This window comes from Erpetoichthys calabaricus, chromosome 10 (genome assembly GCF_900747795.2).
Source record: "Erpetoichthys calabaricus chromosome 10, fErpCal1.3, whole genome shotgun sequence".
Classification (NCBI taxonomy): domain Eukaryota; kingdom Metazoa; phylum Chordata; class Cladistia; order Polypteriformes; family Polypteridae; genus Erpetoichthys; species Erpetoichthys calabaricus.
The window spans coordinates 132,036,605-132,180,783 of record NC_041403.2 but is presented as its reverse complement, the minus strand read 5'-3'; the positions used below and the strand labels follow the sequence as shown (position 1 = coordinate 132,180,783).

General features: G+C 38.7%; 1 protein-coding gene across 1 annotated transcript; it reads left to right on the top strand.

Annotated features, from left to right (window-relative positions):
* The first annotated feature begins 24,690 nt into the window (after positions 1 to 24,690).
* zfp64 (zinc finger protein 64 homolog (mouse)) lies at positions 24,691 to 100,805 on the top strand. Its single transcript, XM_028811910.2, has 6 exons — positions 24,691 to 24,910; positions 60,227 to 60,394; positions 67,418 to 67,564; positions 78,910 to 78,972; positions 92,310 to 92,561; positions 99,141 to 100,805. Exons 1-6 carry the CDS (start codon positions 24,889 to 24,891, stop codon positions 100,445 to 100,447), a joined length of 1,959 nt encoding a protein of 652 aa, XP_028667743.1. The 5' UTR covers positions 24,691 to 24,888; the 3' UTR covers positions 100,448 to 100,805.
* The last annotated feature ends 43,374 nt before the right edge of the window (positions 100,806 to 144,179 follow it).

Sequence of the window (144,179 nt, the reverse complement as noted above, 5' to 3'; positions counted from 1 at the left end):
TCCAGGGCCAAATCCCTTCACCCACTACCTACAGGTATATTAGGAAAATCTCATCTTGTATTTGTGGCAGTAGGGCAGCTGACAGGGTCATTCATGTTACATACATTCATTTAGAACTTTTAGGTGTTTTTCAAGCTTGGTCATTTACTATATTTATTATGCTTCAAGAAACAAGTCAATTCCAAATCAAAGTAGTAGAAACCCAGAGCATGTCCATGTAGCATCTGGTGCAAGTCAAAAGAGAACTAGCACAGGTCATAGGGCAGTTAATATATTTTTGCTTCAAGCACAAACCAAGATAGAATGTAAAAGCTTTCCTTCAACTGTGGGGAAAAGATTTAATTTTGCTATATGTTTTGACAATATCATACGTTACACAGGGCGGCACAGTGGCGCAGTGGTAGCACTGCTGCCTTGCAGTTAGGAGACCCGGGTTTGCTTCCCGGGTCCTCCCTGCGTGGAGTTTGCATGTTCTATCTGTGTCTGCGTGGGTTTCCTCCAGGTGCTCCGGTTTCCTCCCACAGTCCACAGACATGCACGGTGGGGTGGATTGGCGATTCTAAATTGGCCCTGGTGTGTGGGTGTGTTTGTGTGTGTCCTGCGGTGGGTTGGCACCCTGCCGGGGATTGGTTCCTGCCTTGTGCCCTGGGATTGGCTCCAGCAGACCCCCATGACCCTGTGTTCGGATTCAGTGGGTTGGAAAATGGATGGATGGCTGGATACATTACACAGGTCAACAAGCATTTTGCTACTGTGAGTCTTTCACCTTTACTTTAACAGGTTTCACTTGTTGACTCCAAATCTGAAAGCCGTTTACGTCGAGCACATCCTGTTTTTTAGTTATGATGTTCCAGGTCTTAGACAACTAGGGTGACTGGACAGTAAAGGCGGATAACCATTTTGATAAACCCCTGTAATTCCACTAGAGATGCCATTGAGATAAAAGAATTTGCCACACGTTACTAACAGCTGTGATTGTTAACCTTGTCATTATTAATTTTATTTTTTAATTATTAATTTTTAATTAGCAGAAAAAATATTTGTTACTGATTACCAGGTCTTATATGACTGTAAAGCATAATGACACAACTCAGACATGACGGTGCAGTAGGTAGAGGTTTTACTATTAAACGTAACATTGCATTTCAGGACATTTTGTTCGTTAGATTCACTATTACTTTGAAAATTTTGTCAAGGCGGTGGACAGAAACGGCAATGCTTTTCAGCATTTAAGAAATAAGCTTGGTCTCGAGACAAGTGATGACAAAATTAAGGAAGGTGTTTTTGTTGCTCCTGAAATCCATGAACTGATGCTTGATGATGAGTTCAAAAGGAAACTGAAGCTAACTGAATCAGCTACATGGGAAGCATTTGTGCGGGCTGTCCAGAATTTTCTTGGCAGTCATAGAGCAAAGAAAAATACTGAGCTTGTGGAGAACCTACTGAAAGCAGCTTATGGGAGCCAGAATGTCACTGAAGATGCATTTTTTACATTCTCATCTTGACTTTTTTCCATCAAATCTGGGCGATGTCAGCGACGAGCATGGGGAAAGATTTCATCAAGATATAAAAGTGATGGAAAACTGATATCGGGGAAAATTCACTCCGAGCATGATGGGTGAACGACTGTTGGTTCTTGCAAAGAGAGACGGATGTGCAGCACAAGCGCAAAAGCGAGTGCCTCAGATATTTTTGGGCACACTGGTTTGTTTTCAGAATAAACACATCAAAACAATTTTGGTGGGACGCAGTCCAAACTCCAGATATCGTGTTGATATATTATATTGATATTCAAAATTGTTAAAACGTCAATGATGTATATTTCAAAAACCTGACGTGCTGGCTTAATTCCGATTTCATATATGTAATCAGTGTACAAAACTTATAGTAGCAAACAAAAAAATATTTTTTGTAGACCAGTGTTATCAGTCAGAAGCTTGAGCCAGATGCTCTATAAAACTAAAATGCTGTCTGAAGTATCTGCACTACTTTTAACTAAAGCATTGAGGTTATTAAGGTAGCAATGAGCCTCTGGATCACTATATATTTTATGGATCAGATGCTTGCATTAATGAAACAGTCCACATACTGTCTAACAACTCATTTGCTGTCTCAGCAGGAAAAAGATCAGGCCTGGCAAGTCTGCCAGGCTAAAACCAGTGCAGTGAACTCCTATGCGACAAATACAATCAAGGGGCTGAATATGTGTCACTGAAAATTTTGCACCGTGTCACTCACTGTCAAGTGCAGTACCTGGTGCTGAGCAGACAAACAAAGGAGCAGACCAAATAAAGCCAAAGACAGGTGTCAGTATCACAGAGTCAGACAGTCACAGTCTTTGATGACTCAAAGGATTCCAACTGAGCGTACGCAAATGAACTAGAAAAGTTGCCAAAAAAGTACAGATACTAAATAAGACCTTTACTAGCCTGCATTTTTGCCATCACTTCTTATTATTTATTATATTCTATTCACAACAGCATCTCATGCATAGTTTAAGTCCATCTCAGTTCTCCCCTTCATTCCTGCTGAGATCACTATGTAAAGGACTGAAATACACCACCAAGGGGAAGGGATTCACTGTTCTACCAGGTCCAGGCCACTTCGAAAAGTACAATTTTAATCACATGTATGAAGTGAAGTGGTGGGGTAAGAAAAGCTCTTAAGGGAAGGCAGTGCTTTTATTACAATGTTTGCCTGTCTCTCTGTAATTTTCAGCCAATACTAAAAAGGGATACTTTTCCCAAACTGAAATTTTATGCTACGCTCTGTGAAAAATAATTTATTTTATTTCATACCATTGGCTAATTATCTAATCCTTACACACATTTCTAAATATACAACAAAACAATGAAAATGACTTGAATATTAGAGAAGAATAACACGCAGGAAGACTTTCATAGTAGGTTTAACTTTTTGAAACAAAGAGATGTTAAGGTACAGTAAGGCAGCACATCATCATAATAATGAGTCTCTGGTTCAATGTTGGGAAAGGAGCATCAACAACCTTATTTTTGTTGTAGAGCTTTGAATTGCTCACTGCATCTAAGTGATTTGGTACAAATGGCGAAAAGCCAGATAGCTTTATGAATTTCAGTAAGATAGCACTCAAATGAAGCAGGTTGTGATAGCAGTTTCTTTTACCATTTTACTTATTGTTAGAATAATTGAAAGAATTAGAATTGTTAGAAGCAGTCTAATAAACAATAAACAATTCTAGTAAGTTCATTGTTATATTAAAGACTTTATGCTTAACTTTCAGTCATATCTTGTTTTGAAGTTTGCCACTGTATACTAACACTTGAAAGAATCTTAGATTAAAGCTTAAAATAACTCTCATATTGTTTCTGAATTTAGTAGTATCCTTTACTAGTACAAGTTAATATCCATTTATATGTGTTTGGTAGTGTAAACTAAATCTTTATGTGTAAATATATTAATATAACAAAACAGGAGCATACAGTAAATAGATACAGTAGCTAGTTAGCTAGCTGATAGATAGATCCAGTGGGAACATTTTTAGCTTTTTACAGAAGCTCTTTAAATAAACAAATAAAAATATAGAGAAATATATGTATATACACACAAACACTATAGTTTGAACGAACACCAGAATAACCAAAAAGGAAGAAAATTAAAACAAAAGAAAAACACCTGACTTGGCTGTCACAGCAAGGTGTTATGCGGGCATACTGCTGTTGGTATAAAGGAGCCCCAGTTGTGTTTCTTGACACGTCTGCTGAATAATTTGTTGACTAACATTATGTGTCAGTGTGTCATGAAGAGTATGTACAATATTGTTAATAATGGCACAGTTTTCTTTTAACTCTCTCCAGGGCTGCATGTTAACAGTGATGACCCGATTCAATCTGATTCTGATTCACAAAGCCCCAGTTCAGGTCGATATTGATTTTATCTTGACTGAATTAGCATGCACTGATATATTTGAAGTGGTGGCTTTTTTAGAAATTACTTAACCATGCATAGAGAAAATTAATATAAGCATGGAGAACATTAATATAATATGAAAAATTTCAATAACACTTTATTTGAAAGGTGTCTACATAGTGACTTCATAACATATGCATAAGCATAGAATGACATTTAACAAGAAATACTTGACTGGTAAAGAACAGTTAACATCAGTATGTAGAAGATGCGGAACAAAATATCACTGCTCTTTCAAAATTCACCATAATTTAAGTAACATACGTATTGCCACAACAGAGTCCACACATATTATGGGGGGGATCCTTGTGTTGATACAATGCAATGGCATCTACTTTATAAAACATCTGTATCATGTTGTAAATAACATTATTATAAAATAATCAAATATTGCTTCTTAAATAATACTGTAAATGTTACTCAATAGCCTATTCTTGTGTTATGAATCTCCATGTAGACACCCTTCAACTAAACCATTAGCCAAATTTATTCCTCTATTGGACATTTAAAATAATCCAGTATTAGTCAAAATTAAAGATACAGTAGGAAGACGTGTGTTCATCTATAATTGTTCAGATGCTCACTTGTAGTTAATCAATCTTGAAAATTTGTCTTCACCATCTTCAGACAAAACCCAAGCATTTTAAAACATGGATCTACAGTGGATGCTTGTTGTCAGCGGCATTGATTGAATAGAACATAAAAAAAAAGAACCAGCCATTGTGACTGTGTGGTGTTGTGGGTCCACAGCTCTCTCAGCAAAGGCCAGTTTTTAAATGAATAATCACCGCGCTTGTGGCGTAGCGAGGGGCGTGGTAGTGTGGCTGAAGTGGTTTCCGGGTGGATTCGTGCTGCAGGCGTTTCTCACCTAAGTGCACAGGTGAGGGACGGTCCGCAGTGTAATAATTGTTCCCGGGAACTGTTGATTGCCACAGCTGCCACGTCCATTATGTAGAGAAGCCCGAGACGGTTAAGAAAAAAGAACAAGAACAGAAGAGAAAGAAAAGAGAAGGAAACGGAGGTTGCAGGAGGAAGCAGTGAGTAAGTGAGCGAGCGAGAAAGCCGAAGCGGGAGAGCAAGCGTGAGCAGGCTCGCGGCAACTGAGCAGACAGCCTGGGTGTTAGACAGCCTGGGGAGTAGTAGATGTGGTCGCTACCGTTGACATTACTTCGGAGAATGGGAGTGACTGGAAAGTGGGAGACTCTCCGCGTGAGGCCGCGGGAGTCGGGACTTGGGACGTGGTGTCCCCAACGTGAGAGCCTTGGTCGTTGGGGAATCCCAAGTCACTGTCAGGGGGAGCCGACCAGAGCCAAGGCGTAAGGCGACTGACAGTAGTAGAGTCAGGCACAGCAAAGGTCAGCTGCAGAGTGAGCGTTTCGCCTGTTGCAGGGCCCGCATGGGAGAAGTAGGTGAGACGCTAATGGAAAAGAAGCACCTGGCTTGGGCTTGTCATTAGTTTTTTAAAAGACTGCTTCCTGCATAACGTTTTAACTTCGGTTTTAAAGGATTGTTTTTTCTACAATTTTTTCACCTCCACAATAACATTCGTTTTATGTTGGATTATTTATTTATTGAACTTTGGACACTGCACTTTATTTGAACAGTCATTTGTTTTGTTGGATGTTAAATAAAAGCACCTTTGCACAGTTTCATCATCCCCTTGCTGTGTTGTTGCCTCACTGTCTAGCTCATCTCGGTTATAACTATCGACGGTGTAGGGTTCAAGGGCTCCCGAACAGAAGATGGGAGCATGGAGCAGAACCCGCGTCGTCACAGACTGATAACACCACTATTATGGAGCTACTTCAAGTCAGCTGCTTTAACCACATGCTTACTTTTGCATCGCATGGTGCTCTGAAAATTACAACAATTCCCCACTTTCTTTGCCAGGTGAGGTGTGTTGCAAACTTTTTCCATTGTAGCAGTACAGCTAGCCACGTGTTTAAAGAGAAGCAATGTTTATTGGACTTGCCAACACACAAACTTGTGATTGATGCAGCCATAAAATGGAACAGTGCATTGGAAATGCTTGAAAGGTTTTTGGAACAACAGTGAGTCATCTCAGCAGCTCTGCATCTAGGCAGCAAGGTTGATCCTAGTGTGACTGGCATGCAGCACACTTGTCTGCAACACATATGCCATAGATGCCCAATCGTTTTTAATGTGTGGTAGTCACGAAGGAATCTGCTGCCCAGGATGTCCATGCATCTGATTTAAGGGGAGAAGATGCTAATTTCAGTTTAACACTAGAAATCCTGAAGCCTACGAAAAAACTCATAATCCGGGCCCACCTTAAATACCTCCACACCTCTCCATCAGTGTCTTTTGTTTTGTAAATACGTCGATCAACAGAAGCAGCAAGCAGCCTGCTGTCCCATCCCCCGCCTTGACGGAGCTCAGCTCGCGGTCAAATTATTCTCCCAGCTCAAGCCAAGGCTCCTTATCTGCATGTGAGATCTGGAGTTGTATAGGGTAAATAATACAGCATTTTGTTATTTGGAATACAAAAGAACCTGCCCTTTTAATCAGTTTGTTGATTCGGTGGGCCTCTCTTGAGGTGATGTTACCAGCTCAGCACATCACAGTGTAAAAAACTGGTCATCACAGAGTTGTAGTGAAGGATGTCACTACCCATAATAAAGGAAGTACTTTCCTAAGAAAAAAGAGCCTGCTCTGCCTTTTCTTATATATGAAATTAGCACAAAAACACCTCCTGTCTTAAGATTGTGCTCTTGGCATGGTGGAGGGGCTTGCATGTTTTAATGATCCTTTGAACTATGTTGCTTATGTATTTGTGCTCCTAGTAAAGTTATCAATAGCAAATTGGCATAAGGAAGGGGCAGACAAAGAGCAAAAAGGGATACCATTGCAGACATGGTAATGGTGATTAATGGAAAAAGCTTGACTCAAGTCGTCTGATTAGGCTCAGTCTGAAGAAGACACATGAAGTCACTGGGTTTTCCTGAACACCTGAAAGATTAAGGGTGCAATATCAGCTGGGTAACAGGCATAGATGGGACTGATTTAGACATGCCATACCTTTGCAATAGGGATGTTATGTCTCTGCTAGGAAATGAGCCACAGTTCATGTGGCAGGTTAACAAAAACTGGCTGGATAGACTCAGACTCAATTTTATGAACATCATTTATTCTTAACCCAGACTCCTTTATCAAGGGTAATCTCCATCCTTTGCCATTCATCATTTCTTTGCAAAAAGTTCAGGGGTGCACTGGATGGTTAGCTGGTATATTAAAGGTAGACTTAAACCTGCCTTCATGGCTTGATATTTTGTGCTTTGCAGTACATGCAAAGGTGCAGGTCAATACTGCTTTCACATTGGTTATTTTATTTTTTTCTACTACAAAGTGAATCTAACTTCATACAAATTGAATGATAAATGTTTATTTTCTCAGATTAGGCAGCATTTGCCTTATGTTGTTTTTAGCATGGAGATCCAATTGGACTTATGTATGGGCAATTTGCAGTTCTATAACTTTCTTACACAGGATAATATACTGAATGTATTCAGAATACTTGTTCATAGCCCTAAATATTACAAGATGGACATGACCACCACACGCCATAAAAAGGAGAGGTGTGAATCTGTCCTCTAAATTTAGCTTGTTGCTAAATTCAATTAAATTCATCCCCAGATGCAATGTTTTGCATGAGGCTTCTGGATTTGCTCCAGTATCCCTTTGATACTACTGTGGAAAAGAGGGATTCTGCAAATGAATGGGTAGATGGCTACTTCAAGGGGGGACAAAATTTCTGGATTTTATTTGACAGATTTCTGTTTAACAGAAGGATGCCCATTAGAAAGGATTATTCCAGGTTTTACATTAAAAATCTGTAATGGTTAGTCTTCAGTGACATACATTCAAGTATTAAAAAGTGTTACTGTGAAAACTGAGCACTATTAATGTAATTCCTTATATTCTATAGCTATATTTCCCCTTGGGATTAATAAAGTATCTATCTATTGCCTGATTAACATAAATAATATAAATAAGGATTAGGTTCTGAATTGTCATTATTAAAATTAAATTCTCATTCATAGACATGCAGCCCTAAACCTATGAAAAAGACCCTAAATCGTATCACTTACACTTTTCTCTTTTCGAAGTGCAGCTCCTATAATATAAAAATAAACAATTTGATAGGCAAATGGTCTGAGGAGAGAAGATGCTAGAAAAAGAGCCTGTACCTGCACTGTAATGGCAAATGTGATCGACTACAATAAATAATGAGAATGAGGAAATTAATGTGAATGTGTTGGCGTATTAATGAAAAAACAAATTGGTTTATAGCAGAGGAGGTGATATGGTTGGGCATTGTCCACCCTATCATGCTCCTTGACCACGCAATCAAAAATTGAGAGAAGATGCATTGACTCTTTTTGATTGATTTGAAAATGACACAGCCTGGAAAAAAATTCAGTGTGACGTCATTTAGTTTGTCAGAACACTGGTGACTTCTACAGGTTGGACCATCAATCTTCAATATTTGTGCATGTACAACAAAAAATACTATTATTCCCTAATTTTGCACTGTCTGCCAAATTTCATAATTCTGTAAGATTTAGACTTAAAAAACTGCCCAATGACATTAGTGTAAATGCAATCCTATCTATTGTAATAATACACCAACACTCAAACAAAACTGTTACAAAAAGTGCTGTCAAAAACACCAAAGCTGAGGGCAAGTCTGATTGGAGTACTAATCTGAATGAACAACACTTTGATCAAGAACTCCTTCCGCCATGGTGTAAAAATGATGTTGATAAAAACATCACTAATAAACAGTGACATGCCCTATCCACCCATCTAAAAAACTTAAAACTCTCAGCAAATATTCAGTGAACATGCTAGATTTTTCAGCTCAACCTAGTACTAGTCCTGGCCTTACCTGGAATATTCAGTAAAACAGGACTTTAGCAAAATCAAGTAGAAAGAAATTGATATTATGTAAAAAGTATTGGCAAGTTATACCATTTTTGTCTGTAAATGAACTTTCATTTTAAGGACATAATGATGAAAGTCAAAAACGTGGTTTGTTACCTGAGATATGTCATGTAATTTTCCAACCTGCTTAAATCCAGACCAGGGTCGCTGTAGCCTATCCCAGCTAGCACTGGGCACAAGGCAGGGACAAATACCGCCAAGGGCACCAGTCTATTGTAGGTCAAACACACACACACACCATACAATTTAGTACTGCTAATTCACCTAACCTAATCTTTGGACAGTGGAAGATGCAGACAGGGATGTGAACCCTGATCCCCTTAGTGCGAGGCAACAGTGCTACCGGTGCACCACTGTGCCACCCCTACCTGAGATATGCAATTTTTAACAGACAAACTTACAATGTTTTATTTTTAAACTTATTCTGATAATGATTTTGTTCAATTCAAGTAGCCTATTTTAAAAACTTTTCTCTCATCTTCTATAAAAGTTTTTTTTGTTATTTGACATACAGTATGTTTTTGATTTTAATTAAGTAAATAAAAATGAATGCAATTTAATTTTAATATTCACCTCTGGTATTTTATCACATATCCTTGATAACCCGGCATCACCTCCTTGACTTTGACTTAATTTTAAGTGTTCTGCCCCACATCTTGTTAGCTGTTATTTGTTGAGCTGTGATCCCTCTTCATCTTGTTATTTATTAACACACATGTCAGTCACTTCCCACATTCACAGTGGTTTCATAAATGTCTATGAAACTCACATAAAGCATGTAGGTCACCTAATAATCATTTGAATACAATACATCCCATGTGTCTCATGTAGGCACCCCTTTATCTCTTGTTTCTGATTGCCTTAAGTGTTTGAGCTTTATTCACTTTGCCTCTCCTGAATCGCCTGAAATCGGCAGTCTTCTTTTGGTGTAGCTCGCTACACAAGCACTCGGTTCAACTTATACAGTCCAAACTCCACTGTTGCAGACATGGAGAAGGTATACAAAACCGAATCTGCTTCTGTGGCCAATTCAAGACACGCGTCATTCCAACGCCTCAGCAAAAAGTTCCGTAACCGAAGCTCGTGCATCGGCTGAAGCTGCACGTGTACGCGCATCCTTCACAATGAAAGAGTTTGCCATTAAAAGAGAACGAGCAAGAATGGAGGCAGAGAGACTTGCACTGGAGGCAGCACTAGAGGCTCTTCAGTCCGAAAAAGAAGCTGCTGCCGCAGTAGATAGATAGATAGATAGATACTTTATTAATCCCGATGGGAAATTCACATTCTTCAGCAGCAGCATACTGATACAATAAATAATATTAAATTAAAGAATGATAATAATACAGGTGAAAAAAAAACAAAAAAAAAACAGACAATAACTATGTATAATGTTAAATATTAACGTTTACCCCCCCTGGTGGAATTAAAGAGTCGCATAGTTTGGGGGAGGAACGATCTCCTCAATCTGTCTGTGGAGCAGGACAGTGACAGCAGTCTGTCGCTGAAGCTGCTCTTCTGTCTGGAGATGACATTATTTAGTGGATGCAGTGGATTCTCCATAATTGATAGGAGCCTGCTGAGCGCCCTTCGCTCTGCCACAGATGTTAAACTGTCCAGCTCCATGCCAACAATAGAGCCTGCCTTCCTCACCAGTTTGTCCAGGCGTGAGGCGTCTTTCCTCTTAATGCTGCCTCCCCAGCACACCACTGCGTAGAAGAGGGCGCTCGCCACAACTGTTTGATAGAACATCTGCAGCATCTTATTGCAGATGTTGAAGGAAGCCAGCCTTCTAAGGAAGTATAACCGGCTCTGTCCTTTCTTGCACAGCGCATCAGTATTGGCAGTCCAGTCTAATTTATCATCCAGCTGCACTCCCAGATATTTATAGGTCTGCACCATCTGCACACAGTCACCTTTGATGATCACTGGGTCTATGAGGGGTCTGGGCCTCCTAAAATCCACCACCAGCTCCTTGGTTTTGCTGGTGTTCAGGTGTAGGTGGTTTGAGTCGGACCATTTAACAAAGTCATTGATTAGGTCCCTATACTCCTCCTCCAGCCCATTCCTGATACAGCCCACGATAGCAGTGTCATCAGCGAACTTTTGCACATGGCAGGACTCCGAGTTGTATTGGAAGTCCGATGTATATAGGCTGAACAGGACCGGAGAAAGTACAGTCCCTTGTGGCGCTCCTGTGTTGCTGACCACAATGTCAGACGTGCAGTTCCCAAGACGCACATACTGAGGTCTGTCTTTAAGATAGTCCACGATCCATGCCACTAGGTATGAATCTAATCCCATCTCTGTCAGCTTGTCCCTAAGGAGCAGAGGTTGGATTGTGTTGAAGGCTAAAGCTGAAACATTAGCAGCTGCGACAAATCTACTAAATCATGAGATCCGCAGCCTCTGAAGCTCATCTGAAGCTAAGGGAAGGACGTATGTAACACTTGACGCTGACAGCTCTCAGCCTAACTCACCTACACACAAAGTAATGGAAAAATCACCTGCAGCACAACAGGATGTCATGCTAAGGAGTCCTACACGCATCTCAGGTGACCACCCATTTTCTACAAAGGTGCAGGCAGGAGAAAGTGAAGATGTCCAAAGAGTGTCATCACAGTCGGCACATGAGGGAAGGACAGCAGAGTATTTACAGGAGCAGACGGTATGTCTCACATTTGATGCTGTCACCTCTCAGCCTAACTCACCTATTCACACAGAAATGGAAAAATCACTTGCAGCACAACAGGACATCATGATGAGGAGTCCTTCACCCATCTCAGGTGACTACCCAATTTCTACAAAGGTGCAGGCAGGAGAAAGTGAAGATGTCCAAAGAGTGTCATCACAGTCAGCACATGCCATTTACCCAAGACTGCCCCACCAAGCGGGACTGCCTAATAATCACATCAAAAACCCTCCTCTAAAGAGAAGCCCATTCACATATTCTCTACGAACCTGTGCTGGAGTTATTGTGACAATTAGATGTAAAACAGTTGGTTTCCAAATAGAGGCTGTGAATGGAGTAGTAAGTACAGCCCTGCCTCCACTTATTGAATGCAATGTGATTTTAAACAATCGCTCAGAAATACCAATGCCAGAGGCAGCACTTCACCACCCTCGCTTAAAGTCTGTGGCAGCCCATATCCCAGAATTGGACACTAATGCCCACATTCTACCGTTGCTTGGAAGAGGCATCATCAGAGTGCACAAAGTCAGAAAGCAAATTAATGGCCCTCACAATGCAGCCTTTCCTCAAAGACTTGACTTAGGTTGGGTTCTTGTACGTGAAGTTTGCCTTGGAAATGCACACAAACCAATAATAATAATAATAATAATAATAATTCATTACATTTATATAGCGCTTTTCTCAGTACTCAAAGCGCTATCCACACAGGGAGGAACCGGGAAGTGAACCCACAATCTTCCACAGTCTCCTTACTACAAAGCAGCAGTACTACCACTGCACCACCTGTTTGTACTTTCAAGACAAATGTGCTGGAAAATGGGCGACCTTCACTTTTCACGCCTTTTTACAGCTACCTTCGCTTGAGAGACAGGGTGACTTATGGCGGGGAGCCAACACCACTGGCCTCTTTGATCAAGTCTGCATATAAAGATGTGCTGGGCATGTCAATATTTGACAAAATTATGGAGAAGGAACCTAGCAGAGATGAAGCAAATAGCTGGGTTGCTCTGCTACCTTTCAGATTTTCCAGATCTCGTCTCCCCAAGAATCATGAACAAGCTCTTTCTTGCCTTGTCTTTCTGCAGTGCTCTTTATACCGAAGACTCAAGATGAAAGAGCAGTTCACTAGCTTTATGGAGAAAATATTTGAGAATGGACATGCAGAACCAGCCACTCCAAAGAAAGAAGGGGAAGAATGCTGGTACCTACCACTTTTCAGAACATATCCACTAGTGGTGCAATGGATCACTGTTGATTCGTGATCCGAACCGATTCCTGTCCACGGTTTGGTACGCACCTTATCCGAAGATCCGAGAAAAAAAAAGTTCCACTGTATTGTGGGCGTGTCTCTCGTGCACTCTCTCAACCTCTCTCGCACACTAACTCTGTCTCTCTCTCGCGCTAACTCGGTAGCTCTCGCGCACTGAACTGCAATTAAACTTTTCTCACGCACTGTCTCTCTTGCACACTAACTTTCTCCCTCGCGCGCCAACTCTGTCTCTCTCGCGCACTAACTCAACCTCTCTCGCGCATTTTCGCTCGACTTTTGTCCGGTTTGCCGCTTCATATGCGTGGTTATGGCCAGCGGTAGCAGTTCAAGCAGAGGAGCTCGACAAACCTCCAGCATCATTTAAGTCTCATGTGTGGGAGCCTTTTGGCTTCCCTGTTAAATATGTTGATGGGAAAAGGGTGGTGGATAAAACCACCACAGTTTGTCGACTGTGTGGCACGAGGAAGCCCTATGAGACTGGCAACACGTCGGGCATGGCCATTCTTTTAAAACGACACCACCCTGATGTGACAGGACCCAAGACGATGGCTGCGCAACAACCAAAGATATCCACGGCATTTAAGCAGCCCTTTGCTGCCCAATCAGACCGGGCTAAAGCTATTACAAAAGCTATTGGGGTGTTTATTGCTGCAGACATGAGGCCATTTTCCGTTGTGCAAAACAAGGGGTTTAAACATATGATACACGTGCTTGAGCCACGCTATGATATTCCGTTGTGCACTCACTTCAGTGACAATATCGTCCCAAGTATGTATGAGCAGGAAAAGTCAAAAGTTATGGCTGAACTGTCCCAGGCATCTTCTGTCGCCCTAACTACAGATGGGTGGACCTCCAGGGCAACAGAAAGCTATGTGACCGTGACCGCTCATTACATCACAGAGGAGTGGGAGATACGAAGCCCTGTACTGCAGACACGCCCTCTCTATGAGAGTCACACTGGCACAAACCTGGCACACGTATTGACGGAGGCAGTGGCAGAGTGGAGGATAGAGCGGCCCAATACTAATATCCCAGTCACAACAGAAAATGCCAAAAACCAAATAAATACAGTAAATGAAGCAGGACTGGGCCCACAGATAGGGTGCTTTGCACTTGCAATTAATTTAGTATCCCAAAAGGTAATGAAGTGCGTAAGATGGACCGCCTCCTTGGGAGGATCAGGAAGGTGGTTTCCTACTTCCACCGAAGCTCAACAACTGCTCATGTGCTTAAGACCAAGCAATTAACGCTTCAGCTGCCTACTCATAAGCTCGTACATGATGTCACAACAAAGTGGAAATCCACTTATGATATGTTGGAGCATTAGCTTGAGCAGCAGGCAGCTATATACTCTGCACTAACAGACAAAACCCTGAAGAAAAATGACAGAGACATCGTCACCTTGTCTGATGATGATGTTAAAGTGGCAGAGGAGGTCCTCCAGCTGCTCAAACCACTCAAAATGGTTACAACTCTTTTGAGCACTGAAACTGCACCATCTGTTTTCATGATCCTGCCTCTGAAAACAAGGATCCTACAATCCATGGCCCCAAGTGAGGAAGACAGCACCATCACAAGAGATGTCAAGACTGCCATTAGAGAGGACCTGAAGCCCAGATTCACTTCACCACCAACCCTACAGGACTACCTTCACAGATCTACTGCACTTGATCAAAGGTTCAATTTGCTGTCTCACCTAGACCTTGCCCTACGCCTGAGGACATACAGTGATCTCACTACTGAGATTGTGAGCAGTCTTGGCACTAAAGACTGTGAAGAGGTAAAGAAAATAAATATTTTGAAATTATATATTTTTTATTTTTTATGATAAAGTTTTTAGTTAAGTTTATTAAGTTATTTATTAAGTTATTGCCACATTTTAATGTCTATGGAAAAAAAAGTTTTCATCAATAATGTAACTTTCCCTGCAGCGTCAATATGCAGCACCAACAGGAGCAGACACATCTCCTCCTCAAAAGAAGTTGGCAATGGCGGAGCTTTTTGGCGAGACCTTTGGACAGAAGGACATGGTCAGCAAGGCTTTTGCTGACACCATCAAAGAAGAGGTGGTATCCTATGAGGCAGCAAGTGGCATTCCAGCCGATGATGATCCACTGACTTGGTGGAAAAGCAACGAATGTAAATACCCTCACCTTGCCACAATGGCAAGACACCATCTTGCTGTGCCTGGCACTTCAGTGCCTAGCGAGAGGGTGTTCTCAACAGCAGGGGACATAGTAACAGCAAAGAGATCTACACTTTCCCCAGAAAATGTAGACATCCTCATGTTTTTGAAAAAAAAATTGAAATTATAAGCTCAGGTCTGCTTTGCTTTCTTTCTTCTTTTTTGATGATGTGGACATAAGCTAGTTTTTATTTAGTCTCTCCATATTCAAAGTAAGAAGCAATGATGCCTTAAATTGCATTTAAAGTTGTTTTTTATTGTGTCCACATTAAAGGAAATAGTTATCATGCCCTATATTGCACCTTAATTTGTATTTATATAATTGAGTGGGGTGAGTCTTGAGTTGAATGTTTTTTAATGGGCAAAAAATACTTAACTAAATAAATGGAGAGTTAAATTTGTCTTGTCTTTTTTTTTTTTTTTTTTTTGCTGGTCCGAAAATTGATCTGATCCGTGACTTAAAACCGTGATCCGATCCGAACCGTGAGTTTTTTGATCCGTTGCACTACTAATATCCACAGAAGCCTGGTCAAATAAAGGCAATTTTTAACTCCATGTTGCCACAGAACAGACTGTCTGCACCTCCTGGTGGTTTCACAGAGAATGATCTCTGTAAAAGCCAGTGGAGACAAGTGCAAGCCTTGGCAAATGAATTCTGGACATGCTGGAGACTTGAATACCCTTCTACTTTGCAGAGCAGGCGCAAATGGGCTTACCGATCCAGAAATTTACAAACAGGAGACAATGTGTTATGGAAGAAGAGTCCACTATCACGCAATAAATGGCCTATGGGAATTGTCACCTTGGTATTCCCTAGCAGTGATGGTACTGAACTAAAAATAGAAGTTAAGAATGCCTCTCAAGGCATCTGCAGAAACACTATCAGGCCTATCACAAAAATCTTTCTACTAGAAAATGTATAAGTTAACACAATGTTTGCCTCCATGTACTGTTTAGTGATATGTTATTATATCAGACGGGGAGTGTTCTGCCCCACATCTTGTTAGCTGTTATTTGTTGAGCTGTGCTCCCTCTTCATCTTATTTATTAACACACCTGTCAGTCACTTCCCACACTCACAGTGGTGTCATAAATGTCTATGAAACTTACATAAAGCATGTAGGTCGCCTAATAATCATTTGAATACAATACACCCCACGTGTCTCATGTAGGCACCCCTTTATCTCTTGTTTCGGTCACGTCCGAAGCATATCTTTTGGGTATATAAACCCCTGGGTTTGGTTAGTTGTGGTACGCAGCAATTTGAACCTCTGTCTACGCGCTTCTCTTTGTCTTGATCCAACCTTGGAAATCATTCGCCTTGTGTCTTTTAAAGCTTCACTGTTTAATGTATACTCTCTGCTATGTATTGCTTTGTAAATCATTCTTTATTGTCTTTGGTTGTACACCTGTATATACCTATATGTTTCTTTTGTAGGCCTATATATTTCAGTTTACAACGAGATACGTCCAGTAAAAGCCTTCAAGAAAGCTCAACCCTCGTTGTTTTTATGTGGATGTGCCGAGTTGTTTAAGCTCTCTGCATCCGCGTTGCATGGACAGCGCGGAGTGAGACAGAAAATAAAGGTACATGAAGTCAACATAACTTGAGAAAAATAAGTCCAACCCAAAATTTCGAATGTCTATCTTGGCAGTGCGTTCTAGAACCGCGCCTAGTGATGGGCCGCTCGATACTGAGGTTTCGACACTGTGTCGAGCTTTTGAAGGGCACTTTTTTCCTTGGTGTGGAATCGTGTTCACCTAGAATCTGTAACAAATTAATGAGCATATTTTGCGTAAGGTAGCACGTATTATAACAATCCAGAATCTATTCTACCCCATGTCGATCATATCAAAAAGGCTAAGAAACGCTTCACTAAAGCCGACGTGGTCATTACACCACTATATGCGCAAGACACTCCTCATTAAACGTTTTTACTATTCAGTGATTCCCAGATCTGTAGCTGATTTGTATTATTGATTTCCAAAAAGCAATGTGAGTAAACGCGTGTGTATGCAAAACCAATTTACAACTGTCTTTAAAACAGAATCAGCGCCATCAACAGTGTCTTCTGCAATTTTAGGAAAGCCTCGGGATTTCTGCGTTAATGAAACAAAAAAGTTGTAAAGAAACTTTGCGAATTCATCCAGAGGTGAACATAAAGATCACTCAAGTACTGACAAGAAGGAGCAGCTGGATAAACACATCTGGAGCCAAACTTTCAAAAAAAGCACCTGACTTTATCAGCAACATCCTTTCCTTCTGAATGCATCATATCAAAGGCTGCGCTGGGGGGTAAATAAGTAATCTTCCGAACTGCAACACAACAGATAAATCATTGATGTAAATAGAATTATTGAAAGACTACGCTTTTGTCGTTTTCGTATTCTTAAACTGTCTTCCAGTTACACAATCCCCCGCAGTCACTGTCACATTTAACGTTCCCTGCTCCTTAACCTGTCTTGTTACCCAAAGCATCAACACTCCGTTTCATTCAAGACTTTACCGTCCTTCCTTTCATAGACATAAAATAAGATACACATTTCCTCTACATACGTGTCCAATAATAATAGTAAACTGGCAAGAACGAGAAAAAGCACAAGATGGGAATATTCATGACAAGAGCCTCGGCATCAGGGTGAGAATGTGTCTTGTCACCCATTACGTGAGCTAGTCTGTCACCCCTCAATTGCAGTGGCACACGTTACACTCGGGAGCCAATGCAATGGAGAATACTGACAATATGTTTATAATCATTCTCACTAAAATACACTGTCAAAATATATTAATGACCAAATTAAGACACATTGGCCTTTAGGAAATATCAAAAAGCGTGTGCGCTGTCATTTAGGACAGAATGCATTGTTAACATGACGCACTGTCTACTGACGCGATTTCACAAAAACAAAGAAACAGCACAGTCCATGTAAACTCATATGCTCCTTGGTTTTTGACCTTATGATTAATTGTCAATATCAAATCAATAAAGTCATTTTAAGAAGATGACAAGTCTGCTATAGTCAGTTCAATTAACTACGGCGGCCCAACCTTCCCTCGACAGCTCGATTCGCTCACTATCCGTCCAAGCTGAAAATATTGTTAAATGGAAGAATTGAAAAAAAAAAAACTTTTCACAAGAGGAGGATCAATGATGCAAACACCCTGGTGTTTTTACTGAGAGACAGTTGCAATACCATTGAGCCACCTAATCAAGATAATTAAAGAGCTCCGCACAACTGAACTACTACTACTGTTCTTACTCCGGCGGATATAAAAATATGTTGTTTAACATATGCACGTTAAATTGGTTTAATTGACACGAGAGTATCATTGTTGTATTCTCCTAATGAAGACGAAAAAATTATATTTATAGATGGTATACTATATGACATGTGGTTTTGAACAAAATTAAGCGTTCCATAAAAAGGTTGCATGATTTACCTAATATTTTTATATATATATAAAGTTGATATATGACAATATATCTTTGACACTATGTGTCAGACAAAGGAAATCACAGCAATCCACAAGAACAATAATTACTTCTCAGCAACTACGTGAATTGTAGTTTAACTATATCAACTGAAGTGTGTAATGTCAATATGAATTACAAAATATAACTAGAGAGTTAAGTGTCAGATACAGTCTCAAAATATAGAGGTCAATGCCTTTGAGTGTGCTGAGGCTTCACAAAGATTCAGTAACCAGTGACCATATCTGCTCGAGGCTTCGAAGCCCTATCATGATCCAATCTCAGTACTATGCATGTCTGAGGCTTCAGAGCCCCGTCATGATCTCAGTACTACGCATGTCTGAGGCTTCGGAGCCCCGTCATGAGTCCAGGACTACGCATGTCTGAGGCTTCGAAGCCCTTTTCGAAGCCCGTCATGACGCAATCTCAGTACTACGCATGTCCGAGGCTTCGAATCTGCTCGAGGCTTCGAAGCCTCAGTTAACCCAGTGCGCATGTCTGAGGCTTCGAATCTGCTTGAGGCTTCAAAGCCTCTGTTAACCCAGTGCGCATGTCTGAGGCTTCGAAGCCCCGTTCGAAGCCCGTCATGACGCAATCTCAGTACTACGCATGTCTGAGGCTTCGGAGACCCGTCATGAGCTCAGTACTACGCATGTCTGAGGCTTCGAAGCCCTGTTCGAAGCCCGTCATGACGCAATCTCAGTACTACGCATGTCTGAGGCTTCGAATCTGCTTGAGGCTTCGAAGCCTCTGTTAACCCAGTGCGCATGTTCGAGGCATCGAAGCCCCGTCATGATGCAATCTCAGTACGCATGTCTGCTCACTGCTTCTAACCAAGCTTGACGATTCCAGTGTGCATGTCTGCTTAGTGCTTTGAATCATTATTCATCGGGCTTCCATTTGAAGTACATATGGCATCAACAGAGTTCAAAAACTCGACAGAATTCCCATTGAAATGAATGTTTGTGGATGATCCATACATGTTAAATGATTGTGCCCGATAATACTTTGTGGCAAAAAATAAAATTATAAATTATACATCATACAAATGCCGACTTGTAGAATGCATAATGCTGCAAAGAAGAGTTTTAGTAATACGGGTGACGACACATCTCTCACTATAATACTCTAATAAATATCCATTCTTCGCCTCATGCAACGTTTTCTTGCAACACTGAACGTATGTCATATAGTATACATCTATATATAATTGTTTTTGTCTTCATTACATACATACATACATAAAAAAACATACATTATATACATCCACCGTGCTGAAAACAGTAGTGGTGCAGCGGTAGCGTTGCCGCTCCATAATAAGGCTTGCGTGGGTTCGGGTCCCATGTCCACCCATTGTGAATTGTCACCCAAAAGAGTCTGTTTTTCTTTTTTTTTTCCATTTATCAGCAAATTCCACCGTGGACCGAGAGCGAGCAAGGCGAGAACACTAGTAAAGATGTATCAAATGGAAATGGGCATCTTGTTTTATGTCTATAACAAAAAAAAATACTTGAGTGACGATTTCAACAGTTATTGTAGTTGTTGATGGCGGGTTTAGCGGTTTAAATTTTTAAATATTAAATTAATAAGGTGGAATGTGTTCTTACTTTGAGTGCTGGGGTGGGGGGGGGGGAGCTACATGGTAAATGTGTTAGTAACTGGGATTGCACCTCTATAACTGGAAGATTGCTTAGGAATGATACAGATTGGACAACTATGTGTTTTAGGAAATGTTTTATTATTGCATTGTGCTGTGACTAAGACAACGTTTCACTGATCACCTGTCCAGACCTTGAAGATGTGTTCACGAGGGAGGGATGCTGCTGTTAAAAGCAAATGCTTTTTCGGCAGCAGGTCCAGATGTGTTTATTCCGCCTCAGCACTCAAGAGGATCTTTAATGCCGACCTTGATACGTGCAATGCTCACTTGATCCATGCACTGCTCACCTTGGAGTGTCTCGTGTGTGTCTGTGTGTTGGTGTGCCGGTGGCTGATCTGCGCCATGTCTCTCAGCCTCTCTGATTGAGACCTTTGAATGTTTAGTGCAGCAGTTCAAATTCAACTTGAAATACCACAGTGGGTTTGTTATCACCTTATTCAATGGATGGGTTCATGGAAGTCAAATGGCGATGAATAGAAGATGAATTAATGTAAATACGTGAGTTGCCTTACGCAATTAGTCATTGTATTTTGATGGCGATTCTAAGTGGGGATGATTCCCAAACAGATCTCTTATGCGATCCTTTCACAGTAGGCCTATCCCTCAAAATTATTTAGTTCAAATTGGTTATAAAGATTTCACTCAAGATTATTTTTTTAATTATTATTAATTATGATGAGTCTTCAATTCGGATTGAACTTGGGCTAGCACTATGCTCAGAATTTGAAAAGCAACCACCTTAGTTAATTGAGCCACTGACAGTGTCTTTTCTTCGTAGCTAACTCGTTACTTTTGAGCTCCAAAAAATATTGTAAAGTATTAATAAATGAAATATTTTAATACTTGATCGAATAATAACATCTGTGATTTAAGGATTTCGCCTTTTCTTTCTCAAATGTGCTTACCTATATCATGGCAAAGTACAGGGATAAACCTTTATTTTCCGTCTCCTCCGTTTTAATTAAGTCAGACCAAAGAAAACATTTAAGGCTATTAAATGTGATCTCAAGAAAAGATGACGGTTAATTATAATACGAATAACAGGAGCGATTATAATGATACAGTGCAAAAGTAAATATTAATTGAAAGGGCCGGAAATCCATGAGTGAGGCGTCTTATTTTGTTTTACTCTTGCCATTGTATAGTGCATTCTGCCTGTCTGCGTTAGTTATATTTATACTTTTTATACATCAGACACTAGAAGCTGCTGACGAACCCTTCTCTTCGTTGTCAGTCTTTAGCTGCGAAAAAACAAAAGCAATAAGAGTTGTAACAGACGTCATTGAAGTGGATCATAAGTTCGTGTAACGTTAATGAAAATGGCCAAGAGGTATCCCTAGAGAGGTGTCAAATGCTTCGAAGCTTCGATACGATTTCCGACACAATTGCTTCAAACGTGTTGATGCTTCGTGAGGCCTAGTTTATAGCATTCCAATTAAGTCGTCCGACTTCGCAGGTACTCGTGGAGAGCGGGGAGATTTCCAGCTCACGGTTAGTACTAGGGTGTTGTACCGTGTTAGCCATTATGAATGTAGAGAAAAGCCAAGCAAAATGACACCTTTTATTGGCTAACTAGAAAGATTACAATATGCAAGCTTTCGAGGCAACTCAGGCCCCTTCTTCAGGCAAGATGTAATACAGAAACTGAAGTTTCCTATGTTTATATACACACTCTAGGACAAGAAACAACATTGGTAAATCTTTAAATGAGAGATTTTGTATGTAAAAAATTAATAGATTCATTCAGGCTAGGGTTAATTTAGCAAGAGAGAAAAGAACAATGTATTGTCAAGATCTCTGGATAAGATAACTGTCCAACAAAGTCTTTTGAAGTTTGTAATGAGTTTTTCAAAACAATGTGGGTCTGTAGACAGGTTGTCTGTCATTCTGAGAGATGTAAACAATCCTCATATCTGGCCATAAAACTCTTGTCTTTATTCAATCCATGTTGTAAAGTATTAAATTTTAGCATGAGTTTAACTTCCCATTCTTTTCTCTCTTGCTGTGTTTTGAAGTTGCCCATAAGCACTGTGACCTTAAAGTCCTTCTCACAGTGTCCATGGCTGTTGAAGTGGGCCGCCACAGGAACATCTGTGTTGCCATGTTTAATGTGGAACCTGTGTAAGTTCATTCTCTGGCGGAGTGTTTGTCCAGTTTCTCCTACATAGAGTGCAGTGTCAGGACATTTCATGCAGAAAATTAGGTAGACTACATTAGATGATCTGCAGGAAAATGATCCCTTGATGTGATGTTCGAGTCGGCAGTGTGGTATAACTATACGGTCTGTATCATAGATGTGGGCACATGTTTTGCATCTTTTCTGTAGGCATGGAGATGTGCCATTTTCTGTTGGTTCACTTAGGGAGCCTCGGACAATTAATTGTTGAAGGTTTGGTGGTTGTCTGTATGCCAGGAGGGGAGGTTCAGGAAATACATTTTTCAGTGTTTGGTCATTGTTTAGTATTGGCTGAAGTTCTTTTATAATTTTTCGAAGTGTTTCAAGATGTGGGTTGTAGGTGACAACAAGGGGGATGCGATCCATATAAAACTGTCTGCTTTAGGCCCCTTACCTGAGGGAACCTTACTGGCCACAATGGATGTTGAGGCACTTTACACTAACATCCCCCATGATGATGGCATATTGGCATGTGAAATGTACCTCAAACAACATGATTTACCCACAAAGTCAGTAATAGAAATGATAAAATTCACTCTGACACATAATCTATTCTCTTTTGGACAGGATTGCTACTTACAACAAATGGGGACTGCAATGGGATGTCGGTTTGCACCTCACTATACAAATCTTTTTATGGCAAAATTGGAGGAAGATTTCATGTCAACGTGCATCGTAAAACCAATGTTGTATCTCCGTTACATAGATGACATCTTCATAATCTGGACTGCCAGTGAAAAGGATCTCCTCCATTTTCATAATGAATATAATTGTTTTCACCCCAACATAAAGCTGAAGCTGAATTACTCAAAAACAGAAGTCAGCTTTCTTGACACCATCGTTCAACTGAAAGACAACACCCTTGTAACTTCTATTTTTCACAAACCGACAGACAGACGGACCTACCTGAAAAATGATAGCTTCCACCCCAAGCATATAAGGCGCTCCATTATTTTCAGCCAAGCAATACGGTACAATCGTATTTGCTCAGACCCAACAGACCGGGATCAACAACTGCAGGAGCTCAGACAAGATTTCATCAAACAAGGTTACACCCCGAAAACAACAGACACTCAAATAAGAAGAGCTACTGCCATACCCAGAGACAACCTTCTGGAATATAAAAACAAAGACAACAAGGATCGCATCCCCCTTGTTGTCACCTACAACCCACATCTTGAAACACTTCGAAAAATTATAAAAGAACTTCAGCCAATACTAAACAATGACCAAACACTGAAAAATGTATTTCCTGAACCTCCCCCCCTGGCATACAGACAACCACCAAACCTTCAACAATTAATTGTCCGAGGCTCCCTAAGTGAACCAACAGAAAATGGCACATCTTCATGCCTACAGAAAAGATGCAAAAACATGTGCCCACATCTATGATACAGACCGTATAGTTATACCACACTGCCGACTCGAACATCACATCAAGGGATCATTTTCCTGCAGATCATCTAATGTAGTCTACCTAATTTTCTGCATGAAATGTCCTGACACTGCACTCTATGTGGGAGAAACTGGACAAACACTCCGCCAGAGAATGAACTTACACAGGTTCCACATTAAACATGGCAACACAGATGTTCCTGTGGCGGCCCACTTCAACAGCCATGGACACTGTGAGAAGGACTTTAAGGTCACAGTGCTTATGGGCAACTTCAAAACACAGCAAGAGAGAAAAGAATGGGAAGTTAAACTCATGCTAAAATTTAATACTTTACAACATGGATTGAATAAAGACAAGAGTTTTATGGCCAGATATGAGGATTGTTTACATCTCTCAGAATGACAGACAACCTGTCTACAGACCCACATTGTTTTGAAAAACTCATTACAAACTTCAAAAGACTTTGTTGGACAGTTATCTTATCCAGAGATCTTGACAATACATTGTTCTTTTCTCTCTTGCTAAATTAACCCTAGCCTGAATGAATCTATTAATTTTTTACATACAAAATCTCTCATTTAAAGATTTACCAATGTTGTTTCTTGTCCTAGAGTGTGTATATAAACATAGGAAACTTCAGTTTCTGTATTACATCTTGCCTGAAGAAGGGGCCTGAGTTGCCTCGAAAGCTTGCATATTGTAATCTTTCTAGTTAGCCAATAAAAGGTGTCATTTTGCTTGGCTTTTCTCTACCGCTCACGGTTGTTTGTTTATTGATAGAAGAAGGTAAAACTTCGGACGCATTGGATTTTCTTTTTAAATCTGAAAATATACTTTCGTTTATGCGCACAAACGCTTCTTACTTGTTCAAACAGTCGGCGCTGTTCGCTCCAAACAGGCAAACACAGCCGCCCCCCTGTTCAGTGCACATGTGCTTCCGTAAATGAGAGCCGCAAAGCGAAAGCGCGCCCCTGCCGTGAAATGTCGCGCTTGCTGTTTGTGATTGCTAATGCGAGTGCACAAGTGGAGGTTATGTATTCAAAAAGAACGGGTTGTTGATACGGCGTGAGAAAGTAATCCGGGGAGACAGAAATTGGTTTTACTCGCATTCAGTGGCGCACCTCTTATGGCATCATTTAGCGCTACAGGTAAGAGAAATTTAAGTCCAAAGACATCCACTCCTCACGTATTCAGTGGCTATCTCGGCAGCCTCTGAAGCGTTGGGCAGTGGGCTGAAGTCTGTTTAAAAGCACTCCGACGGTACCGAACAAATGCCTGTGCTCTTTCTTGGATCACCTAATGTTATTGGTAAGTTACACAGAGGGCGGATACAAATTATCACATGGAAACAACTATTCTGTGAACCACCATGTCTTTTCACACTGTGGCACTTTATTTTGAGGGTCTGTAAAAAACACTTCGTGCAGATGATATCGAAAGGTCCTTTTAAATTGCGTGCCCTTGTCAGACGCTACAGTTCAGATTTAAAAGTGCAGTAACCGCGTCTCATTGTGACCAAGAAAATTTAGATGGTTAAGTTCTTGCATGTCCAGTGTGTCGAATCCAGATCATCAGTAAACATAATCTGTTGAAGCAGAGGTTCCATACCACTCATCCCATTAAAAACATCCGGCTTCCTGCACAGTTCCTGGTAATTGTGATACTGTTGGGCTTTCATTGCAGTAGAATTACAGTCCTCTAAATAGATGCTCAAGGTCATCTCATTGCTCTTAAAAAGCGGATAAATCCTTGGAGTTAAAGGCAAATTAGATCTTATTTGAAATGCACAGAGAAAAAGAAACTTGAGCAACCTTTTCTAAAGGATTCATTTCTTGCTTTAGCAAGAAGCATGTTACTTAAATATGGCTCTGCAATTTGCAGTTGTTCTCCCCGTTTTTCAGTGTAAATTGGAAAATTACTGCATATTTAGTTGGAATAGAAGTGCAAATATATGAGGAAAAAATGGCGAACATCGGCAGCTACTGTGGTGCTCCAGTTTCAGAATTAAACACTTCTTAAATGCATATTTTTAAGATTGCAGAGCCTGTCCCAGCTGTATTGAATGGATTGAAGAAACCAGCATAGAACATGCCCAGGCCATCATAGGACACACTAGACCAGCGCAGAGTTGTTAGTCTGTGATTGTTCAAAGAAACAAGAGTACCTGGGAAAACCAGCATAGTTTAAGTAAATAAATAAATAAAACATACATTCCTTGTAATAAAGTATAGGAAAATAACTAAACTTTAAATAGTATGATGTAGTATACATACAAATATAAACTACACATACACATATTACATAATTTTTTTATTTAGCATGAGAAGAGAAAAATTTATTGCAACAGATAGTTGTAAATTGATGCATTACATTGCTATTTTCTATTCCAGTAAATGTAAAAGAAAAGCTAAATCCTGAATTATAAAGGTAATCAAGTACTTTATAGGGTCTAGTTCAGAAAGCAGACACCATCTCCTTCTTGTTTGTTTTAGACTGGCCTACCCCTAAATAATAATAATAATACATTTTATTTATATAGCGCCTTTCCCATGCTCAAGGCACTTACAGAATATAATAAAGAACGGCAGTGTATAAAATATATATTATTGTACAAACCAGATAAATAAATAAAGAAGATTAAGACGGTGAATTCTGGAAAAAAAAAAGACAACATAATTGATGGTCTAGCGCACACACACACACAGGTTACATTAGCATCTTGACAGAGAAGTAAACTGAGAGAAGGGTAATAAAGTCAAGTAGAGCTAAAAGCCTTCCTGAACAGATGAGTTTTGAGTTGTTTTTTAAAAGAATTCGTGGAGTCAGCTGACCTGATTAATTTCGGTAGATCATTCCAGAGTCTGGGCGCTATACAGCCGAAGGCCCTGTCACCCATGGAGTGTAGATTAGTGAGGGGCACAACAAGATTGCCAGAATCAGAGGACCTTAGTGGGCGGGCAGGCACATAGTGATGGAGAAGGCCACTGATGTAGTTTGGCGTGAGGTTATTTAAGGCTTTGTAAGTTATTAGTAGGATTTTATATTCGATTCTGTAAGACACAGGGAGCCAGTGGAGACGGAGCAGGATGGGTGTGATGTGCTCGCTGTTGCTGGTTCGAGTAAGGACTCTTGCAGCTGAGTTTTGAATAAGCTGGAGCTGTGATATAAGATTAGAAGGGGCACCTGCCAGTAGGGAATTACAATAATCGATGCGGAATGTGATAAAAGCATGGACAAGTTTCTCAGCATTAGAGAAGGAGAGGAAGGAGCAAACACGGGATATGTTACGGAGGTGAAAGTAAGAAAGTTTCTTAATGTGATTTATGTGGGCGGAATAAGAGAGGGAGGAATCAAAAATGACACCAAGATTTTTTACAGTAGAGGCAGGTCTGATGAGATCACCACCAAGATAGACTGAGAAGGAGCTCATTTTATTAAGTTGCATTTTAGTCAAAGTTTGCAGGAGTTCAGTTTTATTGCAATTTAATTTTAAAGAGTTCTGCTCCATCCAGGTTTTAATTTCACTAAGGCAGGTTGTGAGCTGAGAAAGCTCTGATGAAGTTCCACTTTTAACATTGAAGTAGAGTTGAGCATCATCTGCATAAAAATGATAACCCAGTCCATAGCTATGGATAATATGGCCAAGGGGAAGCATGTAAATACAAAAAAGCAGAGGACCGAGGACAGAGCCCTGAGGAACTCCTTGTGTGACCGGCGCTGAGCCCTACTACAAACCCTGAACTTAAGGTTTGTGGGGGTAAGGCCAGGTACACCAGGGTCCCTAATCTTCAAAATTTAGAGTAGGTGCCTAATCTTAAAATAGTGTAAGGGTGCCTAATCTTAAAAACAAGTGGCGTCAGCTTTCTGAACAAGAGCCACTTTATATAATGGTACTGTGATTCTGACTAAAGAAAAATTTGAATTAACCAGTAGTAGAATAGTTTTTTCTGCTTGTAACATTATAAAATCTTCAATTTATTGTTTGTGGTCTCCTGCAGTATTGGCTCCTGCTGTTTTTATTGTGTTGTTTCTCTTTCTTTGCCCTGTGTGGCAATATATTTAATTAATTGGTCTTTATGTCATGTTGCTTAAATTACAAAAGTTTGTTTTTTGTACACATCTTCATGACGTGTAAAAGAAGATTCTGGGGAATTACTGCAAACTTAATTTTTAATTTCATTACTCTTTCACTTAGTTGCTTCAATTTGTTCTAAGATTGAAAGTCCATTTGAAGAATATACATGTTAAAGAATTATTTATGCACATTATTATATTGCATTTTTATAATGAAACATCATCAGAAGGCACAAAATATACCTCCTAGTTGTCTAGGTTCTTATAGCTACTGGGTAAAGAAACCTGTTCTTGGTTTTAGAATACTTGCATAAATAACTACCTCCTAATGAGCATAAATATATTACACATTGTAGTGAAAGAAAAGAGCGAGAGCTAGGGTTTGGTGCAAGGAAAGTGGAAAAATCCATAGACTAAACACACTGACAAAAGTTTAAATTCACCAACAGTGAAACAAAAAAAATGTATCACAAAGATGGGTCTGGGTTTCTAATGACATTAGAAGAGCTAGGATTATATTTCCAAGTTCTGTTAATGGGGAAAAATGACTGACATGATGTCACATACATTAACTCAGTTAATGAGCATTTGATAAGATCCTACATGAGAGGCTGGGCATCAAATTAAACAAAGTGAGAGTTCAGGGTGCAGTGTGTAGATTGGTGCAGAACTGGCTAAAGCACAGAAAGTAGATGGTGCAAGGAACTTTATCAGAATTGAAAATGTTAAGAGTGGTGTCCTTCAAGGGTCACTGCTGGGGCTTCTGCTATTTTCAGTATATATAAATTAATTGGATAGGAATATAAACAACATCCCGGTTAAGTTTACTGCTGATGCCAAGCTAGGTGTATTGGCAGATAATCTAGTATCTTTAGAATTATTACAGAGGGACTTCGATAGCATACAGGTTTGGGCAGATTTGTGGCAGATAAAATTTAACGTACAGTAAGTAAATGTAAATGCTGCAAGTAGAAATATTAGATTTGATAACACAATGGAGGGTCTAAAACTTTAAAGTATGGCTTATTAGAAGGATTTAGGAGTCATAGTGGACTCATTACTATCAACCTCCAGGCAGTCTTCAGAAGCCATTAAATAGGCTAATAATTGTTGCTTATCTTTAGGGTTAGATCATGTGTAGTATATGTTTAATATCTGATATGTTTTCTATCTGGGGACCAGATATTAAATTGATGTTTGGAACAAGGAGACGGAATAGGGGCTTGCTCCATGTTTTTTTTTTTTTTTTGTTGTTTTTTTTAAAGAAAAAAAAAAAAGAGAGAGGCAAATGGAATGTTAGGTTATGCAGCATAATGTGTAGAGTACAAATCAGAGGAGCTTATACTTCAGCCTTATGTCACACTAGCCATCCCCTGAGGCTTTGCCTGCGTATTAGTGAAACCAGACAGTGAGGAGGGCCCCCGACCAGCTCTCTACTCCTGACGTCACTCTCCCCCCTCCCCTTAGCCTGCAGCCTCTGTCTCGGATTAGCATGAATATATTGCTCCTGCAAGCGAACTATGATTCTTAGTGCAGTGAAAGAAGTCGCAAAATCAACCGGAATGTTCAAGCAAATTATAGAGAAAAAAAAAAATCTGAATCCATTAAGTAGTTCTCTCGTGAAAAGCAGACAGACATACAAACGGGTCTAAAAAACTATAAGAAATTTCACGCTTGGACCACAAAATTTTTAAAACCATTTCTTAGCGAGCACCTTTGGGCCAAGGGTAACCTACAAACCAAATTTGAAGTCCCAAGTCCTCCTCCTTTCATGATGAGTTAGTCAGTGGTATTTGGCTTTTATATATATCTTTATCTTCTAGGGATCTTGAGAAAGCTACTTATGCTTTTATCTTTTCTTGCCTTGATTGCTGCAATTCACTGTATTCTGGGATTAGCAAATCCCTGATACACAGGTTACAGTTTGTCCAGAATGCTGCCGCTCACTTTCTGGTTGGGGCAAGAAAGTATGACTCAGTTTCTCCAATATTAGCTTCTTTACACTGTTAGCCTGTCAGTTTTCGAATTGATTTTAAAATCTTGTTGCTAGTTTTTAAATCTTTACATGGGCTTGCTCCTGCCTATTTATCTGAATTGTGCGCTTTACACCAGCCATCTAGAGTGCTTAGATCTTCTGGTCAGTTGTCTCTTGTTGTCCCTCGTACCAAGTGTAAAACTGAGGGGGACAGGGCTTTTGCAGCTGCTGCTCCTCGCCTGTGGAACTCTTTACCTTATCACATAAAGGAGTCGTCTACAATTGAACTGTTTAAAACAAGATTAAAGACTCATTTTTATTCACTTGCATTCCGTAACCTTCAGTAATACTGATGGTTTCCTCATTGTGATTATGTAACGTTACTTCTATTTATTAATTATTTTATTTCTATTTATGTAATTCATGTTAATTGTATGTTTTTCTTTAATTCTATTATTGTAAAGCACTTTGGCCACAGCATTCCAATGTTGTTTTAAATGTGCTATATAAATAAAGTTGACATTGACATATATACATCCATCCATCCATTTTCCAACCCACTGAATCCGAACACAGGGTTACGGGGGTCTGCTGGAGCCAATCCCAGCCAACACAGGGCACAAGGCAGGGAACCAATGCTGGGCAGGGTGCCAACCCACCGCAGGACACACACAAACACACCCACACACCAAGCACACACTAGGGCCAATTTAGAATCGCCAATCCACCTAACCTGCATGTCTTTGGACTGTGGGAGGAAACCGGAGCGCCTGGAGGAAACCCACGTAGACACAGGGAGAACATGTAAACTCCACGCAGGGAGGACCCGGGAAGCAAACCCGGGTCTCCTAACTGCGAGGCAGCAGCGCTACCACTGCGCCACCGTGCCACCCTCAATATGGGTGCATTTTGTGCAAATGTTTGACAATTTTTTTCACACAGAGCAACACAGACACCTGGAATAAGTTACCAAGCAGTGTGGTAGGACACTAGGAACATTCAAAACTTGACTTGATGTTATTTAAGAGGAATTAGGAATTTTTACTTTGGAATTAATTCCCATAAAGTTTAGCTTACTGCCAAAGTTTTCATGTGTCTTTTTTTGCTGAAATAGAAACTAAACTGAATAATTGTAATCAATTTTGTTTCTTAAACCAAATCTTAAACACATCATTCTTTGATGCAAGGTGAAGAATTTTTTTTATTATATTTATTTATAAGAATCGTACTACATTGAACTAAACACAGAATAAACGAATTCAATTAGTACTGCTACTATACATTTATGTTTAATATCTTAACAAATTAATATTAACACCCCTTCCCCACCTGTCTCAGAGAGGTATGTTAGCAGAAATTGTATAATGGCCCTGGCAGTTCCATGGATCATTGTCCTGAATTGTTTTTGAACTTCAGCCAAATGCTAATCTTTGACAGAAGGGCCTCTACAGATGTAGTTACTTTATCAATCCATGATATTGAAGATCCTGATCTATTGCAGTGACCTTCGACACTGTTAAGCATAATTTACTTCTACAGTGATGTTTATGTTGCATCATGTTTACAAAATATGGAAGTCAAGGTCTGGTCATTTGAGGTCTTAGACATAACTTATGATTGATTCTCTGTAGTTTTTTTTTTTTTTTCACAATCCTATGACTGTATTCAGAATACTATGCCCTGAACAAGTCAAACCTTTGTGCACGATGTTGTATCATCAAGAGTGATTCGTTAAGTTTCTTGGTCATTTGTTACCTTATTAATGACTGTTGATCCAAGTAGGCTGTTTCTATTTAATCTCCTTAAAGGCTTTGTTACGTTTATGAGTTTGTGAGGATTTTTGCATTGTTTGCATTAAGGGGCCAGCCATGTTCATTTGAAGTATATTCTATTCCTTGATCCTGGTGATGTGGCTTTTCAAATCATCTGTGCTTTCAGCTAATGTTGTGGCATTATGCTGTATTCTGAGACATTGACCAACATTACAGGCTCATCTTCTATCATCATAGTCAGTACAAGATCGCTTGCGAATAAAATCAATGAGCTTTCAGAGCTGATCTGAGCCAAAAGAAATAGAAACTCGGCAGTCTTGTGTGCTTCACAGAGTCATGGCATAGAGCTGCAAGACCGGCCTCCATGGTTGCACTGCATGGATTTAAAATCTTATGAACAAACAGAAGCAGGAAGGAAAGCAATAGGAAAAAAGCAGTTGGACTTTGTTTTTGTGAATGAAAAAATTGTGCAACACAAGATATATTACATTGAAAGCGCAGGTATATGACCTGAATGTAGAACTACTTGTGGTGGTCAAAACATGCAGATTGATGCTGTTGGAGCTGCAAGCCTGCAGTCACATGTTGAAAGTAAACAATGATGCTGATGTCACATACCAACACTTGAACACACACATCACCCATTCTTTTGCTTGTACTGCAACTCACGCAAGAGTCGCATTAATTTCTGACAACATGCTCAAGAGGACACATGCAAACAACACTAGGAACACATGGCAGCCATGATGCGTGCATGTAAGTGTTCTGAGCATGAAATATAAACCAGCCCTAATAGCTCGTCTGTGGTCACCATACTGGTGCAAAAATGGCTGCCAGCCAGGTGGATACTACACATTAGTGGTGGTTCACCAAGTGGCTCACCACTTACTGTGAAATGCGATTTGAGTAGTGAGAAAACCACTATCCATCCATTTTCCAACCCGCTGAATCCGAACATAGGGTCATGGGTGGTCTGCTGGAGCCAATCCCAGCCAACACAGGGCACAAGGCAGGGAACAAAACCCGGGCAGGGTGCCAACCCACCGCAGGACACACACAAACACACCCACACACCAAGCACACACTAGGGCCAATTTAGAATCGCCAATCCACCTAACCTGCATGTCTTTGGACTGTAGGAGGAAACCGGAGCGCCCGGAGGAAACCCACGCAGACACGGGGAGAACATGCAAACTCCACGCAGGGAGGACCCGGGAAGCGAACCCGGGTCTCCTAACTGCGAGGCAGCAGCGCTACCCACTGCGCCACCATGCCGCCGAAAACCACTATATAAATGTAAATAAGTATTATTATTTGGTAACGAACATTCCAGTACTTTCATCACAATTTCTGGAGACTGTAACAGTGTTTCAGTTTCCTCCATCCTCATCAGTTTTTGCAAATTTGCAGACTGTACAACAAGGAAAAATAGAACTTTGGACTTGTCATATGCAAATATTTAATAAGGCACACAACTCTGTTGTTTTGACATCTTTGGGCAAATCTATCCCAAATTTGGTACATAATATTTGGTACAGCTCATATCTGCATATAAACCCACTGTTCAGCGGCCTCCAGTCACCACCAGGACCATACAGGAATGGACAAAATAGGTTAAGGAGGCTGTTGAGTTTTTATACTTACACAAACAGTAAACCAATGAGACAGATACAGCAATCATGAAACTTCTGTTAATTTATTTGCTGAAGATACATACACTATATTGCCAAAAGTATTGGGAAGCCTGCCTTTACACACACACAAACATTAATGACATTCCATTCTTAATACATAGGCTTTAATATGGAGTTGGCCCACTCTTTGCAGCTATAACAGCTTCAGCTTTTCTGGGAAGGCTTTCCACAAGGTTTAGGAGTGTGTTTATGGGAATTTTTGACCATTCTTCCAGGAGAGCATTTGCGAGGTCAGGCACTGATGTTGGATGAAAAGGCCAGGCTCACAGTTTCCGCTTTAATTCATTCCAAAGGTGTTCTGTTGGGTTGAGGTCAGGGCTCTGTGCAGGCCAGTCAAGTTCCTCCTCACCAAACTGGCTTATCCATTTCTTTATAGACCGTGCTTTGTGCACTGGTGTGCAGTCATGTTAGAACAGGAAGGGGCCATTCCCAAACTGTTCCCTCAAAGTTGGGAGCATGAAATTGTCCAAAATGACTTTGTAAGAGTTCCTTTCATTTGAACTAAGGGGCCAAGCCCAACCACTGAAAAACAACCCCACACCATAATCCCCCCCTTCACCAACTTCACTTGGCACAATGCAGTCAGGCAAGTACCATTTTCCTGGTGACTGCCAAACCCAGACTCGTCCATCGTATTGCCAGACAGAGAAGTGTGATTCTTCACTCCAGAGGACACATCTCTATTGCTCTAGAGTCCAGTGGCTGTGTGCTTTACACCACTGCATCCGACGCTTTGCATTGTACTTGCAATGGAAACCTATTCCAGGAAGCTCTCTACGCACTGTTTTTGAGCTTTTGGAGGTCTGTAGGTATTGACTCTGGAGAAAGTTGGTGACTTCTGCACACTGTGTGCCTCGGTATGTGCTGTACCTTCTCTGTGATTTTACGTGTCCTACCACTTCATGGCTGAGTTGCTTTTGTTCCCAATTGATTCCGCTTTGTTATAATACCACTAACAAGTGATAGTGGAATATTTAGTAGCAAGAAAATTTCACAAATGGACTTATTGCATAGATGGCATCCTATCATGGGACCATGCTTGAATTCACTGAGCTCCTGAGAGTGACCCATTCTTTCACAAATGTTTGTAGAAGCAGTCCGCATGCCTAGGTGCTTGATTTTATACATCTGTGGCTATGGAAGTGATTGGAACACCCAAATTCATTGATTTGGAGGGGTGTCCCAATACTTTTGGAAATATAGTGTATGTCAAGTTCCACAGAAAACTTGTACATTAATAGCAAGGTGCAGGCACATCACATATTCTATGCAATTGTTTGGTAACATAAAATCGCCCATATATTTGGTTTTAAATTCTAACATATACTGTACATAAAATTCCTCCCATCCAGCTTGGATGTCTAACAGTGTTTTTTTAATTAGCAAATAAATACATGGCAAAAAACTTAAATATATGTATACAAAGCATCTAAGTACTTAGTACATTAACATCAAATTCAAGTTCAGCCTTTCAGGTGGTTTACACATCCTCTCAGGATAGTGTTTATCCTGTGCAGGTGGAGCAGGCATTTGATATGAGGTTGATTCAGCAGATTCTTTAGGTTGTGATTCACCAGCAGCAAGGGATGTATTAGATCTCAGAAAAGTAATTTCATTTGAGCCCTGAGGGACAATCGGCTCCTCACCAATGTCTTGTGCTGCGACGACCTGAGCTACTGTATCTAGCAGCTGGTCAATATGCCTCAGGGCATCAGACTATATCATACCCAACCTGTGACACAGTCTTACCAGGCTGCCATTTCTAATTTGAGTATCAGTAGTCTTGGGCAAACACTTTTTGTCCAATATCAGATATTCTAAGCTTGCCTTGTTTTTGGTTTTGGAAGCACTGCTTCTTTTGCACACATTTATGCAAATCAGGCTTCAGAAGATCCAAGCTCAATCTCAAACTTCGTCCTAAGAAAAGCGTTGCTGGAGCTTGACCAGTTGTTGAGTGAACTGTGTTTCGATAGTCTAGAAGTAAGTTTGCAGTTTTCTCATGTAGAGACTCATTTTTCCTTTTCCATGACTTTCATAGATAGTTTGAAAGACTGAATAATGTGTTCAGCTAGACCATTTGTTGCAGGATGGTAAGGAACAGAGATGATGTTCTTAATTCCATTCTTTGTGACAAATGCCTGGAACTAAGCTGATGTAAACTGAGTTGCATTGTCACTAATTAGTTGTTCTGGAAGATGTGTACGTCAAATAGGATATGGAGTATATCTGCCGTTTTAGATGATGTTGCCTTTTTCACTGCAAAAATTTCAGGACATTTTGAATGTGCATCAGCTACAACAAGAAATATTTGATTATGGAAATGTCCTGCATAATCAATGTGAAGTCGATGCCACACAGAGCTTGGCTATTCCCAGGTGTGATGGGGAGTGTTTTGGGGCTGTTGCTGAGTCTTTTGGCATCCTGTGCATGACTTGGCCATATTCTCTGAAGTTCGTTTCCAGGCCACCATATGTAGCTTCAGTCTAAGTTTTTTATGTTTACAACATCCAAATGACCTTCATGAAGTGCCTCATTTATTTAAGACAAAGGTTTGGAGGCACAATCACTCTTGTTGCCCACATAATACATCCTTGACAAACTGATAACTGTTTATGTTGATCTGAGTACCCCTGGAGATCAGCATCAGTTCTAGAAGACCAACCCTTTATTATCAAGTCAAATAATGTGGCCATAGTGGTATCTCAACTTGTCTTTTTCTGAATTTGACCACTTGTAACGGGTAAGGGCCCTGTTGTGTTAGGTGAAAAATTTCAGCCTAATCGGAAAGGTTTTTAATTCTGTTACAATCAAATGGTAGGCATGGTAGTCCATCTGCATTTGCATGTTGTTTTGTGCCACTGAATTCAATTTGGTAGCTGCGGCTACCTAAAAACAAAGCTCATCATTATAAGCATGTTACAGCCATTGTTGGAACAAACTTATGAGGACTGAAAATAGCAACTAAGTGTTGGTGATCAGTGACTAATGTGAAATGTTAACCATATTGCCCACACTAGGCTTAGATCTTCCCTGTCTATCTGTGCATCATTCTTTTCAGCAAGACTTAGGGACCTTGATCCAAACGTAATTGGTCGTTGCAGTCAAGCATCTTGTGAGAGAAAACAGCAACAATGCCATATGTTAATGTATCACAAGCCAGGTACAATGGCAACTTTGGATTAAAATGTGTCAACGCTTTATCAGATGTAATCAGTTGCTTGACAGTTTTAAACACTTGTTCATAAACTTGTGACCATTCCCATTTACTTACCTTCTGCAGCAAACAGTTTAGTGGATGCATCACTGTTGAAAGATTTGGGCAAAAATCAGTGTTAGTAATTTACAATGTTCAGGAAAAAACATAACTTGGTCACATTTTCAGGTTGAGATGCCTTTAGGATAGCATCAGTCTTATCCGGGGATTTATGGAGGCCATTCTTATCAATAATATGTCCATGGTACTCTAGATAATCTTTAAAGAATTGGCATTTACTTTTATTAGCACTCACTCCAAATTCTGCCAGTCTAGTAAGGACTGTTTCAAGGTTTGTCAGATGTGCACTATTATCACAACCAGTCACAATTGTGTCATCTAAGTAACACTGAATACCAGGAATGTCCAGCAGCACCAGATCTAGAGAGCAGACAAAACTCCACACACCAGTCTGTTATAATGGAGTCCCTTGTGAGTATTAATTGTGAGGTACTTTGTAGATGATTCTTATTCCATCTGTAAATATGCTTGGGCCAAATCTATGTTTGAAAAGTACTTACCACCACCAAGTGAGGCAAAGATAACCACTGTGTGTGGTAAAGGATATTGGTTGACATGCAGTGCAGGGTTTATTATGACTTTAATGTGATCCTAGATACATACAGCACCAATTTTCTTGATCACTGTAACAATGGGCATTGCCCACTTAGACCAATCGACTCTGGAGAGGACACCCTGCCCTTCTAAATGTTGGAGTTCTGCCTCAAACTTAGGGTGAATAGCATTATGGCATCAGTGAGCCTTATGGAACTTTGGCTGTTCATCTTCTGTGCTTTGATATGTTTGAGTCCCAGTTCCTTCTTGGATCACGTGCACAGTGACTCAATAGTGAATTCAGCTTTTCTGGTGTAGGACGTGTTCGTTGTCCTGAAATGACCTGCATTTCTTTTATGGACTGCCAATTAAGCTGGATACTTTTCAGCCATTCACGTCTAAATAACAGAACACCTCCTCTTGGTAGCACATTTAAATCCAGGAGATGTCTCTGGCTTTCATACACATCTCTTTTACCTTAAGCTTACCAATAAGATCAATCTTTTCACTGCTGTATGTTTTTAGTATTACTGAGTTGTATTTCAGTTTCACATTTGGGAATTTTTCTTTATAGTCTTTTTCTGAAATAATTGTCAGGGCTGATCCAGTGTCTAACTCCATTTTTAATGTCACTCCTTCAACTTTTGGCATCGCCCATATTATTTTGTGGTCAGTGGGTTTTATGGAATGGAGTTCCAGACAAGTCAGATGTTTGGTTTTTGAGGAACTGGAGTTGGTTTCATCAATATCGTGCACCTTTTTGTCTTTATTACCCCTTTTATGTTAATTTCTTTTATTTTCTTTCATTTTGCACATTTTCTGGATGTGCTCTTTTTTATTGCACTGCCTGCACTCTTTATCTTTAAACAAACATTCAGTTGGAATGTGCAATTTTTTTTCCATATCTAAAACAGGACTGCATCTTTTCAAAGTGCTTTGCTACAGTGTTATTGACACTGCACTGTGGAGTCACTTTTCTCTGAAGTTCCAGGGTGTCTTTTGCTGCCATTTCCATAGAAATTGCTATTTCTGATGCGCGATGTAATGTTAATTCCTTTTTGGTGAGGAGCTGCTTCTGTATGCTCTCGTGTGCAAACCTGACATGAGTCAGTCTCTTAGCGCATCCGACAAGCCCTCGTCAAACTGACAGTGCTCTGCAACCACCTTATGTCAGCAATATAGTGCACAATTGACTCATTTTTCTGTTAATCCCGTTTATGAAAACAAGACCACTCAGCAATAATTATTGGTTCCAGGTTCAAATATGCTTGCAATTCATCCGCCATGTCTTTAAATGATTTTTCTGCAGGTTTCACCAATGCCACTAGACTGAGCAACAGACTATAAGTTTTCGGGCCCATTACACTTAAAAGCATGGCCACCTTTCTCTCTCTTTCCCGATATTGTTTGCGAGGAAGTACTGTTCAAGTCTCTCAACATTAGTAGCACATTCCTCCTTTGTGCTGTCAAAAGCAGTAATTTATCCTACACATCTGTTTCATCTCGGTAGAGTAATATATATTGCTCTACTTTCCCCTTTTGTATTATTAATATGTAGCCTTTGTTAGAATGCCTAATCTCACAGACTTACCACTGTTTATAAGGTATCTATACATCTATACATATTAATAAAAGGCAAAGCCCTCACTGACTCACTGACTGACTGACTGATTGACTGACTGACTGACTGACTCACTCATCACTAATTCTCGAACTTCCCGTGTAGGTGGAAGGCTGAAATTTGGCAGGCTCATTCCTTACAGCTTACTTACAAAAGTTAGGCAGGTTTCATTTCGAAATTCTACGCGTAATGGTCATAACTGGAACATATTTTTTGTCCATACACTGTAATGGAGGAGGCGGAGTCACGTATCGCGTCATCACGCCTCCTGCGTAATCACGTGAACTAAAAACAAGGAAGAGATTTACAGCACGAGTCAAACGCGGGAACGAAGGTAAATGACGTTAATTTTTGACTGTCTTTAAATACTGTGTAAGCATACATATTAACACGTGCAATTAAACGTGTGCATTTACGGGGTGATTTCTCAGGCTTAAAAGCTCGCCTTTTATCAAACGCGGGAACAAAGGTAACTGACGTTGTTCACTGTCTTTTAATACTGTGTAACCATACATATTAACACATGTGCAATTAAACGTGTGCATTTACGGGGTGATTTCTCAGGCTTAAAAGCTCGCCTTTTACTAAAAAGGTAAATGCAAAACTATTTTCAATCAGTTTATTGAAACGCTCCCGTTAAGGATTGCAATAACATATTCGCGAGATAAAAGAACGAAGTAGGGGGAAATGACGGAAGGGCCGCAAACAGCGAAGAGCAAAAAATTCATTAAACAATTCAGAAGGGAGCGAGTGAAGCATACAAGCATGTTCATAAGGGAAACAAAGCACGGTGTAAAACGTAAGTTTAAATTAAGTTTATAGAAACGCTCCCGCTGCGGATTGCAATAACATATTCGCGAGATAAAAGTTTAATGAGAAGACACGAGGTATAAACGAACCACACACTGTGGCGCAACGTTAGGGGCAACAGTTTCAACCATTCTATGATCTGCTTCTCGCAACTGAAAGACGGCACATGGCGGATGTTAGCCGACTTGCTGACCGCAACGTTAGGGGCTTCAACTCTGGCGCTGACGATAGAGATTCGATTCACGAGAGGTGATGCAGTGAGTGTGTATGCCTGATGAGCCCAGAATTAGGGAGAAACACATGTCGCATACTCTTTGCATTATTTGAAAGTAAACTATTAAATCCATTCTATGATCAGCTTCTGGAAACAGAAAGAGGGCACGTGGCGGATGTAAGGCGACTTCCTGACCAACCAAAAGCGTTACCTGGCAGGTAACCACCCATACAGTCAGAATGTGATTCAGAAAACGAATGCCATGAATGTAATTACCACGATCTACATACTGTCAAATAAACTAAACACACGCCGTAGCGCGACAGCTGTGAAAAGCGAGGTTCACAAAAAAACTGATCCTTAACAAATTGTTATTGGTATATTTTCGATCCGTTTAAAAAGGTTTTCTTTTCTTATTAAAAAATTAAAAGCCGTACTTCGCCGCAACGAACCGCGAGAATTTGGCTATATATATCTGCTTCTCGCAATTAAAAGAGGGCACGTGGCGGACTTTAGACGACTTCATGACCAAACTTAAGTGTTACCTGCCATGTAGGGTTACCACTTTTAATACAAAAAAATAAGGGACGCATACTGCAGCGGGTGCCACATCTGAGTGCCAACAGTTTGCAGACTGGTACTTAAAAGACCCGCCCTCCTCACTGGACAGTTAAAAAGACCAATCAAACTAACGATGACATCAAGTATTACCCAATCAAAAGTAGGAAAGGAGGCATCTTCATAAAATGCGTGTGGGATGATTTGCATGAGACGCTGCTTTAAAAAAAATTATAAAAAAAATACGGGATAAATCCCGTCCCGTATTGATTCAAAACGGGACGCGCAATTTCATTCTCAAATGCGGCACGATTCCGTATTTTAAAGGACGGGTGGCAACCCTACAGTGCCAGGTAACCACCCATACAATCAGATTGTGATTCAGACTAGGAATGCAATGAATGTAATTACCCCGATCTACATACAAGGCGAAAGTCTTGCAACATTCAAAGATGATGGTTTGGGATAAGTACACCATACAACATAAAAGAGCTTATGAAGCCTTGAACCGAAAAAAGCAAGATCTCAGAGATCGTAAAAAAAAAAATAGGAGGTAATGTCGTTTTACTCGCTGTAGATTTTAGTCAAACATTACCAGTTATTCCACGAGGGAGACCAGCAGATGAACTCAACGCGTGTTTAAAATCCATGCTTCTCCCACGCTCGGTTATATGTCGCGTGATCTCGGGTAGGTACACCAAAAAATGTATACATTTAAGCATGTAATGGGCAAACAAAAAATGAGGTATACCCGAAGGCACTGCAGTAGTACTTAATGTAACTTTACTTCTTAAATGTTAATGTTTTACTGTTTAATAATTTATACGCTTCTTATATGTTGTTCAAATTCTTTTATCAAAATGCCAGTGACAGCGCAATGCACGATAACATGGAGTGAATACACCATACGCATCCGCCCACAGACGCCCTGGTGTGCGCAGATAGGAGTTGATTCTACAATAAAATAAAATAAAGATAAAAAGAGTAATACAATCATCACCCATAAAGCGGATAGTAGACGTGACGTACTATATGTGTACCAGATTTCAAGTCAATAGGTGAAACGGTTTGCGAGCTACAGGTGATTTAAAATCCTGGACAGACACACAAATTGCCACGGTAGCAAATTACAGAAGATTTTACTGTTTAATAATTTATATTTATATGAAATGCGCTTCTTATATATTACTTCATATTCTCATATGATAATGATGTTAATGTTTATATTGATTTCTATGTTATTGAAACTGCATGTATGTGTGTATATGTATGTATATATATATATATATATATATATATATACTAGCAAAATACCCGCGCTTCGCAGCAGAGTAGTGTGTTAAAGAGGTTATGAAAAAAAAGGAAACATTTTAAAAATAACGTAACATGATTGTCAATGTAATTTTGTTGTCATTGTTATGTGTTGCTGTCTTTTATATATATATATATATATATATATTTTTTATATATAATATACACACACACACATAAACATTTATATACATATACATATATATACATATCTACATATACACATATCTACATATATATACACACATACATAAACACACACATAAGACTTATTGACTGAAACGGGCTTTCACGAAAAAAGTTAGGGCTTTGCTACAGGATACACCCTCCACAAGTTAAGCAAGTAAAAATAAAATATATATTTCTGTTTTATTTAAACCTTTTAAGTTCATATGCATAGCCCCATTTGGCTGTTTAATTTTTTCTTTCTTTCTTCAGTAATATTTAATCTCCTTAAAGAAAAAGAACATATCCATTTTACTTTTTTTGTATCTCTTTAGTAATATTTTACTGTAAAAGGATAACCAGTATTTAAACCTTTTATGTTACTTTATACATTTATTTTACACAATGTTGAAAAATTAATAAGAAAGCTACATATTTTGGCAGCTGCTGCTTTCATTTTCAATGAAATGAAAAAAGCTCTCCAAGAGAAAACGTCAATGAAGAAGAAACAGTTTGCACTATCTAAAAATCAGAAACCCTCATTTATAAAAGTTTGCTGCAGATGACTTAACTGAAAATAAATGAATAGTTCCTATGTGTATAATACATATTTATCTATTTTACTTATGCCTTTATTCCACCAACTTACAACATCTGAGGTACAATTTGTTACATTACTTTTGTTTTTTGCAGCACAGGCAGGTGAAGTGACTTCCTCAGGGTCACACAGTGGTGTCAGTACCACGATTTGAACTGACAAGCTCCGGGTTTACTGAAATATTACTGAAGAAAGAAAAAAAACGAAAACGGGCAAATGGGGCTATGCATACAAATGTCCATCCGTCCATTATCCAACCTGCCATATCCTAAATACAGGAGCCAATAAGTAGATATGTATATATACAGTATATATATATATATATATATATATATATATATATATATATATATATATATATATATATATATGTACAGTAATCCCTCCTCCATCGCGGGGGTTGCGTTCCAGAGCCACCCGCGAAATAGGAAAATCCGCGAAGTAGAAACCATATGTTTATATGGTTATTTTTAGAATGTCATGCTTGGGTCACAGATTTGCGCAGAAACACAGGAGGTTGTAGAGAGACAGGAACGTTATTCAAACACTGCAAACAAACATTTGTCTCTTTTTCAAAAGTTTAAACTGTGCTCCATGACAAGACAGAGATGACAGTTCTGTCTCACAATTAAAAGAATGCAAACATATCTTCCTTTTCAAAGGAGTGCAAAGCAAGCAGTCAAAAAAAAAAATCAATACGGCTTTTTGGCTTTTAAGTATGCGAAGCACCGCCGGTACAAAGCTGTTGAAGGCGGCAGCTCACACCCCTTCTGTCAGGAGCAGGAAGAGAGAGAGAGAGATAGAGAGAGAGAGAGAGATAGAGAGAGACAGATAAAAAAAATCAATACGTGCCCTTTGAGCTTTTAAGTATGCGAAGCTCCGTGCAGCATGTCCTTCAGGAAGCAGCTGTACACAGCCCCCCTGCTCACACCCCCCCTACGTCAGCGCAAGAGAGAGAGAGAGAGAGAGAGAAAGTAAGCTGGATAGCTTCTCAGCCATCTGCCAATAGCGTCCCTTGTATGAAATCAACTGGGCAAACCAACTGAGGAAGCATGTACCAGAAATTAAAAGACCTATTGTCCGCAGAAACCCGCGAAGCAGCGAAAAATCCGCGATATATATTTAAATATGCTTACATATAAAATCCGCGATGGAGTGAAGCCGCGAAAGGCGAAGCGCGATATAGCGAGGGATCACTGTATATATGTATGTCTATATATATATATATATATATATATATATGTAGATATGTAGATTTGTATATGTATATATATGTTTATGTGGATGTGTATATACGTATGTATATGTAGATATGTGTATATGTAGATATGTATATACCCTAAGTTCTTGTCTATAAGCCGGACTCATGTATTAGCCGGAGACCAAAAATCATACGAATTTTTAAAATAAAATCGTATCATAGATAAGCCGGACTCATGGATAAGCCGAACGTACTATAACCTATAACTAATAGAAGGGAGGGAGGTCAGTGGTCTCACTCGCGCCCATTTAATTTCTTTAAGGGGGGGAGAGAGTGTGAGATATTGCACTCGCGCCCATTTAATTTCTTTAAGGGGGAGAGAGTGTGAGATATTGCCGTCTCTCTCACTCCCCGCATGGCGCGGTTGGAGCGGCCGGAGCGCGTTCTTTCTGCTCTGGGTGTCGCCGAGTCAACACGAGCGCGTAGCGGTCATTTAAATTGTGATTTTATATGTAAGCATATTTAAATATATATCGCGGATTTCTGCGGACAATGGGTCTTTTAATTTCTGGTACATGCTTCCTCAGTTGGTTTGCCCAGTTGATTTCATACAAGGGACGCTTTTGGCAGATGGCTGAGAAGCTACCCGGCTTACTTTTCTGTCTCTCTTGCGCTGACTATCTGTGATCCTGACGTATGGGGATTGAGCAGGGGGGCTGTTTGCACACCTAGACGATACGGACGCTCGTCTAAAAAATGCTGAAAGATTATCTTCACGTTGCTATCTTTTGTAAAGCTGATTCCTGAAAAGACATGCTGCACAGTGCTTCGCATACTTAAAAGCTCGAAGGGCACGTATTGATTTTTGACTGAAAAACAAACTCTCCCTCTCCCTCTCTTTGTCTGCTCCTGACGGAGGGGGTGTGAGCTGCCGCCTTCAACAGCTTTGTGCCGCGGTGCTTCGCATACTTAAAAGCCAAACAGACATATTGATTTGTTTGCTTCACTGCTTTGAAGAGGAAGATATGTTTGCATTCTTTTAATTGTGAGACGGAACTGTCATCTCTGTCTTGTCATGGAGCACAGTTTAAACTTTTGAAAAAGAGACAAATGTTTGTTTGCAGTGTTTGAATAACGTTCCTGTCTCTCTACAACCTCCTGTGTTTCTGCGCAAATCTGTGACCCAAGCATGACAATATAAAAATAACCATATAAACATATGGTTTCTACTTCGCGGATATTCTTATTTCGCGGGTGGTTCTGGAACGCAACCCCCGCGATGGATGTATAAGCCGGACTTATGTATAAGCCGATATTCTATTTTTTCATTTTCACAACTTTTTTCCTTAGATAAGCCGCGGCTTATTGACAAGAACTTAGGGTATATGTATATGTATATATATCTTTATGTGTGTGTGTGTGTGTGTGTGTATATTATATATATAAAAGACAGCAACACTCATAACAATGACAACACAATTACATTGACAATCATGTTACGTTATTTTTAAAATGTTTCCTTTTCTTTTTCATAACCTCTTTAACACACTACTTCTCCACTGCGAAGTGCGGGTATTTTGCTATTTATCTATATATATTTAAACGAGAGTTGGGATCCGAGAGACTGTGTTTGTGTGTTTGTGGAGGGATGGAGAGTTAAGGCGGGTGTTGGAGTCACGTGATCATCTCCCCTCCCATTCACCTCATTTCATTCACTTCATTTCGCTCCAAGCTGAGCTCCGCAGCTGGCGCGGTCTTGCTGTTCTTGATTTGCTTTTCACATGGCCAAGTATACGTTCCATGCTCAAGAGTAAGCTCAGCGCACAACTTGGTCATATTACAACCGGAGGGGCGAACTGACAACATGGTATACAAAGAGATCCTTAACAAATAATTATTGGTATAATTTCCCTCAGTTTATTATTTAAAATTTTAAAGCAGTACTTCGCCGCTGCGAAGCGCAGGTATTTTGCTATTATATATATATATATATATATATATATATATATATATATATATATATATATATATATGTGAATGTATGTATGTATATATGTATGTCTATATTTATATCTATATATATATATATATATATATATATATATGTAGATATGTAAATTTGTATATGTATATATATATATATATATATATATATATATATATGTATATGTGGATGTGTATATGTATATATATGTATATGTAGATATGTGTATATGTAGATATGTATATATATGTATATATGTTTATGTATATATATGGTTACATAACCTCTTTAACACACTACTTCTCCGCTGCAAAGCGCGGGTATTTTGCTATATGTATATATATATATATGTGTCTGTATGTGTATATATATATATATTTATATATATATATATGTGTGTGTATGTATGTATGTGTGTATATGTATGTGTATATATATATGTTGATATATGTATATATATATGTGGATGTCTATATATATATATATATATATATATATATATATATATATATATATATATATGTAGATATGTGTATATGTAGATATGTATATAAGTATATATGTTTATGTATATATATGTTTACATAACCTCTTTAACACACTACTTCTCCGCTGCGAAGCGCGGGTATTTTGCTAGTTATTGTATATAACTTATCCCTACCTTCCCTTCTATATCTATAACCTCAGGCAATTAGATGTAGTAAAAAGACAAGCAGGAATTAAGTTACAGTCATCCCTCACCTATCGTGGGGGTTACGTTCCAGAGCCCCCCGCGATAGGTGAAAATCCACGAAGTAGCGACCTATATTTATTTTATTATTTATACATATTTTAAGGCTTTATAAACCCTTCCCACACTCTTATAAACCTTTCTCACTCTCTTGTTAACCTTTCCCACACTCTTATAAACACTTCCTATGCTCTGAAACACTTTCTACATTCTTAAACACCGCAGACCAACACTGCACACTGCATGCAGCAATCAGACGTCGATGTGTCTGTACTCGCTTTGTGAAGGAGGGCAGCTGAACTCACGCTGAGCAGAAATGGACTTTGTGCTGCTTCTGCCAAAATGCCTGCTTGTCGCTCTGCGCGTTCGGAAGGAGGAGGAGGAGTGGGGGTGTGTGAGGGCTGAACGCACGTTCGCTCAAACCCCCCTCCCCGGAGGCGCAGTACGCTCCTGCCACTTCGCATTGTCAAGGGGGTGGGGAGCTGAATAAACGCTAAGGAGAAGTGGACTTTGTGCTGCTTGTCGCTCTGCATGTCAATAATTTAAAAGCCTGTACAGCACCTATTTTCCTGTCTCACTGTCTTGCCTTGCGTGAAGTTAAAATGTTTTATAATAGTGAGATGTTACTCATATCCTTAGCCCGACATCCACATATCATATGTGTTAACAAAGTGTGTTTTATAAGTTTACATGTGGTTTAAAGCATGTGGGATGGGTATTTTAAGGCTTAAACTATAAAAATGTTTATTTATATGGTCTTTCTATATCGCGGATTTTCTCCTGTTGCTGATGGGTCTGGAACATAACTTCCGCGATAGACGGGCAATCACTTGTATTTAAAAACCCGCGAAGTCGTGAATCCGCGAAAAGTGAACTGCGAAGTAGCGAGGGATTACTGTACATATGAAACAATGTATTATTGGTAATATTCATAAATAATAACAATATGCAAAGTACATTTGAATATTGGCAACCATACAACCTGATTAAATGGTGATGTGTAGTTCAGGCAGCACACAGACTTGTAGTTACTTAAATGTCTCTAGTTAATGCATCATTGCTGCTCAGCTTTCAGCCACATGTCTGTTCAAAATGGCTGCTGAGCTGTGCTCTTCATTGTGTTGTCTTCATCACAGGTTAGCAAGAGAGAGAGAGAGAGAGAAAGAGATACTTCTTCATCATATGTTGGTTAGTAAGAGAGAGATTGTGAGGTTAAACACATACATTTATAGATGTTCTGTCCAACCCCTAGAGCCAATAGGACATCATGGTACTTAAAGGCCTCTGAGACAAGCCAATTCCAAACAGCCATACCTCAGACCAATGGGGGAATAGAACATCTTAACACCTGCCCCCAAACCATATGTTAAAGTACACCTTAGCCTACTTGCGGGGGGGTAGAAATGACTTTAGCAAAGAAACACTCGGCAAACTGGTTTAAGACACATCCCCCAAATCCTGTCGTAAAATTCAAACAGACCCATTCCTGGGGGGGGGTAAACACTAAATTACATTGCTTTACCTAAATTACAAATAAAGACATACAAAATATTCATCAAGTAATATGTAAAATCTCACATCACAACAACATCCATAAATTTTGTTTCAATTCATATGATTTTCTTTATGCACTTCTCTCTTTTATCCATGTCTCTTCTTGCAGCTCTGGGGTGCTCTCCACAAGATGCCTCAAAGAGCATTGAAAATATTGATAATTCACTTAAGTGGAGAAGCCCAGGTTGTTTTGAACATTCAGCATGCGACAGGTTTTTTTTTCTTCCTCTCATTGCCAGTTCTGTTGTGTTTTTACACTTATACAAACAGTAAGCCATGCATCCATTATCCAACCCGCTATATCCTAACTACAGGGTCACGGGGGGTCTGCCGGAGCCAATCCCAGCCAACACAGGGCGCAAGTCAGGAAACATACCCCAGGCAGAGCGCCAGCCCACCGCAGGGCACACACACACACACACCAAGCACACATTAGGGGCAAACAGTAAGTAATGCAGCAATTACCAAGTTTCCATTATTTTACTTGCTGCAAAAACGTACACTAATACCAAGGTACAGGCACATCACATATTCTATGCAATTGTTTGGTAACATAAAATAGTCTGTATATTTAGTCTTAACTTCTCGCATATACTGTACATAACATAGGCTTTGAAGGTTGTCTTTGAGAACACTGACTAGAACTACAGATAGATGATATGACCTCAAATTGAGGTCATGATATTTTCCAAAATCTTAACAATACCGATACTATAAAATAAATAAATAATCTCTTCAGAGTTAATAAAAATATAGAAGTAAACACGGTGAGACATTGCAGCTGAAAATATTTTCTTGCGGAAATACTTTTGTGTTACCTGAGGTAGAATAGTATAAACATGAATCATAAATTCACCAAAATAAAAAAAAATAATAAAAATCCTTGAAATGATATAAAAATCTAAATAATTACAACTACATTTTTTTTCTTGATTACAAAAGTGCAAAAGATCCCTTCTTTAATAATAGTTTTGCTAATTATAATTTTGTGTTCTAGAACTGGCAATTCTCAAAGTTCTTTATATCATTTAAATCTCATCAGAATGATCTTCACAATTTCTTTGCTAGAAACACCATCCTATTACCAATTCCCAGCTTTAGTGCTTCCCCATGGTATGTGACCACATTTTTACCAGTGCTGAAGGCTGAATACCCTTTCAGGGGGTGAAACTGTGACAAGAATTATCACAAGTTCAAAATAATTAATTTACTATAAGATGCAGCATTGAGACGTTACTCATATTACATACAAATGTTAGGATATTTTATTTTTAAGTGTGGATTGTTTGCAGAATTACATTATTTTTTTAAAGATAAATACACTGTAGAAAATAAGCAGAAATCACAATCTAATTTATCAGTCATAAAATACAGTATAAAGTAATTCAAATCATGTCCTATTTGGATGTTAGGCTGGCACACATATTTTTCTATGTGTTTATTTAAATATCTGTCATTTAGGATTATTTGGTTACATTTCTAATAAGCATTGTGTTTTCGCAGTGTGTAGTCTGTGCCCAAAACAGCCCAGTCTTGTCCATTTGTTTAGCCTTAATGCCCAGATGATATCTGTTCTACTGTCAGTACAGTGATCCCTCGCTATATCGCGCTTCGCCTTTCGCGGCTTCACTCCATCGCGGATTTTATATGTAAGCATATTTAAATATATATCGCGGATTTTTCGCTGCTTCGCGGGTTTCTGCGGACAATGGGTCTTTTAATTTCTGGTACATGCTTCCTCAGTTGGTTTGCCCAGTTGATTTCATACAAGGGACGCTATTGGCAGATGGCTGAGAAGCTACCCAACTTACTTTCTCTCTCTCTCTATCTTGCGCTGACGTAGGGGGGTGTGAGCAGGGGGGCTGTTCGCACACCTAGACGATAGGGACGTTGCTACTTTCTGTGTGCAGCATACTTAAAAGCTCAAAGGGCACATATTGATTTTTGACTTTGTTTTTCTCTCTCTTTCTCTATCTCCCTGCTCCTGACGGAGGGGGTGTGAGCTGCCGCCTTCAGCAGCTTTGTACCGGCGGTGCTTCGCATACTTAAAAGCCAAACAGCCCTATTGATTTTTTTTTTGACTGCTTGCTTTGCACTCCTTTGAAAAGCAAGATATATTTGCATTCTTTTAATTGTGAGACAGAACTGTCATCTCTGTCTTGTCATGGAGCACAGTTTAAACTTTTGAAAAAGAGACAAATGTTTGTTTGCAGTGTTTGAATAACGTTCCTGTCTCTCTACAACCTCCTGTGTTTCTGCGCAAATTTGTGACCCAAGCATGACAATATAAAAATAACCATATAAACATATGGTTTCTACTTCGCGGATTTTCTTATTTCGCGGGTGGCTCTGGAACGCAACCCCCGCGATGGAGGAGGGATTACTGTAGTCATACAAATATGACGAAATTCTTTCAAGGCCCAAGATGAGAAAACCTCCTGTAGCTCTCCAGCAATTACTTCCCCGGTGTGATCATCTGTGAAGCAAGAATTCTGAAGGATTCTGTTTTTCGGTTTCACTTGTGGCCAATATAGTGAATAGTGAGACCTACTTTATGTACAGTATGGCTAAATGAAAAGAATGCAGCAGTATTTATTTGGTTCAAAACCTTGTCACAACATTCTGTGTGATGTTCAGATTTTCACATGACTAAAATATGGACAGCTCCTTATTTCGTATCTTGGATCCAAGGTTCGAATCAACTTTCTTCAACTTTCAACTTTGAAAGCAGCCTTCTTTATGTAAAGTCTGAATCAGTTCATCCAGGCAGTTGCACATTATATCCCTCAAATGTTCACTCTTTCTGTCATGTGGTTTGCGAGCCAAAAAGTATGTTTTGATAAATGTTTGTAGGTCGCAATCTGATGTTTTAAGTCAAGTATCTCTTCTGCTCTGGCTGTCATGTTTAGTAGCTTCTTCATATTCACACACACAAGTGGTTTCCGGATATTTTAAAAGGCTAGTGGTGGTTCCACCTTTAGCCACAATAGCTTGACAACATAATTTGAAAAGTATTATTTCTTGGAGAAACCTGGGAACTCAAAAAACCAAGCCGATTCCAATAACTGAGCACTCTGCCTTTTTAAAAGAAATTAAAAAAAAAAACTAGCCAACCCGCAGAGTACCATACGCCACATTATCAGGCCGCTTTTTTAATGATTTTTAAGAACAGGGAAAAAATTAACATTTGAAAAAGCCATAATTTAATAAACCACCAAGAAAAGTAACATTGTAACAATGCACGGTACGAACCAACATACAATTGTCCGTGGAGGACCGCTGTCACGCCTTCTCCTCCCAGAGCGAGGGACGGGGGTGGACGGCGCTCGGGCGCAGAGGGCGGAACAGGAGGAGAGGGGAAGGACGCCCATTCCGCCCCCTCTGTCATGCTAGTCTGCTGATTTCTTGTTCAGTATGCACTGCCTGCTCATGTGCCCACCCCCAACTCGTCACCTGAGTCGTTTTCGTCTTTGCACAGTAAACATGCACCTGTGAGTCATGTAGACTTTTCATTGTTCTTTGCGGTTCTGGCTGCTTTTCTATATATAACCCACCAAGTCACCCGACCACGGTAGTAGCTGGGGTGGGGGGTGTGTACAAAGGGCAGGGATGTAATCAGTGCGAGCGTATGACCCGCACTTACTAGGAATTCCTTGTTCGTGGAGAACAATTGCAAGCCCCGGTTTCCAGCACGTATGGGGTTCAAAGGCTTACCCACGCTTCTCTGCGCCGGGTAGACACACGTTGATCCATTCAGTGTAGCACGCGTGCAGTAAATGAAGATCTCATGGCAAGCCTGAAAGCATAAAATTGGAGCTGTGTGACTCGCGTTCTTTTCGCAGTTCGCTTTTCCTCAACATGGGTCAATTGTATGTGCCAGCCTGGATCTCTATAAGGGAATAGCAGTGGATAAACCATGGGGTCACAGTTCATATTGAGAACAGAGATACGCTTGCAAGCATCTCCCCTTGGATATATGCAAATGTCGCGTTGTGCAGGAGGTTCCCTGTCTTCACCTACAAAGATAGCAGCGACATCAGTTTGACAGGACGGTGCGTTATACCTTCTCATAACCACACTTGGATTTTCCATGAACACCATTCGTACAGCAGTAACAGGGTTACCGTGAGTAATAATGTCATGCATTTGCATGTAAGACTTTGCGAAGGGATTAACCTGTCGTATCATGTTGTTTAGTTGAAACAACAAAATGTCACTGCAAGTGCTATTACATTCATTTTGCAAACGTTGACTGGTAGCCTCAGCAGAATCGAAGATATATAGCTGACCGTATTGTGGTGACGTGTCAGGATTGGTATATAAAGGAGAGACCTGGTGATAAATTTGACCGTGGATTCTGAAAGCATACGGTCCTTGTCCAGATGGTTGAGCGATGTGTGCGCCCATTGACGCGAAAGCTAAAGCAGAGTTGTTTTCCCTGATATGATCACAGTAATTTCGGGACAGCGGGTTCTTGCCAGTCAAGAGGTCTTCTAAAAAAAGAGGGGGTTTGGATAGCGGTGGCAAAGACACCTTGCCGGCATGACAACACTTAGTGTAATGTCCGGATTTGTTGACCTCTGCTGGCCAATGAAGAGCATTGCAAGAAGCACATAGTGTGGTAGGTAGGCCAATGTTATGTTCTTGGACGTGAATGGCGTTATCTTCTTGAAAAGCTGCAGAAAACTAAATGCGATGTTTGTGCATGAACGATTCAGTGCTGTGTTGACTCTAAAGGGAATTGGAATGAGTTGTTTCGAAGCATTGCCGGCAATGTTCACATTGCATAATTCGTTCAGTGGAGTGTGTTTTTAAATGCATGTTGAGATATCTCTGCACTCGGAACGTTTTTGAACAAATCATGCATTGAAAGATCTGTTTGGAATGCGTTTGTTCAGTGGAGTGTGTGTTTAAATGTGCTTTGAGAGATTTCTGGCGCGTAAAGGTTTTGGAGCAGTGTTGACACTGAAAAGAATTCATCAGGGAATGTGTTTTGAGATGGTTAGTAAGGTATCTGCGTGCGTGAAAGTGTTTGTCGCAAAGTTTGCATACAAATGTTTGTGTTGAATAGATCTGCATATGGTTGTAGAGATCCATCTCACCTGTGAAGTCCTCGTTACAAAATGTGCAATTGAAGGTGAGAGTGGAATGAGTTCGTAAGTGTTTTTTGAGAGCGCGAGTTGTTTTGAAGCATTGCTGGCAATGTTCACATTGCATCATTCGGTTAGTGTTGTGTTTTTTAAATGTGCGTTCAGATATCTCTGCACTCGGAAGCTTTTGGAACAAACGGTGCATTGAAAGTCCTGTGTGGAATGCGTGTGTTCAGGGGAGTGTGTCTTTAAATGTTTTTCAGGAAGAGGAGAGTGGGCAGGTGACATCACATTAGTGTGGCGAGCAAGTGGGTGTGCATCCTGTGTGCACACACCGACAGAGTCAAAAGATGTCACCAGAAGGTTATCACGTGTGTATTTGAGAGGCATGAGAACCTCGTAATGCCCATGATCCAAAGGACCGCTAAAGAGCCGGGATATGGAGAGACGTTGGGCCGGATTGCAAACTCGAGGAGAGGCATGAGGATGGTCTTGGAAGTAAATGGTGATAGTAGCTGGAAGGATTTGGGACATTGCCACAATTTCTGCCTCGCCACCATAGACTCCGGACGTATTCATGTAGTCAGCGTATTGTTGAGCAGACTGTATAATAATGCCTCTGTGACTAATAACAACGGACACCACGTCGCCGTAGTTATCCCAATGTTGGCAAACAAAGTCAACAGCCATGTTGCGAAGTTTGAGAGCAACAGTTTCGTCAATGACATTTTTCCAGAAAAACCCAACTGATAGAAACAAACAGTTACCTGATGCAGGAATTTCTATAACATTGAAAGAAGTGTTGTTTCCATGAAATACATTTGAAGCGGTAGCCATGGAGGGCAAATGAACAGTCAGCTTGGCTCACAGCTGGATTTGGACCGCAGCACAGACCAAAGTGAGTGAGTATGTGTTTGATGAGCTGTTCGAGTTGGCGGGCAGTGCTCTGAGGTGCGTTCCCTATCACGTGGGAGGAGGGGTAGAGTTTCTGGGCGAGGCTTCGTTGTTCCTTTCCCATGGTTTTCGATGGTGGACGCAGTCGGGTGTCGTAACCGAAAAGAATAATGAAAAGTCAACGTGGCTCAGAGGTGCATGTGGACTCCTAGCACAGACCAAAGCGACTTACGGGGTGGTCGGTGAGTTGTTGCGTCTGGGCACATGAGCAGGCAATGTGAATGCCTAGAGAGCGATGGTGGACGCGGGCCGAGGAATAAGGAGTGTTGGTGAGCGGGGAAACGTTTTCCGTGTTCCTGCAGGACCATCTAAGAAGACGCATGTTTGTCGTGGACGCGGGCCGGGGAATAAGGAGTGTTGGTGGGCGGGGAAACATTTTCCGTGTTCCTGCAGGACCATCTAAGAAGACGCATGTTTGTCGCGGATGTGAATTGCTGTATGTAGCGTGTAAAACAGTTTGCAATGGTGCACGTGGTCGTGCGTTGTAACCGAAAAGTCAACGTGGCTCAGAGGTGCATGTGGACTGTAGCACAGATGAACATAAATGACGGTGTGTTTTCCAAGGCGTCACATCCGAGTTGGTGGGCGTGGCTCTGCGAGTTGTCGTCGTATCCAATGGTCTTAGAGTTGGTGGGCGTGGCTGTCTTGCGTGCTTTCCATGGGTGTCTACTTGTCGGCGGCTTAGTGAATTATATATATACAGTGGTGTGAAAAACTATTTGCCCCCTTCCTGATTTCTTATTCTTTTGCATGTTTGTCACACAAAATGTTTCTGATCATCAAACACATTTAACCATTAGTCAAATATAACACAAGTAAACACAAAATGCAGTTTGTAAATGGTGGTTTTTATTATTTAGGGAGAAAAAAAAATCCAAACCTACATGGCCCTGTGTGAAAAAGTAATTGCCCCCTGAACCTAATAACTGGTTGGGCCACCCTTAGCAGCAATAACTGCAATCAAGCGTTTGCGATAACTTGCAATGAGTCTTTTACAGCGCTCTGGAGGAATTTTGGCCCACTCATCTTTGCAAAATTGTTGTAATTCAGCTTTATTTGAGGGTTTTCTAGCATGAACCGCATTTTTAAGGTCATGCCATAACATCTCAATTGGATTCAGGTCAGGACTTTGACTAGGCCACCCCAAAGTCTTCATTTTGTTTTTCTTCAGCCATTCAGAGGTGGATTTGCTGGTGTGTTTTGGGTCATTGTCCTGTTGCAGCACCCAAGATCGCTTCAGCTTGAGTTGACGAACAGATGTCCGGACATTCTCCTTCAGGATTTTTTGGTAGACAGTAGAATTCATGGTTCCATCTATCACAGCAAGCCTTCCAGGTCCTGAAGCAGCAAAACAACCCCAGACCATCACACTACCACCACCATATTTTACTGTTGGTATGATGTTCTTTTTCTGAAATGCTGTGTTCCTTTTACGCCAGATGTAACGGGACATTTGCCTTCCAAAAAGTTCAACTTTTGTCTCATCAGTCCACAAGGTATTTTCCCAAAAGTCTTGGCAATCATTGAGATGTTTCTTAGCAAAATTGAGACGAGCCCTAATGTTCTTTTTGCTTAACAGTGGTTTGCGTCTTGGCAATCTGCCATGCAGGCCGTTTTTGCCCAGTCTCTTTCTTATGGTGGAGTCGTGAACACTGACCTTAATTGAGGCAAGTGAGGCCTGCAGTTCTTTAGACGTTGTCCTGGGGTCTTTTGTGACCTCTCGGATGAGTCGTCTCTGCGCTCTTGGGGTAATTTTGGTCGGCCGGCCACTCCTGGGAAGGTTCACCACTGTTCCATGTTTTTGCCATTTGTGGATAATGGCTCTCACTGTGGTTCGCTGGAGTCCCAAAGCTTTAGAAATGGCTTTATAACCTTTACCAGACTGATAGATCTCAATTACTTCTGTTGTCATTTGTTCCTGAATTTCTTTGGATCTTGGCATGATGTCTAGCTTTTGAGGTTCTTTTGGTCTACTTCTCTGTGTCAGGCAGCTCCTATTTAAGTGATTTCTTGATTGAAACAGGTGTGGCAGTAATCAGGCCTGGGGGTGGCTACGGAAATTGAACTCAGGTGTGATACACCACAGTTAGGTTATTTTTTAACAAGGGGGCAATTACTTTTTCACACAGGGCCATGTAGGTTTGGATTTTTTTTCTCCCTAAATAATAAAAACCATCATTTGAAAACTGCATTTTGTGTTTACTTGTGTTATATTTGACTAATGGTTAAATGTGTTTGATGATCAGAAACATTTTGTGTGACAAACATGCAAAAGAATAAGAAATCAGGAAGGGGGCAAATAGTTTTTCACACCACTGTAGATAAACAATTCTGCATCTTTAGCAAGCAAGATAAGGAGAACATAAGACCCGTGCACCACAAAGTGAAAAGTAAACTGAAAGCTTCAACGTACTTGTGCTTTGTTCACACACTGATTTTCAGTCTGCTTTGGTTTCATGCATTCTCAAAGAAAATGTGTATACTCCACATTGAGTTTATGCAGATACTAAAGCATGCCAATCAGTTAACTTTTTAATAATTTTTGATAATAAAATTTGTTTTAAATAATGGAATTTGTAAACCTTACACAATTCCACAAATTCAAACACAGATAACTGAGTTCACTGCAGATATAAAATTTATTCAACTTCCCTAATATTTTAAGCCTTATCCTAATGTGAGGAAGCATAGTAAAAGAGAAAGGGAGGCATGAGATTTAAGATTGAAAACATGGAGCAGGATTTGTAGTAGCAATTAAATGGAGGCAAGTAAGAAAGTAATGATCAGGAACGGCATCTGATTCAGATTCATTAGCAAAATAACACTAGCTAGTAGATTTTGGTTCGGACTTATGCACGACTGAAGAATAATGAATTAGCCACTACTGATTTTCCAGAATGCAAAACCACAGAAGGAAGACACAGACTTAGTGAAGTTGCGTTGTGTGATTTAGTGCAGCATTTGCATTTCCTTTTGTTGTTGATGCCTTCCATTATTCATACATTCCAGCAACATGAAATTAACTGAACTCTTTGTTTCCGTTTCTAAAGAAATTATATACTTGTAATTCGTTCTTTGAGTTATGTGTTTGGGTTTGAGAGTTGGGGGAAACCACTGAACAGAAGTTTGTAAAATGATTTTCTTTTACAAAGGCACCTCTTTTCTCAATATAATTTTACTTTCCAATCTTTATATTATTTCCATTCAACCCAGATTTCTGTTTAAGTAGAGTAGTGTAATCTTTAGACTCAAAAGTTTATTGCCTCATTTTTTCTTATGGATCTTGTGCAGTAAGTACTCCATTCTACCCTGACAACAGTGGAGGGACGCAGCTAAAAATAGCTGCATGAGTATCAGATGTAATACAAAATGTTTTCTTTTTCAGTGCAATTAGAGGATTTCTTTAAATTCAACATGTGATGGTCTTGAAAAGGTTATTAGAGGTTCACCATTTCTGGGCTTATCTCAGTACCAACAATACAGCAAAATTCAGATTGTGGCACAACATCACATCGGTATTCATGGTCATATTGGTATACTGCTCACCCCTAACTGAAACATGCTTTGTGAGTCATACGGTAACACCATTGAGGAACTCCACTTCTGTATCACAAAATATACCAGGTTTTGTGTGGATAACAGTGTGCTGTTTTTCCAATAACAAACCATTGATCATTAAAGACATGAAAGCCATACTGAATAAGAAGAAAAGGGCCTTCAGGTCTGGCAGAATGGAGAAAATTAAGAGTGTGCTGAGGAAGCAGCTTCATGAAGGGAACATCCAATACAGAAACCAACTTGAACACAACATGAAGAAAGTATGGAACGGGATGAGAACTATCACTGGCTACAAGGAAGCTGTAAACCCTGTAGAGGAAGGGAACAAGAACAGGCCTAACCAATTGAACCAGTTCTTCAACAGGTTTGACTCATGATTGACTGTCCAGACCTCCAGCACCTCTGCTAGCTTCTTTTAGAAAGTTGAGGAAGTTACGGAATTCAAACTGGCATCTGTACCCTGCACAGTTTTCCCTACAATGACACTAGCCCCCATCCACTGAACTGCATGCCTCTCCTAGTCAAGTGAGGAGAAAGTTGGGGAAACCTAACAGGAACAAGGCTTCAGGGCCAGATGGAGTCAACTCCAGGGTGCTGAAAGCATGTGTCAGTCATATCTACGGGGTCCTTCATCAACCTGTTCTGTCTATCAGAGTCTGCATAAGGTTCCACAGCTGTGGAAAACATCCTGTGCTGTCCCAGAGCCAAAGAAAGGACATTCCCGTGAACCCAAGGACTTTAGACAAGTTGCACTTGCTTCATACATAATGAAGACAATGGAGACGGAGAGGCTGGTCCTGAAATGGCTCTGGTTTTAGAACATCTTGATCCTCTGCAATTTGCCTGTCAGCCTCTCTCATTTGGAGAAAGCTGGCGCCACAGTCAGGATATTGTTCTTTAACTTTTCCAGTGCCTTTAATGCCATTCTGTCTAATTGACTGGGGAGAAGATCAAGGCTACACATTTTGATGTCCCTATAATCTCCTGGATCATGGACTGCCTGACCAAAAGACTGTTGTTTGTGACGCTTAGGAACTGTGTGTCAGAACTAGTGGTGTGTAATACTGGAGCACCACAGAGAACTTCCCTATCTAATTACCTGTTCACCCTTTATACAACAGACTTCCAGTATACCAGCACTTACCACCTTCAGAAATTCTCAGTTGACTCTTCCATCATAGGAGAAGGCATTTGGAAGACTTTGTTTTATGGTTCAGGGAGTGCCACCTATAACACAACCTGTAGAAGACAAAAGAGTTGGTGCTGCCCTTCTAGCATGCCAGTGAGACCTTGCAACTAGTCGCCATTCCAAAAGAGGACATAAAAATGGTGCAGAGTTGCAAGTACCTGGGTGTTCACATAAACAGAAAACTGAACTGGTCCGATAACACGGTGGTTCTGTAAAACAAGGGCTAAAACAATACTTCCTGAGGATGCTCAAGTCTTTTGATGTAGGCAGCAAACTCTTAGAAATATTTTAGCAATTCAGAGTAGCCAGTGTATTTTTCTTCACTGTGGTCTCCTGGTGTATCACATGAAGATGCACAAATAAAGGTGTATCTGAAACTGTCAGTTTAACTAAGTGGTTGATGCAGCTCCTTGTAATTGCCAGAGTCCTGAATAAGCTGTGTCATCTCAGTGTGCACAGCAGCTGGGATGGTGAAGTGACACTTTGAGCTATCCTTTAGCAAAGTCAGCATGTCTTGGCTAAGAGATTAATCATAACTTAGTGGTGGGTTTTCATCCCATCATTACATTTTTTTCCTATTTTATGGGGTACTGTGTCATTATTAAAAACTGTCAAATGTTGAAGCATAATGTTGACGGAACTGTGTGTTTTGAAAAATTCAAAGAAATTTCTAATAGTACCAATTCCTCTTGACATTTAATACCTAGAGTAGTGTACAACACGGCAACAGGAGAATAATGCTTTTTAAATTGGAAGATAAAATGAATACATACCAGGCCCTAACCAATGTGCCAAGTCAATAGAGAACTATTCAAAAGAATATATTATGGCAGCAAAAGATGATTAATCTATTAACTAATATATATGGTTTAAATACTTATGCCAAGAATATAATTTTTGTTTTTTTTTTAAGATATTTGTAACGGTGGTACCGTGGTTAGCAGGATCCAGTGTTATATGTTTCAGTTGTGTACCTGGTTGTGTCTGTGTAGAGTTTGCAGTGTTTTACCTAACTTGCGTGGGTTTACTTCCCACAACCCAAAAGATTAGCACATTAATGTGCAATTAAATTAATTTTGGAGATTAATCTTGTGTCCGGGGATGTGTTATTCCTTGCACCCAATGCTTCTGGAATATGCTGTTGCCCATCACTGCCCAGAAACAAACTAAATATGTAAATGTATGCATCTATTACATGCAAGCATGCTTTTTGTCTTAAATCTTGTTGGAAAAAGACATAAGAGAAAAACATTTGCAAGGAGATGTTACAACAAATTTATTCTGAAGGACATCCCTTCAAAAACTATAGTGACTTAGGATATTACTTGGGTTTCTTAGTATTCCTGGTTGTGAATACGGAATTTAATTGGTTTGTACAAGGAAGGCAAAACACCATGATAAAGTAAAAATGTAAGTCATCTGAAGCTATACTTCTGTCTAGTATATACAGTACCTACACAGAGAATGATGAGGACTGAAATATATATTTGTAAATAAGTTAAGAACTGAGCATTTACAGCAATACAATTGGTATATTCTTTAGGAATTATTTTTGCTGCTCTTCGCAAGCTTTCTTTGAGTAACTGTCATCCTCTTTCTTGCAGTTTCTGGAGGAGCGCACATTGACATTGAACCTGGTCCAGACATTCATATCTGTGGTGCCTGTAAACAAGCATATAATAACTTTGATCTGTTTGTTGCTCATAAGCAGAATGAGTGTCAGATGCCTTCAGATACTCCTCCAGCTCCCAGTGTTGTTCAGACGATTGCAGGTAAACAACTATGATTACTGTTATTTTTTCTCTAACATACAGCTGGCAATTGATTGTCATTTGGAGAATACTGGTTTATAACCAGTGACATACCAATCATATTATTTTGTATTGTTTTCTAACAAATGTGAAAAGTTGATTAGTCAGTCATGCATCCATTATTCATCCTGCTTTACAGTTGATCAAAATGGATTGTAACCTAACCCAATAATTACAGGACATGAACATCCTTGACAGGATTCTAGTCAGTACTGAATAGGTATAGACTTCTTGTTCCTGTAGGCCCTGTTTTTTGACAACCAACAATCCTCCACCCCCAAAAACTTTACTCCCAAAGAAGACAAGCTTAAACTCCAAAAAAAACCTTTTAGGAAAAAATGGAAGAAATGTTGGAAAAGGCAATTCAGAGAGAGAGAGAGAGAGAGACCCCTTCCGGGAAGGTTAGACATGCAGTGAGTGTCAAAAAATGGGGTCAATACAATACACAAAACAGAGCACATCCTCTTCACAGATCTAGATGGCAAATCTATCTCTGCCACCTCAGGAATACAATAGTAATAATACAAGCTACAAAGCAAAATGCAAGAATGGATTATACCACATATGAGTATTCAGACTTGTTCAGAGTCCTGGACACCTTGGCCAACAAGCTGCCTCCACCCTACTGGCAATTCCATAGCTGAGTCGGTGCTGGGCCAGCCAATCTGATGAAAGAACCCTTCCACCTCATGATTCCAATGCTCCTTTATCAGAGATGACTTTTCCATGAGCAGGTAGACAACCTGGCAGTAGAGCAGTGGCACCAAGTGCCGTAGGTGAATATTAGTAACAAATTCTAGATATCATATTACTTATGTTTTAGTAGTGATGACTGACAACAGAGATGCCATATTCACAGTTAATCATCAGCTGTAGTCTGGGTATGCTAAACTGAAGTAGTGAGTCTTCAGCTGGGATTTAAGTGCTGAGATTGAAGTGGCATCTCTTACAGCAGTCAGTCTATTCCACAGCTTTGGGGTCCTGTAACTAAAAGCTCAACCTCCCGCTATTATTTTGTTAATTTTTGGAATAATTAGCAGACCAGCATCTTGAGATCTTAAAGTATGCTCTGGTTTGTATGTAATGATTAAGTTCAGATAAGTAAGCTGGACCTTGGCCATTTAAGGCTTTGTTTGTTAAAAGGAGGATTTTGAAATCTGCCCTTAACTGTGTAAGAATGTAAGAACCAGCAATGTGTTTGTATTTTTGTATTCTTGTAATAATTTTTGCAGTACCATTTTGAGTTAACTGATAGCTGTATAAAGAACAAGCAGAACATCCAGTGAACACCACATTGCAGTAGTCAGTCCTACTAGAAATAAATGCATGAATTAATTTCTCAGTATCCCACATACAGTATTTATAAAAAGTCTTAATTTACCAACATATTTAAGCTGGAAGAAACATGTTTTGTACAACTTTGTAATGTGTGTTTTAAATGACATTGCTGGCTGATTCATTAAAACTAATGGTGATTCCCACCAAGTTAAATAATGACAAAATATTGTTGCGATCAGCATCATTCCCTCCAATAATTAACATGTCTGTTTTAATTGTGTTTAAAGACAAGTAGTTCTCATCCATCTTCTTCTTTAATTCATTTAAACATCTAATTAAAGACAATATCGGAAAAACATCATTTGGTCCAAAAGAATAGTAAAACTGGGTGTCATCTTTGTATGAGTGAAAATTAACATTATGATTTCTAATGATAGATCCCAATGAAAATAGTAAAGGTCCCAGTACTGGGCCATGCAGGACACCATTTCTGTATAATGTCTGTGTATAATGATGGAAAACTGGTAGCACATTTCTGTACGTAATGGAATTGATCTGATAAATAATAACTAAACCAAGCAAGGACATTGCCTGTAAGCCCAATGTCATTTTTCAGCCTGTGTAACGGTGTCAGAAGCTGTGCTTAAGTCTAACAACATAATTATAGAGTGTAGTTTACAACACGTGTTAGTGCTGTTTCTGTACTATGATCAGTGTGGAAGCCACACTGGAATTTCTCAAGTAAATTATGATGTGTAAGGTGTCACTGAAGCATATTGGTGACTACTTTTTCAAGTATTTTAGAGTGAAAGAGTAAATTTGATATGGGTCTATAATTATTAAGTATATGTGGGTCAAGGCCATATTTTGGAATTAAACAAAAGAAGCCATCCAGTTACGATGAAGATTGTCTCTCTTGAAAAATCCAGTATTTTCTCAAAAATCAACCTAATTTTACTCACAAAGGCTATGCTTTTATTTGCACACCAGGTTTCTAGCCAGCAGTAAAGGGAATGCAAACTGCTATAAATCACATGCCTTCTATATAATTTTGATAACGGGCCAGACACAATTAAATTCTTTGCTTTGGTGTATAGATGTTCTCCTTTAATACCTCAGATTGCTGTAAATAAAAATTGTTAGTGCTGACATGCAGCAATAATTTGTAATTGGTGAGAAGATCCAATTGAGCCTCAATGTCGGATATCTCCACCCTGGGAAGCTTTTAACATTAACTGCTAGTTTAATATAGTTTGGAATTGTAACATTCCACACTATAGAATCACCCATTATGTGCACTCTATTGTTTTCAGGATCCACAGGCATGCTACTGAGTGCTGAGAATCTGTTCTCAGTCTGAATTGGTGACCTTGCTATCAAGTTCCTAATGTGGTCCTCTAATTTGCATATTTTACCAACCAACTCTAAATTAACTAAGCACATCGGCAGCTGAAGTCGTCTGTATTGTTGGCTGGAAAATCTGAACTGTACATGCTGCAGAACACCCAACATATAAACATACCCTCAACTGGCAGAGAACAGATGCAACTTACGTTCATCGCCAAGTTCATCTTTATCCATTTCTGCAGTAGATTCAGTGCTTTCTGCATTCAGCTAAATCACTAGGAGGAGACTGTTGGCTTTAAGCTTTCACCAACTGCTGGGTGAGTGACTTCAAGTTTGCACTGCTGGTTACTTCTCCTCATTGGATGTTGGCTATTCTTTTCTGGTGCTGGTAAAAAAGCTATATGTGTGTGTGAGATGCCGCTCTTGTGATTCCACTCGCTGCTGCTCCGCTCATGCTTCTGCTCCTTCCGCTTCCAGAATCTGCAACAGAAAAGAGAGAGAGAGAGAGAATCATAAACATATAATATAGTTTTACAAAAGCTAGTCTTGCATAGGGATATACTAAAACTATCTATTGACATGCCATTTGGTGTCAGCATCCTCTGATGGTTACAATGATAATAATCCTGATAGTGCATTCAGGTTATACCTCCTGCCTCATTTCTTCCTCATGCTTGCTCACTGCCTCTCTAACACATAATTTATATAAGCTACTAATAAATAAAATACTTGGAGAAAGCAGTACAGACACAGTACAGATGATAATCAGTTACATTTGTTTTGGAGCTTATGACATTTCACTCCGTTGATACGTATGTACTGTGCCCTCAGAAATTATTTATACTCATTAACTTTTTCACGTTCTGTTATGTTGCTACCTGTGCTAAAGTTGTTTAAATTCATTTTTTCCCTCGTCAAAGAACACTTAATACAGCACAATAAAAAATTAAAACAAAATGTTAGGCATTTTTGCAAATTTATTAAAAATAAAAAACTGAAATTTCATATTGCCTGTGGAGCTTAGAGATAGGATTGTGTCACAATATAGGTCTGGAGAAGGCTTCAAAAAAAGTTCTGCAGCATTGAAAGTTCCCAAGACCATAGTGGCCTCCATAATTTTTAAATGGAAGAAATATGAAATATTCAATACTTTCTGAGTGGACTGCCTGGCTAAACTGAGCAATCTGTAGAGAATGTCCTTGTTAAGAGAGGTGATCAAGAAGCCAATAATCACTCTGACTGATCTTCAGAGAACCTGTATGGGGATGGAAGAAATTTCCAGAAAGACAACCGCCACTTCAACACACCACTAATCAGAGCTTCAGGGCAGAGTGGCCAGATGACACACGAAAGCCTCCTGAAGTTTGCCAAAAGACACTTAAATGACTCTCAGCCTATGAGAAACAAGATTGTCTTGTCTGATTAAATGAAGATATAACTGTTGCCTCTGTTCTACATATTATGTTTGGAGGAAACCAGGCACTGCTCATCGCCTGCAGAATACCACTACAATGATGAAGCAGGGGTAGGGACTGGTAGACAAGTCAGGATTGAGGAAAAGCTAAATGGACAAATACATGGATTTCCTTAATGAAAATCTGGTCCAGAGCACTGTGAACCTCTGACTGAGCCATAAGTTCACTGTTGCAACAGGACAGTGACACTAAGCACAAAGCAAAGACACCACATGAGCAGCTTAAGGTCAAATCTATGAATGTTTGTGAGTGGCCAAGACAGAGCTCAGACTTGAACCAAATAAAACATCTCTGGACAGATATGAAAATTGCTGTACACTGACTGTCTCCGTCTAACCTGAAACATCTTGAGGGAATCTGAAAAGAAGAGTACAGAACACCTCCAAACCGAAGTGTGTGAAGTTTGTCATTGTAATCAGAATATACACTGCCTGGCCAAAAAAAAAGTCGCCACCAAAAAAAAAGGTCACACACTCTAATATTTCGTTGTACCACCTTTAGCTTTCATTACGGCACGCATTCGCTGTGGCATTGTTTCGATAAGCTTCTGGAATGTCACAAGATTTAGTTCCATCCAGTGTTGCATTAATTTTTCACCAAGATCTTGCACTGATGATGGTAGAGTCTGACCGCTGCGCAAAATCTTCTCCAGCACATCCCAAAGATTCTCAATGGGGTTAAGGTCTGGACTCTGTGGTGGCCAATCCATGTGTGAAAATGATGTCTCATGCTCCCTGAACCACTCTTTCACAATTTGAGCCCGATGAATCCTGGCATTGTCATCTTGGAATATGCCTGTGTCATCAAGGAAGAAAAAATCCATTGATGGAATAACCTGGTCATTCAGTATATTCAGGTGGAAATGCTCTTACTTTCACTATTAAACATAGACCTGAGTTCTACTGTTGTTTTTCTTCGATTTGATTTCACCAAACATTTAAGTGATCGCCGATCACGATCATTCAGGATTTTTTTCCGGCCACATTTCTTCCTCGAAGACGATGGGTCCCCACTATCCTTCAAGTTTTTAATAATGCGTTGGACAGTTCTTAACCCAATTTTAGTAGTTTCTGAAATCTCCTTAGATGTTTTCTCTGCTTGATGCATGCCAATGATTTGACCCTTCTCAAACAGAGTAACATCTTTTCCACGACCACGAGATGTGTCTTTCGACATGGTTGTTTAAGAAATTAGAAGCAACTCATTGCACCAGTTGGGGTTAAATAACTTGTTGCCAACTGAAAGATAATTGCCCATGCAGTAATTATCAAATAGGAGGCTCGTACCTATTTGCTTAGTTAAATCCAGGTGGCGACTTTTTTTTTTGGCCAGGCAGTGTAAGTTTAATATGTCACTGTGCTCTGTGCAAATATTTTAAATCTGCTTTTCTTCTCACATGTACAGCTAACACAAAGCCAGATTTAGTACAGGGGCCCAGCATTTAGAACTGCTAGGCAAGCATTTTAAGACCAAACAAGTTAAGGACAACTGCAAAATTGGCATTGTACTATTTCTGTGTGTCAAAGTCAGCATGACATTGGATCTTCTTTTCCTTGTTTGGAATGGCATGATTTACCTAAGTGGGAGCCTGCACACGGAGAAAGAGTATAAAGCCTTGAAACATTGCCCGGCACACCTTTGAAGCCGACTGATAGATGGGAGATACTGTCCTTCGATCCTGAAAATCCTTCCAGTGCAGCGACAAAAATGGCAGACTCTATACATCGGGTTCCCACTACCCAAAAGGTCTTGTCATGGCTTCCTCGTCTGTTATGCCACGTAAACCATCATTAAAGAAAGATAAGTTATTTCTCCTATGTGATTTCTTAACCGCCGTATCACTAAGGAAGGGGTATCACCTTTTAATATCATATCTATATAGTTTTGGGTTATGTAACATGCCGCAATTACAAAAGAACTTATTCTAACAAGGAAGCTAGCGCCTCCTGCTGGACACAGTCACGTCAAACCCAAAAAGACTTCACACTATAATTGCTGAAAAAAGTACTTGAATGAAATACTGAGTAAAGAGTCTGAATATTTGTGTCAATGTGATATTCCATTTATTTTTTAATTAATCTGCAACCTTTTCTAGAATGTTGCTTTTTTTTCTTTGTATTCTTTGGTATTGAGTATTGCTTGTTGAGGACAAAAATAATTTTAATGATTTTAGCATAAAGCTGAAACATAACACAGTATGCAAAAAGTGAAGGGATCTGAATTAAGGAATCGGGGTAGCTTTGAATTCCATTTAAACAGAAGCCTTCGCTTTGAATTTATGATGTATTCTTTTTCTTGTTAAGGGGAATACTAATAATGGAATTTTCTTCTTGAAGGATGACTCCTGTTGGATTCTTTTTATTAATATTTATGACACATTCATAGTTCCATGTTAAGAAGAGCTCAAATGATTTAAATTCTCTTCCCATTTTATAATTTCTGTATTTGGATTTTCTAATGGTTATGACACTTAACAGACATTTTAGAATGGATAGTTTAAAAATGAAGAGGTAATCACTTACAATGTTATGTATTAGAGGATGCATATTCAGGGGGTTAATTTCATGATGTATTTAGTCATATGAGCTACAAAATCATTATTAGAATAGGAAATATTGGCAATTCATATCCATCCTAGAGGAAGTCAACTTGCTTGTTGTCTTTGTTAATCAAAAACTGGTAGTCACAGCAGACTGAAGTGATATCTATCTATCTATCTATCTATCTATCTATCTATCTATCTATCTATCTATCTATCTATCTATCTATGTACAGTTGGCTTCAGTTTTATCATACAGTTTCAACATTTGTAAAACTCTGTAATCACAGCAAAACTTAAAAAACCATTGTGTGTTTTCATATAATACTATTTTTCTTTTTATAGATACCAGTCCAGAATTTAGCTTTGAAGAGACATGCCAGCCATGTATGCCCAATGACAATAAGAAGGCTCAAACTAAATCACAGATAACATCTTTGAAAAAGGTTCGGCCCACAGTCACAGCAAAGAAAATGGCCTGCTCCTTTCCAGGTAGTAGAAGTTTGTTTGCTCTGTTATGAATTAAGGAAAAGTTATGCAATTTTTAATGCTATTTCTATGATTTAAACATTGCTCTCTTTTAAGGTTGTACTTAAATTTTATAACATATGTTTTCTTCATAATCCAGACATCCATCTGGTCTTTCATTTTTAAAAAAATAATCAAAATGTCTGTAAAGAAAACAAATAGTTAATTTCTTGTTGAAAGTTATAAATTAAACATATTTTTTTTAGCTTTTTTCCATAGAAGGAAAGTACGGAAAAGAAAGAGTAAAGCAAAGAAAGGGGGGTAAAAAAGGGTATAAGACCATACTAAATGAGAATATCTTTTTAAAATATTACATAAACAATAACAATTTATTTCTTGTATAGGTCAAAATCACAGAAGGAATGCCTTAACAGTCTCTATTTTTATACAGTCTCCCAGTCTTGACTCCCTCAGAGTACAAGAAAAAAAATGAATGCTACAAAAACTTTGAAGGCGAAATGCAAGAATGGATTATGCCACATAAATACATTTCTAAATACAGAACTATCACATATAAGGATACATGTTTGTAGAATTACTGTCGGATTATAGAAAAAGAGTCATACAATTCAGACAAAGGCACAGTCAGTGTCAGACAAGCCTGCCTCCACCCTGTATGCTATTCTATAGCTGAGTCAGTGCTGGGCTGGCCAGTCTGATGAATGGACCCTTCTACTTGATGATTCCACTACTCCTTTATCTGAAATGACTTTTTCAGGGTGCACAAACAAGTTGCCAGTAGGGCAGTGGCACAAAGTGCCGATGACGATTAATAAGTTTATAAATATTCTATTTCTTATTTTATTACTAGTAACTAAGTAGTGATGCAATATGCACAGCTGATCAGCAGGTCTATTCAGGATATGCTAAACTGAAGTAGTGGGTCTTCAGCCAGGATTTAAAAACTGAGACTGAAGGGGGAATTTCCTATAGTAGCAGGAAGGCCAGTCCACAGCTTCAAAGCCCTATAACTAAAAGCTTGACCTCCCATTGTTATTTTATTAATCCTTGGAATCATAAGCAGACCGGTAATTTAAGAGTTTAACGTGCGCTCAGGTTTGTAAATAATAAGTTCAGATAAGTAAGCAGTGCCTTGACCATTTAACACTAGAATTACCAGAGTCTACGAAAAAACTTGTAGATCCGGCCCACCTTAAAACCATTCTCACCTCTCTTTTGTCTTCTAAATGTGCCGATTAAGAGGAGCAGCAAGTAACCGGCTATTCCATCCCCTACCGTCGCAGAACGTGCACTGTTTCCCAGCTCATGCCTTGTTTGATTATCTGGGAGTGACTGAACGGCTGGAGTTTTAGAATGGAAATAATAGATCGTTATTTGGAATACACGCATTTCATGCGTGTTCCGTTTCTACAGTAATCTGTGTAAACACATTGCTAAAACAGAAACTTTTTCATATTTTAGTAATAAATGTTACAAAATGTAGGCATAAACTATAGAATGTGTGAGACCTGAAGTCCAAACATCAAATAAACACTTTCACAAAAGGTTCAAGAATGCTATAACACTTTCCGTGGCTTAACGCTAAGATTTGCTGACTTGGAGCACAGCAACCCTGCCATGCTATAGAGACACGAGTTCGATTCCCAGCTTTGGAGAAAGTGTTTTTTTTTTTTTTTTTTTTTTCTTCCCCCTCAAACGGACATAAAATTTATAAGTTGGTATGCACTGTAAATCGTTAAGTTTAAAATGTCGATCGCGGTTATTTCTGTTGATTAATTCATGCTTTTTACTTAGAGTCAGAACAGGAGCTTGTTCAGCTTATTCAGCTTCTGATCTGACTCAAACAGCTCCAGTATAACTTCACACCCAACCTGACGCTGTTCGTTTTCAAATAATATTGCATTACTTCGACGATGTTTTCTGATTGGTACTATTCGCATCATAAAATGATTTCTTCAAAATGTCACATATATTTGTCTCTTTCTTTTTTTAAAATGTGCGTTGTAGCATGCAGCAACTGGCCACCTGCATGTTCTTGTGTACACTGAAAAAGACAGCGCTATACGCAATCATCAGATGCAAATGTTAACAGTTATATAGCACAGAATGGAAATCAGCAGTTCATAGCATTGCACCACGCAAGCTGTCATATCAACCGCCTACTGTAACTTGCTTTCTTTTTTCTTCGGTTATAGTCTTGAAGAAAAGTGCACTTTTTTTGTTATACTTTTACATCAACATATGTTACTGTGTTTGAGCTACATGGGCATACTCAAAAAATACACGTGTAATGCCACGAAAAGTGCATGCAGACACTTCAGTTCGCAAGCATTGGTACGACAATGCAGTCACAAGTACACTGCAGAGCTGTAGCGCGTCTTTATGTGAAAACAGCAGTGTCAGATGGGGAGTGTCTGATTGCATATAGCGCTGAAGTTACTACTCTTTACTATGCTTTCCTCTGCATGTCCTGGAGTACAAAAGAAACAGCATACAGCAACATGTGGAGACTGGCAAGATTGTGGGAAAAAAAACACGAGGTCGTATGTATCGTGATACACTGCAGAGCTATAGCGCGTCTTTATGTGAAAACAGCAGTGTTAGGTGGGGGGAGGGGGGTGGCAGGGAAGGATCCTGAACGCGATAGAGAATGAAAAGTGAATTAAAAAAAAAACAAAGCTAACCTTTGCAAATATCATAAATTACACCGGCTGTTACAGACTGAAATCAAATGTATCTTTTTATTCTAAAATAGTAAAAATAAGAACAATTTACTTCTTAAAAGGGAGTCATGCAGGATCGAACTTGTGACCTTCTGATTGCCAGTCAGCAACTGATACTGTTGCGCCACGGCGGCAGTCGTAGTAAATGAGTGTCAATGTCACACACTAAGGTGGCTTTTTTTGGCGGCGGCTTTTTTTTTTTTTTTTGTACCTTTTGTGAAAGTATTTCTTTGATATTTGGACTTCAGGCTTCATACATTATATAGTTTATGCCTACATTTTGTCATTTGTTACTAGAATATAAAAAACGTTTCTGTTTTAAAAATGTGTTTACACAGATTACTGTAGAAACGTAATACACATGAAATGCGTGTGTTCCAAATAACCATTTATTATTTTCACTCTAAAACTCCACATCACTCCCAGATAATCAATCAAGGCATGAGCTGGGTGAAGTTTGTGTACGTTCTAAGTCGGTGGGGGGATGGTATAGCCGGCTGCTTGCAGCATGTCTTAATCAGTACACTTAGATGACAAAAGACGCTGGCAGAGAGGTGAGAACGGTTTTAAGAACCGATTTAAGGTGGGCCGGATCTACTAGTTTTTTCGTAGGCTCTGGTAATTCTAGTGTTAAGGCTTTATGTGTTAAAAGGAAGATTTTGAAATCTGCCTTAACCTTAACTGGGAGCCGATGTAAGAATTGTAGTTATATGTTCACACTTTCTTGTTCTGCAGTAATTCTTGCAACAGCATTTTGAATCAACCGTCCATCCATCCATTCATTATCCAACCTGCTATATCCTAACTACAGGGTCACGGGGTCTGCTGGAGCCCACCGCAGGGCTCACACACACACACAACCTCACATCAAGCACATGCTAGGGACAATTTAGGATTACCAATGCACCTAACCTGCATGTCTTTGGACTGTGGGAGGAAACCGGAGCACCCGGAGGAAACCCCATGCAGACACAGGGAGAATATGCAAACTCCACGCAGGGAGGACCTGGGAAGCGAAATCAGGTCTCCTAACTGTGAGGCAGCAGTGCTACCACTGCGCCACCGTATGCCTTGAATCAACCGAAACCTGTATAAATAAAAATCGGAGCAGCTTGTAGTCAGTCCTGCAAGAAATAAATCCATGAATTAATTTCTCAGTATCATGCATATTTTGAAAAGTGCCTTAATTTTTTAACATTTTTAAGGTGGAAAAAACATTTTCTACACAGTATTGTAATAATGCGCTTTAAGCGATATGCTGTTGTCAAAGTTACCGCCAAGATTGCAGGCTGTTTACCTCCAAATATTAACATTTCTGTTTTATCTATGTTCAAAAACAATTAGTTCTCATCCATCCACTCCTTTATCTCACTAACACAGCGGTTCTCAAACTGTGAGGAGGCGCGAAGTAACAAAAAAGGGGGCTCGAATGTTTGCATATGTGGCGTAATTTCGCTAATTGTAGGGAAATTTTAAACTTGTAGGGTGTATCAGCAGCAGAAAATATAGGAATAAATTTTATTAGGGTTTCAAAAAAACGTAAGGGGGGCGCGATTAAAACTGTTATAAAAACTCGGGTCACAAATACTTAAAGGTTGAGAAACGCTGCACTAACACATCTAATTAAGGACATAAATAAGGATTCATTTATTGTGTAGTAAGAGAACATGAGAAATGAGCCTGAGAATGACCTTATTGCCTTCTACTTTCCTTTCATATAAATATTTAATGTCATAAATTTTGGTATCACTTTAGATTAGGTGTCCCTAATTATGCTGTACTTACCATGTAAATTACCTGTATAATTGCAGAGTAACTAGGTGTTATTACATTGTATTTACTGTGTAACACAATGCAAATGCTGTGGGTAAGCTCTCTATTGTAGTTGTTCTTCTACAGTTTATGTATATACATACTTTTAAAAATTGTGGAATAACAATTACAATTGAGTAATTAATGATAGTGTTACACTGTTTTACACAGTAAGTGCAACACCTGATTACTCAGTAATTATATAAGTAATTACATAGTAAGTACAGCATATTACGGATACCTAATCTAAAGTGATACCTAAATTTCATGGTAAGGTGTTGCCATTGTCTGAGATCACTGTACCAGTTTTTCCTATTTGCAGTTAAAGCAGTACAGAATTGAGAACTTTTTAAACAGTATGTCAGAGAAATAACTGTTATATACCATAGTTCATTGTTTTGTATTAATGAAAAATATATTGCAAATATCAGTTCATAAGTTGAATTTAAAAGTTCCTTGTTTAATCTGCTAGGAGGGAAATGGATTGTATATTTTTTATATTTTATGTTTGTCTCAATATTTTTCAAAGGTGTATAGGAAATATTGAAAAGGCATAACTAAAGACAACATTTTAAGCACCAATTAAGACATATAGATGCTGTATGTACACTGTAAAGTGATTGAAATTGAAAATGTTGCAGTGATATTTTAATAATATTTTTAAACTTATTTCAACTGTCATTTTTCTTACACAGTAAAAGTAATGACATTATTTTATATTATTAAAAACTGAAAAATGTCAGTTTTTGCCATTGTCCAGAGATGGTCACTGTTGTGTCCTTTTTAGTTTTAATCTTTGATATGTAATTTCTCCATGAAACCATGAGATTTTTTCGCCCACCACTATAAACTACATGGGGTAAATAAGATATTTTAAAAAATATGGAGTATTCCTTTAAAGAACATTGAAACTTTTTTCAGCTCAAACACTTTATGTATCAAAAAACGTGTTTACACAAAAGTAGACCTACCCTACACCGTGCTGTCATATCAAGTATTGATTATGTGGCCTGGACCTCCTGGAAAAATTTACATGATCAAACTAATTAGTCCAGATTAGTTTGTACATGCTTCATTTAGAAAAGAGTCATTCATGTTTTTATGGAACTATCTTTATACAAAAATGTCTGCATGTCAGTCAAGAGTATCATTAAATGATAGAATACAACATTATGCATTGCAAAAAATGTTGGCAAAATAAAACTATTGCAGGGTTCAACAGTTCTCACAAAAGTGGAAAAAAATAAGCTTGCCTATTAGACTAGTATCCAATAAATGCTATGTCAATAACCGTAATCTCAAAAAGGCACATCCCATCTGATAACGTTTGGATAAAATGTCCATTTCATTTCTTTATTATTTATTTTAAGTGCCACACATTGTCTTGCTCTTAAATAATTACCAATACTAAAAATATGCTTTATTTAGTTTTTGATAAAATTGTAACTACTTTTTAATATTGTTGAACCTAAATAAGTTCCAGTTCAGATAATGGACCATCAGAGCCTATACCAACAACATTAGGTTCATGAGAGGAAGTTATCTGAAGCACCAGTCCATTGTGGGCCTCACAGAGACAAAATGAAAACACATTTTGTTGTTAGTGGGGGAAAAAGAAAATGAAGAACACTCTTTAAGAACTCCAATGGACAATTGAATCCTGTCATTTTCAAAGAATAAACTAGACACAACTGGTAGGATGCACAACTGGTAGCATTTAATCACATGTGGAGAACATTAATTAAGTTGTGTACGACAAGAATAGATAACTTAACCTGTCTTTGTGGAAAGTCGGGACCCACTATTCATCAGTAATTCATGGTATTTGTGGTGCCCTGGGATTAAAAAAAGCAGGAGCACTAGTGCAATAATGAGAGAGCGAGAGAATGGTTAGGGCACTTTACTGAAAGCCTGCACATTTCTGATTTGAAAAGATGACTATTTAGGACGTTTTTATGGGTTGTGTACATCTACCCTAAATGCTGTGGAAAATCCATTAAAGTCCAGGGTGGATCAAAACTGATACTGATAAAACATCGCAGGCTACTTTTTAGAAGCTGTACAAATTGTCAGAAAGTTAACTATTATTTACTCTTCATTAGTTGGAGAAAATGTAGGAAAAGTGATAAAATTCCATCTTGAGCAGGTGAAATTTAAGTTACATTTACTGATTTCAAACACACAACCAGTTGACTCAAAGATGTTGTAAGGTTTTTATTTCCACATGAGTTCATTCTTGTTCACTTCTTTTCCATGCTTCCGTTATTCAGTCTTTTTAGATATAAACATCTTAATTTTAGAAAAGCAAAAGCTAGTTTTGATTAAACTAGTAAAAATTAAAAATTGTAGGAACTAAGTATGGGTTCAAAAATATTTTTGCAGCACTGTATGTATGTATGTATGTATATATATATATATATATATATATATATATCATCTTTATAAATAGTTTTTATAAGCTCCTAATAGTTGTAAGAAATTTTGTAGTGTTTATAATTTGATTTGAAATGTTTCCTTAATCTTTGATGTGTATGTAATTTTTTACATTATGGTCCCATTCCTATGACGGGGGGTGGGGGTAACTTAGATCAATGTAGTAGACACATGACAATGGAAAAGACTTCATAACAACTAATCAAAACTGATATAAATTACTGAAAAGAAATGTGAGGAAAAGTATCAAAGTATGTCGGTAATATGCTATTATGAAATAGAAGGTCTTGAGCCATAGTTTAAATATAGAGACAGGTAAGACATCTTATATGAGCAGGTGGACCACTTTGGAGTCTGGTAATCCAGTAGCTAACGTCTAGTTCCTGAAATTGTTTTATTTATCATTTAAATTATAAGAAAGACTGAAACCTCTCATCACAGTATATATCTTGGAGCATAAGCATTATTGAGTTTTGTAAGACTGGGTACGTGACGCGTGCGCCGTTGGACACTACTGCTACGCAAGCGTTTTACTATTTATACTTGCGCATGTAGTTTATGTAATTCTGGAAGATTTCACCAGGTGGCAGTGCGACATATCTTCACGGGGAGAAAACATTCGGCTTCCCTGTGTTGTGAATTGTCTGAAACATCCATTAAATTCCGAGGACACCTTGCCACAATATCTCTGAAAAGGATGGATGTTTAATGATTGCATCCATCAATCTAATGATACACCCATTTCAGCAAGCATCGGGTGCAACACAGAAACAATTCTTGTACGGGGCATCAGCTCATCGCAAGGTGATTGCAAGCACACACATACACTAGCATCATTTTAGCATCACCAAATCCCGAAACCCCTAAATTTAATGTGTTCTGTGTGGCTATTGCTGCTTGCCACTGTTGTTAATGCTGGAGGAAGCCCCAGAAGCACATGTAGATTAACAACTGGGTCGCTTTTAAGATGACCTTTGCGACAGTCTACTTCAATCATAAAATAAACTACGAGATTAATGTGGACATTTCATGAATTAAGATGAAATTACCTCTTTAATCACAAAATAGACATTTTCACTGTGTCCCTAACTTTTTTCTCTGTGGCTCAAATATGCTGTCGTACATTCGGCTGTTGTTAAGGTGATAAAATAAACTACATGATTAAAGTGGACATTTCATAATTTAAGCCGAAATTTCCACTTTAACAAAGTTGACATTTTCACTGTGTGCCTAACTTTGTCCCTAGCTTAAATACACTACCATGTATTCTGCTGTTGTGAAGGTGCGCAAAAAAGAAGACGGTATGTGAGACCTTTAAAATGTCACTATGTTGGGGAATATGTGACTATTTGAATATAAAAGCCCCATGAATGGATTTGTATGTCAGCATTTTGCTTCACCACATCGAACCATTAATCAAACATTGAAGCACACACATTGATCCTGTAGGATCTGCAAAGTGGCTTTCTGTCATATGTAGATAGTAAAGAGAGACTCTGACATTACGTTCTGACTTGAGCACGCTGTGCCCCCCAACTTTTTGCTGGTACTATAATTCGCACGCATATCGTGTTAACCCTTAAACTGCCACATACTTTGGGGTTAGTGCACCCCTGGACACCAAATACTTTTTTGCTGCACATTTTAAGGAAACCTCACAATTCACCAAGAAAAGGTGAAATTTTAATGAAACACAATTTTTCATTCAAAGAGGATCACAATTACTGCAACACTGATCATTTTACACACTGCCAATGAACTGTAAAAACTAAAAAAAAAAAAAAAAAAAAAACTACTTTAGCAATCTATTATATGTACAATGTGCAACTAACGCCATTGAAGAAATTCAGTAAATCACTGAGCCAACTGCGCTTGAACTGGCTGCATGCAAGCACACAAAGGCCAACGCTGATGCTGGCAGGCTAGTCTAGTGCAGCAGCTAAATCCCAGGGACAGTGATGCTGCAGTGCTGCATGGGGTGGCAGTGGTCATGAGCTAGCTGCTCAACAAATGTACGGCACAGACTGCTCAGCTCCTGCCTGCTGGCAAATTGCACTGGAAACTGACTATAGCCAGTTGCGGCGTTCAATGAATGTACGTCACCAAATATACTCGGCTCTGGCGTGTTGGCAAGTTGCACTGGGAACCGACTATAACTGGTTGCAGCATTCGATGAATGTACGTTGCCGAATATACTCGGCTCCGACGTGCTGGCAAATTGCATTGGAACCGACTATAGCCGGTTGTGGCGGTTTAAGGGTTAATTTCTGAGGACGTGCTCAGAGGACATGTCAAATGAATGTGTTTTAACGTGCCCTGAGGTGCGAGGGGGTAGTGCCTTTAAGAGCCCCAAACTCCAGACACAACCACAGTTAATAAAGACTGTTTATTTTCATACTACCTTCCAAAAAAGGTTCCAAAAGTGCAATAAACACAAGTCTTTTCCACACTCTTTCTTTTCTCCTCCTCTCCATCTCCCAGGCTAGCTTAGTCCACTTCCACCCAAATCTGACTTCCCTGGATGTGGCAGGGTGGTTGCTTTTATCTTGGACCTGGAAGTACTTCTGGTTCTAGGGTATAGCCTGACGGAAGCACTTCTGGGTTATTCAGAACTCCCATAAAGTAGGGATTATTAATCCCCTCAGCTCCTCCTGGTGGACCACACTGGATCCAATAGACCTGCATTTTGGGATTACAGGTTCCAGCATATCCTGTAGGCATTTGTGTGGGAATTTTAATCCAAGGGCACAGCAACCCAGTGTATATGGGAAAAGGATATTCACAAGTGTTTATCTTTCCTAGTTCTTCTATTATGGTGGCCTCCCGGCCAGGTATTATTCCTGGGTCCAGCCCGACCAGGATGCCAGTGTACCCATTCTGGCATTGGCATGTTTTGTCTGTCTTCTGGGTGACATAGGATGTCCTTTGGGTAGGATAGGATGTCCAATTGCCCCAAGATGGCTTTAATCCCATTCCCAGGTCACTTCTACCCTTGTGTTAAAGATTGACTCTGTAACTGTGTTAGGAAAATTATCATAATGCTCCCTGTAGTAGTTGCCGCTATCTTTGTTTGAGTAAGCTTCCAAAACAATCTTCTGGCTGCCTGTTAGACCCGCACATCCTTTTCTGGGCCAGTATAGCACCCACCAGCTTTACCTCATCTGCAATACAGTCTCTAAAAGTTGGGGGAAGATGAAATGCTTAAATTTTAAGTTTCCTTTTCTTTGGTGTCTAGAAGAGAGCACAGTGTTTCTCCCAGCCGCCACCTTTTTCCTCCCATGTAGTGGTTCCCTCCTACTGCTATTATTAAGCTGACGCCCTTATAAAAGGTAACTGACAACATTCAAGATACAGTTCGTTACATGTTTTTTTTTTTGTTTTTCCAGTTGGACCACATGCATGTGAAGTGAGGTGCTGATAGCCGCACAGTACCATTAGTGGGATTTAAAGCTAGGTTTGAAGTCGAAATCCTTAACCACTATGCCACAGTGCCTGCCTCCCATGTATCTACCAATAACATCAATGTTCCCTTTCTCCTCACTATTATGACATATTATACCATTGCCAATAGTGTTTAGTGTCCCATGGATATTGCTTAGCACTGCTTTTGTCCTTTGTAATTCTCTGTACAGTTCCCTTGTTCACATCTCTTTGTTACCACCAAAAGAGACTATCTTAATTATTTCTGTAGTTTTGAGCTCATTGATTAAAGGTTTCAAATACGTCAAAAATTTATTTATAGGTTTTTTAGGATGTATAGAGTACAGTGCTGGCATAATAACTTGAGGTTTTTTGAAATCGGCCAAAATAAAGTTTAAGTCCATTCAGTTAAGATTTGCCAGTACAGTCTTTCTGTCTGTAGAATCTCCACTAAGTAAAATAATTTTTCATTTTCTATGGATAAGTGATTTTTACCCATTTCTTTCACTTCATTGAAGTAGTTAATTAATAATAGAATAGACATAATAGAAGAAGCAACATACAATTTTATTAATAAATACCATGTATAGTTGTCTGCTGTTTAAATAATCATATGTTTCCTGTATTAAGTATTGCTATTTTTTGTTAAAATGTAAAGAACATTACAAGAGGAATCAGATCTTACTTGGTCTTTTTATTTTTTGACATTAGTCCTTAACATTGATTTCTGTTACTGCACATTTTGTTTATATAATTTCACTTGTTTTCTCTTTTGTTTAAGAGATAAGATACAATATTGTGCTATAAAATAGCATTTTTATGCTTATGTTGACATTAGTCATTATGTTTATGTATACCATTAATGTTTCATTCTTTGAGATTGTATTTAACATAAAATGTTTTTTTATAAGAAATCTAGTATATTTTTTATTCTAAAGGTTTTAATATAATTATTTTTAGGTTGTTCTTTCAAAACTCAGTATGGACAGAAGGATATGGAAAGACATTTAAAGACACACACAGGTTTGTATTTTCGAAATATTTAATTCTTTGTCATATTGTACTCAACCACATGTCTTCAGAGTTCAGTTTTAATGGTAAAGTTTCCTGAAATGGGTTTACTTAATCTAAAGGTTAAGATTTCGGTGTGTTTTTGACTTGTGCTAAAGCATCCACACCCCAACCCAGAGACATGCATGCAATGTTGCGCTTAGAGCTGACATTCTAGTTGAGGGTAGCAGAAAAATATTGATGAAAAATTAGAAGTGTTGATTTTCCAGGATACACCCCTAAATCAATTAGGACATGGAAATTGCTATTTTAGATTTAAAAATTCTCTTCAGCAATAATTAAGTTACAAACAGAAACATGATGAATGGCTGATCCAAAATCAGCATTTCTCATACACTCGCTATTCCCCATTAGCTTCTATTACAGGTTAGCACCATCACTTGTATCACTTCTTTCCTCCTTTTTATTTTCAGTTTAGAACACATAGCATTTATTGTGACATTTATAACTTTCAAAATGTGCATCAGCCCACAATATTCTTACCAGACTGGAAAGATTTATGAAAATATACTGTATTACTAGTCAGTACTCATGATAATCAAAACTTCAAATCCTAACAGTAATATAATAAGTAGCACAGACAAGTAGTACAAGGTGATGGGAAGTATTTTGAACATATGATAACAACAGACACCATCAAAATGGGCTTTTCAAATCAGACACAATTTCAGAATTAAGCTATAAAGAAAGTACAAGTGATTAACATAATCAGTCTACAAGGTAGAGCGTTCAATAAATAAAGCACTAATATACAGTAGGGAAGCATTAGTATTGCAACAGTGAATTTGAGGGATTGTTTAAAATTGTAAATGAAGGAATTAGAGCTTAAAAGCTGGAGTGGAAATATAGCTACTGAGCATGCATTTGAATGTCTAGCTAGATTAATTTTCATTAAAAAGACAGATAAAGAAAGTTCTAGAGGAGTTTCCTTAAAGCTGAATGAGCATTTACCTAGAATAATATAATTATTAATATAATTAACACATAATAAATTAATAATATAACCTGAAGATCTCATGTTGTTGACGGGTTTACCGTATATCGTGTACGCAGTTTAGAGAAGTATGGTGAAGTTTTAGAGTTTGTTATAAATCAGTAGCAGCGTTTTCAAGAAAATCTATTTCTTTTGGTAGAAACTTGAGTAGTGTTTTTCTGAATAAATGAAATATGAATATGTTTTGCTGATGGAATAAAAACAAATCTGCTAGCTTTGTGTCTTCAGAAATTATCAGCATGAACAGATCAAAAGGGATCAAATATGAAAATGTTACATGTATTATTAGGTTACTCTATAATATCTGTGTATATTCTCTTTCTTTAAGGGGAAGCCATATGTATTACTGTAATTTCTATACTGAACTAATCCGATTCAACTTTATAAATTAAGTACTTGTGAGCTTTGTAGAGCTTTTCAAATAGAGATTGGAATCTAAACCTAATAAATTATACTTGTGGAGTCTTTCAAAGAATTCATTTAAGGCTTATTTTAAGATCTTGTTGAGTACATGACTAATTTGCATTCATAATTAGCCATGTGGTGCTTTGTTGCTACGGCACAGTGAACAGTGTTGCATATCCCTGGCAGAACTGGTAATACAGCAAGTGTTTTTTTAAACACACATGGATTGGAGTGTAGCAGTGTTTATCAACCTTTGTAGCTTTAGGATACATTTTTTACCATTTTAAGTTTAAACGACCCGCACTGTTCACAGTATTTGGTGAACTTTTCAGTGCATTTTAGTAGAAAAAAACAGATTTTTTTTTTGTTTTTGTTTCATTGTGTACTTGCGACAAAGTGATGGCTAAATTGGCAACAATCTTAACAGTTGGCATGCATGAAAATTCTGCGCATGGCTACTACAGCTCCATGTTGTCATGTTGGACTCACAAAGCATCATGAGGTACACGATAAAAAAACTTTTTGCCTAAGCCAGTTGCACTGGGAATTTTCAGGAAAATATTTGTTGAGCTAGGCCACCAGCAAACACAGCATATTCTCTGCGAAGAACGTTTTGGTAAAATTCACCAATCATCACTGTTAATTATGAAGACCATTCATTTGAATTGCCATCTTACTTTTCAAAAACAAAGTCACAAGAATTTATATAAATTGTTCATTCTGTTCCTCTTAGGCAGTATTTGAATCTTGAGTAGTTTCTAGGAGTTAAGAATTTTATGAATGCATACTTCAGTGATTTTAAACTTCCTTCAGTATGAGAGTACTGACTGGTATCTTATAGCATCGTATAGTTTTGAAAGTCCCTAAAGTCCTACTGTCTACCACACTACTTGGTAACTAATTCTATGTGTCTATGGTTCTCTGTATAAAGAAATACTTCCTAATGTTTGTACGAAATTAAACCTTAACAAGTTTCCAACTGTGTCCCTGTGTTCTTGTTGAACTCATTTTAAAACAATAGTCTCAATCCACTGTAGTGATTCCTTTCATAATTTTAAACGCTTCAATCATGTCTCCTCTTATTCTTCTTTTGCTTAAACTGAAAAGGATCAGCTGTTTTAATCTATCTATTTTAATTTGATGTCCTACATCTCATGTTGCACCTTATCAAATGCTTTCTGATTGTCTACATGATTGGATCCTTAGTAACTGTGGGTGCACTTGATTAATGCAGAATTTTTATTTTAATTCAATTTATTTTATATTTCAAACTTTTGCACTGCACTTCTGTCTTATGAATCGAAAGTCCCAAGTTTAGATTCATCCTACTCACTGTCTTTTTAGAGCCTGCACTTTTATTTTATACCTACGTGGGATTTCTGTAGATACTTGGTTTCCTTATCAACAGAGATAGTCCACAGTGTCTGCTACCTACCAATTTTGAAGTGATTTGTTCTTTGGGTCAGATTTAAGATATTGATTATTGCAGTCCAAGTTATAGAGAAAATATAATTCTCAATACCAAGATTCAGTAAGATTAATAGTCTATTCAGAAATAAAACTTGCAACCAAATCAGAAGATCAAAGTGAAGCATTTGGTAATCTGTTTGAATTGCCTGGTATGTTTTTTTTCCAAAGTTCTTATTTTAAAATTGAAAGGAAATGCTATAAAAATTTTATCTGAAAATGCTTAGAAAATTAAAAATAATTTATGCAAAAATTATTTGAAATTATTGATTAAACTGTAATTAATGGTACAAGTGTATTTTAAAGCTTTAATTACCTGTTGCTTAAGTTTTAAATAAATGTTTAGTTGCATATAGTAGGTTTTTTACAATAAATGTACTGTTTTTTTTAATTGATTTTAATTAGAAGCAGATAATATTCCATGTGTTCAAGTCAAACTTAACAAATTCAATCCCCACTCAAAAGAAAGAGAGGAGAGTCAACAACCAAAGCTAATCTTTAAAAGTAGCAATGATAATGGAAGTTTACTCTCAGATGTTGTTGTTTAGATCTTGCAATATTTTAAAAACATTTTCAGCATGTTCTCTAAGTGAGAATTTGAGAATTTTTTTTCCAGTTTCAAGTTAGTATAGTACCTCATTTAGCCACTGACTTGAAAGGGGGGGGGGGGGGATGGGATTCTTCTAGTTGAACAAGATATGTCTATTTGCTAGTAGTGAGATTTAGGTAATTACAGTTTGTCTTTCTAATCTTTATGCACGTTTAGCATACAGCTGTTAACAGGTTAGGAGTGATTGCAACACCAAGGCTGTCTGATAAGCATGCAAAGATTTTTGTCCAAAATGTTGTTAATTTATTGCACACTGTGGAAGAAAATCCCGAGGAAGACAGGAATAGTTCAATCAATTAGATTTTTATTTAGTCACAGATGAGTACCTGGATTGTATGTCGCAAGGCAGAAGAGCAAAGTTGAATTTTTTTTTATTGGCTTTTTATCATTTCTTCTTCCTCCCCCTTCCCCTTATTTAAAAAAACAAAAAAAAACATAATATTATTTACTTAAGCATTTTATTGTATTACGCTAATGGGCCATCTGTTGTGTTTTTTTTTTTTTATACTTGTCAGATAGACCCCAAAGAAGGAAAGGTCATCTTTCCTGTGTCAGATAAATGCGTTCCTATACAAACTGGAAATTTTTCCTAGGTCAGCTTACTGTACCCTGTCTTATGACCCTTTACCCAGTGTGCCATGGGATCTCTGAAAGAAAGGGACTTTACAATGTTTTTGTAAATTGCAGAGATGCTATCTGAGTCTTCAAGACTGATCAATATTTCTTCTGGAATAGAAGTAGGTGGGAGGTGAGAAAAATCAGGCAGGTTCTGTTTAGCAAAGTTTCTAACTTGAAACTTGTAGAAGAACTGTGTTGATGAGAAGTTAAATTTGAAGTGTTATTGTTCGTAGGATCCAAAGACATTATCTATGTACAAGTCTTGAGTGTTTTTTATCCCGGACATTAAATACTGTATATGTTTGAGAGAGTTTCGACCTTTAATAAATCTGGTTTGGTCTTGTGATATTACAGAAGGAAGCACTTTCTCAATACTTCTGGCTTGAACTTTGGTGAGTATTTTAACGTCATTATTCAGAAGTGAGATTGGTCTGTATGAGGCATATTGTAGTAAGTCCTTATTTTTCTTAGGAAAGAAGACAATTAATGCTTGGTGATAAGTTTGAGGTAAAATTTTGTTGTCTTTAGCTAAACATTGCTAATAATAGTGGAGCTAACTTATTTGAAAATTGTTTATAAAATTACACTGGGTAGCCATCAGGGCCATCTGCTTTCCCACTTTGAAGTGAAAAAGACTTATCCAGTTTCACAGCACTAAGAGTATGTAGCAGTGGTATCTGTAGTGAATCAAAAAACTCATTAGATTGTGTTTTATTTTCTTTAAACTGAGTAGAATATAATGGCTTATAGTACTCTCTAAATATGTATGTTATATTTTTATGGTCAATAATTTTATCTCTGTTGGTGATTTCTGTTATTGCCTTGCAGACTTTCTTTAGTAGTCAAGTGGTTAAATTTTGATTGCAAAAACCTGTTTTTTCTTATCAAGTGCCTCATTTGGAGACCTAGCGTTTTCTAGATCTATTCCGGTAATTTCACTGATTAATTAAGACGCCTTCTTAGCTTCCAATTTACTTTTGTGAGAAAGATATGAAATAATCTGACCTCTTAAAAATGCCTTCAGAGTTTCCCAGAATATACCTGTTGAGACCTCTGAGGATGCATTTCTCTCAAGAAAATAATCCGTTTGCTTGGATATGTATTTTGTACAGTTCTTATCAGCTAATGACAGGGTTTAAGACACCAGCTTTGAAATGAATATGTAGGACACAGTAATTTAAGTTCCATGATCAGAGGGGCATGGTCATAGATAACAATAGTGTCGTACTTACAAGATTTAATAGTGGGCAAAAATTATTGTCTATGAGGAAATGATTGATTCTTCAGTAACAATGATGTACAGTTGAGAAGAAGGAGTGTGCTCTTAGGTTAAGATTGAAAAAAACTCAATGGGTCCGATAAGTTATGATCTGTTGCAAACGGTGCAATTATCTTTTCAGTATTAGATTTTATCGCTGCTTTAGCTTAGGATCTTTTTAGGTCTGGATTTAAAACACAAAGTCTCTGGTCATTATAATTTTGTAAGTGTTCACATTAGGGATAGATGCAAATACATTTTGGAAGAAATCTCTGTCATCCATGCCAGGTGCATAGATATTAATCAAAACCACTTTAGTATTAGATAAATTGCCGGTCACCATGACATATCGCCCTTCAGAATTCAATATTACATCTGACACTTCAAATAGAATCGTTCTGTGTATTAAGATTTCCACACCCCTATTTTTCTTTGAATAGCTGGAATAAAAAATTTGGACAGTCCACTCTCTTTGCTTTGGTTCTTGCTTAATAAGTGAGTCTCATGTAAAAATACTGCCTTGGCATTTAGACCTGTTAAGTGAGAGAGTACTTTCCTTGACATTCCATCTCACAACATTCACTATTTGGACATAGAGATATTGCTTCTGAACTTTTGTTGACATTTTGTAGTCTTAGGTTAAGATAGTACATTTTACATATGATAGCTTTGACACAGATTTCATATTATTGCCAGTTGTTATGGGTATGGAGCCTGTTGTTATGTAGACATTTACAGTTATTGGGATAGAAGTGATAAATAAGAAATAGCATTGTGAGGCAAATCACACTTCTCAAAGTCCCAGTCCTCTCTTATGCCAAGAGACAAAACATGTCCAGAATAAAATGAACCCCCCAGCTGCGATGTAGAGAAAGTTAAAACCGATATCTTGTGAAGATACAGTCCAAATACAATAAACCTAGGATATGATCTTAAACAGTCCCAATATAATAAACCAAGGGTATGATGTTTACAAAAAAAAAAAACTGTAAATAGCTGGTTTCTTTGTTGTAGCCAAACTGTACATATAATTGACCTAAGAAATTTCAATATAATAATTAAAAGTTTAACAAAAAGTCAATAGCTGGAGACTTTGTAATGGAAGAAATATTAATATAATAGCTGATGCTTACACAAAAAAATAAAAAAAAAAAACCTGTAAATAGCTGGTTACTTTGTGGTAGCTAAAACATACATATTATTATGAAAAAGATATCAATATAATAATTGAAGCTTAAAAAAGGGAGGGATAGCCAAAAAAGGAAATAAAATATACTGTAATCTATGGTTACGGCAAATGCCGCATTAAAAATGGTCCAGATTACAAGTTTCAAATAGAATCTTCTTTGCCCTGCCAGAACATGGTGTGACTCATGATCATGTTTCAAAAGAGTGTCGGGATCAGTCTTCTTAGCTCTTTATCTCCTTCATCCATATAGCTAAAATGTAAAACTGATCTTCAATAACCACTTACAGCTTCTTATACCCTGCCAAACTGAATCTGATTTCAGTTCTACGTAGGTGCTGTATAATGCTGTAGAATGTGGTGTGTTTAGCAGCTGTTTCAGGGGAGAAATCTGGAAAAATTCGAATGCAGTTATTTTCAAATACAGTGGAACCTCGGTTCACGAACGTCTCGGTACACGTACAATTTGGTTTACGACCAAAAAGTTCGCCAAACTTTTGCCTCGGTTCACAACCACACACTCGGTATACGAACAAGCCAGGTTCCATTTCGGTTTGTACATGTTCAGTCTCTCCCTGTGCATTTCCTGTGCAGCGAGCAAGAGAGAGAGCGAGACACGCACACACACAGAGGCAGCACACACACAGGCAGCGAGAGAGAGCCACGCACAGGCAGCGCATGAGAGAGAGAGCCACCACACACACACACAGGCAGCGAGAGAGATAGAGCCACGCACACACACAGGCAGAGAGAGAGAGACAAACACACACACAGGAGCGCGAGAGAGGCGCGCACACACACAGGAGCGTGCTAGAGAGACACACACACAGGCGCTCCAGGCTCACAAGAGAGAGAGAGAGAGAGAGAGCGCGGGCGGGCGAGCGAGAGAAGGAGGACTGGACACATATGGTAGAGAAGGCTTGTTTTTCTTTTCAGTTCTGTTTACAGCGATCGGTTCGTAGCCTGCATTGTTGCAATTTTACTTTTCTTGGTGGTTTATTAAATTACTGATTTTTCAAATGTTCATTTTTTCCCCTGTGCTTAAAACTCATTAAAAAAAAGTGTTTTTAACGAGCGGTTCCTAGCACTATAGCGTGAACTATTGCAGTGTTAATTTTCTCTGTTGTTCAAGGTTTTCTCAGTGTTATTCAATGTTTTTACATTTAGTTTACTATTACGCTGTGCATTCTATGGTTTAATTAACTATATTTGTGCTTAAAAATTAAAAATATATATATATACATACAGTTCGTACGGTCTGGAACGGATTAATTGTATTTACATACAATCCTATGGGGGAAATTGCTTCGGTTCACGACCAAATCGGTTCACGACCAGAGTTTTGGAACGAATTATGGTCGTGAACCGAGGTTCCACTGTATACTGTAATCTTCTCTTTCTATTTGAGAAGAGACATCAAGTTTTCTTTGGCCTGTAGCTTGTCGAAATGAACAATCAGGCTTTTCAGTTTGGAGGCATTTGATCCATGTATGCATAGGCTGCTGAGATCTCAATGTCCAATTTAAAGTTCTTTCCAGTTATTTTAGAGAACAGTTCAGCTATGAATTTCACTGGGTTTGGACTTTCCCATTTTTCAGGAAGACCTTCAATTTTGATTTTGTTCTTTCTATATCTATCTTCCAGTGTAGCCAGTTTGTCAGCGAGCATTTGCATTCTAATTTTACAGCCGTTGCTTTTTTATCCATGGCACAATTTGATTTTTTCTGCTATTTCAATAAAAGTCGTAAACGTTTTCTTAACATCTTCAAGCTGAGCAGCAAGTACTGTTAATTTTACTCTCAAACTTACTTGTATTTTCCTGTATTTTTTCATCAATTTTTCGTAACATTTCTGTAAAGTTTGTAATAAACTTAGTACTTAAACATATCTACAGGTCTTTTATATCCTGAAACTTTTTCTCATTTATGCCCTTTATTTCTTTCTTTATATCCCTATTGTCCTTCTTTATATCTTTCTTTATATCATTTATGTCCCCACAGAGTGCAGCAATCATTACCTTCCCCTCAGACAGTGCGTTTTGATCTTCTCCACACTCCGTAGGCAGAGTTAAGAGTCCAGTGGGGATTGATGCGGCAGACTCGCAGGGGGTATTAGCTGTAGTTGACAGTTGCAATGCTTGGTTCCAATAGTCATTCCGGAATCAACAAATACTCTTTGCCCTCTTTGCTTGCAGTTTCCCCGCCCACTACTAACACTCTTGGGTGGAGCTGATGCTGCAGTGTCAGTTCCTGGCAGGTCTGTACCTTTGCACATCTGTTCCAGGTCAGTCTCTGGGAGGCCTTACCATGAACTTGAGGCTGGTTTAGACTTTGATAGAGTTTTTGCTGCCTTATCTTATTCCTTTTCCTTTTCTTTCTGAGCCCTTTGTTTGCTGCTCATGCTTATTTGTACTTGTGTGTAATATAATTGAATTCTCTCGGGATGAGTAAATACAGGATATTTCGGTATAATAATAATGAAAAAAAGGTAAAATAACACTGTTGCTAACTGTGCTCCCCCTAGATGTCCCTCTCCAACAACATTAAATATACTGCATGTCCCTTACACTTAAGAAGATAAAGAACAGAAAAGGGTATGATTTGAATCAAGTAAACATAAACAAAAATTGTAAAAAATATACTTCTATCGAAAAAAATGTGAGGAAAAACACAGGATTGGAGAAGCGTTTTATTAACAACAAAGGAATACAGCATTGGTATGGAATTGTTGTGTGATTAAAGGGGAAGATATAATTTAAAAAGACATTCTTTACAGAGATAAGTACTATGAGAGAGAAACATTTAACTTATTCTTTGTATGTAATTGTGGGACTAGAAGTATATTTTCCTATTATTGACTCATTTGATAAGAACTAAACTAGTTTATTTTATTTTGTTTATTTATTACTGAAGTGCTTTTAATAATGGTTCAGCTTAATACTTAAGTAAATAAGAGAAAGCTTTTAAAATTTGTAAGTTTCAATTTTAAAGTCCCAATGATCTGCTGGGTGTGGGGGCCCATTGATGGGTGAGTATAGTTAAAGAACAAAACCTTGGTTGACCAGGTCTTCAGGCCACATAGGATGGGTGTGTCTTAATTGTGTTTTGTGGTGAGTTGCGTTTTTTTTTTTTGCATTGTCCCATTTATAAATATTCTGTGTCTGTTTAAATATTTCCCCTGGAAACAAGGGGGGAAGGATAATGCTGTGGAACCGTGACCCCTTGTGGTATTTTTCCTGTCAATACATCAGTTTCATCTTGGTTAATTCTACTGAAATAAGAAGACAAAAGAGAAGAAAAAATAGATAGTTTACAAAACCGACACTTCACAAAAAGGAAGGATCAAAAAGAAAACTCCAATACGGATCGTTTTGCACATTTCCACTGTTTTCTGCTTTCAACACCGGACATTTAACGATTTCACCATCCCTATACAGACCCCGGGATTCTGGATCATACTGATGCGCCGAGGACCATACAGTGAGACTGTTTTTGGTCATTTGGGAAAGGAGTAATCCACCAATTTAATTTGTATTATATTACTGTAGGACAATTCCCAACCAGACAAGGTTCATATTCATTAATCATCCCCTGTTTAATCTTCTGGACTTAGTGTGTTTCGTGCCATTGTGTAGTGCCATTCATGTTTGGGGTTGTGTGTTGTGTTGGGGTTTTGGGGGGAATGAGATTATATATTGTTCTGTTGTTTGTTTTTTTACTATTAATATAGATACACATCACTATTTTATATACTGTTTGCTTATTATCTAACAGTTCCTCATTTTGTCAGGCCACAGGTCTTGGTGATGTAGCTGCCGTTCCAGGCAGGCTGGTCGGCCGTTGCAACTATACTTGTACAGACCTCCACTAGGTACTTAGACTAGAAAGTTTAATGTTAGTGAGCTATATAGCCCTGTGCCACTCTTATCAGTTTTCCCTAACCTGACTTAGGGAGTATGGTTGAGGGTGATTGAAAGGGATTAAGAGGGTCTCCCTGTGCCTCTTTCTCCGCTTTCTTTTGTGAGTAACCAATTTAAACCATATATATATTTTATTAATTCTTGTAATTATTGTTTTGTTTGGCAGCTCTGGCAATAATACTTTTTATTGGAGTTTGTGATGAAAAACAACATAGTTCATGTGAAATTCTACTGCTGTCTGGTAGAGGATGGTATTTTTTCAGAAATGGCTATGATGAGATAGTGTTATTATACCATCTATTATAAAGGAACTATTTTTTTTGGTCCTTGTACAATTTCCATTGAACATATTTACAATCACAGGTTTATCCTTCAGATTATGCAAAACTTGTAAAACTCCATCCAATCCTGAAATTGGACAATATTGTCATCAGCCTAATCTTGATATTGTACTGCTACTACAACTATACTGACATGTGATTTTCACTTTGACCACTATGTAGCCTATATGGTTAACATGTTTATTTATCTCCTTAATACTTATTTTCCAAAACGAAACTCACTATTTATTTTTGTAGTCTGTTTACTGGTGTTCCTTGGCAGTCACGTGCAACAGAAGTACATGTCTTTTTATGTAATGTATAATTAAGCATAAACGTGTTAATGAAAAATCATAAATAAACTTTAATAGTGCAGTATTTATTATTTACCAGTTTAGTTTATATTAAATGTTTTACTTCAATAAGCAATTTATAAGATCATTTTAGATTTTGCCACTATTTATTATTGTTGCAAGCTTCCACAAAAGTAATGAGGTAAACATTAAATATACTCCTAAACAAAAATCTTATTTCTGTGTATGTATATGGTCAGTCCTTAAATTAAGTAAAACTTCCTCTTTTTCCTCTAATGTGTAAGACATGTTGTTGATAAATGTAAATGGTTCGAGATTTTCTTCTTAAAAGCATATTTTCTATAATATATTTTGCTATCAACCTGTATAAATGATTCGTATTTTTCTTTCAGTAAACATAACAATGCTTATAGGGCTGTGACAGAATCTGTAATATTAAATATTTGTGCAAGAATTACATTGGTTCTGTGTAATGATTATATCATTGAGATAAAGTCTTAAATATTGTATTTTGTTACTTTTTAATTGCAGAATGCAAAGAAAAGGCAGGCTAAGACAGAGAACAGAGAGGGGCTGCTGAATGCAGTCAAAGGCAGTTTGAAATTTTTAAAGTGGCTGCAAAGCAGTTGAGACGAAGGTGAAGATACTAAAGCGAGACTGTAAGTGAATAGGCATTACAAAGTAATAGCAGGGCTAGAATTAACACACTCCGCCACACTGCCATTATCATCATTGCCGTCCAATTAAGCCATGATGCCCCTGAACTTGGTGTTCCATGCTTTGGCTGAGCTCTTTGTCAGTGGTTTATTTACCAATCCATCCCAGGCCCATCCTTAAACAAAATGTGGGGTATAAAATAGAAGTTATTACTTTTAACAAATCAGATTCCTTTTATAGTATGCAAAAGAAAAGATATAAATGTCACTGCTGTAATGTAATCATGTTATGCCACAGTCAAAATAAAAAGGCTATGATCAAAGCATTACACAAAGAAAAATTGTTTAATTGTCCTACTCCTGTCCCCAATGCCTGCCTAGGTTTTAGGTATTCTGACCGCATAAGTTGTGTGCAGTATCTTAATAAACTAAACATTATTTTCAGTACAGTGAATCAGTTCCCTTTAAGTGTCTTAATGCTCGAGTTTGAATTTGCATCCTGTTTTTTTTTTTTTTTTTTGCCCTTTAATATTTCAACTCTCAAAGTTTGACTTCTTTTCTCTAGTTTTCATTCTCAACTGGCAACAACCTCAGAAGCATCAATGGCACCTGGATTTTTCAGAATTTTGTTTATGTAGCAGTCACATCATCTTTCTGTCATCCACAAAATATTACTAAATATGACTGAGTCCTTCTCTGATGCAGGAGTATTTCACTTTTCAATGGTGTTTTTTAAATTATTAAGTCTCTTAATGTTCAAAGTGGTTCTTCTACTTTAGCACAGTCTCATTGAACAATTCACCCCTAGGCTGACTCTACTTGCAGCATTCGTCATAATACTGTATTTTATTCAAAACTATACTACTAATTAGCTAACCTATTAATTTTCAACTCCTGCAATTGCCTGTCATCTTTGCTTAGCATATATGAAACTGTTATCCAAGATCCCTTAAAGCCTGCCTTTTCACTTTTCCATAGTGCCTTTTTATGTTCAGTTTTTGGTGATAGCTTTGATTATGAGATGGCAAAGGTCGCCAAGAGAGATTTAATTTTCTCTGTGGCATATTTTAAGAAGTATTATATAAATTAATAGAGTAAGTCCTAAAGTGTATCAAATACTGGCATATAGTGTAGGATTTTTGTTAGACATGAAGAAAGAAGCTAGTTTGGGTGATTCTCTTCCACAGTTATAGTAGTGAGAGTTTATGCCAGTGATTTTTCTTGGGTGGACTTAATTTGCAGATATAAGATAGTATACTGTATTTTAAGATCTGGTTAAATTTTTAATTAGATAGTGTTGCTGAATAGCTATTTGATAGTGAATTGTACAATTAACTATTCTCATTAAATAATTTGAATCAGTGGGAATGACAAAATGTACCATTTGAAAAAAAAAAAAATACTGTTTTTATTAGTACCAATGTTGATTCTGTCTCTGTTACATTATGTTAAAGTTCAGTTTTGTTTGTTTTAAAAGTGTCAGATGTCATTGAAAATTGAAATGATGTACAAGTCTGATCTTTTTCTTCTAAATTTATCTAGGAGAGAAGCCCTTTGTATGTGATGTCTGCAGCAAACGTTTCAGCCGAAAGGATAAATTGACAATGCACAGTCGTTCACACACAGGAGAAAAGCCTCACAAGTGCAAATATTGCAATTATGCAGCAGCTGACAGTAGCAGCTTAAAAAAGCATCTTAGGATTCATTATGATGAGCGGCCTTTTAAGTGTCAGATATGCCCCTATGCAAGTCGAAACTCCAGCCAGCTAACTGTTCATCTGCGCTCTCACACTGGTAAGCCCATGTTGCTTCCATGACTAATTGAGTTCTACAACGATTTTTTGAACTAATGTGTAAAATCATTTTTTTGTATTTCAGTAGTGTATAATTTGAAATTAAATTTGTGTGGATAAGAACTGTTGAATGCATGGGCATGCATGTGCAATCTTGGTAAAGTGCTTAAAATAATTAAATGCTGAAAAAACACATTTTCTGTAATAGTTTAATTATCCAGCTTTGACTAAGTTTAATTTTGCATTGCAGCTTTGTCTGTTCAATTTTGACTGTATGCTTGACTTCTGATTTTAATGTGTTTCTTTATCCACTGTATCTATGTTCTCGGTGTCAACAAGCTGTGATGTTTTCTTTGAGGAAATTTACAATTTAGGAAGAGAAAAATTAAAAACAAAATCCTTAAACCAAATAATAGCAAAATGCTGCATATGAATGTCCTTTTTTATTGTAAGAAGTTCCACAACTGTTAATTTCAAGCATTCTGTTCAAGTTTTCCATGTTTGCTTTTGAAAAAGTACTTTCAACTATGTTAATCTCTACTGTATTTCTTTTTCTGAAATGTTCTTAAAAACATTGATTGCTGGACCATTTATTACCAGGACATTGCATTATAGTTCTCTATGCATTTACGATAAGTAATGAACCTAATCAAAACTTGTAAAAAATGTAAGCAAATTTATTCAAATGCAACGGTTTTAACATCAACAGTAACTATGTCATAACTCTGAAAATGTAAACAAATTCAATTAAAATTCTAAAGAAAATGTTAATTACCATATATACTCGCGGATAAATCGGGACTTGATTTTACAGTATAATTTCTGGTATTTTATAATGTCGGTCGTATAAGTTGAATGCGGAAAACTCACGTTATTGGTACAGCAATTTCCCCCATAGGATTGTATGTAAATACAATTAATCTGTTCCGGAATATACGAACTATATGTAAATATATTTTTTTAAAGATTTTTAAGCACAAAAATAGTTAATTACAGTGATCCCTCCTCGATCGCGGGGGTTGCGTTCCAGAAACATATCTTCCCCTTCAAAGGACTGCACTTCAGGACCAGAGAATGTCAGAGAGAGAGAGAGAGAGAGAGAGAAAAGCAAACAATCAGAAATCAATAGGTGCTTTTTGTGCTTTTAAGTATGCAAAGCACTGTGCGGGAAGCATGTCGCTTGACAAAGCAGCTGCAAGGAAAGGAGCAATGTGAAGATAGTCTTTCAGCATTTTTTAGATGAGCGTCTGTATCCTCTAGGGGTGTGAACAGACCCCCTGCTCACACCCCCTCCGTCAGGAGCAGAGAATGTCAGAGCAAGAGAGAGAGAGAAAAGCAAACAATCAAAAATCAATAGGGCTGTTTGAGCTTTTAAGTATGTGAAGCACTGTGCGGGAAGCATATCAAACAACAAAGTAACCACAAGTAAGCCCAGCAAGGAAGGGAGCAATGTGAAGGTAATCTTTCAGCGTTTTTTGAGGAGCGGCCGTATCCTCTAGGGGTGCGAACAGCCCCCATGCTCGCAATATATTTGAGGAGTTTTATTTAATATGTAATACGTGCTCTGATTGGGTAGCTTCTCAGCCATCTGCTAATAGCGTCCCTTGTATGAAATCAGCTGGGCAAACCAACTGAGGAAGCATGTACCAGAAATTAAAAGACCCATTGTCCACTGAAACCCACAAACCAGAGAAAAATCTGCGATATATATTTAAATATGCTTACATATAAAATCCGCGATAGAGTGAAGCCGCGAAAGTCGAAGCGTGATATAGCAAGGGATTACTGTATACCATAGAATGCACAGTGTAATCTATACTAATAAAAGGCAAAGCCCTCACTCACTGACTCACTCATCACTAATTCTCCAACTTCCCGTGTAGGTAGAAGGCTGAAATCTGGCAGACTCATTCCTTACAGCTTACTTACAAAAGTTAAGCAGGTTTCCTTTCGAAATTCTACACGTAACAGTCATAACTGAATCCTACTTACGTACATATACGTAAGTATATACGAGCCTGCAGCTCGGTCGCCGTGTGAGGTAGGGTTGCGTCCTGCGTCCCCCGGCCTTCCACGTAGTTGGCTGCCTGCCTGCCTATATTGTGTCCCCCATCCCCATGCCTTCCACGTAGTTGGCTGCCTGCCTATTTTACATGTTTGGAGAACCGCCAATGCCTCTTAAACATCTTAGATTCACAGGTGACGATTTGAGAAGTGGACACTTTGATGTTTAGGAATGTTTCATCTCTCAAAAGCTGGATGCGAAGTTATCGATGAAACTGGTTGTATGCTTACAACGCTTGACAGATGCCGAATGTCACTTCAACACAACAAGTCCTGCAAATACTAACGTAATTGAAACAAACCATGAAACTCAAACCGATTATGACAGCAGCAATCCAAGCTGTGAGAAAACAGTAAAAAGGAGGCGTGTCAGACTTTGTGGTACATTTTCTGATGCAGCTAGACGGAAACAACTTCGTGACGCTGCCGCCAAATACTCGCAGAAAAATCCACAAGTTAATAGACACGCTGTCGCTAAATACTCGCAGGCAAATCCACAAGTTAATAGAGACGCTGCCGCTAAATATTCGCACGCAAATCCACAAATTAATAGAGCTTCTGTTTCTAGGTACGATCCCAATAATAAAAAGCGGCTCATAAGAAAACAACAGGTTTGGCTCAAAAAAATCGATTGTGGATTTGCGTACAGCCACCGAAACTTTGTAACTGCACGAGACTTCAGGTCACGTGTCTGCAAAAGAACCTATTTGAGGCAACTATTTTTACTGGCAGTGGCTCAGAGGAGAGAGTTTTTATTCCTCGCATCTCCATTATACCCTCTGATCTCCAAATTCAATTCAAACGTCTCCAATTTCCAGTAAGGCTCTGCTTCGCAATGACACTTAAGTCTCAGGGACAAACCCTACAAAAGGTTGGCATTGATTTGAGGCAAGATTGCTTTTCACATGGCCAACTGTACGTTGCATGCTCAAGAGTAAGCTCAGCGCACAGCTTGGTCATATTACAACCGGAGGGCCGAACTGACAACGTGGTATACAAAGAGATCCTTAACACATAAGTATTTGTATGTTTTCCCTCAGTTTAAAAATGTTTACTTTTCTTCTTAATAACAATTTTAAGGCAGTACTTCGCCGCTGCAAAGTGCGGGTATTTTGCTAGTAGTAAACTAAATGTAAAAACATTGAATAACACTGAGAAAACCTTGGACAGAGAAAACTAACATTTCAAGAGTTCATGCTAATAGCCTTATGAACTGATTGCAGTAAACACTTTTTTTTCTGTGTTTTAAGCACAGGAAAAAAAGAACATTTGAACAAATCCGTAATTTATACAAAAACTAACCAGAAACAACCAAGAAAGTAACATTGCAGGAGTTCATGCTAATAGCCCTATGAACCAATCGCTGTAAACACTTTTTTTAGATGAGTTTTAAACACAGTGAAAAAAACGAACAATTGAAAAATCTGTAATTTATACAAAAACTAACCAGAAACAACCATAGAAAACTAACCGTGCATGAGTCAAGTTCTGGCATGAAGGAAGTGAGGAGGAACTGGGTGGAGAGGATGTTACAGTTTTGTGGGAGAGTCCAGCTCCACAATGGAGGGATGTTCTCCTTCAGGTGTTTTCTCTCTTGTGATTTTTTGGGTTTCTGGTGTTTTTAGCTGTTTAGCTGGTGGATCAGACTTCGCAAAATAGCGGTCTGTGACTTGCCTTTTCCGACGCATTAAAATTTTGTGGAAATGCGAGACGACATTGTCGTTCATCATGTTTATCACTCAGTTCATAACCGCTTTGTCAGGGTGGTTCTTCTCGAAAAAATCCTGGCACTCGTTCCATTTTTCCATGATGGCTTTTATCACATCACTTTTTATAACCGCCCTTTCCTCTTCTTCCCCTGAGGACTGCTCCTCGATGAGCAACCTATGCTGCTTCTGCTGGAGTTCAGCGAGTTCCTCCTTCATCAGCTCCTCCTTGTGATCCAGGACCAGCTCCTCGATGTCCTCATTGTCCACTTCAAGACCCATGCTCTTGCCCATGGACACAATCTCATCCACAATAGGAGGCTCAAAACTTTCTAAATCCTGTTTAGGAACGCATTCAGGCCAAAGTTTCTTGCAGGCAGAGTTCAAGGTCCGGTGTGTGACATCTTCCTAGGCTTTATTAATGATGTTGATGCAATGAACAATATTAAAATGGTTCTTCCAGAACTCTTTCAGGGTCAAAGATGTCTCCTCGGTCACATTGAAACACCTGGCGAATAGTCCTTTGGTGTACAGCTTCTTAAAATTTGAAATAACCTGCTGGTCCATGGGCTGCAGAATAGGAATCGTGTTGGGGGGGAGGAACATGACCTTAATAAAGTTGTACTCCTCAACCATATCGTTAACCAAATTTGGAGGGTGTGCCAGTGCATTGTCCATCACAAGAAGGCATTTTTTAGGCAGATTATTCTCTTCGAGATGTCGCTTCACAGCTGGAGCGAAAGCTCGTGCAGCCATTCCAAAAACAAGGTCCTTGTGACCCAAACCTTCGTGTTTGCCCTCCACATCACGGGCAGTCTGGCTTTGTTTACATTGTGCTGCTTGTAAGCATGAGGGTTCTCAAATTGGTAAACGAGTAGCGGCGTGATTTTTACGTTGCCACTAGCATTAGCACACAGCAAAACGGTTAACCTGTCTTTAATTGGTTTATGGCCGGGCATAACCTTCTCTTCCTGGGTAGTGTAGGTCCTCTTTGGCATCCTCTTCCAGAACAAAAATTTCTTTCTTTAATTCGATTTCAATTTTCTTCGAACCTTTATTCTCACCACTCTTCACTTGCTTAGAAGCCATGGTTAACTGCAAAATTAATGCAAAAGCACACGAAATACTGTAGAGCACAAAGAGTTCTCAGCGAAAGCACACACGTCTGACCGAGAACAATGCACAGGGAGAGACTAAACACGTGAGGTACTTATTGGCGCGTACGAACCGGAAGGGGAACGAAATAGAGCACAAAGAGTTCACAGCGAAAGCATGCACGCACGTGCAAGCACCTACGTCTGACCGAGAACGATGCAACACGTGCAGAAATCATCAGTGCGTACAAACCGAAAGGGAAACTGGCTTGTTCGTCAACCGAGTGTGTGGTCGTGAACAGATGCAAAAGTTTGGCGAACTTTTTGGTCATAACCCGATTTGTATGTGTTCAGAGACATTCGTGAACCGAGGTTCCACTGTACAAGGGATTATGACATCCTAATGCCCACCTGAGAGAGTAATCACGGAGCACACTGCCTTTTTTTTTTATGTGGGTGCGGCAATGCGCTGTATCAGCAGGTGCTCCTAACCTCTCTCTCTCTCTCTCTCTCCCTCGAGCCTACATGATCACGCGGCAATACCCACACTATTCCAAAGCAAGTTTGCACTGTTTTGTGTTCTTTGTATCTCACACCCTCATGCACCTTTATTGTAAGAGGATCCCTTATATATGATGGAGCGTTTGGTCAGAAGAAAATATGAAGCTGGTTTTAAATTAAAAGCCATTGAAGTATCGAAATAAATTGGTAACAGTACTGTTGCAACAAAATTCGCTGCTTCTGAGAAACTGATGCAGGACTGGAGGAGGCAAGAAGATGTAAAGAAAAAATTAAATGTTGCATTTTTGAATGGGCGTATAAGTCAGGGTCTGATTTTATGATCGATTTTTCGTTTTTGTTTCAAGACCTGACTTATACATGGGCATATACGGTAGTTTATTTTCACCAGCAATATGACTAAACATCTCCATTTGAATAAGAGTCCTTGAACCATGGCACCATGCAGAGTGTATCAGTGGCTTTATACCTTTTATATGATGACATAACTACAGACCATCAATTTATAACACCATTTTCCAAAGCTATTGCCATCAAAAACAAAAAGTTCTGTGGTTATCCACTAGATGGCAACACTGTAGTAGGAAACTGAGGCACAACAGCGGAGATCACCAGCATTCCAGCTCTGTCTGTAGTGGCTGTATACTGGGGTATGAGTTATAGTACATCGTGCATTGGCGGGGTCAGTGACATATGAGTTAACTTGTACCTCATGTTCAAAGTGTTAAAAAAAATAAAAAAGTCTTTAAACAGTTTCAATGACAGCTAATGGGAAGTTTGTGTTTTTTGACTTTTTAACCTGCTTAGGAACTAAAGCATTTCTGACAGTTTATTGTTTTAGCCCTTTTTTGGCACATTATTAACTGAAATATGCACTTCATAAAGAATTAAAACACATCTCTCAGGTACCATGTATTCACAATGTAAAGATAGTCTTATTGAATTTAGACTCATTCTAAGATTAGACAAGTGTTAAAGCATATGGGAAGAGTTGATCTGCCTTTAATTATAAACAGAACTAGAACAAAATATAAAATTTAAGGTTAAGAAAGAATTTTCATCCTTGAAGGAAACAATAGTATATATTGTAATTGTCATAATAGCTAAGGTTTTATATGTGCAGTCAGGTATGGCTTGTTTGTGTGGTAACAAGAATATAAAATTAGGATTTTAATTATTTTTGTTTTTATCATATAGGAGATGCTCCTTTTCAATGTCATCTTTGTGAAGCAAAATTCAAAATTAACTCTGATCTAAAAAGACACATTCGCATCCACTCTGGTGAGAAGCCTTACAAATGTGAATACTGTGAATATAGATGTGCAATGAAAGGAAATTTGAAATCACACGTACAACTGAAACACAGCTCAGAGGACACATTTAAGTGTAACAACTGTGACTTTCAGTGTGGAAATAAGACTGCCCTCCGACAGCATGCAAGAGAGCATCAACAAGGACAGCCATTCAAATGTTTCAAATGTAGTTACTCATGTTCCAACAAAGGGGCCCTGAAAGTACATGAGAGGATACATTCTGAGGACCGACCTTTCAAATGTGATTCATGCAATTTTGATACAAAGCAACGTAGCAATCTTATTATGCACAAGAAAAAGTTTCACTCAGATAAAGTTAAAGTTCGAAGTCAAGGCAAAGGTCGGAAAGCAGAAGACTGCCCCAAGCAGGGCAGTACTCGTTATCGAGCCAAACTTGATGCAGCAAAAGCTTTTCAATGTGACCTTTGTGAAGCATCATTTGTCCGAGAAGATTCATTGAGAAGTCACAGGAAACAGCACCGGGATTTACGGGTAATACCAAGCAATACTCTAGCAGTTCTGCAGCTCCAGCTACATCATGGGGATCAGCCCAGTTCTCCTTCTCATCTAAATCAACTTCAAGTTCCCCTCCAGTCCAACCAGGTTTCATCTTACAGTGATGGACATCTCAAAATCATTGTTGGCCATCAACTAAGTCATGAAAATACTTTTCTACAGTCCACTACCAGTGAACACCAGCATAGCACAGACTCCTTAAGCACAGATAACCAGGACCATAGTAAACAAGTGAATGGTACACAGATTGTACAGCAGGTTAGTATGATATCACCTGTGTCGCATATGGCTCCCCACAGTGAAGTGAACTCAGTGGGTCACCAAACAGTCCTGCTTACACACATCACTCCAGGGGCAAATGATTCTCTACACCAAGCTTTGATTCAGACAGCCTCGGTTACCTCTCAGGACTCTGGTAGCAACCCAACCTTTATCACAACATGCTCTGATCTTGAAGGCTTAAATGCACTGATCCAGGAAGGAGGGACTGAGGTTACAGTTGTAACTGAAGGAAGCCCCAGTGTTTCTGTATCATCATCCACTATCACAACTCCATCAATCATTTCATCATCTGCCCCTCAAGTGTTGACTTCAAAACAGACTGTTGTTGTCCACAGTGGCCCTGTGGCAGAGGAATACAGCAACATTATGGTCCCTTTGTATCAGTATCAGTAGTAAGACAACCTCTGGGGTGCTAGTTTTGCCTGCTGCCCTCAAATTTCAAGTCTGCTCAAGACAGGCTGAATACCCCCAAAATGTTGCACTTCTATAAAGTTAGAGGATTAACCAAACATATTTGCACCTCAGCCATGTACATTGTAGAGAATATTCTAGATATTAGCTGTACCAAAAATGGAAACTGAAATATTAGTACAGTAATCCCTCCTCCATCGCGGGGGTTGCGTTCCAGAGCCACCCGCGAAATAGGAAAATCCGCGAAGTAGAAACCATATGTTTATATGGTTATTTTTAGAATGTCATGCTTGGGTCACAGATTTGCGCAGAAACACAGGAGGTTGTAGAGAGACAGGAACGTTATTCAAACACTGCAAACAAACATTTGTCTCTTTTTCAAAAGTTTAAACTGTGCTCCATGACAAGACAGAGATGACAGTTCTGTCTCACAATTAAAAGAATGCAAACATATCTTCCTTTTCAAAGGAGTGCAAAGCAAGCAGTCAAAAAAAAAATCAATAGGGCTTTTTGGCTTTTAAGTATGCGAAGCACCGCCGGTACAAAGCTGTTGAAGGCGGCAGCTCACACCCCCTCTGTCAGGAGCAGGAAGAGACAGAGAGAGAGCCACAGAAAAACAAAGTCAAAAATCAATACGTGCCCTTTGAGCTTTTAAGTATGCGAAGCACTGTGCAGCATGTCCTTCAGGAAGCAGCTGCACACAGCCCCCCTGCTCACACCCCCCTACGTCAGCGCAAGAGAGAGAGAGAGAAAGTAAGTTGGGTAGCTTCTCAGCCATCTGCCAATAGCGTCCCTTGTATGAAATCAACTGGGCAAACCAACTGAGGAAGCATGTACCAGAAATTAAAAGACCCATTGTCCGCAGAAACCCGCGAAGCAGCGAAAAATCCGCGATATATATTTAAATATGCTTACATATAAAATCCGCGATGGAGTGAAGCCGCGAAAGGCGAAGCGCGATATAGCGAGGGATCACTGTATGTCAGAGATTTAAAGACTGATTTTATTCATTTTACAGGAAAACAAAAAATAATAATTTATGTTGTTTTTATGAGAAATATATTGCATTGTATATTTAATTGCCAAGTCTTTTTGTCCCATGCAGTTCAATATGATGCCTAGTCTGGAAATACAAAGGTATAAAAAACATTTCAAACTGATATCTATTTTGTATATGTTGCCAAGAAAAATATATTTTACTAGAAAGAATGTCCTTCATTTAATAGTGTTTCTGTAAACTTTATATGCAAAATGTCCTTCATTTATGAAATGCCCATGCAAAAAATGTGTTTGTGACTTCAATGTGCAGTACATTTCACATACATTTTGGTTTTTATAAGAATGAACATATATATTATGTAAGTACAAATCCCAAAACAGTCCTTGACTTGGTATTGATTCAATTCTACCAGTACATGTAGTGACTCCTTTTCTTTGTCAGTAAGTAGCACTGACAGCACCACAGAAATGTTTGGGGGATCTCTCTGTCCTGGTTGTCTACAAACACCTTCATAGTAAATAAAAAGCATATTACTGAAATGAATACATGATTTTTTAAATGATTTAAAGATTTTGTATTACCTTGCTTATACTTTGTATGCTGCAACCCTGTGCAGATGAATTAAATAACATTATATTGTATTTGAATTATCAGTATGTGGCACTCACTCCAACGTGTCTAAACAAGTGATACTGTTGCCATAACCAGTTTGTTTTTTGTTTTTTTGAGAAAAATGACAGCCGCAGGTGTCCACTGAACATGTTTTCTCCCCAGCCATTTGTTATTGAGTCATGGCATAGCTTGCAAATACCAAAAAAACAGTTTTATTTGAGAAACATTAAAAATACACTTTGTTTTCCCTTTTTTCATGCTATTGCAAAGCTGCTCTGTTGCATCAAAAGATTTTTAAAAGTGACATATCTGACAATCTACAGTATTTTTTTCTGAATTGAAACTATGTATATGTACCTCCTTTTTACTGCACATTGCTAATCAAGAATCAACTCAAGTCTGTATTGTTTGTAGTTTTAATATACTATTATTATTTCTACAACAAACGGGATCATTCATTTAAGAATGTGTTGCTTGAATACGCAGACAAAACGGAACCGATCCACAGTTCTGTAAGCAGGATGAGGTAGCAGAAATCACTGTAAGTAGCCTAGTTTTGATATTAAATGGATTAAAACATGTTTGACAAAAAAAAGATAATCAGTCTAGTCAATTATAATCCTGTATAGAGGAATATCTAACAACCAAACCAGTAATGTCATTATTTAGAGCTTTCTGACAGGACTTGGTATGAAAAGTGTAATTTAAAGGCTGATTCTTTGGTGGTTGTTCTGCTAATTGCATTTTTATTTTATATACTGTATTTGTTTGAGGCAGTACTTAGCTGTTCATTAGCCTCATAAAATGTTTTATTTTCAATGATTTTGCTGACATTTTTGAAAATTCATATGTATTACATTTGCGGATTGTTTGCTGCATGCATTCATAGTGTATAAAAAGAATTTATAATTTATGTAATCCTCTGGAACGAAGGAAAAAAATGGCTATTATATCCCTTGACACTGTTCCATTAGATCTTAACCATTTAAATAAGATTATTTTATTTTTGAAAGAATTTAACTTTGGGTTGTAGCTTTGCTAATAACAACGGTTATATTCGCATCTGCTTTTCCTGGCTGTGGTAACAGCAGTGAAACAGGTGAGGCAATCAAGTTCTAGTGTATAAGAAAAAAGGCCAATTCCTTCAAGAGCAGGGATGGGTCAAAGCTGTTCAATTTGTCAAGAGATGAATCCGCCAATGATCCAGGATTTTGAGAACTACATTTCTAAAAGACAAATCCATAGCTTTTTTGGCATTTCACCCTCTACAGTGCACAATATAAGTAAAAGATGCATGGAATCCAGTCAGATCTTGCTATGTAAAGGGCAAAGCTGAAAACATTTCTGAATGTGCATGATCTGACCTCTTAGACATCACTATATGAAAAAAATCATGTGTCTGTACTGATAATAATATGGGAGGAGAAAATACTTTAGTAAACCTTTATCAGTCAGCCCCATTTACCATTGCATCTACTAGTGCAAGTTAAGGCCTTACTATGCAAAATAGAAGCATTTGAGAGGCAACATGTGAAGACTGGCATAACGGCTGGAACTGAGTGGGGATCTTTACTTGGCTGGGACACCAATAATGTGGAAGGACAGAGGAGAGCAATGTATACATAATAATCTCTCCTCCCATACACTAAGTGGCAGCATCCCTGGTCCTCAGTACCCATTCGGACACCAGCAGGGAATGGTAGAAATTTTAGTCCAATAGCGCAACTGCTTTTGCATTTTTGGACAAAAATCCCTCAAGTTCCTCATTGCTCTCTGGCAGGTTTGCACACATAACTAAGCTGGGCAATAGTGTTTGGCTGGAGAGATGAGGTGTACATGTCCCTAACAAAAGGAAAAATGAAAACAAAGTTCATTTTAATAATAGCCAATTGAAAGTGGAATAATGAGGAAAGACTGGACTGTGAAATAAGCAATTCATTAAAGCTTTGTAATATGATGGTAGTTAAAAGTAGAAATTCCCAGCACTAATTTTCAATTATTAATATAATGATGGCTGAATTAACTCATTAGTGATAATAACAGAGGGAGACAGGACTGTTGAGAAAGGAATCTTAAGCTAAGTAGGATGGATTTGGACCAGCTGATTGGTCCTACGAAACTATGTCTGGAAATACAACGTAAGGTAAGGATTTTGGAAATAAATAGAAACAAAAGGGTCATCATGTATTGTAATAAGGGCCAATTTATAAAGGGCATTGCCATGGAGGTGAACAGTGCTATTAAAAAGTAAAAGTGATAGTTGTGTTGCACATTTTTAAATGTAAACATTTTGGGGGATATCAAAATTAATAGTTGTTAAAGGGAAGGAATAATGGATCTAGATCATATTAATAAACTCCACACCAAACCCAAATGAATCTTTAAATATATCTTCCAGCAGAGAGGCAAAGTAAAACTGTGGGATACCAAAGGGTACAGAAGAGTGCTGAGAAATGAAGAAGTGTTTCATGAAGAAGAGATTAGCAGATATTGGAAGAGAGGACAAAATATCATTTGGGCAAGAGAAATTGTGCTGAAGGCCTAGAAATTTTCAATGGCCTTGAGATTATTTTGGGGTAATCGGAAATCATTTTTTATAAGATATTCGTTAGTTTGAAGACAAGATTGGTACAAAAAAATGGCTGCAACCCTACATCAAAAACTGCTTTCATTACAAGTGTCATTTCCTTCCTAATTTGAGCAGTGGTTTTACTAAAATAGATTAGCAGATTAGGCCTACAGGAGAACTGTTTGATGGTCAGCATTGTTAAGAAATCTTATTATCACTGAGCCTGGTAATGATAAATTCCATTGGAAGAATATACTGTGTGACATCTTTTAACTGTAGACTAAGCTTTTTCAAAAACCCTTAATCCCTATAATGTATACATTTTAAATCTGTTAATTTGGAAGTCTAGTACCTGATTTGAACTTCTAATGTCTTAGTCTGATTTTGATTACATTCCACCATATTCATTAATGTTCCAAACCTGCTCTATGGTCTTCTTAAGCTCATCTTTGACTTGGTTCGATTTACAGTAAAGTACAGTGTGCCTTCTTGAAAACTGAGCTGTATGGAGCTTCTTAAGAAAAGAAGCTGGACAAATACAAACATATTCATGTTATTATAGAGAACAGCCATAGTAGACTGGCTGACTTCTTCATTAGAGATTGCATTTATTACAAGGAAAAGTTTTGATCACCATTTGGTAAAGGCTTCTACATCTCTGCCTAAATGCTGACTGGACAAGAGTGTTAGCATTTAAGACCCCCACCATTGCCATGTCATCTTCCTATTTATAAAATGTGTTGGCGGATGAAGAAATGTGGCACTTGTTTGTATATAAAGTGTACAACACAGGAGACAACATGCATCTCCTTGTGGTGTTTAATTATTAACAGTTTGAATGGAAGAAACCATGCTATTAAATCTCACTCGATTTATACGATTTATAAGGTAAATTGAAAAGCCCGATAAGTTTTGAGTTTATCCTAAGGCCTACCAAGTTATCTACTAACAGATGCAACTAGATATTCTTAAATGTACTGTTAACATCTGTAAAGACAATCTTAATGATGCTTTTCCTTTTGTTCCCGATGTTCAAGAGCATTATTTAGCAAATTCAACAGAGCATCATACATCCCTCTTCCTGCATGAAAGGCAAACTGGTCTGGATCAAGATGGGGCTAACCTCCAGAAGCAGACAAAAGTAGGCTTAAAAACAATTTGTTGATGTAATTAGGAGCAGATCATTTCTTTTGGCTTACTGCTCTTAGACACTGAGATGAACACTGTTTCCAAAAGTCTGGAATGACTCCCCTGTCAAGAGCCCATCAGAATAACTTTTGAAAAGTGTGAGGTAATCGATTAGAGTATTTCTGTAGTATTTTACAACTGAATTTTTTCTTGCCCGTCCGCTTTCCCTTGCTCTACACAGGTAAAATATGAAATAACGTTCTCGAGAGTGATTTCCGTACACCCTGAAGATGATTGAACTTTCCGTTTACTCATAGTTTCTTGTATGCACTGATGAAAAGTCATTTGTGCCAAACCAACAAACAGGTACTTGTCTATTACAGTTATATGGTCCTTTTTGGGTTTGTAATCAGTCATTATATGTAAAAACTGTCAAAATGTACTTGTAATCTTTCCTTGTGTTTATCCTTGCACATCTTTATTTTCTTGTTTATTTGCACAGTGCTTCTAAAAGTCAAGGATTTTTTTTTTTTGGTCAAATTTGTGTTTGGACCTCACATGAAACTCCAGCATATTGGTAAACCACAGTCCCTTCTTCTTCTTCTTCTTCTCAATATTGACTTTCAACTTGCCAATGAACGCTAAATAATCTGTCTTTATTTTTTGTCTGTTTATAATAAGTTCATTGCATTAATTTTGCCCATGATGTATGGTCGGAGCACTTGCCTCACAGGTGGCGCAGTGGTAGTGCTGCTGCTTTGCAGTAAGGAGACTGTGGAAGATTGTGGGTTCACTTACCAGTTCCTCCCTGTGTGGATAGCGCTTTGAGTACTGAGAAAAGCGCTATATAAATGTAATGAATTATTATTATTATTAATATTAGCCTATAGTTTCCAGGTATGACTTATCATCTTTTTGGGATGATATTTGCCTGCTTCCAGTCTTGCGCACTTTCACTGGTTTGTAGTGACTTTTAAAAAATATCTGACATCTGTGCAAATAGTCACATTTCTTTGAGTATTCTGAGTCTTAGAGTGCTGAAACAGCTGGACACCTGTAATGAATGTAATCAGTGATATTTGGAAGTTCTAAACGATAAAGACACCTTGCTTGCCCCCTTACATTTTCTTTCCTAGTTTAACTTCCTGAATAAAATCCATTTAACTCTGCAGGCACTGTGACTGTCTCCTGCTATGTGCACTGAAAGTTCAGTTAGATGTTTATTACCAATTTAACATTTAAACTGAAGTTATTAGTCTCCTGAAAAATTAGTTCCCACTGAATGAGTATAGATTAGGGCAAGAGTGTGCACCATTCCCTGTGTTCACGACCATTTAATAATGGGTGTTTGTAAATGAGAGTACATTTCATTGGGGAAAAAAACAACTATTTTTCAACAATACCTCCTGTCTTTAAAGTAACCAGTGCTGTTGACCTTTCATACTATCATCATAATTTCCCTGTTTTTCAGCACACGTTGTTACATTCAGTTTAGTAAAAATATCCAACTCCTTCAGGCTTTCCTTACACACCATTCCCTGGCATCCTAGAAATAGCCTAGTAGCAAATCTCTAATTTCTCTAGTGCTGTTATGTCCTGAGACCAAAACTGCACACTATAGTTCAGATGAGGACTTATAACTTTGTAACGTTTAATAAGCAAGTGTCATTACAGATTTATACAGCATGCTGCTAATATACATTTTTTATTAAATGTTATTTTCACTTTTATAATTACTGGCTTCTATTGACTCTAGTCTGGAACAAGTAGTTTTAATAGATGGATAGTTTGTGTTTTATTTTGTTATATTTATAAATGTGTGTGATATTCTGAGACTGACAATCTGAAGTGTTCTATATAAAAATTTATTTGCTTGAATATAGCCTGTCATCCAGTTTTCTTTATTAAATACTTCTTTATGCCACCTGGTAAAAGTTAATTTTATCATATCAGCTCGCATAATCCACATATGGTATCTTAGGTATGTTAGAGAGATCTGGAGGACTTGGCCTACACCTACATGAACACAACAGACTTTACACAGCCAGAATCTGCAAGAGTGAGGTTCACACCTGTCCTGAAAGTAAGCCAGCTAAACCACTGATAAGAGATAAAGTCCTCAGAGTCTGAGCTAAATTATGGAGACAGGACTATAAAGATAAGCAGTGTGTTACTATACCACCATTATATGGGACAAAACAGGATTTCCTTTCAATGAGATACAAGTATTAGGAGTGAGGCCATGCAAATCAGCTGATAAATGTTTGTAGTGAAGGAAATGTCAGATATTTGGATGAAGTTTTCAGTTTACATATGCTGAGGTACTTTGGGTAGTAACAAAAAGGGATGACTGAAGTTACTTTTTCTGGGTTGCTAGTATCACTCACTGTAAGTGAGTATCAGAGGGAATTTAAAAGTGCTGTGGGAGCTCCAGATTGAGAAAGCAATTGGAAGTAGTTTAGTAGTCAAGTGAATATGCCTCTTGGTACAACCTTCAAAAGAAATACCAGGGAAGAAACCAACAAACAGAGTACTTGGGAAATATTCAAAAGACAATGAATAGTGTTGCTATTGTTAGGAAAATCTAGCCTAGCTATTTACTTGTGTTTTAGCCCTACTGTTTAGCCTTTGTTAAGAATTTCATTCTGCAGGCTGAGGCAGGCATCTAATAATTTAGAATAAGAGTAGATTTTTTGGGGGGCAACAGACAGTTAACAGACGTGCCTTTTAGTTACTAGTTACTATGAACAGGATCCCTGGTGTGGCATGTCGTCTTTGAATGACATCTTTGGAATTTCTTCTTATCTTGTTGACCTGGATATGAACTGAACTGCTCTGGTCTCATCCCGTACATAGTGACACAAGACTAGACCATTCCAGTTATTTCTTAAATTGACAGGAATATTGGACTTCTTTACACATCCAGTTACTGTACCTTCTGCATCATGTCCTTCTCTAAAAACATCCTGTAGAGGGAGAATAGCATGCATTAAGGCATCCAGAGTTTCTTGTCCTTTCCCTCAAGGTTTACCATGAGCTGCTGAATCATGATAAGGCAAAGGAAATCATGAAAATAGCTACCTATTTATATCTGACTGATTCTTTATGTAGTCGGTAGCAGTTCCTGGTCATCATCTAATTAGATATACTTCATTAGCGGTTCTTGAATATAATTACTTTCTTTATTGATATTATAAGGTAGCAGTAAGGATTTAATTATTTCTCATTGATCCTGTAATTTTTGTTGGAAAAATAATTACAAAATCTATTTTGTGTTTTTTCTCAGTTAAGCAAAATGAGAGAAATCAACACTTATGTGTACTTATTTTTGCACATGACTATATATCTGATTTTGTCTCTATTGTCCTAGTCTGCTTTGTGGTGCTCAGTTTCAAAAGTACTGTATGTTTCCTGTCTAAATTGCTCATGGCCTATCCTCATTCATTGAAATCAGTTATGTGATCATGGGAGATGAAGGCTATCCCTGTAACACTAAGTACAAGAAGATAGGAGTGAGCTTCACACCGTATTGTCAATCCATTTCAGGACACATTTATGCAAAATTCATAGTTGTCAGCTGACCTAACAGGTAATTATTTTGAAGAAAACACACAAACTTGACACAGACATAGGGAGAATGTGCAAACTGAAGAGAGACCATGATTAGGCTGGGCTTCAGACCTAGTCTGCTGGAGCATATATTGCTGTTGCCCCTATCTGTCCTGGTGTTATCAGTTTCATTTTGTGGAACACGCTTCAGATCAAACTAATCAATGATAAGAAGTGAGAAAGAGGCTTACCAAAATGAAGGACGCTCTGTATAACCTGTTAGATGTGTAAAGAACCCAGAACAGAAACAAAAAACTCTTTATCAACATGTTTAAACCCTATTTCTAAACAAATGCAATGTCTGCATCAGAGTTTAGTGAGATTTAGATGAGTCCAGCTTTATTTCAAATTCAAAAATACAACTTGAATCATAAGGTCACTGCAAAAGTTAGACTCTGTAATACAGTAAACTTAACACAACTTTAATTAAAAAGGAGGCAGAACGATGGTACAGCTGCGGACAGTGACTAGATTTAAATCCCAGTATGCTGTCCCTGTATTCATGTTGATGGTTCTCCTCCCATATCCAAAAAAGTTTTTACAATCTCTAATTTGGCCTCATATGGGTGTGCACTGCACGGACCTGTCACCCAATCCAAGGGTTGGTTCCTGTCTTCTGTCTGAAACTGCCAAAAATATTGTAAAATAAGATTAGACAGGTTTGAAAAATGGGTGGAGGGATTAAAATTAAAAGATTAAATAAATGAAGAAAGGGAATTATTTATTGACTTGATTTAATTACATACTTTGATTTGTTAGAGTGCAGTTTTAATCTCTTTGTATTTTTAAATTGGTCCAGCATAAATAAGTGTGAATGTATACTTGAATTTGTCCAGAAATTATGTAGTGTTAAATCCCAGGGTCATTTCTGCCTTGCATTCAATGTTTCTGCTGTGTCTCCCACTCTCTTGAAGAAAATAAATATTAAAAAAAATTGATGGTGGATGTTTAAGATGAAATACATGAAAAGCTGTATATTCCACTCTGGAATCATCAAATATTTTTTGAGGCAAAATCAGCTACCCTGAACAGGAGATGACAAACAAGCCAATGGGAATATTGCCAAATTATTAGTGTTGCTTGGCCATAAGAGGGCGCTTTTGTTAAAGAAATGACCACTCATTGTCCACAAGTTCTTTCTACTCTCTTCACCAAAGTGGTTTTAGTTTTAGCCAACTACCTAGCATAACGTTTGAAAACTGAAATGAATGTAGAATTGTGTAAGAAATAGATATGTTATATTTACTGTATATTACCCAGTGTAACAATTCAAAACTGAATTTAAAATAGAACTGTGTTAGAGATATATAATTTACACACACAAACATAATGTTCAATTATTATAAATAGTATATCATACACTAAGTAGTTAGGCAAATGATATTCCTCGAGATTAATTTTATTGTTGAACAAAAACAACTCTCTCACTCAATTAATCCAAAATTTTATTTTACATCAAACCTGAATGTTTAACTAAGGAAAAGTTTGTTTTTTTGTTTCTCGGGGAAAATACAAGTGTGCACAAATATTAGGCGACTGTGCAATTATTAGGCAATTCAATTACAAATGTTTTTTTCCTCACTTGCTTGTTTACTGTAAAGTTTTACAGTAAGTGCAACAAATATGCAACATAAAGTGATATATAATAATTAACAAATTAAATTTTTGGGCTTTCAGAAATATTCAATGACCAATATAGCCACCTTACCATGAGCCCCCCATTCATCAAGCCTGTTAACTTCTTGATCTCTTCAAGATGAACATTTGCTGTAGCAGCAGCCTCTCAAATGCTGTTCTAAGAGGTTTATTGTCTCCCCTCATTGTTGCTCTCACATTTGAGGAGGGCCCACAAGTTCTCAATTGTACTTAAATCAGGCGAAGAATCAGGCCAGGTCATCTTTGAGGCCTTTGCTGGCTGTCCAAGCAGTGATGTACATGGATGCATGTGATGGAGGATTGTTCTGCATAAAGATCAGGATCTCCTTGAAGGCTGCCTATTTCTATCTGTGCCACTGTTTGAGGAATGTATCTCCTAGAACCTGTAAATAGGATGGGATTTGATATTCAGTCCATCTTCAACCTAAAAAGGTTTACTAGTTCATCCTTAATGATAGCAGCCCAAAACAGTGCCACTCCACCTTCCTGGCACCTGACTCGAACTGGTGCCCTGTATCCATAAGTGATCCAGTTGCTGTCATTTTATCTGTCCATAAGACCTTTCAAAAAATCAGTCTTCAGATATTTCTTGTCCCAATCTTGATGCCTTAACTTATGAATCTCATTTATTGGGGGTCATATTTCAGGCTCCTTTAACTGTGCACTAAACACCTTCTGCTGTACTTCTGCACACTAGAGGTATGTTGCAGTTTTAAAATATGTCAGCTCTGAAGGCTAATGAGTACCTGGTAGCTTCATGTTTAATTCTTCTGAAGTCTTTTGCAGTTAACTTGCTATTTTTCTTTTCTGTGTGTTTTTTGCAGCCTTGACAATTCACAATAAAACATTTGATTGTCTGGTGGTCATAGCTCTGTAGTGTAGCCATTTTCAGAATGTTGCATCCTTCTGAAAGGGATTTTACAGTTTTTTATTTTTCAGTATCAGTTAAATCTTTTTTGACCATTTAAACTAAAGTAATGAAGTTGATAGTAATTAAGTTGCTAATCACTTTAAGCCACACTCTCCCTCATTAAATAATTTCATAGCACCTGAAAATGATTACATCCAACCATTCAGGTTTAGAGTTAGGAATTGTACACAATAAAATTAATAATGAGGGGAAACTGACTTGCCTGATACTTGTGCAAGCAGCATAAAAAAATTGAGAGCAGCAAGGCAACACAGTGATTAGCACTGCCATAACCACAAAATCAGTGTCTTGTGTTCAAAACCCAAGCCCAGTCAAGTCTGCACATTTTCCCTAAATCTTTGTAGGTTCTCTTCTTCACTAATACAGATGTGTATGTTAGGTTAAATCAAAATTCCACATTTGCTCTTTGTGAGTGGTTATGTGTGTGGACTCTGCCATGACCTGACACTCTGTCCTCCGCTGGTTCCTGGTGTTTTGTGCCTAGTGCTTCTAGGAAAGGCCTACCTTGACGCTATTATAATATAACCTATTATATACAGGGATTCAGTAAGTGCCAAGTTAAAGGCTATGTATATTATTTATGTTTGTTTGTTTATTTTTTAAACAGCTGTTTATTAGAGACATGCAGTTACAAATTTCAGTCTACCATGCATACATGACAATAAACTTGATTTGACTTGGTTTTCGTTCTAATAGTTACTGAAATATGAATTCAAATGAGTTTGTATGTATTATTTTCTTTCTTTACTATAGTAGGTGTTCATTCTATTTGATTTTGTGTTATTTGAAAGTTTTTTCCCCAAAGTTTAATATCACTCTGGAAGTACATTTTTGTTATTGATGCTTTTATTAGGTTACTTCATTTCTGTGTTCACTTAGAATGGAGATAATGATAAACAAAGACTCATTGTGTGGCAGTTCAAACGGGCGTGAAGTGACCACCATGGGCCAGTACAACAGCTCCAATATCTAACTTTATCTCTGTAAACATTACTTGAAATCACAAGTAATATGCTGTGATGTAAAACACAACTGTTTAAATGAAGCACACATACACATTTTTTGTTTACAGGTTAACTCAGATGGTTTACACTGAAATTGTTTTATCTTTATTATCTTCTGCAGCTGCTGAGTATGTGTGAGGTCTGGCCACCTATCTATGTGGTTCTGTATTGATGACATGAAGCATTCATCTGAATAGCTGCTTAAGGTTTGATTCCTTGATAATAATACTTTTAAAAACAAGTATTGCCTACTCATTCATTTAGTCATTATCTAACCTACTTTCCCCAGTCTGGGATAATGAGATACCTGAAATAAGCCTTTTGGACGCAGAGTTTGAACAAACCCTGTAGTGGGAAAAATATGCATTTTGAAAGTCATTTTTTATTATAGAAAATAGCTAATAACCATCTTGCCATTCTCATATGCTAAGCTGATCCAATTATTTTCCCTGCTTAGTGTTAACCCCACCATTGGTGCAGTGACAGCCATTCTTGGGCAACACTTAATAAAGCAATTCATTGCCTTCCTTTCCCATTCTTACATCTAAAAGGTTCACATAAAAAAGAAAATCATACTCATTGAGACTGAAAAATGTGCAAATGTCATTTCAAAATGACTTCTGTATATGGAGCTATTCTCTGAGAAGAAATCCTGCTTAATAAAGCTTTACATTCTTCATTTTGTGAAAAGTGATTGATTGCATATTCTCTTCTCTTATATGCCTTACCTTTATTATATTCAACATTTGAAAACAATTTACGGCACCATGTGACTGCTGTGGCAGCCATTGCTGTTCTCCAAAGTATTTAACTAAATGGTGTAAATCTTGCTAAATGCTCTGTTACAGGCATTCAGACCTTGGGTCACACTGGTTGGAGAGCCCGGTGTCACCTTCTCACAACACAGGAGCTCTGCTTTATTTCTGTGCTGATGGGGCTTCTGCGTGAACGTTGCTTGTGTTTGTGATGTATGAGTTTTCATCCAGTGTGCTTCGATGTACATTGTGATATACTAGTATCCCATCCAGGCTTGGTTGCTGCTTTGACACCATAGCTACCAGGATGTGCTACAGCTTCCAGAAGCCATGAACCGAACAGGCAGGTAGTGAAATGGGATGGTTAAATTATTGGCTGTTCGATGTCAGACTAATAATAATTGCTTATGGGTCTGAAAACAGTTCCACAAATACTAGAGGAGGGCACATTTAATTTGTGCCACATATTAGTCCAGGATTGTCTGAGCAAACCAGCCAGTTAAACACACGGCTCATTTGTTATTGTAGCGAACTTCATGACTGGGACATTTAAACAGATGTGTGTGAACAGGTTACCTGAGGACATACAGATTTGGTACTGGGGCAGTGGGCATTGAAATTTAAGACAAACTTAGGTTTAGAGTTTGTAGAACTAAATAGATTGTCATGGTCCCAAACAGGGGTGGAAGTGCTGGGGGGAGATCAATTGTCTGAAGTCACAGTTCTGCTCCTACTGAGCTGGACTGTTATTGTGAATCTGCCTGTGATGATATAGTTACTCCCTGCTCACCTTTCTCAGGATTGGGCGAAGTTTCTAAAAATGTTTGGCCACCACAAGTGAAAAATGCCTTTGGAATATATATGTCATTTCCTGCTTGAAATTCAAAAAGCCTGAGGGATCTTCATGCCACTCTTTCAAGGTGGAGGAAAAGAGTCCAACCAGGCTGTATCAGGTACATGGCTAGACCGGATGTTGTATTGGACATTATGCTGTTCAAGTTGAAAAACCTTTTTTCTTTAAATAAACACAGCATAGATATGGGGTGAACTAAATTACAACTGTTCTGGCTAGATGTAATGATGTGTTCAAGATGCTGCCCACTCCTTTGATGATGCATAGCACTCCCATCAAATGTGAAGAATCAGGCTAAGGAATCAGGCCAGCTGCCTTCTCCATCCCCCAGGAGTCCCTCGTAGAGGGGAGAGTTAAGTAACCTACCCCCACCCAAACCTCACAAGCCACCTGCCATCAGATGAGTGTGAGCATGAAATATGAATTTTCTGGTTTTTAGTAACTCAAAATAAACAGAGATAGCAGAGCGCCAACTGTCACTCTCCCGCATTTTCTAATAAGTGCACCTTTTTCATATCTCAGTCCTTTTAAGCAGATTAACAGGAAAGATAAAAATGTGGTTAGCATTGTCAGGTAGCAAAACTGCCTGGGGGCCTCCTACCTGGAGGATCGGTAGTTACTGTGCATGAAGAACAGTTGAAAAATGTCTTGACCATCTTTCCCTTTCCTGTTAACTGTCGACTGGTCACCATTGTTTCGTCTGATGTATGCATTGAAAAAAAATGTAGCTTTAAATAGAGTTGGTGGCAGATTATAACTTTATATGACTCCATTTTTTCTTCAATATTTATTTATTTTCATTCTATTTGATTCATTCATTTTAAATCCTGCAAATACAAATATATAAAAATGCAATACTTGTGACTCACTTATCACTTGAAAGGGATTAAAGGAGTTTCCTTTTTTTGAGTGTGATCCTATGTTGAAGTTCAGCTTTAATGCAAGGCAAAGCACAAGGTGGAACCTACTTTCCACAAGAGAGGATTCACACGTTGACTAAGTAACTAAAAGGGAAAATCCAGTGACCATAACTTCTGTCCTCTCAGCCAGCTTAGTGACAGCCATTGAAGATAAAAACAATATAGAAGCCTTGCCGCCTTAATTATTTTTCACCTTAATTTATGCTCACATGGTGCTGCAGTGGTTAGTGCTGCTGGCTCACACATCCAGCATGTTTGGTTGATATCCTATGCCAGGATTGGTCTGAGTTGAGTTTGCATGTTTACTCTGTGCCTGTATATAAGGTACATTAATGGACACGGCAATGAGTGGGAGCTCCTTTCAGGATGGGTTATGTCTTGTGCCTAGTTCTTGCCCCTCAACTGGATTAAGTGGGTTTGAAAATGTGTTGTTTAATTATATACATCATAAGACAGAATATTAGTATGTATATTTGTGAGCTGTTATTTTAAAATTATTGTAGAAAAACCTGCAGCCATTCAAGCAATTTATCTAAGACAGTAGTTCTGGAAATAATGTGAAGCCTTGTGGCATAGTGGTTATCTCAACAATTTTACAAGTTTGGTAGCTTTAGTTCATTTTTCAGCTCTGTCACTGTCTGTGGTGTTTACTCAATATCTCTGTTTTGCCACAGATTTGATCCCAAATTACAGAGATAGATAGATGGATAGATAAGAGACACTATACACATCAGATAGATAGATAGATAGATAGATAGATAGACAGAATTGTTCCTTTAATCGATCTTCCCTCCCTCCCAAGGGGAATATTTGCTTTTTACAACCTCAAGAAAAAAAATAGTTTAACCAGTTTAGGATGCAAGATCAACTAACTATTCAGGCCCCAACAGACAGATGTAGATGAGATTAAATGAGACCAAAGCAATATACACAAATAAGGAAGAGACCAGGAATGAAAACCACAACAAATCAATTATTTACTCCACTGTAATACTAGGTCATTCATTGAAGGCACTGAGACACCACCATCAACCACTAAGCATGAAAACAATATAAAATACTCAAACCCACTTAAACCAGTTCTTTCCTAGGAGGCACCACAGCCTATTGCAGCCTAAATGGGGCAAACCATGAAGCAACCATGGATGGGGCACCAGTCAATCACATGTACACACCTGTACTCTTACTTACTGAGTCATTTTACATTCATTAATTAATTCAGCACACATATTTTCTGGAGACGTGAGAGAAAAACCCTTGCTTATATGGGGAAAACATGCAAATCACAGTAACAGTGACCAGGAGTGGAATCATAACCTATTACACTGGGTCTGTGAGGTGGCATCATTAACGATTTTGCCACTGTGCTCTACAACTCAGTTAAGTTTTCTTTTACTGAAAATCATTATTATGGGTGTTTTAATCTCTACAGTGATATCCCTGCATATTAGCATACATGAATTATTCTATTTGTTCATTGTTTACTTTTAGCAATTTGCATTGTTTTTATATTTTTCTTGTTCTTAGTCAGAACCCTGTATTTCATGAGTTATTCTATTTTTTTGTTTTTTAATATTTCATATTACCTTTTCCCACTCTCTCAAATGTATGCAGTTTTTAATGTCTGGAAAACATTTGGGATTAAATCACTTAAAGATTTATATATAGACAACGTCTATGCATCCTACGAACAATTACATTCCAAATTTAACTTCCCACCAACACATTTCTTTCACTACCTCCAAATTAGAAACTGTTAAACAAAACCTGCCCAATTTTCCTCACCTCCCACCTACCTCTATGCTGGAAAAAAACAGTCTTGAGGACTCGGACAGCATTTCTGTAATATATAAAACCATTTTACAGTCACTCCCTTTCAAAGATCCAATAGTACAGTGGGAAAAGGATCTCTCACTCAAAGTCTCAGAAAAGGAGTGGAAGGTAGCAATGCGCAGAATTCGCTCGAGATCCAAATTATATATCGAGCAGATCTCTCTCATTTAATATTGTCCAAAATGTTTCCAGGGCAAGATCCAACCTGCGAACATTGCAATCAATTTCCGGCCTCACTGGGCCACATGTTTTGGGCCTGCGCCAAATTAACATCATTCTGGATGAAAATCTTCAAATGCCTATCAGACAGCCTTGGTGTCACAATCCCTCCTAATCCACTAACAGCTGTGTTTGGTGTTCTTCCAGATGGGCTTAAAGTGGAGAAGGACAAACAAACTGTAATTGCCTTTACTACTCTATTGGCAAGTAGACTTATTTTGCTCAACTGGAAGAATATTAACTCTCCTATTCTAAGTCAGTGGGTAACTGATGTTATATATTATTTGAAACTGGAAAAAATCAAATTCGCACTTAGAGGATCTGTGCAGAACTCTTTCAAAACCTGGCAGGATCTAATCAATAACATTTTAGAATAAGCATTTTAATTGAGGAAGCAGATTCTCTCTCCTCTTTTACTCCATCTATCCATTACTCCACCCCCTATATCCTAACACAGGGTTATGGGGGTCTGCTGGAGCCAATCCCAGCCAACACAGGGCGCAAGGCAGGAACAAACCCCAGGCAGGGTGCCAGCCCACCGCAGGGCACACACACACACCAAGCACACACTAGGAACAATTTAAAATCGCCAATGCACCTAACCTGCATGTCTTTGGACTGTGGGAGGAAACCCACGCAGACACGGGGAGTACATGAAAACGTACTCAATTTATCTTTATTCATTTATTGATTTACTTATTTTTTTACACTGCTGACCTAGCTCTCCTTCTCAGGGCTGGGGGTTGATTTGTTTCAAATTTTTGTAAAACTTTAGTTATTTGTATGGAATGTTATTTGATTTTAATAAAATCAATAAAATGAAAAAAAATAGTAATATTTGGTATTAGTTTGTATCCATTTTTATTGTTTTTGTGTGTTTTTTGTAGCCTTCTGAATATTTGTGAAGTGCTTTGAGCAAGCAAAATGCACTATATAAATAATGTGAAATTATTATTATTATTAATAAAATAACACACTCTCCCTGAGCGAATTATTGGACACACATGTACACTTGCTTATCCATGCAGTTACCTAATAAGCCAATCATATGACACCAGTGCAATGCATAAATCATACAGATACAGGTCAGGAGGTTCAGTTGACATCAAACATTAGAATGAGGAACAATATGATCTTGGTGATTTTGACCAAGGTAATATGATTGTTAGTAGCAAAAAGGCTGATCTGAGTATTTCTGTAACTGTTGATCTCCTGGGATTTTCATGCACAATTTTCCCTAGAGTTTACTCAGAATGGTGCGAAAAAAAAAACATCTCATGAGTGGCAGTTCTGTGGATGGAAATTCCTTGTTGATGAAAGAGGTCAGAGGAGAATGGCCTGACTAGTTCAAGATGACAGAAAGGCTGTGATAACTCAGATAACCACTTTGTACATTTGTGGTGAGCAGAAAAGCATCTCAGAATGCACAATACATTAAACCTTTGGACTGTAAGAGTGTGGGTCGGCTCCACGCTTCCAATTACTTCCGGAAGCCTTTTGAACCCGCTACCATCTAATGGATGGAGGGAAGGAAAGAAGGAAGCCCTTATTTTCATTGTACCAGTACAATGAAGTTATAAAAGCTACATCTGTAAACGGTGCAAGTACAACAAACAACAGCAATCAAATAATATAAAAAGCACACATCCTATGATAAATAAATACAGACAGTACATAAATAAATAAGGGATGGAAATTATTATCCACTAAAGTAATCATCATACATACAGGGAAAAATAAATAATTTTAACAGTTCTTTGAGTTCTATGCAAATCTTTTTGTTCTGCTTTTAATACTCTTATACCGCCTGCCAGAGGGCAGTAGTGTGAACAGTGAGTGGCTGGGATGGGAAAGGTCTTTAATGATTTTCCTGGCTCTGCAGAGGCAATGGGCACCGGAGGTATCTTCCATGGAGGGCAGAGAGCAGCCAGTGCTTTTCTCTGCTGTGGATATTACCCTCTGCAGAGCTTTCCTGTCTGGTGCTGTATAGCCAGCAAAACACTCTTGATGGCTGAGCGGTAGAAGATCAACAGCATTCAATTTTCACTTTCCGGAGAAGTCTCAGGAAATATAGCCATCGCTGGGATGTTTGACCACCATCACCAGTGTTTGCTGTCCAGGACAAGTCCTCAGAAATTTACAGGAGGTGACCCTCTCCACCAGGTTCCCATTGATGTATAGAGGGGCTGGTGCTGCTTTGTGCATCCTGAAGTCAATGACCATCCCTTTAGTTTTGTGGGCATTGAGTGAGAGATTATTCCTGGAGCTTCACACTGACAAGCTTCTGCACCTCGTCCCTGTCTGTAGACTCATCGTCACAGGTTATGAAACCTATCACTGTGGTGTCATCAATGAACTTGAACAAGTGTTGCTGGAGTAGTTAGACATACAGTCATAAGTGTACTGAGCACAGAGCAGTGGGCTCAGTACACAGCGTTGAGGGAGCTGAAGCTAAATGTGAGGGTGGTGGCCACCTCCATCATACTAATTCACTATGTCATAAAGCAGAAGTCATCACAAACTGACCATGAGTTCAGTGGCCTTCTCAGTCACCGGATCTGAATCTAATAGAAAGGACACCTTTTGGATGTGGTGATTCACATTATGAATATGCAGCTAGGAAATCTGCAGAAATTGCCTAGTGCAAACATATGAATATCAATCAGAATCTCAAAGAAATGTTTTGGACATCTTGAACAAAAAATGTTGTGAAGAACTGAGGCACATTTCCTGGCATCTGAAATTTGAAAATATAATATATGTGAATCTCAAATATGTTGAAAAACAAACTAATGATAAGCCTTGCAAAAGTTATAGCAATATGTCATACTTGCACTTAATTCTATTTGGGGTGTTAGGATTTTTAGGAAAAAAATAGCAAAATAGAAACTTTAATTTCTTGGTTGTCCTAATTGTTCACAATTGTAAAAAAATAGAAATAGAATTGCTTTAAATAAGGGGCAAAGAAAAAAATTTTAGAAAGTGAAGTATGCAGTTTTTACAGAGTCAAAGATAGACAAATAATTGTGCATACGTTTATCTGGTTTATATTAGCCTTTATTTGACCATTCATTTATTCTTATGTAACAGTTATTATTTTGTAAACTGTATTATTCATTTGCTTATTAATGTATCTATCTATACCGCGGTGTCCTAGTAGCCCCAGACACACTGCACATTTTAATGGAAGTGTTTGGACACGTGGTACGCACGTAAGCACCTGCAAGGATCTTCTCCCCTGGATTCAAATACTGGACCCAGTCTTTGCCTTGGTGGAGTTTGCACATCGGGCGGCACGGTGGCGCAGTGGGTAGTGCTGCTGCCTCGCAGTTGGGAGACCTGGGGACCCGGGTTCGCCTCCTGGGTCCTCCCTGCGTGGAGTTTGCATGTTCTCCCCGTGTCTGCGTGGGTTTCCTCCGGGCGCTCCGGTTTCCTCCCACAGTCCAAAGACATGCAGGTTAGGTGGATTGGTGATTCTAAATTGGCCCTAGTGTGTGCTTGGTGTTTGTGTGTGTCCTGCGGTGGGTTGGCACCCTGCCCGGGATTGGTTCCTGCCTCGTGCCCTGTGTTGGCTGGGATTGGCTCCAGCAGACCCCGGTGACCCTGTGTTCGGATTCAGCAGGTTGGAAAATGGAAGGATGGATGGATGGAGTTTGCACATCTTCACTGTGCTTATGTGAGTTTTTCTCTTAGTACTCCAGTTTTCTTCCAACATTGTAAGCATGTGTATTTTAGGGCTTAATGTGCCCTGTATGGGTGAGTGCATAATTATGCCCTGCAATTGACTATGGTGCCCAGTTCAATAGTGCTTCCTGCCTTGCACCCAGTTCTTCCTGGCCGTGACTCTGAACTGGATTAACATAACACCTAGAATTTTATGATACCCTCTATAGAATTGTCATCCACTTTTCCAATCTGTTATTTTGATTGGGCATCTTTATGTATTGATGATTGTTTTGTGATTATTTATAAAAGAAAGTCATCAGGTAATTTCATTGTGTTTAATATTATAAAGTTATCGCAAAGTATCTGAAAACATTGTTACTTAGAATCATTTCTGATTACAAACTCCAATTTCCAGTTTATGTTTATTTTTACGCTTAAGTGTAAAAAAGCATTTGCTGTCAATGAAAAATGACACCTATGTGAATAATCCAGCAGTGTCTTACTGTGGGTCTCTAAAGAGCTTACAAATGCACACGATCAAAGGGTAGGGTTGTTTTTGAAACATTTCAGATTAATCAAAACCATAAATGTAAGAAACCTGACCACAGGTGTATCAAATGGACATGTCTTCATTATGGCATTGTGAAGTACTGATGGCACTTAAACACCATTGGCTGCAGATGCTGAGATGTTACTTTGCATTCATTGCTTTGTTTTTCCAAATTTTGTTTATTTGTTTAAGTTCACCCCATTTGGTGCTACATGCTCTAATGACGTTGTTACAGATGCACTACAGGCTTTTGCTGGTATGTCACACATATTTTTTCCTTATCATTTTAACCAGGATATGTGGGTTCCACTTTGGATGAGCTGAGGGAAGGTGAAACTCTACACGCTTGTGGAAAGAATTCAGCAGCAGCAAATAAAACAAGGCATTCCTTTTGATTCTTAAGTTTGATTCTCATTTTGTTTTGGTGCTCTGACTGAAAGAAAAAAGATTTCTGGATTAGGACTAGAAAGAAATATTTAAGTATGAGTTTGTCTAGCAATCATATTGGCATCTGTATTCATCTGTATAATGAAAATATGTGGATCTAACAATCTTATTCATGCTTAGATCATTCTAGTCATAACATTCAAGACTAAAAACTGTTATTGTGTTACTAATTAGATCAGAAGAGATCTCAGCAGTTTGTGACGTATTTTCGTCAAAGTGACATACATACATTGCAAAGAATTTAATGGTTTAAAGGCATTTGTTGGCTAATGGGCCAGTGGACGAATGAATGAAGCAATAAAACTTTATTGCAAGGCAGAAAGTTGGCTAGGAATATTTTAGCCATGGGAGTTTTGACTTGTGTTTCACATTATATGCCATACCATCAAATGAAAATCCACTGTGCATTACATATTAAGTATATTAAAAAAAAACATGACAACATATATACAGTAATAGTAGTCATGCTCCATAGTGTCAAAGATTTAAAAAAAGTTAAAAATTATTTAGGTTGGATGGAAGGGTCTGAAGATCTGGCGGAGACAGAGGAGGATCAAAAAGTATAATTAACAAGAGTGATGGCTGTAAAAAAACTATTTACATGGCAAGTGATTCTTACTTGAAGTAAACTGTGATACTTTTGTGATAGTAACAACTGAAAGAGAGGGTTAACAAGATTGGTGGGCTCTTCAGATATACTGCCTGCTCATTTTCTGACACTAATAGTCTTACAGGTCTCTCATGCTCATAAAACTGGCATTGATGGGGCAGATTAAAGTTTTTAACATGGTGGAGGAAAAACATACTTATCTTAACCTTTTTGTAAGAAAAGGTATTTTTTTTTATTTCATTTTGGACCATGAGTAATAATGGTACCCAGAAATGTCAATGATTCAAAACTATTAATAGAGATTCCATTTACTGTATACTGAGGGGTGTCAGGATATGGTAGATCAGAAAATTCAGGTCCACATGGAAGAGGACACACCAACTGGCTATCTGATCCAACTTTTCTTTCTATTGCATCTCAGCATAATCTATGAATGGGTCAATCAGAGTGGTCAGCAAATTGTGGAAGTTTTATAGACATGTCACTGGTGAGGAGGGAGCAAAAGAGAGAAAACAGACCACACTACTGTAAGAACCCCATACCCAAAATCATGGACTCTGAATGTTATTCACCCATGTGGATAATAGATATAAGCATTGGTCAGAAGTTTGGTCACTTTTCAAAATAAAATGAGAAGCATTTTTCTTATACTTTTTCAAAGAGCCATTTGAAATGTTCAATGAATGGTTAAACACATTGATATATGAATAAAATTACACAGACTGAAATAAAAATATATGAGTAAATTGAAATAAAAATGGGTATAAAGAAATAATTCAACGAAAAAACTACTTTGAGAAATCAATATTTACCAGTGCTCGGTTCTCATCCGGTCTCTATGGGTTATCTCGCAGCGCTCCAATGTCCTTCCATATGCCTAGCAAGCACAGGTTAGGTAGGGTGAAGACTGAGAATTAGCCCCATATGACTGATTAGGGATGTGTGGGTAAAGTCTTAAAAGGACCCATTCAGACTCCAGGACTCCAAACTCCCTCACGATGTAGGAGTCGGTGGAGCTCAAACCAGACTGTTTGTAAGTGTCTGCTCTCCACTCTGAGAAAAGGGCACATTTTACTTTATTACAAACAGCAATGATGTTTATAGGTTGCACATGTACTGTAAGCCGCCCATTTAATGAACTGAATGATGTTACTTTTGGGACTATTTTCTCTAGTGCTTGAAGTTTAAGAAAATAACTGCAAGTACTATGTTTTGGATTCTTCTTAAACTATTAACCATCCCTGCTTAGATGTGAATTTATATGTAAAGAATTTTGGAGAGCAGTTTGTAGGAGGGCATTCCCATTCAAAGTAAATAGACATGCATTTAAATTTAAACAATTTCAAAGGTTATGATGGTATCCCTTTCAAAATCTGTAGATGCAAATGTATATTATAAGGGAATAGCTCCTGGGGGACCGATTAAGTGTAAATTTACACCATCTGTTCCCCTTGTCTTGGATCCAAACACACCACTTCCACCTCTCCTTCTCTCTACCTACTTTTTTGTTTCTGGCAATAGCAACGGCAATGCTCATAGCCCCAATGCCTGGCACCAACACTCGAGATTTTACAGTACTTGCTAAAAACTGAGCTTTGCTTCTTCTTTAAGCTTTGCCAAACTTTCTCTTTTCCATTTCATACCTCACTGTGTATAACAAATGTGATTACGTCAGGGTCTAGGATATTGCCTTTTCTTCAGTCAACTGCCCACCCTAGTGGCTAGTTCTGCTGTCAATTGCTTCTGATGTGTGCTTCATTTGCATAAAGCCTCCTGTCAGCAAAACACTGCTACCACCCAAATGGGAAAGAAGAAGATCAGGCGAGGTCCGAAGGCAGCATCGTAGATGCTGAGCAGAACAGCGTGCTGGGGAGAAATGCCATCCAGAAGAAAGAAGCTCCAGAGGAAGGGATTTGCTGAGGTAGTTGCCAGCCCCAGCGATGACCTGCCCTGGGAGTGTTATAAGTCCATTTAGTGTGCCTACCTCCTAGACGGTAAAAGCCCAAATCCACATCTAAGGCCGAAGCATGACAATTCGTAGAATAAAACCGGGACAAACTTGAAGATATGAGTGACAAGGATCTGGGCCCACTGCTCACCAAAAGACAAAGGCTGGAGCAGGATCGCCTGGATTCTCACCCCCCCACTATGGGACCAATCAGATGGAGGAGGGGGCACTGGAGGGCCAGGCCACCTTCCCTGAAGAAGTTAATGGATTGGAGGATGTGTGCCGGAATCCTGCCAGTAAATTGGTGGAGACGAAGCCAGCAAACATCCACCCTAAGCCCGAAGGACACACGAATGAGTCTGTCCAAGAGATGCACAGGTGTAATGGCTCTTGGCCTGCAGACAAAATAAATAACCTTGTGTTGGCTGTACATGAACTGGAGAGGGTGCTCCAGCCCATGCAGTCTTTTTTCAGGTATTTGGTCTGCTGAAGCAGACGATGGAGGGTCTGGAGAGGACAGCTGAGAACCCCTGAAGATGGCATAGGAGTGTTTAAGGAAGCTCAGCGCAGGACTTTCCACACATGTAGATACGGTGGCACAGGTGAGTGACACCAGTACTGTTCAGAAAAAGGAAATGCAATGTGAAATGCCCCCCAGATGGATTGGAAGGAGGATGAGTACCATTGGTTCCAACAGTTGACATAGGTATGATGACCAAGCACTTGGTAGTAGAGGAGAAAGATCATCGAATAGACACGACAGAGCTGATTGTCGGCATCTAGACTCCTCAGTCTCTCACCAAGTCAACAGTGTTTGCGTGCAAGTCTAAAGGGGTGCAGACAGTACAGGGTCTCTCTTTATGCCGTAAAGAGACCCCGACTGTTAAGGAGGAGGAAGGAGACCCATAAGAAAAAGACTGGATTTCCAGACATTGCAGCACGTGAGCTCTGTGGGGGTGGAGAGAAGAGCCGACCTCGGCTGGGCATAAGGTGGAGCATGGGTTCCTATGTTGTTTCCATACCCACAGGTCACAGGCGCCAGGATGGGCGCAGCTGTGTTGTGAATGCCACCGGCTGGGCTATGGCTGGAGATGTTACCTGACCAGGATAAAGGTAGACACCAGGAATCAGCATCAGCGCAGTGTCTCCCTGTCACTGTCTTATTTCTGTGTTGCAGGGCGAAGCCATGGACTGGCCAACTACGATAACCCCTTGTGAAGGATGACAGTCCTTGCGGGACAGGTTGCTTCGCCCCACATGGCTCAGCTGAGGGAGGGGCCATGTGGTGGTCGGCCGGGGCCCTTATCCAGCTGGGACACCTCTAAAGTGGAAGGACTGAGGCAAAGAGTGAGCTCAGGGCATTATCTCCCCCAGAGTGATAGATGGCAGCACCCTTAGGTTGCAGCAGTGCCTCGGATTCCCACAGGGCTCCATGGGAGTTGAAGTTCAGCACAACCCTGTTGGGTTCTGTGGATCCTGCTAGGGGTTGCTGGAGGGGCTGCAGAACCCTACTACAATGGGCTTCCACCTCATCCAGAAATATTTCCAGATCTTGCATCCTGGGTATGACATTAATCTGCATCCATCCCTGCATGTAGGCCCTCCAACCTGCAGGGAAAAACTTGGGGTTGGTGGTAGAATTGGCACTCCAGTCACCACCAGTCTGAGGTATCACCCATTGCATGGCTGCACTCGGATCCTAATCTGGATCCTGAGTTGGTTTGTCATGTGGTGGGTGCGGCAATGCACTGTATCAGTGCATGCTCCTAACCTCTCTCTTGCTAATTGGTCTCCGGAAGTGCTCCAGGGTGCAGCATAAATGGACCCCACCCTTCACTGCTCCATGAGGTGGAAGGTGGAGGATAAACTTGCAGGAGAAAGAGTGGAGGCGAGAGAGAGAGAGGGAGAGAAAAGAAGGTGGGAAACAAGGGAAACGTTTCCAACAGACAAAATAAAAAAAACATGTTCTGAACTTAGCCCTGCATCTGTTTGTGTCAGGTTTGGGGAGCTGGCATAATCCCCTTATTACATATATACACACACCTACAGAACTTTACTTGTCCCCAATCCTAAGTCTAAAAGTGCAACGATTTTATGTCACGTTTTTTGTCACACTTTAAATCAGGCTTATTTTAAAACCTACATATGTATGCTTGGTATCATTCTTTTCAGAATTTATTGAACTTTAATGTAATGTTGTTAGGTTTTCAGATTCTTATTCTGTTTTTAAATTATAAGCTAAAAAATATCAAGAACTCGCGTTCCGTGAGACGAGAGGTTGTGCCAAGAGATTTAACCACGCCCGGGGCTGGAAATAAAAGAGTAGGACAGCTGCTGTACAGGTTTTTAAATGTTCGAAGCACCGTGCGAGATGCAGATCATGCGGCACGGCACCAGCAGCAAGCCAGCAGCTGACCAAGCAAAGAGGAGGTAAAAAAAACCTATTTGTTTCCCATTGTATCACTGTTTAAGAGGGGGTTTCGGAGAAGCGACCACATCTCCTTTGGGGTGCATTCAGCCCCCCTCTTCACAACGCGAGCAGCAGAGACACGAAAGGGTTGGCAAACTCCCTTGTATATATATATATACATCCTCTGATGATGACACCTGTTAGGCTGTTGAAAGCTTACATATTAAAAACTGTTTTAAGATACTGTAAAAGACTCATTTTCTCCCTTTGTGGATCTCTAGCTACAAATATGCAAATCGTATTATAGACCTTTGCTTCCATATATATATATATATATATACTGTATATATATATTGTCATGCTTGGGTCATAGAATTGCACAGAAGACAGAGGTGGTTGAAGAGACTGGAATTTTATTCAAACACTGCAAACAAACATTTGTCTCTTTAAAGGGTTTCAAACGTGCTCCTAAAAAGGAAAGAGTCGTTTCCTCTGTTTATCAATTAAAAGTAAGCTCGGGTTTCTTCTTCTTCTGAGGAATACGTACCAGGAGCAGGAGAAGTCTGAGAGAGAGAAGGAGAGGCATACAATCAATTTAACAAACTGAAAGAAGCCCGTACAGGCTTTTTAAGAAGGCGGAGCACCGCGCGAGAGGCATATTACGCTACAGAGCCGGCCAGAAGAGAACGGAGGAATGTGAAGGTAGTCTGTCAGTGTTTTTTTAGGGGTTTTCCCAGGGGCGTCTGTATTCTCTGGGGGTGCGATCAGCTCCGCAGCTCACAATATATATATATACATGTATATGGAAGAGAAGATCTGTGATACGGTTTGCATATTTGCAGCTGGAGATCCACAAAGGGAGAAAAAATGAATGTTGAGCTTTCAACCCCTACCAGGGGTCTTCATCAGAGGATAATGCTGAGACTTACAAGAATCAAAGGCAATATATAGCAACACATTAAGGGGGGGGGGGGGGGGGAGTTTGTATAGTTTATTTATTATGTACATGTTCTTCTTAAGTTAGCATATGCTGGATTTATGTCCAAGTGTCTGTTGATGGCGTTTTCATTTGATAGCCAAGACTCGGCCAACTCTCTGCCACTTTTAGTACTGGCCTTAAATTTTACTTTTACATTGTCCCAGTTGAATGTGTGTCCTGTCGATTTACAGTGCATCCAGAAAGTATTCACAGCGCATCACTTTTTCCACATTTTGAATCCGATTGAACATCTCTGGAGAGATCTTAAAATGGCTGTGCACCGACGCTTCCCATCCAACCTGATGGAGCTTGAGAGGTGCTTCAAAGAGGAATGGGCGAAACTGCCCAAGGATAGGTGTGCCAAGCTTGTGGCATCATATTCAACAAGACTTGAGGCTGTAATTGCTGCCAAAGGTGCATCGACAAAGTATTGAGCAAAGGCTGTGAATACTTATGTACATGTGATTTCTCAATTTTTTAATAAATTTGCAAAAACCTCAAGTAAACTTCTTTCACATTGTCATTATGGGGTGTTGTGTGTAGAATTCTGAGGAAAAAAATGAATTTAATCCATTTTGGAATAAGGCTATAACATAGCAAAATGTGGAAAACGTGATGTGCTGTGAATACTTTCTGGATGCACTGTGTATATTATATATATATATATATATATATATATATATATATACTTTACATATATTTATATATACTGCATATATATATATGCTGTACATATACTGTACATATATATATATATTGTGGCACGCAGCTGGGTGTGGTACCCAGCCGGGATGCCTAAGAGGACCGGAGGAGGGCTTATGCCTCCTCCAGACCACGAGGGGGCGACCACCCTAGTGGCTTTGGGGACCACGGGTAGAGAGCTTTGAAGCTCAGCCCTGTAGGGACCCGAGGTCACCGCCAGGAGGCGCCCCAATGCCTACGGAGCGGAAGTGCTAGGGGTAAGAGGATCAGGGACAACCGGAGTGCTTCTGGGTACGCAGCCGGCACTTCCGCCACACTGGGGAGTTCCGGCAGAAGATTGTCGGGAGGCACCTGGAGCACATCTGGGTGGTTATAAAAGGGGCCGCCTCCCTCCATTCGACGGCTGGAGTTGGGAGGTCAAGAGACGAGGTCTTGGAGGAGGCAAGGAGGTGGCCTGAAGAGAAAGCGACATAGTGTGGTGTTGGCCTGGACTTTTGGGGACCTTGGGGTTTGTGTGCACTTATTACTGTAAATATTAAGACTGTAAATAAATGTGTGGGGCGGCACGGTGGTGCAGTGGTAGCGCTGCTGCCTCGCAGTTAGGAGACCCGGGTTTGCTTCCCGGGTCCACCCTGCGTGGAGTTTGCATGTTCTCCCCGTGTCTGCGTGGGTTTCCTCCGGGCGCTCCGGTTTCCTCCCACAGTCCAAAGACATGCTGGTTAGGTGGATTGGCAATTCTAAATTGGCCCTAGTGTGGTGTGTGGGTGTGTTTGTGTGTGTCCTGCGGTGGGTTGGCACCCTGCCCAGGATTGTTTCCTGCCTTGTGCCATGTGTTGGCTGGGATTGGCTCCAGCAGACCCCCGTGACCCTGTGTTCGGATTCAGCGGGTTAGAAAATGGATGGATGGAATGGAAGCGAACCCAGGTCCCCAGGTCTCCCAACTGCGAGGCAGCAGTGCTACCCACTGCGCCACCGTGCCGCCATTTCTGACCCATCTAACTTCTTCTCCTGTGCTCCCTTTACTGCCCATTCCACAGCTCCATATTTCATTGCTGGTGTTGTCACTGTATTAAAAACCATACCTTTAACATCCACCTTAATTCACAATCACACAATACTCTTGATACCTTGTTCCAAATGTTCCATCCACACTGTACTCTATGGGTTATCTCTGTGTCTAGTTTTCCATCTCTGGCTATCGCTGTTGGTATTTCATCCAATCCTGATGCCTTTCAAATTTTCATTATTTTCAATGCCTCCTTTATTTCCTCCCTCCTTATTCTTCATGCTAGCCTTTCATTTGGGACTTCATTCCCCAATACTACCCTTAGATTTTCTTCATTCAACACTTTTTCAAAGAATCTATTTCATCTATTCAGTTCATTTTCAATATATGTTATACTAGGGGGCTTTGCCCCCTGTTCGCTTCGCTCACCAACCCCCCTGCCTGTGCTATGTCAATGTCAATTTATTTATATAGCACATTTAAAACAACATAGGAATGCTGTGGCCAAAGTGCTTTACAATAAAAGAAGAAAAAACATACAATTAACATAAATAGAAATAAAATAAATGAACATAAATAAAATAAATAATAAATAGAAGTAAGATTATATAATCACAATGAGGAAACCATCAGTATTACTGAAGGTCACAGAAAGCAAGTGAATAGAAATGAGTCTTTAATCTTGTTTTGAATAGTTCAATTGTAGACAACTCCTTTATGTAATGAGGTAAAGAGTTCCACAGGCGAGGAGCAGCAGCTGCAAAAGCAAATAAAAAACATGAGATTTATGTTGATCACTTAGATTTCAACCATTCTTAGATGGGTAATACAGCTAGTTCATAAAATCAAAATACACTGCAAACTTTTGCCATCTTCACTATACCTACTGGTGGCTGTGAAAGTTACAATACATAAATAACTAAACTGCAAAGTGAAGTTGGTGCCAGCACAGATTTAGCAGCGGCAGTGGATTTTCACCATGGGGCTGATGCATGGTTAAAATACAAACAAAGATCATGTTATTTTCAATTCACAACTATGCCTCAAAGTGTATATGTCATGTTTTAACCATGGTGTGTTCTCTGGCTTCTGGTTATTTTCCCATTCTGTATTTTAAAGAATTATTTTTAACATGTTTATTGTAATTATTTTGTTAATATTCTCTAAATTGTTTATTTTCCATCTATTTATAATAAGTTGTTCTCCTATGTTCCTTTGTGGGTGCAGCCCCTAGAGTGGAGGCCACCCTGATGTCACAGCTGTAAGACAGCTTCTGAATCTGAGAGTGGTTCAGTAGTTTACTGATGTCCTTTGAGTGCATTTAATCGGGCGTTCTTGAATATTCTTGCTTCCATTTCGGGGTTTTGGGCTTTGGATTGTACATTGGGACTTGATCACCCTGAATTGCCTTTTTACTGAAGAGAAATCTTTTTTATCATTTTTATTATTTCTAAATAAATTCTTGCTTTTATAAAGATACTTTGTTGGCTTTGTCCCTCATAGCCAAAGGTACCTTTCCATTCAAGGGAATTTTTGTTTATTTTGTAGTTTTTGGGACTTAAATGAGATCATTTGGAACTTTGAAAAACAGATCTTCATTTTGGGCCTTAGTAGGCCAAAGCGTCCCTGTAGAGTTGAGAGGTCAGACTGCATGGGATGATACTAATTCTCTGCCAACTTGGAAGGACTGGCCTGGTTTGTGGAGCGTTCAGGAGCCTTCATACCCTCTTCACTAAATCTGTGCACTCAAATCAAAGCAGCATAAGCAAAATAATAAAAGCAAGTTGAGTTCATTGTGCACAACACAACGCACAGTATCACAGCATAACAAGTCAAAAGCAGGTTGTATTGCTAAAACATGTGGGAGTTGGCACAGGAAGTTTTTGGTTTTCATTTGTGTTTTCAATATGTGATGTTTGATCATTTCTAATTTTATTTCCTCTTTAGATTGAGTTCCTAACTAGCACAACCAGTACCAGGTACTTTCCTACATTGCATTTTGAGTTGCCTTCTCTGTCCATATTTCTGACATTGTTGGGTAAAACTCAACAACAGGCATTAAAATATTAAAGAGATTGTTGCAACGATAAACTTTTGCCAGGTTCACACTAGTCTCGATACTAATACAAAAAACAAAAACTGTTTTCTGAGCACAGTCTGAATATATGAAAGATAATGGATGTCCATGCCTAATACTGTTTCACAGAGTCTTAATATTTATAATATGGACACTTATGAGTTCCTTTTCTGCTACTGTAAATCAGTCCCAGACCATCAAAGCTTAGGCTTCATCCCTCATTTGCCTCACATAGATAATTACTGCTAATCTAAGATGGCGGGTTAATAAAGTAGGTTAGACTTTACCATACAGACAGCTAGTAACTTAAAAGCTACACCTAAAAACATGGCCATCTAGACAAGAAACGAGAAATTTGAAGGATGCCTTCATCTTTCAAAAGGCAAGGCCTAGTGGAGACTAGCCTTCTCTTTATCACAGTTTTGGGACCATCTTAATAAATAGCAAATTCTGTGAGGATGTGGCTCAAATGATTGCACTCTTACACTTAATTACTGTAATTCACCTGTTTCTACAAACAGTCCAGTTTATACATAAGCAATCTGGTTAACATGATCTATTTTTTTATTCCACCATCTATTAAGACAAAACTGCACTCAGCTCCCAGTAATTGCTGCAAGGTGATAACTTCACTTGAAGAGGGCTCTCCAAGGAGCTATTCTGTATTGATTTTTCTTTCACTGGTAATAGCTCTCAACTCTGGCATGTCAGCTTTTACTAACTTTAAAATATTGACAACACTTCTAACTAAAATCCTGAAAGATAATGATGATCCAGAGTGAAAAAAGCTGATGTAATGTACCTCGTGCATTTCTGACTCTTAGAAAACAAGGATGCTTGAGAAGGGTATTGAATTTAATCTGGATGATATAAATTAACAATTGATCTGTTGGGAACTGTGAGGATCTGCATTGCAGGCCTCACAAGTGGTTTTGCAAGAGTCTTAAGTTCATGGTCTTGATGTTTCGGATCTCCCACCCAGCACTACCAAAATACATATTTTTGTCAAAGTAAAGCATCCCAAAGATATTTTAACTAAAACAATTCATGATTACTATGCAAATTGCCTTACACTGCATGCTTAATCCATATGTCTATTCCACAATTTCAACTCAATCATGGTAAACAGCACACAAGATAGAATGAAGTTCCCAGTGGAGTGATACTAGTAGAGCAGCCTACTGAGTGGATATGTTATAAGAAGGTAATAGAAAGCCACAGCATGTTTAAATTTGAGGAGAGTATTTACCTCGTCCATCTTCTCCAGTCCATTTTGGTCTAGCCATTCAATTTTGCTATTGTGGATGTGATTCAGCGTACAACCTGTCACCGTATTCTGTTAGAGACAAACACATTGAGTTTAAAAATAATTTCAGCATTATTGCAAACAATAAGATAAGATTCTTAAATCTGTTTAATCCAATTTACCCTGCTTGGACCAGAGGTGGCGCTGAGTGAAAGCCCAAACAGGATGCTAATCCATCACAGGGCCCACTCATATACACATACAACTTGGACTCTCCAATTAACCTAACCTAACCTGTATATCTTTGAGAATATGAGAGGCAAACCAGGGGACCTGGAGGAGAACTCATACAGATACAGGGAAAATGTGTAACATCCACATGGCCGACAAACCAGGCATAGAATTCAGACCCAAGTAGCCCTTACCACTGCACCACCATGTCACCCTTGAGCTTATCTAATTAAACAATATAAGCATAAAAATACAGCAGAGCTATTTCTGACAGTATATGCTAGAAGAGCTACATGGACATTCAGTCCCAACCACTGAATTACTATATCACTTTCTGCTAATGCTGTATGAATATGATTATTTGAGTGCCATGTTCTAAAAGTCATACAGTGGATTCATAAAGTATTTATTACCCTTTCACTTTTTACACACTTTTATTGTGTTGTAGATTAAATTTTAAATAGATTAATTTGCCAAATTTGCCCATCAATCTACACTCAATATCCCATAATGACAAAGTGAAAATATCTTTTCAGAAAGGGTTGCAAATCTATTAAAAATCAAAAACTGAAACCACTAATTCATATACAGTAAATATTCAGACCCTTTGCTATAGTACTCCACATTGTGGTCAGGTGCATCTTGCTTGCTTTAACTATCCTTGGCATGTTTTTGAACTTGATTGGACACCTATGGCAAATATTAATTGCTTGGACGTCATTTAGAAAGACAAGTGTGTTCCCACACAATCTACAGTAGACAGTTGGCAGCTTTTACTATCTGTACAGTACAGGTTTTTTAAGTTAGCTTATGGCACTTGCTAACATTGTTGCTGCCTTTCTAGAGAAGCAAGCTATTGCCAAGCTTTACAACAGTGAGAGTAAATGCCATATTCAGAGGAATGAGATTTCATCTTGGAATATGCCTTATGAATCAAAGCATAAAATGATTATGATGTGTCTTTCATCCTTGTTGTTCATATCTTTTTGATTTTGTATCTATTTTTCCTATTAAATGACAAACGAGGCAGTGAAAATGGCAAACTTTGCAAAATAAAAATGCCATGGATATTGTTAGCTCTAAAAGTCTACTTGAGGACAGTAGCCACTGTGGTTATTATTATTTATCTGTCCGAACTGTGTCTTAACTGTTATGAGGTGTCACTCATGTTGAACATTCGTTTATTTCCTAAAAATAAACCTTAAAATACAAAATACAAGTCAGTAAGTCCACCAGTGGCCTCTCAGTTCACATTAGTTTTGCCATTGTGTACATGTGTTTTATCATGTTACCACATCATCTGTGTCATGCATCTAACATGAAAGTTACCAACTAACTTCTTAGGTTCTTTTCTTAATTGGGGATAGGAAGAAATTTCAAAAATTTATAACCTCTTACCTGTCTCACTGTCCTTATTGTATCCCATATAGTCAATCCTAGGGACCTTTATCAGCAAGCTGCTTGCTAACTGGGACTGTTTTTTATTTTCACTCCTTTTCTTCAGCCCAGTTTAATACCAATAGGAGACTTTCAAAGCATCCTTTATGCTCTTAATGGGCCGCAGCTAGACAAGGAATGATCAATCTGTCACTCGACAATGCTAGTAAACAATAATCTATAAGAGACATTGAGTTTAAGCTTTTACTTAAAAATATGTATTTGATTAACAACCTTGCATATTATATCCATCCATCCATCCATTTTCTAACCCGCTGAATCCAAACACAGGGTCACAGGGGTCTGCTGGAGCCAATCCCAGCCAACACAGGGCACAAGGCAGGAACCAATCCCGGGCAGGGTGCCAACACACCGCAGGACACACACAAACCAAGCACACACTAAGGCCAATTTAGAATCGCCAATCCACCTAACCTGCATGTCTTTGGACTGTGGGAGGAAACCGGAGCGCCCAGGGGAAACCCACGCAGACACGGGGAGAACATGCAAACTCCACGCAGGGAGGACCCGGGAAGCGAACCCAGGTCTCCTTATTGCGAGGCAGCAGCACTACCACTGCGCCACCGTGCCGCTGCATATTATATTATATTATATTATATTATATTATATTATATTATATTATATTATATTATATTATATTATATTATATTATATTATTATATTTTTGTATTACATTACATTTTAAATTAAATTATATTTATTTGCTTAACAGCAAATATTAGCAATACAAATAATTATACAACCTGGGTGGATTCATGCAGTTATCATTCTTTTCTCAGATTGCCCAGTTCCTTAGTTACTGTTTTTATATTCATAATTGAAAAATTAAAAGAAAAACTTCTTGCTGGAGACAGAGCTCTTTGAAAAGTGTCCAGCAACTAAGCAGATAGCAAGCTCTATTTAAATAGCCATTGCTCCTCTCAAAGTGCCAGAAAAGCAGAAACTGAATTAAACACTGAATATTTGCAACAAAGCACCAACTGAACTGAAAACGGAGCTCTTTTTGGAAAACTTTTCTACTAAAAAGCAGCCACTCTGTCCCCCTTCTTGCCCAAATTCAGCATACACACATGGCTTACTATCTGCTAGCAAAGCAGGAAACACTTTTACTATTTCTCAAAACACAGAAAGTTATCACACCAGCTCAAGGTTAATTCCCATGGGAATTTTTTGTTAAACAGAAAAAAACTAAGCAATTGTGATGTCACAAATGGAAAACACCGAGTCCTAAAAAACGCAGGAAAGCAGGAAAAAAAATAGGCAAAGACAGAAGAGGGGATACTCGAGTCTTCTCATGCTTCCGCAACCAATTCATTCTCTGAGTGAAGCATCAGTTGTGGACCAAGTGAAAGGCCTCCATGTGGATTGACAAAGGCCTACTTAATGCAGACTTTGGGAGACAGATGTCCTGTTGTTGATAATTCTGAAATCGGTAAGTCATCTGTCCATGATGGTCCATTTAAAAGAGGAACCATCATGAGAACTTCTTTATGTCAAAACTGGTTAAAACACCTAGATTTGTTCATTTTCACATTATCTTTAATTTTTATGTTGTGGTTTTTGTTTTATATAGCCCTTCTATAATTTGACAATCCATCATTTTAAGCAGACATAAGCAAAAATCTTGTAATTGTACTTGGTATTCACCGCAAACAAACGATCATTATTTATAGAACAGAAGTTTTGAACTATTAGAACTGTGCAAAGAAAGAGTCTTGTGAAAAGGAGCATAGAAACACCCATTTCGAGTAAAGGTTAAAAAAATTAATAACAATTGTATTTTTAAATACTTTTCCATGAAACCAAGGACATACTTCACTTTCGGTAGTTTTCTTCATAAAATTGTGTTACATAAATTATATGTATTAGGTTTCAATGGCCACAACCTTTTTTTTTAATAAGAAGATAGGTAAATACATAAATGAATTGATGAAATAATGTGTTTTAAGTTTTGTTTTTTAAAATGTTCATAACTCTAATCACACAGCCTTAGCAGAGAGGTCTTAGAGTTTGGATGTGCCTTTCCTTATTAGAGGTAATCCCCCCAGGCTACAGCATTTTCTGGAAATGTTTGACGCAAGGCCTGGATAGAACACCCATTTACGCAATTTAGAGTTTCAAACTAACCAGAGGACAACTAGAGTATTCAGGAAAAACCCATTAGAACACATGGAGAACATGTATACTATACACAACATCAAGGCATAGGATTCAAACCAAGGATGCTAGATCACTAACCTCTACATCACCAAGCCACTCCTGCCTCTATTCATTTTAGTCGTAATTTATTTTACCTCAAAGAAATGGAACATAGAGGAATATCCACTTTGTAGTATTGTAAATCTATCCAGAATTAAACTAGTTTCTTCCATTACAGGACCATGGTGAGCAAGAGCCAGTTCCAGCCAGCACCCCCTGCTAGGCTGGCACTGACCCCGGATGGCATGCATTGCCAGGTCCCCCTTTCTCATACAGGTAATGAAGTCAAAGAATCCAAATAAAATAGGCCTGGACACAGAAAGAATGTTTCACCATGGAGCCTTGAAAGTGCTACTTTACCCATTACACCACCACAATACCCTTTTTAGTGTTGTACTTATTGAAATTAATTCTCAATATTTTTCATTTTTTTATTTTCAATGTGCAGTAAGAATGAATCCTTTTTACTCCACTCTTTCTGTTATATGGCATCTTTCTGAAGTTTTTATGCAGAGCAAATGACAGGATTGCAGTACAAAAGAAATCAACAATGTATTGAACTGTGCTGAAAAGAGAAAATTCATGCAATAGAGCAAAGCCAGCACTGCCAGAAAACAAAGTGTTGTAGATTAAGGATGAGAATGTCAATTTTAAAAAGCAATCTCCTTCTAAAGCGTTCTCTGTTATTTAATGCCTTGGCAGTCACTCGTTGTGGCAGCTCCACTTAAGTGCATTGCTGGGTTGTCTGAAATCGGTCTGCTATGATTGATTGCATATTTTGTGACTTTCCTTATTGTTTTGTAAAATGCATCTCAATTTTCTGTTGAGCCACAGTGGAGAAAATATAACCCAATGAAACCAATGGTATCAATGTCTATACAATGAAAAAGTATTTGATGCAGTGCAATGTTTTCTAATTTCAGCTCCTTTAAAACTTACAGACCTTAAAATAGATTTTAAAATTTTGCAGGAAGAGAATGAGCATCCTGGTTAAGATGGAGAAAAATACATATCCCAGATGGGAGGCCAGTATGACGATGTAAACAAAGTGGTCCATGACACATGAAAATACTTTCATACCCGGACAGTATGAATTAATAAACAGACAAGTGGTAGCCGAGAGTAGAGAACACGTCCATCCCTCATATGCCAGATGGCATTGGTCGTCATATGATAACCCAGCAGAAACAACCGCAAGGGTGCTTGAGAGACGAAGTCTGGAAATGCAGCCCTGCGGGAGTCCCTATGGGCCAATAGAGGGCGCTGTCGGGGGAGGATCTCCCTACTTTCTTTAAAGCCCAGAAGTGTTTCCCAGAAGATACACCATGACAATGGAACCACTTCTGGGTCTGGCTTAAAAAAGGAGTCTGCTGGCACACATGGACAAGTCAGAGTTGGGAGGCAGTGGGCAACACTCACATGGAGGATGGAAGGAGGAAGAATTGCTGTTTTATTGTTGGTTTATTTCATTATTGTGGCTAAATGTTGGAGAGGTGGTTGGAAAGGTGCTTTTGGGAAGAATAAAAATCCTTTATTTTGTTCATCTATTGTGTGCTGTATTGCTGTGTCTATGGTTTGGGGCTCTCTGGCGCTCCCTTGAGGTTACAAGTTACAGTTCCCATCTGGGTTAATAATCCTCAATTTTCCTGTGCTTTTTTCTATCCATTGAATTACAATTTCATCAAAGATCCAGTTCATAACACTTATTTTGACCACAATATCTTTGCATTGCTCTGCTCCTTTCTGGTCTCTCTGTATGTCTTTCCAGTAAGTCTCCATTCTCCTTTGACCTGTCTGCTGACAGCATGTTATGTTATTTTATTTATTTAACTATTACATGAGTTATGTTACATATGTTGCCATTTTTCTGAGCTGATTGTTGTGTGTTATGACATAATGACATATCATAATGGTAGCTGGCTATTTAAAATTGAGCTGCATGTGAACGCTCATTCAAACTTTGTATATAACAAAGGAAAGATTTAGGTTAATGAATAACTTTACATACTAACAAAACATCTTCAGAAAAGCATTTTCAGGCTTTGACCAATGTACTGTTATGACATTTACTGTGCATGTTGAACAAGTTTGTTGATTTCAGATTCTTAGTATTTTGACTCTCACTTATTCTGACAGGTCCTTTTAGCCTGTCTTTATATCTCTGCTGCTCAGATTTCACATCTGTCTTGAGCATTATTTCAACATCAAACAGGCATAATGCCCTCTTTCTGTATATCTGCAGTTATACTATGCCATTCAACTGTCAGGCAACATTGGCTTTGTTTGTGTTCTACTTTGCCATCAATTCTTGAGACTAACTTAAGTACTGCACCTCTTTTTTTGTATTTATACTTTTTTAATCATTGAGGGGAAATTGTCCTTTTTCTTATGCTCTGCTTTGAAACTTGTACGCTCTTTTTTTGTTGACTTTGACCATCTAATCAAGAGAGTTGATAAAGATAAACTTTCACAATCACTTAGTCTTCTCTCTCTTTCAGCCTCCACCATTCCTCCATTAATCTTTATCCACCTCCTCCCGAGTCTTGCTCACAGACTGAAGTGTGGCTCTTCATTTTATCCTACCCTAGTTGTACTTGAGGTGGTATGAAGCTGTGGCTCTGATGCACTTCTGGGTGAGGCTGAACCCCCACAGAATAGGGACTCCCAATTCCCGCAGCTCCCCTTAGCGGACCCCATGGAACCCAACAGGGCCGTCCCCTGGGACTACAATACCCAGTATGCTCTGTGTATCCGTGTCTTTTATTTTTCTTTTCTTCATTATGTAAAGCACTTTGAGCTACTTTTTGTATGAAAATGTGCTATATAAATAAATGTTGTTGTTGTTGTTGTTGGCTGCCATCCAGTGTTCTGGGGAAGGAACCAACATGAATAAGCTTCCTTCCCCTGTTCTTCCAGTAGAATGACATCCCAGCAAGGCAAGGATTCCTGTTCAGTCCTGGCCATGCTACACGTCCACCCTGGCTGTCTGCTACATCGTATTACACAAGTTTGGGTAAACTTTATTAATCTCCAAGGGTAAATTTAAAGGCATACTTCAGAAAAACAAAAAGCATAACACATAGAATGTAAAGATACAGACTCAAAGTAGGACAATAGGATAAATCTTAATACATAATTCACCTGCCTCCTCACTCACTCACGTCCGTCCGAAGCCTAATGCGCAGTCGCCTTCTGCGCACGTCCGAAGCCGAATGCGCAGTCGCCTTCTGCGCAGCTGCCCGAAAAACCTTACGAGACTGACATCCAACCCCAACACCGCGGCAGGGCGGTGGATTTACAGTCGCAAAAATTCAAAGAGAAAGGCGACTTCGATTAAAGCTCTAGAGGCCTGAAAGGCGATTTTGACTACAGCTCGAGGCCTAATTATGCATTCTGATTCAATTACACATTCATTCAATACACCTATATCAGGTTTGTGGTGCTTATACTTATTACTATTCCATATTGTACTGGAAAATTCATCATTCAATATTATACTATAGGCCTGGAAAATTCATCAACTAACAGTACAAGCCTGTACAGTAATGAGTAAAGCGGACTACAATCATTACAAAACAACTTCGTTACTTATCATTTGTTCTTCATACTCTGCTGACACAAACTCGTGCCCGTTTCATCTTACGTTGTCGAAACAGGCTCTTTGTCTAGTACATAATAAAATAAACATTATGTTAAAAAATACAGTAGTAAACCTTCTGGCTAGAGTAAAGGATGAGATGTTAGGAGGAAGGACTGAACTTCCAAATGCAGGCAGAAAAGAATCCTGGGGCACTTCTTAGTACATCACGGAAGAATGAGCCTGGGCTTAAAAGCACTCCAAGAAAGCACCTTTTGGAAGGGATGGGCAGAATTTTTAATGATGCCATCTAAGTTTGTCATGATCCTTTTTTTCCATAACAGCCTCCTGAGCCAGTCCTGCGATAGAGCTGGCTTTACTGATAGGTTTATTTAGGAGTTTTCCAGCAAGCAGCATCCAAGATGGTGGATTGATTACACTGGTCTACAAAAAAATATTTTTTGTTTGCTACTTTATCAAGTTTTTTTACATTGATTTCATATATGAAATCAGAATTAAGCTAGCACGTCAGGTTTTTGAAATACACATCATTGATGTTTTCACACTTTTGAATTTCAATATAATATAACAACACGATATCTTGAGTTTGGACTATGTCCCACCAAAATTGTTTTGATGTGTTTATTCTGAAAACAAACCAGAAGACGATACCAGAGACACGTTAAAGCATATTTATGTCAATTTACCTCAATTTAAAAGTGAGGTCAGCGTGCCCAAAAATGTTGGAGGCACTCGCTTTTGCGCTTATACTGCACATCCGTCTCTCTTTGCAAGAACCAACAGAAGTCAGCCATCAAGCTCGGAGTGAATTTTCCCCTATATCAGTTTCCCTTCACCTTTATATCTTGATGAAATCTTTCCCCATGCTTATCTCTGACATCGCTTAGATTTGGTGGAAAAAAGTCGAGATGAGAATGTAAAAAATGCATCTTCAGTGATATTCTGGCTCCCATAAGCTGATACGCTTTCAGCAGGTTCTCCACAAGCTCAGCATGATTCTCTGCTCTGTGACTGTCACGAAAATTCTGGACAACCTGCACGAATGAGGATGCTGATTCAGTTGGCTTCAGTTTCCTTTTCAACTCATCGTCAAGCATCAATTCACCTTCCTTAATTTTGGCTTCACTTTTCTCGAGACCAAACTTATTTCTTAAATGCTGAAACGCATCACTTTTACTTTCCAGTCACCCTAGTTGTCCAAGACCTGGAACATCATAACTAAAAAAACGGGACGTGCTGAATGAACACGGTTTTCAGATTTGGAGTCAGCAAGTAAAATTTGTTAAAGTACAGATGAAAGAATCCCAGTAGCAAAATGCTTGTTGACCAGTGCTACTAAAAGAACAACCATTTAAATCTCTAGTTAGCATCTTTCTTCCTAAGTCTTTTAACTTTGATTTCCTGGTGATCGTTTTGAGTTTTGGCCTTTTAAAATTGTTTTCATTAATTTGTTTTATCTGGGGCCTTTCCCTGGCCAACACATTTTACTCTTGTTTATCTTCTGGTCCATTTCTCATGCTTCATTTGCCTGTCAATTCCATTTCTGTATTCAGGCCTCTGTGTGATGAGTCACAGGCAAATCTACAATGCCATCCTTTCTACTTAAGGGTGTAATAACTTAAGCCATTTCATACATCTGTCATGACCTGTTAGGTGGAACAAACACAGGAATTTGACTAATGAGCAGTGGACAAATGTGGGACTGTCAGATGTATCATCCATAGCTATATAGTCCAGAAACAGACAAATGTATGTGTGGACCACATCAAATAAAGCTTATAGCTCTGAGTGCTTGATTTCATCTCTGAAATGTCTTGTCAGCTCTATAATAATGTGGGCTCTATTTCAGGTATGCTCAAGTTGGCCTTTGACACCTTTAATGTGTGCCAGGCAAAGGCCTGAAGTGCACAAAAGACAAGTTATATATATGGAGAATGAAGTAACTCACAGTCAAAGCAAAAGACAAAAACCAATAAATAGTAAACAAATTCCAAATATTTTATAAACTCAACTGCTTTAAACTATTTTACACACTAAACTGTCACCATATCCAAAAATCACAGTGTTCAGGTACTGTCTGAAAGATGATCCCTCCTTTAATTTTGTAATTTCATCATAATGATGCTGCTGCATAAATACTGTAAAATAGCATAATCAGTGGGTAGAGTCAGAGGCATTCAGCACATGAAATACAGGAGCTGTTTGGTGTCCAGAGCAATGCCTGTTAGTGTTACTGCACCACCCGAAAAGTGATGCTGTAGCATTGTGATCAGCTAATCATTTAACTGGCATATTCTGGGCTGCTGTACAGCCTCTACATGCACCAAATTTCAAATTAAAGAGCATATTTTAATGTATTGGTTTCTGTGTGATTGTGTGGATGCTGAGAATTAAAAATACAGAGGAAAAAGAAATTTAAATGATACCAACTTAATTTCTTCTATAGACAAATGCAGTGAATGGATAATGAAAAATAATAATGCAATAACAGGGACTGAACTAACATTTCCACCTGAAAAGAAGCTATTGAATAGACTCTCAGTTAAGACGACTGCATTACAGTATGACAGTACTGTTGTCTAGAGAGCTTGTCTAGTCTCCCAGAGATTTAAGGAGCTTATTACCAAAGTCGTTAGTAATATATATATATATAGTACCTCTGCGTCTGGATGACATCCCGATTGTAGATTTATGAAAGCAATGATAAGAGTTTTTTCAGCCTCCATGAACAAGGTAAAAAAAGATTAACTTTCTCAGAGAAAAATCATGACTCATACTACATGCAGAATTCCAGCAATAGGAGATTTCAGTCTATAGTATGTGCTTGTTCTTTCTTTCTTTCTTTCTTTCTTTCTTTCTTTCTTTCTTTCTTTCTTTCTTTCTTTCTTTCTTTCTTTCTTTCTTTCTTTCTTTCTTTCTTTCTTTCTTTCTTTCTTTCTTTCTTTCTTTCTTTCTTTTCTCATCCATTCATTTGTAAAACCTACCTATGCCAATAAAGCATGGTGGGAGGTTGTGGGTCATTATTTGCAACACTGGACACATAATGAAAAACAGCTTGAACTGGGTACTAGTCCATCACAGGGGCATATAACCAACACACCAATAATCACTGACACTGGCCCAATTATGAGTTGTTAGTCATACTCTGAAAAACAGAGAACACCAGGAAAAAAACAGAAAACCTACAAAGACATGGAGAGAACATGCAAAGTATACTGTACTTTACTGATTACTGTTTATTTAGGAGTTTTCCAGCAAACAGCATCCAAGATGGTGGATTGATTACACTGGTCTACAAAAAAATATTTTTTGTTTGCTACTTTATTAAGTTTTTCACATTGATTTCATATATGAAATCAGAATTAAGCTAGCACGTCAGGTTTTTGAAATAGGGTTAGGGTTAGGCATTGAGCAGGACAAGTTTTTTACCTTTGCCAGCTCTACTCCCTGCATCCTCAATATTCCACTGACCCCCCTCTCATTTACACAGATGTATTC

Coding starts and splice junctions, on each gene's coding strand:
- zfp64 (XM_028811910.2), top strand. CDS start 24,889: ATGGCATCATTTAGCGCTACAG. Junction 78,973..92,309: donor ACATTTAAAGACACACACAG/GTTTGTATTTTC, acceptor AAATTTATCTAG/GAGAGAAGCCCTTTGTATGT. Junction 92,562..99,140: donor TCATCTGCGCTCTCACACTG/GTAAGCCCATGT, acceptor TTTATCATATAG/GAGATGCTCCTTTTCAATGT.